Source organism: Salvelinus alpinus, chromosome 15, assembly GCF_045679555.1.
Source record: "Salvelinus alpinus chromosome 15, SLU_Salpinus.1, whole genome shotgun sequence".
In the NCBI taxonomy this organism is placed as follows: Eukaryota; Metazoa; Chordata; class Actinopteri; order Salmoniformes; family Salmonidae; genus Salvelinus; species Salvelinus alpinus.
Genome location: NC_092100.1, coordinates 57065302 through 57187356, shown reverse-complemented (window position 1 = coordinate 57187356; position 122055 = coordinate 57065302). Strand labels below are relative to the sequence as shown.

General features: G+C 42.9%; 3 protein-coding genes across 5 annotated transcripts; 2 read left to right on the top strand and 1 right to left on the bottom strand.

The window, feature by feature from the left end:
- Positions 1-14207: 14207 nt before the first annotated feature.
- On the top strand, positions 14208-20006 carry LOC139540401 (protein fem-1 homolog B-like). Its single transcript, XM_071344198.1, has 2 exons — positions 14208-15335; positions 15546-20006. The coding sequence occupies exons 1-2, from the start codon at positions 15088-15090 to the stop codon at positions 17179-17181; spliced, it is 1884 nt and encodes a 627-aa protein (XP_071200299.1). The 5' UTR covers positions 14208-15087; the 3' UTR covers positions 17182-20006.
- Positions 20007-41965: 21959 nt separating this feature from the next.
- On the top strand, positions 41966-78393 carry LOC139540400 (activating molecule in BECN1-regulated autophagy protein 1B-like). 3 transcript variants are annotated; one of them, XM_071344197.1, is made up of 19 exons: positions 41966-42276; positions 51385-51612; positions 53755-53813; positions 53961-54144; positions 54530-54702; positions 54913-54979; positions 55143-56851; positions 57238-57324; positions 57529-57714; positions 59964-60145; positions 60558-60668; positions 61252-61440; positions 62789-62943; positions 70337-70476; positions 70856-70966; positions 71211-71404; positions 71653-71787; positions 76035-76442; positions 76573-78393. In XM_071344197.1, exons 2-19 carry the CDS (start codon positions 51478-51480, stop codon positions 76665-76667), a joined length of 4320 nt encoding a protein of 1439 aa, XP_071200298.1. In that variant the 5' UTR covers positions 41966-42276; positions 51385-51477; the 3' UTR covers positions 76668-78393. The 3 variants fall into 3 exon arrangements, with proteins under 3 accessions (XP_071200298.1, XP_071200297.1, XP_071200296.1); XM_071344196.1 differs by having other exon boundaries at positions 41967-42276; positions 71656-71787; positions 76035-78393; XM_071344195.1 differs by having other exon boundaries at positions 41968-42276; positions 76035-78393.
- A 14406-nt stretch (positions 78394-92799) lies between these two features.
- On the bottom strand, positions 92800-110305 carry LOC139540422 (midkine-A-like). Its single transcript, XM_071344226.1, has 5 exons — positions 110135-110305; positions 94676-94764; positions 94358-94525; positions 93932-94096; positions 92800-93619 (listed from the first exon to the last, which is right to left on the bottom strand). The coding sequence occupies exons 1-5, from the start codon at positions 110137-110139 to the stop codon at positions 93603-93605; spliced, it is 444 nt and encodes a 147-aa protein (XP_071200327.1). The 5' UTR covers positions 110140-110305; the 3' UTR covers positions 92800-93602.
- Positions 110306-122055: the final 11750 nt, after the last annotated feature.

The window sequence follows — 122055 nt, the reverse complement described above, 5'->3', positions numbered from 1 at the left end:
TTGTCGCCTGTAACTGTTCTAGATGTTACATTTCTATCTGCAACGTCATACATGTTCCGCCCATATACGTTATAGTGCCGCCCCTAACTTGATCCCTTGCAGTACGCATGCGCATATTCTTCAAGCGCTCCGGGCAGTGTTGGAATGTTCGCAGTTTTCTTACAAATTGGGCTACTTTGAAAACGATGTCGCGGGTGAAAATATATTGGTCGAGGGTTTTTGTGCTATTTCTAAGGTGCACCGCGGCCGCCATGGTATTTCTCTTAAAAAAATATGTATTTCACTATGACCTGCTGCTGACTGTCAGGCAGTGAGGCAGGCTGTTGCTGAGTGAGTGAGTGGTGTGGAGGGGTGAGTGTAGAGAGCACAACAGCTATTGGCTGAGTCACGTAAACGGAGCAGCACGCGCACGTTTTGACAACTTTTTACCAGTTGTAGGTAGTCAATGTAGATCGTCATAATGGAGACACCAACCCTTTCTCCATAAAATATATTAATATGCACATCAATAAATAATAGAGACAAAGCACTGGAAAACGACTTTGGGCGCATTAGAGAAATTCGCTCGTAGGTGGTTTAAACTGAATTCAAATGTCGACTGCTTAAGGGTCATTCTATGAAAATGGTAGCTTTCCTGTCCCGGCCTTATTCACCAGGAAAAACACTTAAAATTGTGAAATAATGACACATTCTTTTTTGTTGTTTTTTTGCTTTGATTGAAGTGTTTTATTATTAACAAAACATATGTAAGACAGTTATATTGCAAACATTTTTTTAAATATATTGTAGAGCACGTTCAGTACCATGAAATTGTCTTGTCCCTCTGGTCAGGAGTCATGGTTTAGTGACATTTTTCTCCCTCTTTAAATATCATAATACAAAGGAAAGTATTATAGTTATTTAGTGGACTACTTAAAAAAACTAAAATATCAAATAAATATTAAAAATAATTTAATAAAGTAATAGCTGTCCCTCAATTTCATGTCACTGGTGTTAAAATATATAAAAACCACCACTTTGAAAATAATGCAACATCCTTGCCAAATTCGTCCTTGATCAAAGGTTCATTGGAGACGGGACTGTTTTGAAAAGCATATGCAGAGATTGCACTCTCTCTTCATACGTTAACAATTTTATTTTTATTTAATTGTATTTCACCTTTATTTAACCAGGTAGGCTAGTTGAGAACAAATTCTCATTTACAACTGCGACCTGGCAAAGATAAAGCAAAGCAGTTCGACACATACCACAACACAGAGTTACACATGGAATAAACAAGCATACAGTCAATAATACAATAGGAAAAAAGTATATATACAGTGGGTGCAAATGAGGCAAGATAAGGGAGGTAAGGCAATAAATAGACCATGGTGGTGAAGTAATTACAATATACCAATTAAACACTGGAGTGATAGATGTGCAGAAGATGAATGTGCAAGTAGAGATTCTGGGGTGCAAAGGAGCAAGATAAATAAATACAGTATGGGGATGAGGTAGTTGGATGGGCTATGTACAGGTGCAGTGATCTGTGAGCTGCTCTGACAGCTGGTGCTTAAAGCTAGTGAGGGAGATATGAGTCTCCAGCTTCAGGGATTTTTGCAGTTCGTTCCAGTCATTGGCAGCAGAGAACTGGTAGAAAAGGCGGCCAAAGCAGGAATTGGCTTTGGGGGTGACCAGTGAGATATACCTGCTGGAGCATGTGCTACGGGTGGGTGCTGCTATAGTGACTGAGCTGAGATAAGACAGGGCTTTACCTAGCAAGGACTTGTAGATGACCTGGAGCAAGTGGGTTTGGCGATGAATATGAAGCGAGGGCCAGCCAACGAGAGCGTACAGGTCGCCGTGGTGGGTAGTATATGGGGCTTTGGTGACAAAACGGATGGCACCGTGATAGACTGCATCCAATTTGTTGAGTAGAGTGTTGGAGGCTATTTTGTAGATGACCGCCAAAGTCGAGGATTGATAGGATGGTCAATTTTACGAGGGTATGTTTGGCAGCATGAGTGAAGGATGCTTTGTTGCGAAATAGGAAGCCGATTCTAGATTTAATTTTGGATTGGAGATGTTTAATGTGAGTCTGGAAGGAGAGTTTACAGTCTAGCCAGACACTTAGGTATTTGTAGTTGTCCACATATTCTGTCAGACCCGTCTAGAGTAGTGATGCTGGACGGACGGGCAGGTGCGGGCAGCGATCGGTTGAAGAGCATGCATTTAGTTTTACTTGCATTTAAGAGCAGTTGGAGGCCACGGAAGGAGAGTTGTAGGCATTGAAGCTCATCTGGAGGTTAGTTAATACAGTGTCCAAAGAAGGGCCAGATGTATACAGAATGGTGTCGTCTGCGTAGAGGTGGATCAGAGAATCACCAGCAGCAAGAGCGACATCATTGATGTATACAGAGAAGAGAGTCGGCCCGAGAATTGAACCCTGTGGCACCCCCAAAGAGACTGCCAGAGGTCCAGACAACAGGCCCTCCGATTTGACACACTGAACTCTATCAGAGAAGTAGTTGGTGAACCAGGCGAGGCAGTCATTTGAGAAACCAAGGCTGTTGAGTCTGCCGATAAGAATGTGGTGATTGACAGAGTCGAAAGCCTTGGCCAGTTCGATGAATACGGCTGCACAGTAATGTCTCTTATCAATGGCGGTTATGATATCGTTTAGGACCTTGAGCGTGGCTGAGGTGCACCCATGACCAGCTCTGAAACCAGATTGCATAGCGGAGAAGGTACGGTGGGATTCGAAATGGTCAGTAATCTGTTTGTTAACTTGGCTTTCGAAGACCTTAGAAAGGCAGGGTAGGATAGATATAGGTCTGTAGCAGTTTGGGTCTAGAGTGTCTCCCCCTTTGAAGAGGGGGATGATCGTGGCAGCTTTCCAATCTTTGGGAATCTCAGACGATATGAAAGAGAGGTTGAACAGGCTAGTAATAGGGGTTGCAACAATTTCGGCAGATCATTTTAGAAAGAGAGGGTCCAGATTGTCTAGCCCGGCTGATTTGTAGGGGTCCAGATTTTGCAGCTCTTTCAGAACATCAGCTATCTGGATTTGGGTGAAGGAGAAATGGGGGAGGCTTGGGCGAGTTTCAGTGGGGGGTGCAGGGGAGTTGACCTGGGTAGGGGTAGCCAGGTGGAAAGCATGGCCAGCCGTAGAAAAATGCTTATTGAAATTCTCAATTATAGTGGATTTATCGGTGGTGACAATGTTTCCTAGCCTCAGTGCAATGGGCAGCTGGGAGGAGGTGCTCTTATTCTCCATGGACTTCAGTGTCCCAGAACTTTTTTGAGTTTGTGCTACAGGACGCAAATATCTGTTTGAAAATGATAGCCTTAGCTTTCCTAACTGCCTGTGTATATTGGTTCCTAACTTCCGTGAAAAGTTGCATATCACGGGGGCTATTCTATGCTAATGCAGTACACCACAGGATGTTTTTGTGCTGGTCAAGGGCAGTCAGGCCTGGAGTGAACCAAGGGCTATATCTGTTCCTGGTTCTAAATTTTTTGAATGGGGCATGCTTATTTAAAACGTTGAGGAAGGCACATTTTAAAGAATAACCAGGCATCCTCTACTGCCGGGATGAGGTCAATATCCTTCCAGGATACCCGGGCCAGGTCGATTAGAAAGGCCTGCTCGCTGAAGTGTTTTAGGGAGCATTTTATGGTGATGAGGGGTGGTCGTTTGACCGCAGACCCATTACGGATGCAGGCAATGAGGCGGTGATCGCTGAGATCTTGTTTGAAAACAGCAGAGGTGTATTTGGAGGGCAAGTTGGTTAGGATTATATCTATGAGGATGCCCGTGTTTACGGATTTGAGGTTGTACCTGGTAGGTTCATTGATAATTTGTGTGAGATTGAGGGCATCAAGCTCAGATTGTAGGATGTCTGGGGTGTTAGGCATGTCCCAGTTTATGTCACCTAGCAGCACGAGCTCTGAAGATAGATGGGGGGCAATCAATTCACATATTGTGTCCAGGGCACAGCTGGAGGCAGAGGGTGGTCTATAGCAAGCGGCAACGGTGAGAGACTTGTTTCTGGAAAGATGGATTTTTAAAAGTGGAAGCTCGAATTGTTTGGGTACAGACCTGGATAGTACGACAGAACTCTGCAGGCTATCTCTGCAGTAGATTGCAACTCCGCCCCCTTTGGCAGTTCTATCTTGTCGGAAAACGTTATAATTAAGGATGGACATTTCTGGGTTTTTGGTGGTCTTCCTAAGCCAGGATTCAGACACGGCTAGGACATCCGGGTTGGCAGAGTGTGCTAAAGCAGTGAATAAAACAAACTTAGGGAGGAGGCTTCTTATGTTAACATGCATGAAACCAAGGCTTTTACGGTTACAGAAATTTTACAAATGAGAGCACCTGGGGAATAGGAGTGGAGCTAGGCACTACAGGGCCTGGATTAACCTCTACATCACCAGAGGAACAGAGGAGGAGTAGGAAAAGGGTACGGCTAAAGGCTATAAGAACTGGTTGTCTAGTATGTTTGGAACAGAGTAAAAGGAGCAGGTTTCTGGGTGCGACAGAATAGATTTAAGACATAATGAACAGACAAAAGTATGGTAAGATGTGAATACATTGGAGGTAACACCTAGGCATTGTGTGATGATGAGAGAGATATTGTCTCTAGAAACATTTAAACCAACTGATGTGGGAAGTGGAACTAACAGGTTGGCTAAGCCATATTGAGCAGGGCTAGAGGCTCTACAGTGAAATAAGACAATAATCACTAACCAGAACAGCAATGGACAAGCCATATTGACATTAGGGAGAGGCATGCGTAGCCGAGTGTTCATAGGAGTCCAGTGAGTAGTTAGGCTGGCTGGAGACACTGCAATTCAGACAGCTAGCAGGCCGATTAGTTATGATTAACTTGGTATTTCCATGCAAGGACTTAAGATGTGTCACTGGTGTTATACAGTTTATAGTAAGGGGAAAGGAAATTGGATTAAAATGATTGATAAAATTGCATGATTAAGTGATTTATTTACAATTTAAGAAGTGTGGTTTGAGCTACAGTGGCCGCCATCTTAGATATGCTGGTGTTACTGTTCTTGCTCGTAATACCAGTGACATGACGATAACGCCAGTGACAATCAAAAGCACCACAAACTTTTTTCTCAATGTAATGTTTTATAAAACCCTCAACAATTATATAAAAAAAGACTTATTAGCATTTAATTACTGTTTCAATATTGTAATCACATAATATGGCTTTCCTTTTGATAGATATGGCGAAATTAGGTACTGCTGAAAGCAAAGACTCAGACAGCGCAGGGATACTGACCCACACTGCAGCGCAGCCTACCTTAAACAAAAACACCAGACTTACTTAAAGAATTTAGAGTAAAAAAAAAGAGTTGAAGGATGTCACATAAACTGAAAAAATAGGAGCGAAGGAAATGGCGGGTCAGACAGGCAAAACACAGAGATTGAGAGCAAGAACGACAGTGTTGACCCCCCCCCCCCCCCATCCACTCCAGACAGTGAACCCAGTACTGCAAGATCAGAGTTAAGAGGAAGACATATGTACTCTGTATCTAGAGAGTTACTTAAAGGGATAGTTCACCCAAATTACAAAATAAAATATTGGCTTCCTTACCTTGTCCATAGACTACATACATGGTATGACAGCAAGCCATGCTTTTGTTTACCTTGCCACTGTTTCAAATGCTAATTATTTTGCATTTGTGGCACCAAACCAAAGCATTGATTGCTGTCATACGTTGCGTCGCTGGTATTGTTTATTTTACCTTTATTTAACTAGGCAAATTCTTATTTACAATGACTGCCTAGGAACAATGGGTTAACTGCCTTGTTCAGGGACAGACTGACAGATTTTTACCTTGTCAGCTCGGGGATTCAATCTAGCAACCTTTCGGTTACTGGCCCAATGCTCTATAGTGCCCAATATTGCCATATTGCCCAATTTAATTGAATATGGTTTTTGTATCTACCTAACTGTTGCTACATTCATTAGTAAGCATTTTAAGGATATGATCATTAAATTGATGACTCAACCTCAATTATTTCTAATGTTACAAAAAAAATCAATAGTATAAATGGAAAAATGTTGACAATAGAACTTTACACATGCATGTTTAAAGTAAATTATTACTATTACAAACAATTTCTTAGTATTATCATTAACCTTTCTGTCTTTGATTATATATGCAAATTAAAGACTGAAATTACATTCTGGAAAGCCTGAGTTGTCGTCTAAAATATAGATAACACCAGTGACAAAAAGGCTGCACAAGCATTTTTTTTATGTAATGTAGTAAAAATATAAAAATATGTTAAGCTGTCATTTATGTTGATTTTATCATGTTAAGGGGTTAACTATTATCTATATATATATATATTTTTTTTTTATATATACAATACCATCATAGAATAATAGAATGACCCTTAAATAAAACGGCATCAAGCGAAGTGCTTTATGTATGCTCAGTTCTTGGGTCTCGTGGGCTGCCCAAGTGGAAATTTGAAAAGTAAGTTATGGAACTCCCTCGTGTGGTTCTTTTTAGGCTAAATGTGGAGAATGATACAAGTAGCATATTAATGTGTATGCCATTTGTAGGCTACCATTTGATACAATAAATATTTTGAAATTAAGATATCACTGGTGTCATTGCAAATCAATTTGTGCCACTTGTGTAGCCTACCAGGAGCTGGCAAACCAATTTAATAAATAGCCTATAACATACGTTTATTGATGTAGCCTTGTGTTATTATGCAATTATTCATGGACTTGTTTAGTGAATTAAATTGGAAATTATCTATGCTCTATCGCAATTACCGAGCAGTTTTTAGAACGTATTAGATTGATGGTAACAGTAGTCATATTAGGCTACAGATAAAATAAACACTGGCTGTTGTTGACAAGCATGTTCAGTTGATTTGACATATTATTAATATTGAATTCAGTAATTGAAATTATGTCCCCATTCTCAGTAGGCTATTTCAGCTGGCTTTTGGGAAACAAGCACTTCTTACCTCGAAATCACCTCGCTTTTCATGTTGAATAAATTAGCCTGTTAGTTTGAACTAAGCAAGCTGCTAAATCGTTCAGTTTACGTCTTGCCTACATCTTGTCTTGTCACGCCCTAACCTTAGAGAGCCTTTTTATTTCTCTATTTGGTTAGGTCAGGGTGTGATTTGGGTGGGCAATCTAGTTTTTCTATTTCTTTGTTGGCCAGGTATGGTTCCCAGTCAGAGGCAGCTGTCTATCGTCGTCTCTGATTGGGGATCATACTTAGGCAGCCTTTTTTCCACCTTGAGTTTGTGGGATCTTGTTTGTGTGTAGTTGCTTTCTGCACTGCATGTAGCTTCACGGTCGGTTGTAGTTTATTGTTTTTTCGTGTTCATCAAAATAAATGATGTACGCTTACCACGCTGCACCTTGGTCTGATTCTTCCATCAACGAGCGTGACATGTGTAGGCTACTGTAGACTATCTGAAATGAGATGTAGGCCTATCAGGGGCTATTGGCTACCTGTCTTTATCTAAGCAAACCATGTTAAAATTAAATTACAATCATAAACCCAGATTTTAGTCTGTAGCCTATGCCTATTGAAATGACAAGTGAATCTCGCAAATGGGCCATTTTATAACGGAATGGTTTGTAGTCTTAACAGCTGGCACATAATAACAGCACAATTGCCAGAAAATAGCCTATCATTCGTTTATTTGTTTGTCCAAGTGTTTCTTGCTCAGAGATGAAGATCTTCTGTTCAACTTTCATCACTCAAACTCTCCTGTTGGATTTACTATAGTTATGCACATGTGCAAAGTGGATTTATATACAATTATAAACCTGGTTCGAGCCTTGAATGCTGATTGGCCGGGGTATGACAAAACATAACTTTTTACTGTTCTAATTACGTTGTTAACCCGTTTTATAATAGCAATAAGCCACCCTAGGGTTTTGTGGTATATGGCCAATTTACCACAGCTAACGGTTGTAACCAGACATTCCACGTTGTGTCATGCTTAAGAACAGCCGTTAGCAGTGGTATACTGGCCAAATACCATACCCCCTTGTACCTTATTGCTTATTTGTAGCAGTCAAACGAGTTAAATCGACATCCATTGGCAAATTATCTTTAATCAGAGCATATTATCTTTTCTCTTGCCACATATTCACATTTCTTTATTATGTCATGTCATAGCTTGCAATAATTATTATTTTGAGGAAAACCACATTTTGCTTCTAACGTCATTACAAGTTCCTATGATATTTCTTCTTAATTTGCTTGATAACGTTATGGGAAATGGGTTTATTATATAAATATGGCAACTCCTCTCTTGCTGTGAAAAAAAATATGGAGCTAGTTTTCAGGCCTTTTGGTCAGGTTTTGAGTGGTCATTGGACTAGAACTGTAACTTGACCTTGCAATCCTGGCTCGTGGACAACAGCAGAGAGGAAAAAGTGAAGCGAGAGTCTTAACTCTTGCCAAACTCTGTCCAAAATAAGCCCAATGCGTTTCTATGGCTTAATATGTAGGCCTGCCTTTGGGATAACGACTCCCATTGTTAGGGCGGAGACATAAGCATCATACAGATCTCTGACAACAGTCTGCAGTGCATGAAAGTACAATTACAGAGTTTCTAAACCCAGAGGCTCAACATCACATTACTTCCAGGAAAGGTTGCGATACAGACCAGGCCGGGGGTTTGAGAAGTTGATGAGAAGTCAAAATCTAAAGGCACAACCTATATTCGAGCCAACGTCTTAAGTAGTTTAACTTGTTATTACTCCAACCTTGTGAGAGTGACAAACTGACACGTTTTCATTTTCGTCAAAAAAACACTTTATATCTAAGTAGTGCCTTGGATTTGACGGCAAGCACATGCGCAGTTCGGTGCGAGATGACCGTTAGAACCAATGACGTGTTTCTGTGATCAGGGATTTCTATTGGAAAAGCAGTTTTAGCCTACCTTCATACTGTACTGCCTTTGGTACAATGGTTAGTCTACTCAACAAACAAAAACATATTATGAATATGACCCAAATGTATGGGCAATTTTGCAATTACAAGCTTTTTTGTGTCCCAGGGCTAGATTTTAAATCAAATCAAAGTTTATTGGTGGCGTACACAGATTTTCAGGTGTTATAGCATGTGCAACGAAATGCTTATGTTGCCAACAGTGCAGTAGAATGTAAAAATCGAAACAAGAAATCACGAAATGTCAGAATGAGTCCAAATTAACAATTCAAAGTAGATATAGAGCGAGCAGTGTCAGAATCCAAAATATAAATACATGGTGTGTATAGACAGTATAAGTAAAAGTAAAGATACGTGAATATAAAATTACTCAAGTAAAAGTGAAAGTCACCCAGTAAAATACTACTTGAGTAAAAGTCTAAAAGTATTTGGTTTTAAATATACTTAAGTATCAAAAGTAAATGTAGTTGATAAAATGTACTTATGTATTAAAAGTAAAAGTATAAATCATTTCAAATTCCTTTTATTAAGCAAACCATGTGGCACCATTTTCTTGTTTTTTTAATTTACGGATAGACAGGGGCACACTCCAACACTCAGACATAATTTACTAACAAAGCATTTGTGTTTAGTGAGTCCTCCAGATCAGAGGCAGTAGATGACCAGGGATGTTCTCTTGACAAGTGCGTGAATTGGACCATTTTCCTGTCCTGCTAAGCATTCAAAATGTAACGAGTACTTTTAGGTGTCAGGGGAAATGTATGGAGTAAAAGGTACAGTATTTTCTTTAGGAATGTAGTGAAGTAAAAGTTGTCAAAAATAAAAAATATTAAAGTAAAGTACAGATACCAAAAAAAATGACTTAAGTAGTACTTTTTACTTAAGTACTTTACACCACTGCTCAATTGAGAATTTCCACACTGCCAAGTAGGGCTGCATGATATGTGCAAAGCTAGCTACGTTTGCTCCTACTCAGTACATTTATTAGCTAGCTAGCTATTAGCATTAGCGGCTAACAATTAGCGTCTCACAAGATTTAGGGCAACTTGCAACTTGTAAGAAACACAAACTAATAGTGTTATTATAGAATGCTAGTTGATTTATATTAAGAAGCAAAGTGAAAACAGCATTGTTGTCATCAACATGACTTGCCTAGTTAAATAAAGGATAAATACAAATTTAAAAAATGTGCTTCATTGTAGACTTCACCATGTAGACTGAACGCAAGTGTCTCGTCGTTGAGGAACATCAAATGCGCCCCTTGAGTGACAGGGGGCGTGGCTAGGTCTGTGTGGAAAGTGGCACAGAGAGAAAGAGTGAAGAGAGATGACTCAAGTAGCGAAGTAAACTATCAAAATTGACATTACACATGGCGTATCACATTTAACAAACCAAACATCCAAATGCCGGTACAGAAAAACTCAAACTGGTCCCTACATCAATACCGGTATATCACAACATACTGTTTACCGCCCAGTGCTAGACAGTATATAATTTAGAAAAGAAAATGGAATGTACAATAAATAGTATGATATTAGGATGAGAGAGAATACAGTATATATACAAAGTGAGTAAACAACAGTATATGAAGTGACCAGTGTTAAATGTCTTTATATACATGGGGGATTATTCTCAAGGTGCATGAAAGAGTACCAAAAGGTAGCAGGCTAGTGATGGCTGTTCAACAGTCTGATGGCCTGGTGATAGAAGCTGTTTCTCAGTCTCTCGGTCCCAGCTCTGATGCACCTGTACAATCACTGCCTGTAAAGGGTAGCAGAGTGAACAGACTGTGGCTGAAGTCCTTTTTATATATATTAAAGATGTCCTTTTTATATATATATTATAATTTATTTTTATTACATTTTTTCTAAAAAATGTCTTGTTGATAAGTGATATCCCAAGTACACTACATATACAAAGGTAATGTGGACACCCCTTCAAATTTGTGGATTCGGAAATGTCAGCCACACCCGTTGCTGACAGGTATATAAAATCGAGCACACCACCATGCAATCTCCATAGACAAACATTGTCAGTAGAATGGCCTTACTGAAGAGCTCAGTGACTTTCAACATGGCACAGTCATAGGATGCCACCTTTCCAAAAACTCAGTTTGTCAATTTTTTTGCACTGCTAGAGCTGCCCCAGTCAATTGTAAGTGCTGTTATTGAGAAGTGGAAATGCCTAAGAGCAACAACGGCTCAGCCACAAAGTGGTAGGCCACACGAGCTCACATAACACGAGTGCCGAAGCACGTGGTGCATAAAATCGTCTATCCTCGGTTGCAACACTTGCGTCCAGGGGCAGTTTGGAACTTGGTAGTAACGTCAGCACAAGAACAGTTCGTCGGGAGCTTCATGAAATAGGTTTCCATGGCCGGGCAGCCGCACACAAGCCTAAGACCATCATGCGCAATGCTAAGCGTCGGCTGGAGTGATGTAAAGCTCGCTGCCATTGGACTCTGGAGCTGTGGAAACGCATTCTCTGGAGTGATGAATCACGGTTCACCATCTGGCAGTCCGACGGACGAATCTGGGGAATTCGGATACCAGGAGAATGGTACCTCCCCGAATGCATAGTGCCAACTGAAAATTTTGGTGGAGGAGGAATAATGGTCTGGGACTGTTCCAGTGAAGGGAAATCATGACGCTACAGCATACAATGACATTCTAGATGATTCTGTGCTTGCAACTTTGTGGCAACAGTTTGGGGAAGGACTTTTCCTATTTCAGCATGACAATGCTCCTGTCCACAAAGAGAGGTCCATACAGAAATGGTTTGTTGAGATCGGTATGGAATAACTTGACTGGCGTGCACAGAGCCTTGAACTCAACCCCATCGAAACACCTTTGGGTTGAATTGAAACGCAAATTCCGATCACGTCCTAATCGCCCAACATCAGTGCCGACTTCACTAATGCTCTTATGGCTGAATGGAAGCAAGTCCCCACAGCAATGTTCCAACATCTAGTGGAAAGCCTTCCCAGAAGAGTGGAGGCTGTTAAAACCACAAAGGGGGGACCAACACGATATTAATGCCCATGATTTTGTAATGAGATGTTCGACGAGCAGGTGTCCACATACTTTTGGTCATGTAGTGAATTTATTCTGTTTATTCTGGGGAACAGTCTATGTATGTTAGCAAAAACTTCCTGAGAACCTATTTTGTTTAGGCGTTAGAGCTCTGTTTCTTAATATTGGTCCTCGGGACCCCAAGGGGTGCACGTTTTGGTTTTTGCCCTAGCACTACACAGAAGATTAAAACAATCAACTAATGATTAGACAGCGTGCCAGTTTAGTGGAGTCTGCCCTTAGCACAGTCAGTGTAGTCAGCTCAGTTCATCTAGGGCTGGATGACTTGACAGAGAAAACTTATTTGCGAAGGGGAGTGCCTTGTAATGCACCAGAGAGAGTGTACTTTGTTACAAAATACAGCACTGAAGCAAAGAACATTAAACGAATCATTAAAAAGGATTGGGGAATCATCCACAGTGATACGCCACTATGCAAAGTCTTTCCAGAGCCAACAGTCATAAGCTTTAAGAGATGTCCTACCCAAAATGACCAATTAGTCCACAGCTATCTTCCTGGTGACTCTCAAAAGACCTGGCTAGACCACAAACCCAGGGGCTCTTTTAAATGCAACCATTGCAGAAATGTTGCACAGAAAAAGTATTTTGGTTGACACAGCTTCTAAAATTGAGTATCAAATCAAGTATTTAATTAACTGCAAAACCACTCACGTCCTCTACAGATTGGAATGTCCACAGTGAAGGTGTTCTACAATGGACGGACAAAGAGGCGCCTTCTGCTTAGCAGAACACAAGTACGCCATACGGGTAGTCAATGAAGACTGCCCCATGGCAAAGCACTACAAGTCCTTACCCCATGCCAACCCTGCTTCCCTACAAGCTATGGGTATTGATCATGTTCCGGCCTTAATTAGAAAAGGGAACCGTCTCTTAAACAGCTAAACCAAAGGGAACATTTTTGGATTTACAAACTAGAGGCCCCTAAGTACCCTAGTTTAAATGAAGATATGGATTTCTCTCCTTTCCTGTAGGATTGTGAGAGGTCCCTTTGCTCTCATCTAGTGGACATGTTACTATATTGCCCTCAGTTATGTTTAGACTGTTGTGGTCCATGTTTGCTGTGTTCTAGTGTACTATAAAATAGATGGCTCTCCTATTCTTAACACTTTGACGCATCATATTCAAGGTTAGAACTACCTTTCTAGGGGTTCTGATGATTCTAGCCTTGAGATGCATTTTTGATAACATATCTACAGTATTTCACTTTTTAATGTGTATAGTTTTGCTTACTAGGTGTTGTCCAATTAATTATGTAACCACTCTCTCTTCAAATCAGGGTTGATTGGAAAAAGCGGACATTGTATTATCATATCTTTGTACTCCCTGACGAAGGCCATGCAGCCAAAACACGTCAGAGTTTTAAAACTGTGTTTCCATTGAACATGCCATACAAATAAAGGCATTTTAATTAATTGGTCCTCCACTCTTTTTGATGAGTAGACTTTAGATAGTGACTAGTCATTAGATAGCTAGTTAGCAGAAAAGTAGATCAAAAAAGTATTTTGTATTACTTAGAAAATAGTAAAAATAAAGAAAAACCCTTGAATGAGTAGATGCGTTTGACTGGTACTGTATATAAAATCCAAATCAAATTTTATTGGTCACACACACATATTTAGGAGATGTAATTGCGGGTGCAGCAAAATGCTTGTGAATTAAAAAATTACACTTTGAATAATTATATAATACATAGATCAATAATTAAATACATTCAGATAAATAAATACAATTAATACATTTTAGTCAGTATTTTTGTATTTCCTTGCTCATTTATTTAATTGTGTGAGTTTATTTGTTAATTTATATTTTTATGTGTTAATTTATTCATTCATTTAATTCTAATTACAGCAGTTTTGGTCCGCCATAGTAATGAGCCTTGTTGTTGGAAAACCACATCACAACAGTGTCCGACTTCCGGCTGTCGCAGATGCACATCCTCCGATTTTACTCCTCCACTTTCATCTGCAGTCGGTTGCTTCAGCCTTACCACTCAAACAAGCCCTGTGAAGAAGCAGAGATACTTTTGAGGAGATGGGAAACTCCATTGGAATGATATTACCGCCCATTGTGTACGTACCCATGCGTCGGTAAGGGGCCGCGCGGTGCATTTTGGGTGATTCTGGTGACAAGGAGAGCGCTCCTTTTAAGGAGTGAATGGGAGTCAATTGGTTGCTAGCTCAAAAACCCAACGTTAGCATGTATTTCATGAATAAGAAGTACATTACAAATATTTTGAGACGTGATATAGTTAACTTATCTGTAATATCATATAGCTTTGTAATCGTGACATTATGTACTTTAGAGGAAAATAGGCAGGTTTGTTGACTCAGCCTGACAACTTCAACGCGATTAGTCGACAGTCTGCTGGATGGTGCCTTATACGTTGATATCTCTTTATTTCTTGAACATCTCTGGTTAAAGTATTCTGTGCATCCCGGCCTCATTCACATTGTAGCTATCGTTTTCTAGTCGGAGGCATTTAGGAGTTGAAAAATCACTTCCGGCAAGTAACTTGGATGGTAAAGGTTAAAGGTAGCCTTGCTCTGTTCTCAAAACATTCACATTGGTGCGATATATCCGAGCAAATTCTGCATTGACCTCGCCTGCTTTAAAGTGTTTAAAGAGGAGGAATTCAAGAAAAGCGAGATGAAACAGCAAGACGTTACTGCTCTCTCATCCAAGTATTATCAAATCTTTGGTATGATACATAGCTAGCTACTTACACGGTTTTGAACGTTTACTTGCTAGATAACGTTAGCGAACCTCAGTTTATGCGTTAGCTCGGTGCCACCAAATATAGGACAAAGTTGCAAGTCGAACCCAAAAGTTAGTACAGACAAATAATACGAACTAGTTTTCATGCGACTTGTTAGCTAGGTGCTGTGAAAGAATGGGTTTTAGTTAATAAACGAGTTATCAACCACGCTCAATTGAGCTTTTCATGTGAGCACTGGAGCTTGTTTCGGTATTTTAATGGGAGGTGGGCTGCGTTGGAGTGCATCTAGTGGGCGACACTTGCGGAGGTGCCGGCGACCTGCTAGACTTGGATGGAGTCGCTTGCCGGGTACGTCTACAAAGCGGCTGCTGAGGGCCGAGTCCTGACGCTGGCCGCCTTGTTGCTCAACCACTCCAAGCCAGAGACACGATATCTACTGAGTTACGTGACCCACCTCGCCGGCCAAAGGTCAACTCCTCTCATCATCGCAGCTCGAAACGGACATGACAAAGTTGTGAGGCTGCTGCTGGATCACTACAGGGTGGATACTGAACAAACTGGCACAGTCAGATTTGATGGGTTAGTATTCATGAATTTAATCATTCTGGCTGTTCACCACCATGGCAGCCTGGCAGCACACCAGCTCCTTAAATTCAATTGTGTGTTGTGTCAATTGTGTGTATTTGCACTTTATTTATGTTGTTATAATTGTGGGAAATTAAGGTCTTTAATACACTTCCATGTGCATTTGATGATTGATTAATTCTACCCATCTCCTCTCTCCTTCAGGTATGTCATTGATGGGGCCACTGCTCTGTGGTGTGCAGCTGGCGCAGGACACTTTGAGGTAGTCCGCCAGTTGGTGTGCCACCAGGCCAAAGTCAACCACACCACTGTCACCAACTCCACCCCCCTGAGGGCAGCCTGCTTTGACGGGTGTCTGGACATTGTGAAATACCTGGTGGACCACCAGGCCAAAATCGGCATCGCCAACAAGTACGACAACACCTGCCTGATGATTGCTGCCTACAAGGGCTATTCGGACGTAGTGGGCTTCCTGCTGGAGCATGGAGCTGACCCCAACTCCAAGGCCCACTGTGGGGCCACCGCCCTGCACTTTGCTGCTGAGGCGGGCCACCTAGACATCGTTAAGGAGCTGGTGCGCTGCCAGGCTGCCATGGTGGTGAACAGCCATGGCATGACACCGATCAAGGTGGCGGCGGAGAGCTGCAAGGCGGAGGTGGTGGAGCTGCTGCTGTCTCATGCCGACTGTGGCCCGCACAGCCGCATCGAGGCCCTTGAGCTGCTGGGTGCCTCGTTCGCCAATGACCGGGAGAACTATGACATCCTCAAGACCTACCACTACCTGTACCTGGCCATGTTGGAGCGCCACCGCAATCCCGTCACGCTCATCGCCAAAGAGCTGCTTCCGCCCATCGAGGCCTACAGCGGCCGGTGCGAGTGCCGCACCCTGCAGGAGCTGGAGGCAATCCGGGCAGACCGCAACGCGCTGCACATGGAGGGCCTGATGGTGCGTGAGCGTATCCTGGGCTCGGATAACATCGACGTGTCGCACCCCATCATCTACCGGGGAGCTGTGTACGCCGACAATATGGAGTTCGACCAGTGCATCAAGCTGTGGCTGCACGCGCTGCACCTCCGTCAGAAGGGCAACCGCAACACGCACAAGGACCTGCTGCGCTTCGCCCAGGTCTTCTCCCAGATGGTGCACCTGAAGGAGCCGGTGGGGGCGGAGCCAGTGGAGCAGGTGTTACACTGCAGCGTGCTGGAGATCCAGAGGAACATCGCAAGGATGGAGGCGGCGCCTGAGGCCGAGCTGCACACGGCCATGGACAACTGCGAGTCCAATATGTTCACCTTCCTCTACCTGGTGTGCATCAGCACCAAGACTGTGTGCGGCGAGGACGCACGTGCCCATGTCAACGAGCAGATATACAACCTGATCCAGCTGGACCCGCGTTCACGGGAGGGCTTGTCCCTGTTGCACCTGGCCATCAGCTCCAGCACGCCTGTGGACGACTTCCACACCAACGACGTGTGCAGCTTCCCCAACGCTCAGGTCACCAAGCTGCTGCTGGACTGCGGTGCGCAAGTGAACGCGGTGGACCACGAGGGCAACAGTCCTCTGCACATCATCGTCCAGTACAACCGGCCTATCAGCGACTTCCTGACACTGCACGCCATCATCATCAGCCTGGTGGAGGCGGGCGCCCACACTGACATGACCAACAAGCAGAAGAAGACGCCACTGGACAAGAGCACCACAGGTGTGTCGGAGATCCTGCTTAAGACCCAGATGAAGATGAGCCTCAAGTGCCTGGCGGCACGTGCCGTGCGCCAGCACCAAATCACCTTCCGCAACCAGATCCCTAAGACCCTGGAGGAGTTTGTGGCGTTCCACTGATCCACCTGGCCAAGGAGGCTTTTTAAACCATTAGACAACTTGTGTTCTAGTCATTTTTTTATATATATTTTTTATTGTTTGAATTTTCTATCAAATCAAAATGGTGCTTGCTGCTGATGATGATTAGGAACAGTCGGATGCATTTTGTGTTTTAAAACAATGGTTCCTTTTTTCTGTTTTAAGTATGAATCACAAGTACCAGCAGCATCACCCATATTCTCATTCTCCCATATCTCTCCCACTGAAGTGTTACGGTCTGTGGCTGTCATTGTGACACAGTGGGTGTCAATAGCAGAATGAGGAAATTGTCAGCCTGCTTTGAGCTTTCACTTTCCTAGAGTGTTCCAAAGAGACTACCTGGCAAAGCCAAGCATCCACACAATGGTGACAACAGCAGGACCTTTTGGCTGCTTGTAGTGCATGGACCCAATTGTCCCAGACTCCCAGCTAGGTTCGCAACCATGAAAAGTAGCATTACTCTATTGATTCATTTTGCAGGTTGCCTGTTGAAGTGGTGTTGTATGCAGGTTTGCAATGATTATTAAGGCCCGTTGTTTGAGCAAGTGAGTGTGTGTCCGTGAGAGAAGAGGAGATGAGAAGGTAGTAGTTGAATTTAGAACTTTGTACTTAAGAGTTTGTTTTTTCATAACCAATATAAAAAAAGGTTTAAGAGGTGTGTGATTTTTGTTTTGTACTTAAAAATATATGTATAATGAGCTTTCTTTTACATGAACACTGACTGGTAAAGATGTGCCTTATTTTATATTTTGGAATAATTAGGCCTAGATATCCCTTGTAACCAAGTCACCCTTGTAACCAAGTCACCAACACGTGGGTTGTTGGCCATCCTGACTTGCTTGGCTTCTGTGTGTGGAGACTCCACGGCTTTGGTTGAGCATTGCCACATAATGGCCGTTTTTAAATGGATTCTGCTGGGTTATTGATGTTTGAGCATGTCTTCCATTCTCCGTCTTTTGTTTGTGTGTGGGTACGCATGCTAAGCGAATGAGAGAGGGACTGTGGAGTGTTTGTGGCGGTGTTGAATGTAGGCCTATAGCCTAGGCTTTTCCACTCATGCTTGCAACCTGTCGTTTGTCCTTAACAACTAACGATTCTACTGTCTGTCATTTTGTGTGTTCGAAACGGATGATCAGAGATTTAAAGCTGAGAATGAAAGGTGATTTGATTCAAGATTTTCATCCAAGTAGATCATAGTGTGGTATTGTACAACTGAAAATGCTATATTGATTTGACCAGATTTGACTTAACTGTGTGACCGTATGTTTTTATTTTGGGGGACTTGAGTGGAGATTGTATGTATTTTGTGTTTGAAGTGAGTAGTGGACTGAGATGCAAATTAGCCTAAAGACAGTTTAACTCAGTGTTTCTTCATCAGTTTACGTTTGTCAGAAATACCAATACCAAATGTTTTGACATTGGTCCAAAAATGTAATGTGTAAATGTAACATTTTCTGACATCCAAGAGGGTTGTGTCAAAATTGGTCCAATGTCGCATGCAATGACCCACATGTCACGCATACAGATGGCTTCTGGATTGAGTCAGAGCAACAGTGGGCTTAAATCTTAACTGATAATTCCACACAAACACACACAACTATAATTTCATATGGAATCTGACCAATTCACCCTGTTGCTATACAGATATTGCTCAATTGTTAGGATTTTTCAATTTCATGTGATCTGATGGAATGTGTGATAACTGGTAGATCTTTTCTGATGGATATCATAGTCAAGGTGTCCTATTTGAGTATTTTATTTTTAAATTCATTTTTTACCTCCCTTCCCAATTTCGTGATATCAAATTACGATCTTGTCTCATCGCTGCAACTCCCCAATGGGCTCGGGAGAGGTGAAGGTCGAGTCATGCGTCCTCTGAAACATGACCCGCCTAACCGCGCTTCTTAACACCTGCCAGCTTAACCCGTAAGCCAGCCGCACCAATGTGTTGGAGGAAACACAATCCAACTGACAAATGAAGTCAGCCTGCAGGCACCTGGCCTACCACATGGAGTTGCTAGAGTGCGATGAGCCAAGTAAAGCCCTTCTGGCCAAACCCTCCCCTAACCCGGACAGCACTGAGCCAATTGTGCGCTTTCCTATGGGATAAAACTGTCTGTCGTAACATTCAATTATCAATTAATTTCATTAATTCTTGCAACATGCAATCAATGATCAGTTCTTAAGATGTCTTTTCCTTATCTATACTGTCTGCACCATGATCTATTTAGCCTGTGCACATATATGACAGACAGTTGTTGGTGGGAGCAGGTCTCTGGAGTCACTGGAGGAGCGTATATTGATCCTGCTGTAGAATTAATTGCGGCCAGCAGTTCTAACGAATGAGTCACTCAGAAAAACAAATCATGACTCTCGAGTCAGTAGAAATGGTTGTTTCAGTGGAAGGGCTCAGCACAGCAAGACTGGTGTGCTTTTTGGCCAATGGCGAAGTGGGATAAGGGCACCGAGCTGGCACCCACATTCTCATGTCTGGGGGTCCCTGAGAGATGGGGCTGAAGCAGGTCCACACTGTCACCATGGTTACCGCTCTTCTGGCGTCTTCCCATAGCTACTTGCTCCTCCTCATCCTCCTGCCTGTTGAAGAAGCCCAGCTGGGAAGGCAGAGAGAGGGAAAGAGTGAAACCCAGGGGTTAAAGCAAAGAAAATCACTCAATCTCAGATTGATTGTCTGCGGGGCCAAGTTAACCTCCCCTTTCATGTAAAAAAGTTATGACCATTATGTTGTTAGGAAAAGAGTACTGTTAAATGATCTTTTGTGCATGTATTAAACTGAAAGTTTGACCAATTCCAGTCCTTTTCAATATATATATTTATATATTTTTTTTTAAGAATCCATATCACGAAAATCCGTCGCAGTGACAGAGAACTTGAGCCCCTGGAAACCAAAACACTTAACCAGGTGTCTCCAGGCAGCAACATACTGGTAACCACTAGACTTTTTCAACAACATGTTTTCTTTCTGCAAGGCAAGGCAAAACAGTTTAGGAAATGCCTGAGAGCATTTCACTATCTTTCAATTATATCAGTGTTAAACCATTTCATAACAGCAGTGAAAGTGTAGAGCGCAGGTAATCAACTTTATAGATGTATTCAAAACCCTTATTCCACATTTTGTTGTTACAGCCTGATTCCAAAATTGATTTAATGTAGTTTTTTCTCACCCTTCTACACACACAATACCCCATAATGACAGTGAACATGTTTTTAGAATTTGTAGCAGATGTATTGAAAATAAAATACTTATGTAAATTTGGCATTTCTGTATTCACACCCTAGTGAATACATGTTAAAATAACCTTTGGCAGCGATTACAGATGTGATTCTTTCTGGGTAAGTCTGTGTTACACAACAGCCATAGATATTCAATAGATATTAAGTTCTCTCACGTCACCCCGCTCCTCCGCTCTCTTCACTGGCTTCCAGTTGAAGCTCGCATCCGCTACAAGACCATGGTGCTTGCCTACGGAGCTGTGAGGGGAACGGCACCTCCGTACCTTCAGGCTCTGATCAGGCCCTACACCCAAACAAGGGCACTGCGTTCATCCACCTCTGGCCTGCTCGCCTCCCTACCTCTGAGGAAGTACAGTTCCCGCTCAGCCCAGTCAAAACTGTTCGCTGCTCTGGCACCCCAATGGTGGAACAAACTCCCTCACGACGCCAGGTCAGCGGAGTCAATCACCACCTTCCGGAGACACCTGAAACCCCACCTCTTTAAGGAATACCTAGGATAGGATAAAGTAATCCTTCTAACCCCCCCCCCCCCTTAAAAGAGTTAGATGCACTATTGTAAAGTGGTTGTTCCACTGGATATCATAAGGTGAATGCACCAATTTGTAAGTCGCTCTGGATAAGAGCGTCTGCTAAATGACTTAAATGTAAATGTAAATGTAATATTCAAGCTGATTTAAGTCAAAACTGTAAGTAGGTCACTCAGGAACATTCAACGTCGTCTTGGTTAGCAACTCCAGTGTATATTTGGCCTTGTGTTTTAGGTCATTGTCCTGCTGAAAGGGGGAATTGTCTCCCAGTGTCTGTGGGAAAGCAGACTGAATCAGGTTTTCCTCTAGGATTTTGCCTGTGCTTTGCTCTATTCCGTTTATTTTTCTCCTAAAAAAACTCCCTTGTGTCGTGGAAAATCATTTTCAAATACAACGCTTACCAGAACTTTTAAAATCAAACATGCTCTTTATTACAACTGTACAGCCCACTGGCATGTCCCCGCGGAACACACCCCGCGGAACACACTCCGCGGAACACACCGCTTCCCAACCCCGGTTCCAACATTTATACATAAATAGCATATGGGTCCACCCCATATGCAAATAAGCATACTTCCCCTAATTCTTCCTGCCATCCTTATCTTTTTAGTTCAGGCTTCCTGCTTGTTCACGCCTACTAACGCCCATTATCTGCTTTCAGTTAAATTATAATAGTGGCCAGACCCATGCTTGTCTTAAAAATAATATATGTCCCTCTATACTCTAGGCCTATGACTCAACCCTGTATTTAATTCAATGCCCCAGCATGTTCTCTGGTATGTCCTTATTGGAATTGGCAGACTCTATGTCTCTTCTTATCATTAGTGTCCAGTTGCCTTAGGCATATTTCTCTGGTATGTGTGCTTTTAGTGGAATGTGTAGACTATAAGTCTAGTGTGTCCAATTGTTTTAGGTGCCCATGTGTCTGGTCAGTCTGTCAGCACAATGGAGAAAATAAGAGGGCCAGAACATCCCTTAGTATATCTCCATTACCACAGTCTCATGATCAACGTGAACATGTGGTTCGTTACTTTAATGTTCAGCTGTCTTATGTCTTTATATGTTATCCATGTGTCTTATGTTACTACTACAATCCCCCCTCTGGGGCTATTTAGCCACATAAATGATACAAATAAGACTTTGGGATAGTAAATTAAAATACCTATGATAAACAAGAAAATACAAAAAATTAAAACAAAGTGAAGCATATAAACCAACTAGACCAAACATCTCCAATGTGAAATAGGAGTAAAAGATCCAATCAGAAACATTAAAGAAAACCAACTAGACCAAACATCTCCAATATTCATAAGAGTAAAAGATCAAATTTGGTATAAAAATATAATTAATCCATTCTAAGTTCATATTTGGTGTTATCCACAAAAATATAGATTCAAATCCTGATTTAACCTCATCTCTGGCCTTGAAATCCCTAGGTAGACCTCTAAGCAGTCCAATTGCATTAAGGTATACCTCAGGATCCTTATCATAAGCCATTTTAACTCTAGGTTTAACATAGTCATCATGGAGTGATTCAATAATAGTAACCTATTTAATTGCTCTAACTAAGGCACAAGGACCAATCCATCCATCAGGCAATACATTCAACAGTTAGTTTTTTTCCACACATCCAGAAACTATCAGCAATACCTCTGTCTTGATTTTTCAACATAGTAAGAGATGGCGCAACCTGAGTTATGTAACTACACAACCCTTTTCTATTCATAATCAATCCTTTATCATTACTTTTACGAACTCCCGCATTCTCTAGCACCCAAATAGTATCACATTCTACAGTGGTGTTTCCTACATCAATTCCTTCAGTGTGGTGTCTGTAAAAACATTCATATTTTCCTTTAACCACAGTACTTCTGTCTAACTGGGGTCCATTTAATTCAGTTCTAATTTCATAGGCAGCACAATCATTGTCTCCCAACTTAGTCTCGTTTAACATGGCTCTGCCTCTAGTGCTCCCTTGAGCAATCCTACATTCAATGTCACACAAGGAAATAGAATACTTTCTATTGGTACAATGGTCATTTTTCCAACTTACACAGTTTTTAAATGATGCTGGTTCAGAGACTATTAAAAGATCAGACAAAGGTGATTTTCTACACAAAATACAATTGTCCATTCTGTGTTTGTTTGCCATAGACTTAACCCATTTGTACCACTCGTTCTTCACTACTTCTTCTCGTGTGCTGTCCTTGAGTGGTTCTAATATATCTAATTCTGTCGCTTTTTCAATGTTCTTATCTTGAGGTAGATCATTAGAGTTTATCAGAAAGTTCCAAATGTCAGTAAAAAACTCTCCTGACTGATGTCTCAGGTTGCTTTGTTGGCACGGTGGTCTGCTTGGTAAGGGCAGTCGATGTCATCTAGTGGTAACTACTGTGGTCGTCACAGCAGCCGCCACCCTTGTTGTTGTCACAGGTTCTTCCTGTTCAGGTGCAAGGGTGGGATCAATCTTAATGACCGTGGTGCTACTCCCTTCGGTCACTGTTGTTCTTGTTATTTCAACTATTAATTCTTCACCTTCAACTGGTTCAATCTGATTCATGATGAGCACCCTCTCGTCTTTTTCTTTGATTAATGTCAGGTCACATCCTTTCGGATCCCAAACGACTTGTCCCTTTGTTTGGTGATGTGTCCATCCACAGAGTGCCATCTCCGGTAAGGGTTTGATCCTTATGATTGAGATAGACTTCAGTTCTCCTGCTTCTGTTATAAGTTGAGGTGGAACAGAGATTCTAACCTTGTCAGTCTTTTTGGATTGTTCGGCTGATTCCTTTCTTCTCTTCCTGCTTCCACCATACCTCTTGATTGTGCATTAGTCTGTTGGTTCTATACTAGCATTCACTGTTACTTCTGTTATGTCAATGTCATTATTCTTTTGTTGTTCTAACTTCAATTGTCTGTAAAGGAGACCATTCAAAAGTTTAAAAGTCAATTGTGGGGAAATCCCCATTTTCTTCAGCTTGCAGGACTTTTCCTCCTCTTTCTTCACCTGAGGCTCCCTCCTCAGGCCGGACTTAACTTCCATCTGGAAGGTTTCAATTTTTAGGGAAAAGATGTTCTCATTCTGTGCCTTGTGAGGCCTCTCCTCCTCTTATGGGTGCATTAGTCGGTGCACGTGTCATATTTTGGCTTTCACTTGATTTACTGTTTTCTTGGCTCCTCCCTGGCATCTCAATCGTTTCCGCTGCTCCTGCTCCCTTCAGGCTCCCTCCTGGTGAATCAGCATCCTCAGTGTCCTCATCTCTATGTGGTTGTATCCTTCTCTCTGTTGGGACTCAGCTGCAGTGGTTCAGATGGTACCACGTCTGGCTTCTTTTCACTTGGACGGCCGTTCTTGTTGCTTTGGCCACCTCATAGGGTCCATCTCTCCTCGGTTGATCCCACTTCCTCCGGATCCCTCCAACGTGGACTAGATCTCCTGGTACCACTGAGAGAGGTCCTTCTGGTCCCCTTTGGATCATCAGACGCAGAACCTCTCATCCTGGTTCAGGTTTCTGCCTACTTTCTGTGAAGCATTCATACTTAGAGACTTATGGCCTCTGTTCTAAGATTGCACCATACATCCTCTTACTTCCATCACTCATCACACAACAAACAGACATTCCAGCTGAAGCTGGCGAACCCCTCTCCTTCTGGTTTCCTAAACATAAAACTTGGAAAACAACAGACAAAACATAACAGCATTGACAATGTTATGTGTTATGCATAAATATATTCATGCAAACTGAAATCTGAGACCATGACAATTCCCACTCTCTCTTTACCTGACTCTATGCCTCCAGGATACTTTTCTGCTGGACTCCACAAAAATAAAAGCCCTAAAAAGCTTCCTCATGCTTCCACCCAGTCTTCCCCTTTCGGCCACAGGTTCTGAGAGGTGTTCCCAAATCATGTCATTTTTACTTAGTTTCCCATCTACTCCATTTCAACTGATAATCATGTGCATAACCTACAATTAACATTCTCTCTTCTTGAATTAATTCAACACTGTATATGCTTTCATATCAATCCCTTTAACATGTTTGTTTAGAGTATAATATCCTATTATCCATTCTCTTTCACATGATGTATTAAAAATAAAACAAGTAGCCTCCAAACTCAACCCAGTATGTCTATAGTGGAATCTAATCTCTCTCTCTTTCTCTCTCTGATTCCACATCCTCTGTCATGGTGTTTTCAAGCTCACCCATTATTCAGCTGGACCTTACTTCTCGTGAGACTTATGCACCCACCAAAGAGAGACATAAAGAACTTTACCACTGCAGTGTTGTAAGAAGTATACCACCAGCCTGGTGTATCTTGATGTACACTCAGTCTCCAGAATGCAGCCCAAGCCCTTCCATTTCTGGCTGTTTTTTCCTGAGGACATACACACTAACACATGGGTTATTTCCTGACAACATTAGCAAGATCACTAAATCTTAATTTTTAATAACAGCCCTATGTAACCATTCTGCCTCAAATACCTGGCCTCCTGCCACAGAAATATTCAATGATAATCAAATGATGTTCCCTACATCAACTGCTGTAAAATAACATGTAATCAGTCAAGCGTCTTCCAGTTGGAAGAATATCCAATCCTAACAAAACTATGTCATAAGTTTCTTAAACTTTTGCTCTAATGTTCAAAATGCCACCACTTATTCTTTTTACCATATCTTTAGATATGTGAATTGTTCTATTTACTTTTAGAATTGTCCCTATATTTTACACAGCCAGCTGTCTTTCCTTTTCTGTGAATTATCTCTATTTTTATACATATTTCTAGAAATAACACCCCTTTACTACCATTACCTTCATTTATAAGTCCCCTAACCCATAACTGCCATTGTTTGATACATACTTAAAACATCCTTAAGTCAATTTATATATCATTTATATCAGTCCCTCCTCAGGAACATATACACAACCTTATGTTCCTCAAAACAAAAATAAATTGACCAAACGAGAAAAAGAGAAATTAAACTAAAAATAAAAAATAAAAAAAATAATAATAATAATAATTGCACATTTGCAATATTACCACTATTTGTAATGTAATGGAAAACGTCCATCCGTTTCATTCTATGCCAATGTTATTGTTGGTCTCTTTCTTCTTCATTCATGGGTATCTTCGCACAACAGACTACCTATTTATTCAATTGAACATTACATTTTATCATCCCAATTCCAATGACATTATAAAACGAAAGAAACAAAAAACCTTTAATCTAAAATTCTGTAAGTTCTGTCAACCTCCTTGTCTCAGGATTAGTTTCCAGAGCTTCCCTAAGCCTATTAACGTTAAACAGTTCTATATCCAAATAACTAAACAGTTATATTTTTTATTTTATACATTTTCCAACCCAATATTCAGGATAACAATCCTCAGTGTTTACTTTAACTCAAATTTGACCTTATCAATTCAATACACATCATCCCTTTAATAATTAACATTTATACTAAACACTTTTATTACCAGTATTATCTAATTTCCCAATAGCCCTTTTGTCTCAGTTTTTCTCTCATGAGTGGCCTGGTAATAAAAGGTCAATACCCCAATTCCTTTAAATCATAATTCACCCTGGCCCATATCATTTCAACATATCTATTATTTGATACAGTTCACAGGTCATCAGACACAGTTGTCCCTCACTATTCAGTCGATTAGGGTGGGTATGAGCTCCACACCCACTTGTGGTGATATTCTCTCCCATGCCTTAAAGCATTCTGACGTCACCTTTTATGACAACTCCCTTATTCTACTGGTGATCTCCCAGATGAACCACAGATGATGTATCCATCAACAAAACCCACACAGAAACCCACACTCCAAGAAACCCCCCGGAGTAACCTACATCACTTTTTATATGCAGAATGAACAAAGCACATTTGTGTATTTACCCAAAGACCATAACCCCAAGGAACTGATAATTTTACCTATGAACACATGTTATATAAAAAAAAAAAAATTAAAATAAACCTATTCGAATAACTTATTCAATTTAAGGGTACAACTCTTCATAATTTTCCCAGGGACATAATAGATTTTCAAAGTAATTATACAGTTTGAATAGAGTCTAGTGTCTTAAACATTTTATAAGTATATCCCACCTGTTCCAACAATTTCCAGTAAAAGGTGATCAGTCTTTCACAAGAAATTCCTAGGATTCAGGGCATTTTGAGACCATTAATATGTTTCCACTCCCCCTTTCTTTAGGAGCAACTTAAATACATTTTTCAAAAACATGTTCATCCTTTTGCATACCCAATTTGAAACTGAATTGGAAAAAACCCTTCCAATATATCTACTAATGCATATTCATTCCCAGTACATGGTGTACTCACTAGTGAATCATAAGCCAATAATCGCAAAGGGACTGGACTCACTCATCCAGAACTCCATGTTTTAGCCTTATCCAGATATTTTTATTTTTAAAGCGGCTGACTTTAATTAACTGCTTTCCACAGTAATGCAGTCTCCAATGACATTGTTGACCAGAGAAGATTAAAAAACCCTTTTTTTCCCCTTATTCTTTCTGGAAAAGAAAGTGTACATATTGTTAATATTACATTTACGTTACATTTGAGTCATTTTAGCAGATGCTCTTATCCAGAGCGACTTACAAATTGGAAAGTTCATACATATTCATCCTGGTCCCCCCGTGGGAATTGAACACTCAACCCAGGCGTTGCAAGCACCATGCTCTACCAACTGAGCCACACAGGTCCACTGCCCGTTCCATTAAGATCTCTATCTAACGTCTTACTTTTACCTTTAGTTATTTATTTTGTCTATACTTTCTTACCTCTTCTCTATATTCTTATTGTTTCATTGTCTTTTATCCCATTTTACTGTTTAATTCCTGATTCACGGTTTTAGTGAAACCAACCTCTCATATTCTGGTCTCTGTCCTTCAGGCTATTTTTAGACCGTAGCTTCTGTAGACACAGAGTGATCGACGGCCTGTTTTTTCCTCTTCCTTTGTTACACCGTTCGTGAATCCTTAATCTGTCCTGAATTTCACTATTTATCACTATTTATCTTAACTAACCTAGATTCGTTTTTAACTTTATAGTACAATTTCATTTTATCAACGATTCTACTTTCTGTTTTGTTACCACACTGTTCTATTCATATTATACTATTCGGTTAACTCCTCTTTAATTATTTTTATTCATTATTTATTTTAATACCTTTTTAGTAATTTTACTATGGTCGCTTACTACTTTATCACATCAGTGTTTTTATCCTTGCTTATAACTTATTTTACTTCGATGTTTCTTAACTTCTTTCCCTCTGCCTAATAGCAGTTAACGACACCCTTCATCAACTCTACTCTGTCACAGGAGAGCTGCGCGCTCCCTCTCCTGGACGTTCTGCCTACACACACACACAACTTGTCTTTCCTTATTGACTTAATTCACTTCCACCTACATAAGCCTAGACTTCTACAATATGACGAGACTACTGTCTAATCGGATCAGCTTGTCTTCATATTCTATTCAACCCCCAATACTTATCTTTTCTTCTATTATTAGAGTAGTATTGTGGCGTGACCTACTGAATTACCAAACCCTGGTAGCTAGACAGAGCGGTTTTTTATTCGCAGGATTTCTTTTGCATTTGAACGCCGCACAATCGGGCCAACGTTTTTCCTGCACCTACTACTTCACTCATACAGTCCTCCTTTCAGAGCGGAAACTATGAATATTTATTTAACTACTGATTTATGTTTTGACCGTATAAGTTACTTTTGCAGTTGAACGCCGCACAATCGGGCCAACGTTTTCCTACAACCTACTGATTTATGCTTTGACCGTATAAGTTACTTTTGCAGTTGAACGCCGCACAATCGGGCTAACGTTTTCCTACAACCTACTGATTTATGCTTTGACCGTATAAGCTACTTTTGCAGTTGAACGTCGCACAATCGGGCCAACGTTTTCCTACAACCTACTGATTTATGCTTTGACCGTATCAGCTACTAGTTGTAGCCCTGTGCCTGAGCCCAGCCGCTCAACTAGAGAGTACAAACAGTTGCGCCGATCAGCCCACACAAGGCTGCTCAAAATGAATGGTCCGACGAGAGGGGCAGTCCGAATCACACACACCCGACACGAGTCGCCCGCTCAGGTTGACTGAGGTGTGTTTACGCACATCCCAAAACAGATCCTGATACGGTCGAACCCGGCCAAGCAGAATCAGACGGAACAACTCCCCCAATCAAACCAGACACATGAACCTGTCTCGAGCAGTCCAACCAGAACAAATGCCCGCTCCCCCCAGCCAAACACCCGACACAATCAAAGTTCACAGTTCCAGTTCACTCAATCTCTAGACATGCGCATTCATACAAAACCCAAACTCACACATGCATGCACATTTATTTGAATTCAAAAGTTCTTTCGTTTTTATCGTTTTTAGGAAATTTGAGAGAGAGACCTACATGACATTCCTCCCGCTGAGACAGGACTCTGAAGCAATCTACACAAACATTTCAACTATTGTAAGAACTTGCTTACCGTATATAGTTGGGTGGCCACCTCTGTTTGTTTAGATTGTCCAAAGAACCCGTCAGCCAAGAACATCTCCGTCCCTGTCACTCCTGGACCAGCTCGCCAATTATGTCGTGGAAAATAATTTTCAAATACAACGCTTACCAGAACTTTTAAAATCAAACATGCTCTTTATTACAACTGTACAGCCCACTGGCATGTCCCCGCGGAACACACCCCGCGGAACACACTCCGCGGAACACACCGCTTCCCAACCCCGGTTCCAACATTTATACATAAATAGCATATGGGTCCACCCCATATGCAAATAAGCATACTTCCCCTAATTCTTCCTGCCATCCTTATCTTTTTAGTTCAGGCTTCCTGCTTGTTCACGCCTACTAACGCCCATTATCTGCTTTCAGTTAAATTATAATAGTGGCCAGACCCATGCTTGTCTTAAAAATAATATATGTCCCTCTATACTCTAGGCCTATGACTCAACCCTGTATTTAATTCAATGCCCTAGCATGTTCTCTGGTATGTCCTTATTGGAATTGGCAGACTCTATGTCTCTTCTTATCATTAGTGTCCAGTTGCCTTAGGCATATTTCTCTGGTATGTGTGCTTTTAGTGGAATGTGTAGACTATAAGTCTAGTGTGTCCAATTGTTTTAGGTGCCCATGTGTCTGGTCAGTCTGTCAGCACAATGGAGAAAATAAGAGGGCCAGAACATCCCTTAGTATATCTCCATTACCACAGTCTCATGATCAACGTGAACATGTGGTTCGTTACTTTAATGTTCAGCTGTCTTATGTCTTTATATGTTATCCATGTGTCTTATGTTACTACTACACTTGCCGGTGACAAGTGTAACGGATGTGAAATGGCTAGCTAGTTAGCGGTGGTGCGCGCTAGCAGCCTTTCAGTCGGTTACGTCACTTGCTCTGAAACCTAGAAGTAGTGGTTCCCCTTGCTCTGCAAGGGCCGCGGCTTTTGTGGAGCGATGGGTAACGATGCTTCGTGGGCGACCGTTGTTGATGTGTGCAGAGGGTCCCTGGTTCGCGCCCGGGTCGGGGCGAGGGGACGCCGTAAAGTTATACTGTTACACAAGCATACCCATAACATGATGCAGCCACCACCATGTTTGTAAATATGAAGAGTGGTACAGAGATGTTCACAAATCTTTGAGGTAGAGGTCAAGAGTTTTAGGGTCAAGTCTCAAGCACCTTTTGGCAATGGCTTTCTGCCTGCTGTGGGTTAGGTCTATAAACCTAGTAAATGATTTGAAGAGACTCCCTTGGTCATTAGTCCATACTTGTATGAAAGAAATCACATCAGGCACTATTTCAATCAAAATAAATGTCCTTTTAAAATGTAGACAGTTTACATTAATAAAATGACTTTAATAAAAGTGAGTGTCTCCTGACCCCTCCTGTCTCAGCCTCCAGTATTTATGCTGCAGTAGTTTATGTGTCGGGGGGCTAGGGTCAGTCTGTTATATCTGGAGTACTTCTGCTGTCTTATCCGGTGTCCTGTGTGAATTTAAGTATGCTCTCTCTAATTCTTTCTCTCTCTCGGAGGACCTGAGCCCTAGGACCATGCCTCAGGACTAACAGGCATGATGACTCCTTGCTGTCCCCAGTCCACCTGGCCGTGCTGCTGCTCTATAAAACATTATAGTTGCTCTTTAATGTTACTAAGACGGTTCACTAGTTCAACAGTCAATGTGAAACCATGTCCGCGTAAAGAAAATATAAAAAATAAACACATTTCCTACATTCTTTTTTTGACAATTACGTCCTTGTCTGCCTATTTTTTGCAGTACTCAGATGTTCTAGAATACTTTTCAGCCCTCTGTATTAAACTACTTTCTCTGTGTTACAATGCCGCCTGTTCCATGTTATCTGACACCATGCACAACAAAAACGTATCCCAGTATTGACTTGCATTGTTCACGAGTCTAGAGTCCAAGTCAAGTCTCAAGTCAATTGATCACGAGTCTAGGTGAAGTCAAGTCATTTTCTTTGCGACTTTGTTACAATGATGCTTGTATGAACTCGAACCCAGTCACAGAGAAACACAGCAAGCAGAGGTAAAGGTAAATTCAGCTCTTTACTTAAAACCTCTTAGGGATCCGGTGAAAATCAACAACATCCGGTGAAGTTAGAGCGTGCAAAATTCAAATGACAAAATAGTAATATTAAACATTCATGAACATACAAGTGTCCTACATCATTTAAAATCTTAACTTCTTGATAATCCAACTGCTTTGTCAGAATTCAAAAAGGCTTTACCGCGAAAGTATGCGATTATCTGAGGACAGCGCCCCACGATCTGATCCACACCAGATTGTACGCGTTCCGTAAATCCAATTTTGAAAAAAACGTAGCTCCCTGGAGTCTCTCAAAAGCTGATGACATAAGAGGCAGAGGATAATGGTTCTTGATGGTAATGTTATTCAAACCCTGGTAATCAATACAGGGGCGTAGTCCCCCATCCTTCTTCCCAACAAAGTAAAAGCCTGCTCCTGCAGGTGACGTGGACGGCTGAATCAAATCAGCTACCAGCGCCTCCTTAATATAACTGTTCATGGCTGCAGTCTCTGGACCTGAGAGAGAATACAGCCCCCCTCTTGGAGGAGTAGTGCCAGGCAGGAGGTCGATGGCAGAATCGTAGGACCTGTGAGAAGGCAGTTCGCTGGCCCTTCGTTTGTTGAAGACCTGACCCAGATCCCAGTAATCCCGAGGTACGCGGGAAAGATCATCCCCAGCTGGGGGAACCGGAGCATCGGGAGCCTCCAGACAAGCAGGATCAGAAAGATGAGGAGAGAGCTGCTGGCAGGTGAGCTGGCATGAAGGACTCCATCCCAGAATCCTTCCCAAGTGCCAGTCAATTTGAGGATTATGGATAGAAAGCCACGGATGTCCAAGAACAAGGGGAAGCTCAGGAGAGTCCACCAGATGTAACTGGATAAGCTGCACATGGTAATCCAGAACTCGGCGGAGGGAGTCTGGAAGGTCATCTAGGAATCTTTGGGTTGTCCGAGAATTGATAGCACGACTTTTGATTATCCTTGGTTGGGATCTGAGCAGATTATTTGTTGCGATTGCAAACGTAATAAAATGGTGGTCCGATAGTCCAGGATTATGAGGAAAAACATTAAGATCCACAACATTTATTCCACGGGACAAATCTATACAATTAATTCCATTCCCCACACCCAAGAACCCCCCAATGCACCAACAACCAAGAGAATGAACTAAAGAGAAAAAAGGAAAAGACAGAAGAAAACAGCAAACAACAATGCAAAAACACAATAAAAATTATAATAAATTTAAAACAAAGGACATCAAGGACAACTAAAATCATAACAGCAATGCCTACTTTTCTATGTTTGTGTGCATGTCTGGCACTATTACATGTATGTGTGTGTTCTTGTATGTGTTTATTTGAATGAGAGTGTGTGTGTATATGTATGTGTACAAACACCTGCACGGCATCAGCCTCAGGCAAACCGACATTAGTTGTAAAAACACTGCCACTTAGTGTCATTCAAATGTACTTTTATTATGTTTTATTTAGACTTAAAAATAAATAATCTTTTGACCATCATGCTCTCTCTCACACAGCAACTCCACTCCCACTTGTCTCCAATTCCACATACCAACCCTCAGCTTCCCTCAGCCCATCCCATCTATCTCTGCTGGCCACCCACTTCGTGTTTCTACACAACACATATCAATCAACTATGCTATGATGTTTAACGTACAATTTCAATCTATCTAATCGAATAGAATCTACAGATTGCGTGTTGAAGATAAATACTTTTACTAAGAGTATTAGTATATTAGTAATTGACTGACCCGGTCTCTCCAGATCTCCTAACAGCACTATTTCTATTTCTAGCACTATTATACACACATATATACAGTGGGGAGAACAAGTATTTGATACACTGCCGATTTTGCAGGTTTTCCTACTTACAAAGCATGTAGAGGTCTGTAATTTTTTATCATAGGTACACTTCAACTGTGAGAGACGGAATCTAAAACAAAAATCCAGAAAATCACATTGTATGATTTTTAAGTCATTAATTTGCATTTTATTGCACTGAACCTTTCTATTCTCATAGCTTCTACAGATTATAAATAAAAGATAAACGTTTTTGCTGAAATAATTATAATATTATTGATCAATTGACCAGTATTGCTATCTGCAGCGTTAGTTCTAGGTAAATGTTGCAATTCTTCAGCCATTCCTGGACCTGTGACCAAAAACGAGCTTCATATGGACAGAACCAAAATAAATAATCTAATGACTCTGCCCCCTCGCAGTAAAATCTGCACAGTTGGGAAGATTGTATCCCCCTTATAACATTCTATCGGTTGCAGGAATTTTGTATAATAATTTGAAATTGAAAAATTATACGTTTTGAATCCGCCGTCGTTTTGCATGTCAATTAATAAACCATGTGCCATGGAATCGGTACATCGTGTAACGGTCCTGACCTGTTTTATGTTGTTTTTTTATGTGTTTAGGTCAGGGCATGTGTTTTGGGTGGGCAGTCTATGTTATCTGTTTCTATGTTGGTTGTGGTTGCCTGGTATGGCTCTTAATTAGAGGCAGGTGTTTTGCGTTCTCCTCTAATTAAGAGTCATATTTAGGTAGGGTGTTCTCACTGTTTGTTTGTGGGTGATTGTCTTCCGTATCTGTGTTATGTCTTGCACCATACGGGACTGTTCGGTTGTTCGTTTCGTTTCGATGTAGTCTGTTTCCTGTCCGTAAGTGTTACGTTTAGTTATGTAAGTTTATGTTCAGGTTTCGTCTACGTCGTTTTCTTGTTTTGTATTTTTGAAAGTGTTTTGTTTTTTCGTGTTGCCATCGTCGTGTTAAATAAAAGATGGCTTATTTCCCTAATGCTGCATTTTGGTCTGATCCTTCTCTCCTCTCCTCGTCCGAGGATGAGGAGAGCGACAGCCATTACACATCGAAAATCTCTTCCCAACTATTTTGCAATTTAATAAATGACACAGCTGTAATATTTTTGGTCCTTAAATGAAATTGGTATATGTTTTCTTTAACTATTTTTGGACTTGGGCCGACAGACAAGTTCCTTACTTTTTCCCCCTTCCACTTTCCTCTTCCATTTTTGTGGTAATGCTGCAATTAGTTGGTTATACTTTTGGGTAGAGCAGACATTTGCATATGTCTGTGTTAGCTGCATGTGTGACATAACTCCACCAGTCCTATTTACGATATAATTTACGAAGATTATACCTTTTTTTTAAATGGAAAAATACTTTAAAAAATAAATAATTTGTATATTTGAGTTTAACCACAATATTTGTTGTATTATATGTTCTCTTTTCAGGTGGATTAAACTGAAATTGCAACCAACTTTCTAAGGCTTGTTTAAAAAATAACGATATTTTGGAAGTTATTTAGTTTTGAAATAACTGAAAGTGAGCAGTTGTATTCTGAATAAAGGGAAAAAGGCCATTCTTGAACTAGGGGTGAGACATTCTTACTAATTTACTAGAGAACCATTTCAGACTTAAGTATAACTTTTGTATGACTAATGCATTTAGTGAGGTCTCATGCTTTAATATTTAAAAATGTCTCCACTCAGAATTCATATTCATTATAGAAATAGGCCCTTTTAATTTTGTCTGGCTTGCCATTCCCAAAAAATAATGTTTTTCTGTTCATATAATTTAAAAAGCAGGTCACTAGGTGTTAATCAGGGTGATTTTCCACAGATAGACAGGTATTCTTTTCCATGGTAGCAAGATCTTATCTATTTTTGCTAACTTTATATAAAAATTTATTGGAGTGAGAATTTCTTTATTTTGGGATATGTATCCCGAGTATGTCCACATTCCCGTCAGACCATTTTATTGGTAAACTTCACGGTAATGTAAAAGTTACATTTTTTTGTGATCCAATACGTAATATACACTTATCATAATTTGGTTTTAATCCAGAGAGGTTAGAAAAAGTATCTAGATCTTCTATGAGGCTGTGGAGGGATTCTAATTGTGGTTTTAAAAGAAAACATGACTCATCAGCGTACAATGACACCTTTGATTTTAAGCCACGGAATTCTAATCCCTTAATTTTATTGTTGGATCTAATTTTAAAAGCTAACATTTTGATGGCAATAATAAATAGATTTGCCGATAGTGGACAACTTTGTTTTACTCCTCTTGACAGTTTAAAACTTTACACCTAGGGTTACTATACATAACTTGAACCCATTTTATAAGAGATTCTCCAAAATTGAAATATTCCAGGCATTTATATATAAACTCCAGTTGTACTTTATCAAAAGCCTTTTCAAAATCAGCTATGAAAACCAGGCCTGGTTTCCCCGATATTTCATAGTATTCTATTGTTTCCAGTACTTGTCTTATATTATCTCCAATGTATCGTCCATGTAAAAAACCTGTCTGATTAGAATGAATAATATCTGACAATACCTTTTTAATTCTATGTGCCAAGCATTTAGCTGGAATTTTTGCATCACAACATTGAATTGTGAGGCCTCCATTTTTTTTATGGACTGGATCTTTTTATATACACACCACTTGGATCCTGTTTCAGTAATAATGAAATCAGACCTTCTTGTTGCGTGTCCAATAATCTACCATTGATATAGCAGTGGTTAAACATGCTAATAATGGTCCTCTGAGTATATCAAAACAAGTTTTGTATACTTCCACTGGTATGCCACTCAGCCCTGGAGTTTTCCCAGACTTAAAGGCTTTAATTGCATCAAGAAGTTCCTCCTCTGTAATTTGGCCTTCACATGAGTCTTTCTGTACAGATGTTAATTTTACATTATTAATCGGGGAAAATCCATACAATTAGCTTCGGTTAGTGGAGATGGAGGAGACTGAAACGAAAACATATGCTTGAAGTACTTTACTTCCTCTTTAAAAATATTGTTCGGTGAATCATGCCTGACTCCATAATTTGTAACAAGTTTCAATAATTTTTTTGGGTAGCATTTCTATGGTGAACATGGAAAAATTATTTGGTGCATTTTTCCCAATATTCAATATTTTTTCCCAATATTCAATATAATAATAGTCTAGTGTTGCTTGTAGTGTTGATAAATTCTTATATACAGTATATTTTCAAAGCTTGGATCATCATTAATGAGTTTATTTTTGAGTTTGAGTTTATTTTTATTTTTACAGGGACAGTGCACATTAATCAACGTTTCAGTAAAAGTGCCGGTTTTAGCCAGCCGGCTAATTTTCAACCGCAGTCCCTGGGCAGGTTATTAAAAACAATTACAATATAGACAATAGCAACATAGAACAAGCAAGACATAGCAACATAGGACAAGCAAGACGTAGCATACAGACAGAACAACATAGAACAAAAAGCAGCAAGACAAAATTCATAAAAGCAACAAAGTGTTTCCACACCTTACAAGTTACAGACAACAGACATGGAAAGCGGCAACACACAGCTAGGGACCATGTTCACAAATCTGATTGACCTTTAGCCATGTCTTCAAGCATTTTGTGAAAGTGTGATATGTGGTGCAGTTATGTGTGCAGTTATTTGGACCGTATAGGTTAATAAGCCATATCTGTTTATTGTCCAATAACATATTTAAAATAATCCATCTACCTTGATGATCTGTTTGGACAATTTGCACATTTGGATCAAAATTACTGTTAATTAATATCATCACCCCTTTTGAATTTCTTTGCCCATGGGAGAAATAGTTATTTTTCCACATAACTTCATCTAAAATTGTTGAATGAGTTTCCTGTAAACAATAGATATTATATTCCTTCTCTTTTAGCCAGGTAAATACGGATCCTCTTTTCTTATTATCTGCTAAGCCATTACAATTATAACTGGCTATACTTATTTCACCAATTATCATAATGAGACACAAGTTTCAATTCTATTTATCATAATATATGTTTGTAAATGTATCATTAAAAAGTAACATGATGATTGAGTGTCTATATAGCTGTACCATGATATTTGCATTGCTACTAAGTAAACCTCCATTTGGTCCCTACTATTCCACCCGCTAAAACTCCTCCTCATCCCGAGTTGGGTTGTCATTCTAATGCCTGGCAGACCCCCTTGACCGCCCGGATCCCATGGCCCCGAAATTATCGCAGATTTGACCTTTAGCTCAATTCAGGTAAACATTATTTGCCCGTTGTTCATATTGTGTGTGTGTGCGTAAATTGCTTCTGTGTGTGTTTGTCTGTTCAGAACACTCCATATTGCTACGGCACTGATACTCTCCCGTCTCTGTAATAATATAGGAGATCCAGGAAACCAGAACCTGACATCAAGGAAGAGAGGGGAGCTGTCAGGACAGAGCGAGTACGTAGAGAGAGGGGAGGCCCACACAAGACAAATATCGCATATTCCTCTCAAGCCAGAGGAAGTAGTCCTTGGTAAACATTACCTCTCAAAAAAAGAATGACGCCACTTCTGACATGTCCTGTGTGTATAAATTGTTAGACCCTGATATGTTCACATCACTGAAGGCAATCATACAGGCCACACTGACAATCCCAGTTACCAGATCTTCAGTGCATTAAGACATCTACATACCTGGTTTAGGAGCCCAATGACCCAAGACAGAATGCATCATGACAATTGACAAAGATATACATACTAACACGCTTGGGAAAGAGTGAAGTCATAGACAAGTTTGCACCTACATTTTCATTTTGTTTAATTACTCATCTTTATGGACTGACTAACATCCTAGTTGTGTGTAATATAACTCGCAAACATTGTGAATATTTATCAAAAAGAAAGGAGGACCAAGGCACTCTTCATATAATTAACTAAAATGCCTTTATTTGTATGGCATGTTCAATAGAAACAAGGTTTTAAAACTCCGACGCATTTCGGCTGCATGGTCTTCGTCAGAGAGTACAACGAAATAATACAATGTCCTCTTTTGAACAGCTTTTCCAATTAGCCCTAATTTGAAGAGGGAGTGGTTATAAAATGTATTGGACACACCTAGTAAGCAATACTATACACATTAAAAAATTGAAATACTGTAGCTATGTTATCATAAAAATACAACTCCAAGCTAGAAGTATCAGAACACTTAGAAAGGTAGTTCTAACCTTAAATATGACTGGGAGAAGTGTCAAGAATAAGAAAGCAATATATTCCATAGTACACTAGAACACAGCAAAACATGAACAACAACAGTCTAAACATAGCTGAGGGCAATTGAGCAAAATGCCCACTAGATGACAGCAAATGGACCTATCACAACCCTACAGGAAGAGTGAAAAATCCATATCTTCATTTAAACCAGGGTATTTAGTGGCCTGTGGTTTGTAAATCCAAAAACGTTCCCTTTGGTTTAACTGTTTAAGACGGTCCCTTTTTCTAATAGAGGCCGGAATATGATCAATACCCATAGCTTGTAGGGACGCAGGGTTGCCATGGTGTTGCCATGCCACATTCCAATCTATAGATGACATGAGTGGTTTTGCAGTTAATGAAATGCTTGACGTAATACTCCATTTTGGAAGCTGTGTCAACAAAATACTTTTTCTGTGCAATATTTCTGCAATGGTTGCACTGGCTACATTTAAAAGAGCCCTTGGGTTTGTGGTCAAGCCAAGTTTTTTGAGAGTCACCCGGAAGGTAACTGTGGACTAATTTGTCATTTAGGGTAGGACATCTCTTAAAGCTTATGACTGGTGGCTCAGGAAAGACTTGGCGTAGTAGCCTATCACTTTGGATGATTCCCCAATTATTTTTAATGATTCTTTTAATGTTCAGTGCTGTATTTTGTAACAAAATACACTCTGATGTATCACGAGGCACTCCCCTTCGCAACAAGTTCTCTCTGTCAAGTAATCCAGTCCTTATACCTGCATCTTTCAGGACCTGAACGCTGTAGCCCCGATTCAAGAAGCGATTCTCCAATTCAGCAGATATTTTCTCATGCAAAACATTAATTTGGCGTTTAGGATGCCACCATTTGGATTATTTTGGAACTGCACAGTGCGTGCAGCATGACTAGCTTATATTGGTTATCAGTAATGTGACCAACATCAACAAGAGGCTTTTTTTGGGCGGGGGGGGGGGGGGGGGGGGGGGGCAGGGTAAACATTGCAATACGGAACATTTCAAGAAATTTGAAAGTCTCTTCAAGTGCAAAAACCATCAAGCAATATGATAAAAATGGCTCTCATATGGACCGCCACAGGAAAGGAAGACCCAGAGTTACCTCTGCTGCAGAGGATAAGTTCATTAGAGTTACCAGCCTCAGAAATTGCAGCCCAAATAAATGCTTCACAGAGTTCAAGTAACAGACACATCTCAACATCAACTGTTCAGAGGATACTTTTTTTGGTTACTACATGATTCTATGTGTTATTTCATAGTTTTGATGTCTTAACTATTATTCTACAATGTAGAAAATAGTAAAAATAAAGAAAAACCCATTGAATGAGTAGGTGTTCTAAAACTTTTGACCGGTAGTGTACATGTAGGTAGACGTAAAGTGACTATGATAAATGCATAGCATAAGAGTTTATATGATATTGTGACCAACTGTTTGAGATTTTTTTAAAATATGTAAATATGGTCACTGCAGCCAACGTGAGTAAAACATTTAAACGTGTTATCCCTCGCAAGGCGGCAGGCCCAGACGGCATCCCCAGCCGCGTCCTCAGAGCATGCGCAGACCAGCTGGCTGGTGTGTTTACCGACATATTCAATCAATCCTTATCCCAGTCTGCTGTTCCCACATGCTTCAAGAGGGCCACCATTGTTCTTGTTCCCAAGAAAGCTAATGTAACTGAGCTAAATGACTACCGCCCCGTAGCACTCACTTCTGTCATCATGAAGTGCTTTGAGAGACTAGTCAAGGACCATATCACCTCCACACTACCTGACACCCTAGACCCACTCCAATTTGCTTACCGCCCCAATAGGTCCACAGACGACGCAATCGCAATCACACTGCCCTAACCCATCTGGACTAGAGGAATACCTATGTAAGAATGCTGTTCATCGACTACAGCTCAGCATTTAACACCATAGTACCCTCCAAACTCGTCATTTAACTCGAGACCCTGGGTCTCGACCCCGCCCTGTGCAACTGGGTCCTGGACTTCCTGACGGGCCGCCCCCAGGTGGTGAGGGTAGGTAACAACATCTCCACCCCGCTGATCCTCAACACTGGGGCCCCACAAGGGTGCGTTCTCAGCCCTCTCCTGTACTCCCTGTTCACCCATGACTGCGTGGCCATGCACGCCTCCAACTCAATCATCAAATTTGCAGACGACACTACAGTGGTAGGCTTGATTACCAACAACGACGAGACGGCATACAGGGAGGAGGTGAGGGCCCTCGGAGTGTGGTGTCAGGAAAATAACCTCACACTCAATGTCAACAAAACAAAGGAGATGATGGTGGACTTCAGGAAACAGCAGAGGGAGCAGCCCCCTATCCACATCGACGGGACAGTAGTGGAGAGGGTGGAAAGTTCTAAGTTCCTCGGCGTACACATCACAGACAAACTGAAATGGTCCACCCACACAGACAGTGTGGTGAAGAAGGTGCAGCAGCACCACTTCAACCTCAGGAGGCTGAAGAAATTCGGCTTGTAACCAAAAACACTCACAAACTTTTACAGATGCACAATCGAGAGCATCCTGTCAGGCTGTATCACCCACAACCGTAAGGCTCTCCAGAGGGTAGTGAGATCTGCACAACGCATCACCGGGGGCAAACTACCTGCCCTCCAGGACACCTACACCACCCGATGTCACAGGAAGGCCAAAAAGATCATCAAGGACAACAACCACCCGAGCCACTGCCTGTTCACCCCGCTATCATCCAGAAGGCGAGGTCAGTACAGGTACATCAAAGCGGGGACTGAGAGACTGAAAAACAGCCTCTATCTCAAGGCCATCAGACTGTTAAACAGCCATCACTAACATTGAGTGGCTGCTGCCAACATACTGACTCAACTCTAGCCACTTTAATAATGGAAAAATTGATGTAATAAATGTATCACTAGCCACTTTAAACAATGCCACTTTATATAATGTTTACATACCCTACATTACTCATCTCATATGTATATACTGTACATTAAATGTATTTCAGTCATGTCTCTGTTTGAGCTGTCTTTTATATTGCCTCTTATCTTTTGATAATAAAAATGGATTGTGTGTCTATAAAGAAGTTTTGCCTCTGGGAGTGTTCTTATAGTCTCCAGAAATGACCTCATTGGACAGAAAGGGGGACTCCTCCTCAGCAAAATAAATGTATTTCAAATGTAATTTATATAAATAATAGTACAAATAAAATAGTTGGTTTCTTTTCATTAGGATGTTAGATACATGACTTCAAATCAAGTCCTTTTAGTAAAAATTATGAAATAAATAGAGGCACCGGCAAATAATATTCTCATTCATGTTTTAGCGCATCGATTCACTCTGTGTTCTTTGCGATCTGGGCTCTGCTCATGTGACTGTCTGTTTCCTAAACTGGGAAACAGTAGACGGATAGCTAGCACAACGAATTAGCGCCATGCAAGAAATTATGTTGAAATAGCTTTTCCAGAGGATATGAATGTAATCAATCGCAAGTATAATAAGATTGTTATTTGTCAATCATATTGGTAAATGCATGAATGTGTCAAAGCGAAGTGTAGCCAGTACTCCCCGTACATTTTTGCTTGCTAGCGAATCAGCTAGCTAGTCTCAGCTAGCTTTAGTTGGTCCGCCTACGATGACAAATTTCAACAGAAATACAATAAATAAAGGTAGGCCATGGCCTCTGTAGACTTTTAGCAGATTGTTTGTTAAGTCTCATATATATGTTAAAATGCTTGTATAGCTAGGTAGTTATGCTAATATCCGGGACTGGCACTTAGGATTGCTAGCTACCCCTCCTAGCTAACTTTAGCTAGGTAGCTAACTAGCAGCTTTTTTTGTATTGGCTATTTACCAAGTTTAGCGGGTTAACATTGCTAGTTAGCCGTTTTTCCTGGGTAGCCACACACGCAGAGTCTGACAAATTAGCTAACGGAAGCTATGAAAAAAAACATTTGCAATTCGCTGGGCTTCTGGTTGCTAGCTATCGTTTTGAAAGGATTGGTTGTGTGTTTGTCCACCGAATATGACACGTAGTTGAGTTTTCTATCTAGTTAATATTTGCTTGCTACATTTGTTTTTGACTACCTGGTTGATTAGCTGACCATTTTCTAGCTCGTTGGTTAGCCCTAGTTGTTTCATAACCATGTCTTGAGTTAGCTAATATTAGCAAGCTGACCGCAGCGGTTTTTACTTTCGATATTTGGAGTACGGTCGTCAATACCTCTCTGACGTAAGGTCCTAGGATGACGGTAGAGAGTTTATTTGTATATATTTTTTTACCGATGGTCCCACTCTTTCCGAGCCAGCAAGGATGACATATGCTGCTTTCTGGCGCTCCCGTTGGTTAGGGACCATCGTAAAAGTGCAATACCGGTGATTGCGTGTAAGCACTTTTTGTTTGTTGTTGCAATCACATTTCTCTTCAGTGGGGTTTAAACAAAAGTTGGCATCCAATGTTTGTGGTGCATTACCGCCACCAACTGTCCAAGGGTAAAACAAACAAACTCCATACAGTGATTGGGGGTGTAATCCAGATAGTTTTGTAAAAAAGTGTGTCTCCCATTTCTTCAATAGCTCCCTCCCCAGGCTCATGGGCATGAGAGGGTAACACTGCTTGCGACAGCATTGATAACTCCTTCCTTGAGAAATCCATTAGTCCCAGGAACCGCTCGGCCACATCCACAATAATGTAAATCTTCCCTCCACTTTAGCCATGCCGTTGATCACCATTGCCCAAAAAATCACAAATTCCACCTTTACACGTCTTTAATATCTCTGGCTCCTGCTGGTGGGAGGCCAACTCTGCAGCGAATGCCTATCCAACTCCATGGAGTCCTCAGAAGAATCATTCATTCCCTCAACCATTTTGATCACCTTTGCATATGAAATGCTCAGGACGGCTCTGACTTTGTCAACTTCATTCTCTTTCGACCTCGACAGGCACTCTGAAGATTTCCACCACAGTTGCAACACTTTACACGGTTTCTTCATTACATTCACCATGACCTTCTTTTCCACACCTTCCACCTGCAGACATTTTGTACATGTCCAAACATTCTACAGTACACCATTTACACTGCAAAGGCCTGGAAATAAAAGCTCTTACCAGGTTGGGTCGGGAGGGACTCCCCAAAAAAACACAAGAATAGACAAACTCTTTTCTTTCTTGCCATCAACTCAAAAATGTATCCTACATGCATCAACCGCTCCATGAATACTCTTTGATGCCTACTTCCTCCAAGACACCGGAAATGAATGCCTTGACAGGTGCTCTTCTCCGTAGCTCAAAGCATGACACAGCACAGTCATCCATTCGCCCGAGATTCCAAAACAAGCTTCTTCTGTTCAGCAGAAACACAAAAAATCAAGGCCAACCCAATCCTCCTGACTGCCTTTATTTCCACTTCTCTCCACCATCTTGGATACTTCCAACAAATTCGCCAATTTGGGCCCCAACCCTCCCAGAAACCAGACTCCCAACAGATATGAGGTATTCTCAACACTAGGCGTCTTCTTTCCCACCCCAACTTTGTTCCTTTTCCCATTCTTCCTCATTTCCACCTCCTTCTGATTCATGTTCCACATCCTCCTTCATCCTTGTCTGTGCTCTCGTCTTCTCCCCACGTGCTATTGGTTTCAGACATGTTCCTAACTTTTCCATCGGCCATGCTTCTTTCAGAGTTCGCTACTTTCCCTGCATTCGATTCTTGAGGTTTAGCCCTATATGAAGATTATACACACTACATAGGGCCCCCAGTCGCTGAAGGGCCCAGCATTTTTATTAGTTACCGCTAACTACTAAGGGTGATATATTTGAACCATTTACAAGGATACTGTTCAAAAGCTTCCTATCAAGGTGAACTAGAGATGTAAAACCACAATGTGAAGTAACAATAATTTCTCTGGATACAATGATACATGATACGAATATCTCTGGAAGAAATAGAGACCCACACACTGTCGAAAAAAGGAATATATCCAAAATTGAGGCTTGAATGCAAAATAAGGATGTTCATTGAAACATGGTGCCCAAAAAAACACGTTGTTTTCACTTTTTATTTATGCACCTTCTTGCACTATGATACATTTTTGGGGGTACCATGTTTCAATGAACATCCTTATTTTGCATTCAAGCCTCAATTTTGGATCTATTCCTTTTTTCGACAGTGTGTGGGTCTCTCTTTCTTCCAGTATTCTTATTTTGACTCCTACGCATCTGGAACATACACTTTTCAGTAGATCATTCAAGACTATTCCTGGAAAATTTGGGGTAGGTGCAACATAAGACAAAAAAATGACAAGGGTTTGAGTGAGAGGACTAACTGGTGTCTCCAAGTGGCCACACACCAAGTGTGCCCAGTTCCTAATTCATTTCAATGCACTTTTATGACTCAAAGAAGAGTCTTCAACTATAAGGTGCTTTTATTTGTAATTTTTATTCTTTTTTTGCTCTCCTAGCTGTGCCACTGAGGAACTAGAGCAAGCACACTTGTAGTTTTGTTTGGACCACAAACCTGCATCCCCGCAATCACACAATTACTGTTGTTGTTAACGTAATCCAACGGCCTATTATAAATCACAATCTGGGTCAGGTGGGCATCATTTGAAATCTTGTTCTATTGCCAACATGACTATCTAAATGATAGAATATGATCTTAGTATTGGGCTTTCACAAGGCAATTCAGAGAAACAGATTGTAACTTTGGTGCGTGTAGAAAGGAGTCATGAATGGGTTCAGGAGCGTGTTCCGCTACAAATTTTCTTAACAATAGACAAACAGGCTCATTCTGTTCAGAACAACTCAGGGTATGACGCCATGTCATCTTGTTACGAATCATCAAACATAGTGACCATAAATGTTCACACCGTGTATGACATGTTTTATGATATGGGAATGTGAAGTGCACATTTGGGTTCCCAGGTGTTTGGCTTGCTGGTATGACATCAAAGCGGTATTTATTATAATCATCAACATCTCATCTTTCAAAATACATAGAGTCCTCTTCATTTACAGTATTTCCCTCACTTAGACAACAAAACATTTGCAAAATGTGCCCAATTTGCGGGATGGATGGGGGCAACTTCTTGTCTCGTGCAGTGCTTAAGTTTGGAACGGCTGTCAGTCAAAACCCATACAGCGCTGTGAAGCCTGAGCTCTGACGTTAATGTTACTGTATAGCCACTGCGTTGCATTATAGGTGCTTATCAGTGCCATTTTCAACCCCTTTACGGGTACAAGTGTAAAGGGTTAATTCACATACAGATCACATTTTAAATAGCTTCCAGTACAATTGACATATACACCTAAAACCACTTGATGTTGGGTCACTGACCTTCCCTGCCCATAGCCCATTAGAAATGCAATTTTTTATTTAACTGATTTTGCATGAATATATCCTGTGATGGGTCTAATATTCAATAGCTCACGATCCATATAAGCTACAGATCAACTTGATCTCTTATCAAAGTACATGTTTTTATTTTATTTTATCCTCCCGTTTGAATCGCCAGAAATATTTTTCATATTAGTGTTTTGGTTACTAATGCACATGCAGATCTTATTTTCTATAGTTAATATCCTGATGGTTTTGAAATCCAACACTGAACATACTTTCCAATATTGCACATATTTATCATGTACAGTCACCTCAAATTTTTGCCACCCTTGATAAAAAGGAGTAAAAAATACTATAACATTAATCATTTAAATACGGAACTATATTGTATGCTAAAAGAAATTGGTGACGTTATACTAAACAAAAACATAAATGCAACAATTTCAAGATTTTGCTGAGTTCCAGTTAATGTAAAGAAATCGGTCAGTTGAAATAAATTCATTAGGCCCTAATCTATGGATTTCACATGACTGGGCAGGGGTGAAGCCATGGGTGGGCCTGGGAGAGCATAGGCCCACCCACTTGGGAGCCAAGCCCAGCCAAAAAAGGGATTTATTACAGACAGAAATACTCCCTCCCTCTGACGATCCCACAGGTGAAGAAGCCGGATGTAGAGGTCCTGGGTTGGAGTGGTCTGCGGTTGTGAGGCTGGTTGGACGTACTGCCAAATTCTCTAAAAATAAGTTTGAGGTGTCTTATGGTAGAGAAATTTACATTCAATTCTTTGGGAACTTCTCTGGTGGAAATTACTGCAGTCAGCATGTCAATTGCATACCCCCTCAACTTGAGACATCTGTGGCATTGTGTTGCGTGACAAAACTGCACATTTTAGTGGCCTTTTATTTTTCCCCAGCACAAGATGCACCTGTGTAATGATCATGCTGTTTAATCAGCTTCTTGATATGCCACACCTATCAGGTGGATTTATTATCTTGACAAACTTGTGCACAACATTTTGAGAGATATAAGCTTTTTGTGCGTATGAAAAATCTCTGTGATCTTTTACTTCAACTCATAAAACATGGAACCAGCACTTTACATATTGCGTTTATATTTTTGTTCAGTGTATATTGTTTTATAGTAACACAATTGGACAGACAAAGATATTGTTTAACAAGTAATACAAAAACATGTCAAAGTAAAGAGCACTCCTGTTTTCGAAACTCCAGCAATCACCTACTGTAAAATATAGGGGTGGATCTTTGATGTTATGGGGCTATTTTGCTTCCACTGGTACTGGGCATCATGAACTTTACCAAGTACATGGACATTTTAGCCAAAAATCTGGAATCATCTGCCAGAAGGCTGAAACTTGGTCACAAGGGGATCTTCCAGCAAGAAAATAACCCCAAGCACACATCAAAATCCAGAAATATATGGTCAGTTGATAACAAAATAAACAAAGTGACTTTGCTACAAGTGATTTTAGCTCTCAAGTACATGCAAGTAGGGTACACAGTAGGTTGCGTGCGAGTGAGAAAGATCACAGGTCTGTTTGACCTTGTATTTTACATAAAATTTATAAAAAATAAACGAGATAAAATGTCTAAATATAATTGTTGTGAGAAAAATATAACCTTGGTTTAAGATCTCTAGATCATTTAATTGAGACAAAATGTAGGTTTTCAGTAAATGCCAGGTTAAGACAGGCCCTTAGCCATGGGTGCATAATATTCCCCCATTGAAACCAATGTAAAGTCACTTTTTTAAGACTGAATGGAATGGTGTGAAAAAACGCTGTAGCTATGTTGATCTCTGTCATCTGATTATACATGTATCACTCTATTCATCCTAGCTAAGATCTTCTATCGAAGAGGTATTGAGAGAAAACTCTGAATGTCAAACCAATATCCAAATTGAAAACAAATTTACGGCGGTACCATGCTGTTTTCTTAAATATTTGCTAGATAGCTAGCTAGCTAGCTAATTTCTTGTTTGTTGTTAATAAGCTAGATATATTAATCATTTTACCAATACTTCTTATTTGAAGTTAGCCTAGCTACATGGTTAACAATGTAAGCTAAAGCTGACCTCCCAAGGTAGTCGGCTACTATTTTGAAAATATACTGTAGGTGCTTGTTTAGACCTTTACAGTGGTTTAATATTTTGTTTGTTAGTTGAGCATTTCAGTAACCAGAATGATCATTCTTATGTGATTTGAAATGTAGTATTTCACCTGTTTTCATCTGTTTTCTCGACAACCATGAACTATTTGACAGCTTGAGAGCAGACATTTTCCTTGAAAACACGCAGTTGTCTATTTAATAACGACATGTACCTAGGCACCAGGCCTATGTTTAGTCAGTGTCAGTACAGATGAAATATCAGCATTCCTTGAATACGGACATATAGACTAAGTGTTTAGTATCAGCTTGTAAAGGTTTCCCTAAGGTCGATGTCCACGCGAACCCGGAAATCTAATTAGCATAATAATAAAATATATTTTTTAAATCCTTCATTTTAAGCTAGAAAGATCTTTTTTTTTTGTGGCATTGGATACGTCTCAATTCACTGCGTCCGCCTATGTAACACTTCTGTATGAGTGGTGAGTGGTGTTTGTCAGACCATGAGACATCCCGAAAATCGGTCTTCTCACAAAATCGTCTTTAGCGTCCGAATAGTTTGGCCTACAAACTATGACCCTTCTATGGAAAGATGACTCTCACAAACACAGTGGTGTTCTCCGTTTTGCTCCATGACCCCACAAGCGTCTTGGGACTCGTCTGAAGTTTGTACAGCCGATCTGCCAACTTCTGTCTGTAGCGTCCAAACATTTTGGGCTACACCCTAATATGACCCCTCCGTGTAAAGGTGAGACTCTCCCGAACACGTACATGTTTTGCTCTAGGACGCTCACGGTCCTCACAAGACTCGCCTGAAGGTCCCTCGGTACCAGTTGAACAAAATGAATGGAGGTATATATGGAGACTGTTTAGTGCCCAAAATAAGGTATTAAAAAAAAAAAAAACTTTCTTATACAGTTGAAGTCGGAAGTTTACATACACCTTAGCCAAATACATTTAAACTCAGCTTTTCACAATTTCTGACATTTAATCCAAGTAAAAATTCCCTGTCTTAGGTCAGTTAGGATCACCACTTTATTTTAAGAATGTGAAATGTTAAAATAATAGTAGGAAGAATGAGCTTTTATTTCTTTCACCACATTCCCAGTAGGTCATAAGTTTACATACACTCAATTAGTACTTGGTAGCATTGCCTTTAAATTGTTTAACTTGGGTAAAATGTTTTTGGTAGCCTTCCACCAGCTTCCCACAATAAGTTGGGTGAATTTTGGCCCATTCCTTCTGACAGAGCTGGTGTAACTGAGTCAGGTTTGTAGGTCTCCTTGCTCGCACACGCCTTTTCAGTTCTGCCCACACATTTTCCATAGGATTGAGGTCAAGGCTTTGTGATGGCCACTCCAATACCTTGACTTTGTTGTCCTTAAGCCGTTTTGCCACAACTTTGGAAGTATGCTTGGGGTCATTGTCCTTTTGGAAGACCCATTTGCGACCAAGCTTTAACTTCCTGACTGATGTCTTGAGATGTTGCTTCAATATATCCACGTAATTTTCCTCTCTCATGATGCCATATATTTTGTGAAGTGCACCAGTCCCTCCTGCAGCAAAGTACCCCCACAACATGATGCTGCCACCCCCTGTGCTTCACGGTTGGGATGCAACAGCTTGCAAGCCCCTCCCTTTTTCCTCCAAACATAACGATGGTCATTATGGCCAAACAGTTATATTTTTCTTTCATCAGACCAGAGGACATTTCTCCAAAAAGTACGATCTTTGTCGCCATGTGCAGTTGCAAACCGTAGTCTGGCTTTTTTATGGCGGTTTTGGAGCAGTGGCTTCTTCCTTGCTGAGCGGCCTTTCAGGATATGTTGATATAGGACTTGTTTTACTGTGGATATAGATACTTTTGTCCCTGTTTCCTCCAGCATCTTCACAAGGTCCTTTGCTGTTGTTCTGGGATTGATTTGCACTTTTCGCACCAAAGTACGTTCATCTCTAGGAGACAGAACACGTCTCCTTCCTGAGCGGTATGACGACTGCGTGGTCCCATGGTGTTTATACTTGCGTGCTATTGTTTGTACAGATGCTCCCTTGGATGAACCAGACTTGTGGACGTCTACAATTTTTTTTCTCAGGTCTTGGCTAATTCTTTTGATTTTCCCTTGATGTCAAGCAAAGAGGCACGGAGTTTGAAGGTAGGCCTTGAAATACATCCACAGGTACACCTCCAATTGACTCAAATGATGTCAATTAGGCTATCAGAAGATTCTAAAGCCATGACATCATTTTCTGGAATTTTCCAAACTGTTTAAAGGCATAGTCAACTTGGTGTATGTACACTTCTGACCCACTGGAATTGTGATACAGTGAATTATAAGTGAAATAATCTGTTTACAAATGTTTGTAAAAATAATTTGTGTCATGCACAAAGTAGATATTCTAACCAACTTGCCAAAACTATAGTTTGTTCACAAGAAATTTGTGGAGTGGTTGAAAAACGAGTTTTAATGTCCAACCTCAGTGTATGTAAACTTCCGACTTCAATTGTATCTCTCAGATATAGGATAAACACTTCAGAACAAACTTCCTTTGTATTTTTATTTTGGGACTATGTTGTTCCATGTAGTGATTATGTTATTCAATTCGTTTGAATGGGCAAACAGCGGTAAGGCCCAAATAATAATTCATCAAATATTTTTTCATGTTTTTTTGATACTTCAAAAAGTCTTAAAATTCAAAAAGCAAGATTGTCCTTGCTGTGACATTCCTAAAACATTTCCATATAGCTTAGTAGCACCCCATCCCCCGACTTAGACGGGGCTTAGACTCTTATGTGTTAAGGGAGTGCTAAAGCGGTACTGTTTTGCATTGGCTGTGGTGTTTTGCCAATTTGGAACCAAAATATGACAAAATTCTAAAACAGCGCACTGTTTAGGCAACCTTCCAGATGTGAGGTTTTAGCTTTGGCTGCATGTGTATGTGTATGCTAGCCAGAGAGCTGCAAACTTGCATGTTTTTATTTAAGGACACAGAATATCTTAGTACTGATCTCCTAAATAGTTCCATAGCACTCATTGGGGAATGCTGCCTCTAGCTGTCAGTTTACATAATCGGCTATCTTCGCCAGTCATGCTACTAATAAAGTTCAGGCCTAGAACTGACCCCTCACATCACACAGCACACACCCTTATGATCTACAATGTGGTCCTCTGTCAAACTCTCGTTTTCTGTTACTTCAATAAAGTTATCTACTAGGCAACCCTCTTTTTTCCCTTCCCTTTCCCTGTGAAAAACCTATGCCTACCCCACCGCAACAACTAACTACGATCTCCTTCTTGGCCCTCTCTTCCCTCCCCAGCCTCTGCATGGCGAGCTAGCAGCAGCAGAAGTGACTCTCCCTAGAGCAGGCAGAGAGCAGTGGTGTGGCCCCGGCCTGTACAGGAGGAGAACCATGGCCTCTCGTCATCAAAGGAACTCTGTGCGGATCCTGTCCACCCGGGAGCGCGGCTCGCAGGCCTTTGGTTCCCAGCGCCTCCTGCAGCAGATGGTGGAGGAGAAGGTCCGCTGGATGAAATGGCAGAGTCAGGTAACAGCCAAAGACGACCCACTATCCCAGTGAAGAGATTAGTCAAAACTGCTTTGGTTTCAACTAGGGCTGGGCGATATGGCCAAAATATTATATCACAGTATTTAAAAAATAAATAAATTGGATGGTATGATGGTATTTTTAGTTTTTGAATAATAAAAGTTCTACATTTGCTTTATGAGTAGTGAGTGATCCTAGGGTGGCAAAACACACATTCTAAGTGATTTCAATGAGTCTTTCTCCATTCTGATTGTTTTATACTGTTCAATTCAACTTCAACCAAAACAATTTCTGCCTTTCCTGCACTCAATTACAGTGGTGGAAAAAGTACCCAATTGTCATACTTGAGTAAAAGTAAAGATATGTGAATATAAAATTCCTCAAGTAAAAGTGAAAGTCACCCAGTAAAATACTACTTGAGTAAAAGTCTGAAAGTATTTGGTTTTAAATATACTTAAGTATCAAAAGTAAATGTAATTGGTAAAATGTACTTAAGTATCAAAAGTAAAAATATAAATAATTTCAAATTCCTTATATTAAGCAAACCAGATGACACCATTTTCTTGTTTTTTATTTATTTATGGATAGCCAGGGGCACACTCCAACATAATTTACAAACAAAGCATTTGTGTTTAGTGAGTCCTCCAGATCAGAGGCAGTAGATGACCAGGGATGTTCTCTTTACAAGTGAGCGAATTGGAGCAATTTCCTGTCCTGCTAAGCATTCAAAATGTAAAGAGTACTTTTAGGTGTCAGGGAAAATGTATGGAGTAAAAGGTACAGTATTTTCTTTAGGAATGTAGTGAATTAAAAGTTGTCAAATATTAAAGTAAAGTACAGATACCAAAAACAATTACTTAAGTAAAATTACTTTCAAGTACTACTTAAGTACTTTACACAACTGCTCATTTCAGATCATTTCCACACTGCCACGTAAGGCTGCACGATATGAGCAAATAATCTAGGACTTATTTTTAACCAAATGTTGCAATTGTGATTTGACTTGCGGATTAGAGCAAAACTGTTGGAATCATGGAAGTAGAATGACTATTCTAATATTTAGAAAATAATAGTGGTCACTTTGAATACAGTGTTGTTTGAGATGACAACTAAAAAAATGCCAGGGAGGAGTTATTGTGACAGGGTAGGAACAAAGTGTTGATAAGTGTTTCCTAGGGGACCCTATAAGCGTTGACTATGTTTTCTCTTAGCTACTTATGTAGCTAACATATTCTTGCTTTGCATATTCCTCTTTGACTTAGAAGATACTGTTGCACAAACAACATGCTGATTTAGGTCTACACCATCACTGGTGTTAATCAGGCTGTATTAGCTAGCTAGCTATTAGCATTAGCATCTAACAATTAGCGTCTCACAAGATTCAGGGCAACTTGCTAAGAAATGACAAACTAGCTGTTTGCTGATGTAAGAAACACAAACTAATAGAGTCATTCTAGAACACTAGTAGAGTTATATTAAGAAGCAAAGTGAAAACAGCATTGTTGTCATCAACGTTGTTGCATGTGCTGCGTTGACCATGCAGACTGAACGCAAGTGTCTCGTGGTTGAGGAACATCAAATGCGCCCCTTGAGTGACAGGGGCCATGGCTAGGTCTGTGTGGAAAGTGGCACGGAGAGAAAGAGCGGAGAGAGACGACTCAAGTAGAGAAGTAAACTATAAAAATGGACATTACACATGGCGTATCACATTTAACAAACCAAACATTCAAATACCGGTACAGAAAAACCCAAATCGGTCCCTGCATCAATACCGGTATATCATAAAATACGGTATACCGCCCAGCCCTAGTTTCAACAGATATGGAATAGTAATAGGCGATCCATCTCTTGCTGCCCACTTGCTGCAGTAGGCGTTTTGATCTGGAGTGCAGTATACCATTGATGTAACTCGTCTCCATGGAAACAATGCCCTGTGCTTATCTTTATGATCTTCAGTCTTTTTGGGAGCTGTTCTTCAAAATCCCTAATAATTTGAAGTTAATGCATCACAATTCGACTTGAATCAAGTCATAAGTTTAAAAAACCTGTCTATTCTGTGTTTGTCATTTTGTGCTTTTAATAATCAATGTGCTACCTCCATGTAAGGTTCTGGCGTTAAGTGATGTTTGTTGCCTCACACAGAAAGTAGAGCTGCCAGATAGCCCTCGCTCCACGTTCCTGTTGGCCTTCAGCCCAGACCGGTAAGGAACTCAACTGACCCAGCCGCATGAATCGATTCATGAGAGCATTTGAGACGCAGGGCTTCCTTTAGCATTATAACAGCAGCAGTACCATTCACTCCGTGCACCTGTTTTCTCTCTCTCCCCCTCTTCTATCTACTCTGATAGGACCCTCATGGCTTCCACTCACGTCAACCACAACATCTACATCACGGAGGTGAAGACTGGAAAGTGCCTGCATTCACTGGTGGGCCACCGCCGCACACCCTGGTGTGTGACCTTTCACCCCACCATCCCCGGCCTGGTGGCCTCCGGGTGCCTTGACGGAGAGGTCCGCATCTGGGACCTGCATGTAAGTGGTGCCTTTTCCAAAACACAGACAGACCCCTATTAAGATGAATAGGACAAGTTTCAGGTCCCCGCTTGCTAAGTTGTATTGGTATATTTTATTGTTATGTTAGGTTGTAAGACTCCCATACACAGCACAGTCTCGACAGAAGTAAATGTTGAGGTGTACCCCAGGGAACTCGCCTTTGTCCGACTGGTTTGTTGCGGCTCCTGGCGTCATAAGGAAACTTTTCCATCTTCAATGTGTTGCTATTGGTTGCCTAGTTGATAAACCCTGATCACAGCAGTCCGCATTCCGTAAACATCAGGCAAATGTTTTCTATCCAGTATTGCCGTACCGTTCTTGTGTCTTTCTCTATTAAACCCCCTTCTTGTGTTTGTTTCTGCAGGGGGGCAGTGAGAGCTGGTTCACAGAGAGCAACGTTGCCATTGCCTCGCTTACCTTCCACCCCACCGCCCAGCTCCTCCTCATCGCCACCAACAATGAGCTACACTTCTGGGACTGGAGTCGACCCGAGCCCTTCGCCGTGGTGAAAACCGGCAGCGAGACTGAAAGAGTCAGGTCGGACACCATTTAGGCACAATTATATTGTGTTCTATTTCATTCTGTGTGACACATATTTCGGAAGATGGATTTTAAACATGTACAAAATGTCTTAACATTTATGTTCCATTCACATGCAACAACCCCCAGTGTAGTGAACATGTTGTATGGTTTGCTATGATTAGGATATCTTTGAGTTTATGAAAATCTCAGCTCCATCTCTGTCAGGTTGGTGAGGTTTGATCCTTTGGGGCACAATCTTCTGACGGCTATTGTGAACCCCTCCAACCAGCAGGTGAGTCATTCGTCGCTTAGTGCCCGAACGTTATGCTGAGTTGGGAATAAGGCACATTGTTTTCTGTCTAGAAATGAAAGAATCTTCTCAAAGCCTTAAAAACATGGCTGTACCCTAATACCCTTAAACATTCAACATGACTGTACCCTAATATGTTCTGTAGAATGATGATGACTCCGAGGTCCCCATGGACAGTGTGGAGATGCCCCACTTCCGCCAGCGCTCCTTCCTGCCCTCCCAGCCTGTACGCCGCACGCCAATCCTCCACAACTTCCTGCACATCCTGTCATCGCGCTCGTCCGGTGCGCAGGCTGGGGGTGATGTGTCCCGCCCTGGCGGGGAGGGCAGCGGCGAGCCCCCCAGCATGCCTTTGGGCCAGTACCCAGCCTCGCAGGACCGTGGACTGCCCTACCCAGGTTGCACCCAGCACCTGGGCATGGTGTGCCTCTGCAGCCGCTGCATGGCCAACCGCAGCCCCTCTCTGGGGGAGAGTCCCTCCACCTCCAGGCCTGTTGTCCACCCCGAGCTTCCCCAGGTGGCCTCTCAGCCAGCCCCCCACGCCTCCACCTTTTCGGCCCGTACGGAGCCCCGGCAGCCTTCAGAGCCCACTGGAGCCCAGCAGCGGCCCTCGGCCTTCACCACAGTCTACTACAGTGCCGGCAGCTCCCTGCACCGCGCCGTGCCTACCACCCACGTGGCCAGCCAGCCCCTGAGCCAGCAGCTGTTGCCCCCGCCCACCATCCACCAACACCAACCCCCATCCCGCCCTCTGCCCGGACCTGACTGGACACGCAGCCTGCTAAACATGAGAAGCTCAGAGAGCGGGGCCGGAAGTGGGGGGAGCAGTGGAGGGGGTATGGGTGGTGTTGGGGGTGGGATGCTGCCCCCCCGGACCAGCTCGTCCTCTGTCAGCCTGCTGTCAGTGCTGCGGCAGCAAGACGGCTCCTCCCAGTCCCCCGTCTACACCTCCGCCACCGAGGGACGAGGCTTCCCCCCGCAGCCGGGCGCCGAACTTGGCTCCAGCCCTGTGGCCAATCAGAGAGGAGGAAGTGGTGGTGGAGGAGGAGGGGTGGGCTCCAGCAGTGGGCACCACCCTTTCTGGGATGGCACGCGCAGCAACCCGGCCTCGTTCCGCAATGTGCTCCAGTGCAATCTTAGCCGCTACTTCATGGAGTTCGACCGCATGCAGGACCTGGAGTTGCCGCTGGGGGCCGCCAGCGTGGATGTCGGGGGAGGGGAGGGCGGCCAGGAGCAGATGCAGGAGCTGCTCAACAACAACATAGACCCAGAGAGACCCGGGCCCTCCGTGTCCTCCCACTACCAGCCCCAGCCACCCCCACCTGCCCCTACTGAGAACAACCCCCCTCCCTTCTCTAGCGCCGCCCACTCCTCCCGAGGCCACCTGAACCGCTGCCGGGCCTGCCACAACCTGCTCACCTTCAACCACGACTCCCAACGCTGGGAGCGCACCAGCCCAGCCTCCTCCACCTCCGCTGTCTCCACGCAGGAGGGCTCCAGCTCTCCCTGGCGGCAGCCCCCCAGCCCTGCCTATGAGGAGCCCCATGCATCATCACGGAGCCGGGATCCACACCCCCATCCCCAAGAGAGGGAGAGGAGGGTAGCCCAACCCCCTGAGCCCAGCGAGCTACAGCCCTCCCCAGGCCCTCACGTTGCGGCCATGCCCTTCCCCACCATTGCGTCGTCCTCTGCCCAGCCCGGGGAGCAGACAGTGGGCCTGGTGTTCAACCAGGAGACAGGCCAGTGGGAGCGCGTCTATCGCCAGGCCACCTCCAGCCGCTCCGCCGACGCACCGCCAGAGGCCTTAAGCCAGGAAATGCCTGTGGATAACCCGGATGAGGATTCTCTGAGAAGGTAGAGTAATGAGAAAGGCCTTGGTAGTCTCTGCGGTGTTGTTTTTTTGCTCAGCCTCAGTGTCCTGTTTAGTAGGGCACACCGCAGCAAAATATTTTGAAACGGAAAATGAAAATGAGCATTTCTTATTGAATGAGCTCAGATAGTACCACTCTGTTTCGGACTGTTTTCTTCAGTTTGGTATCTACTGAACACCACTTGTCTCACTTTATCTAGTGATCCACTCTGGCATGATAACATTACAGCAAGTGACGACTGGTCTGCTTTACGCAGTATTTCCGTGATAGACTTATATTGTCCAAATAGTTGGATTTGTATAAAACAAATAGACTCCCTTTGCAGAGGAGATGAATTGCTGATCCATTGTTTGGTGGGTTTGTTCACAGAAGGCTGTTAGAGTCCTCCCTCCTCTCTCTCTCCCGCTACGACATGGGAGGATCCCGAGAACACCCTATCTACCCAGACCCCGCCAGGTACCAATCTTAACCCCTATTAAAATGGTATCATCTTTGATAGGATAAAACCCATTGAGTAAGGTTGAAAAGATCCTTAGGTTTCCAGGTGTGTTAACGAACTGAAATTTTGGGTGAAGTTTCTGGAATTTTGCAAGCCTACTATGAACCCTACAGCTGTAATTCCCCATTGAACCCTTCTATCTGCGGTTATTTTTTCGGCAGGTTGTCCCCGGCTGCGTACTATGCCCAGAGGATGATCCAGTACCTGTCAAGGCGGGATAGTATTCGCCAGCGCTCGCTGCGCTACCAGCAGAACCGGCTGAGGACACTCTCCTCCTCGTCGGACAGCCCTGCCGGCAACCCCTCGGCCGCCATTGAGAACAGCGACGTGGACTTTGAGGAGCTAGAGTGAGTTGGCGGCAACCCATCCTGGGTCCGGTTGCCCGATAGTGATGGAACTTAGTCTTAAATGTGTTTTAACGATGCATCTTTCCTACAACGGCCGAAGATGTAAAATGCGTTTCCCAAAACACCAAGCAGAGAGAACGTTTGCTAAGTGCGTCATTGAGGCATGTGTCGATACTGATAGGGTCGAAAGAAAGGGAGTGCTGCTCTCGGATCAGCTTTCTCCATTTAAATCTTATCTTAACATTAGAATTATTCCACAACACTGACGATGGATCAGCTCCAAGAAAAATATTATCACCTATGGCCGCAAATATTGAGGAGGCTTATTCTAAGGCTTACCCGATAATAATTCACTAAATCACAGATTTGGCACATCATTGCACACGTTAGGCTAGACATGAACTATATTGAGACAAATTACAGACAGTAACCTACAAGTATTATAATGTAACTAAATTGATTGAACATGAAATGTATTTCAATATGATTGAAATAGGTCTATGGCCTACTGTTTATCTTTTAATTCTGTCATCTCGGTTTTCATTTTGAAGGATCTTTTTATACATTGGTTGTTGGTAGAAATTGCAACTTTGTATTTGTAGTCAACTTTGTTCCGAAGTAATCGGCGGTCTCAGAGAGAAGGATGAACCGTGTGTTTCCATGTTTAGCAGAGATCTTCTGTGTAGAAAGTAACGCGGAAGGGCAAAACAGTATCTAACGTCGCACTTAGCTGTTCTACGAGTGGTCTGAGGCAGGCGTTAGATAACGAGCGTTTTCAGGTGCAATGTTAATAATGATGGTTTCGGGAAACCTCTCCAGATATTTAACGATGCTCCTATGAAGTTTCTAATGATGGGAAACCGGGCCCCGGCCCCTTAAAGCTAAACAATGACAAAGTGGTCACGCCGCCTCTGTTTTGGTAAATAACTGAGGGATGGACCTGGAGAAATGTTACCACTTTCAAATTCATAGATAGAGATATGGATGTAAGGACAGATCGGTGGTAGGGCATGCAGGCTGTCGCCAATTTTATTAATGCACAATTTGCCTAAATGGATCATGGAAACAATAATGGAAACAGAAGTTTTATTGTTTAGTTATAATGTCGTTACATCCAGCTGTTGTTATCGACCCAAGACTGCACCGTAGCAGGCAATTGTCGCATCTGTTTTCTATGTTTTAAATGTCGACAAAAAGTCAATGGATGAGTTCATGTTTACGAACATTGGAGTAAAACACGCTTATATTTTGGGTTCTGATGGGGTATGACAATCGAACTAAGCTCATGAGGTATTTATAAGTTATATTCTTCAATAATCAATGTATATATAATTTATATAATTAATTTATAGGTGCAAATATGGATGTAGAAAATAAAGATTCCACCTTTTTTAAAGGGATATTACGCTCTTCAATCAAAGTATGCCAGTTGTTTTCATTTACATTTACATTTAAGTCATTTAGCAGACGCTCTTATCCAGAGCGACTTACAAATTGGTGCATTCACCTTATGATATCCAGTGGAACAACCACTTTACAATAGTGCATCTAACTCTTTTAAGGGGGGGGGGGGGTTAGAAGGATTACTTTATCCTATCCTAGGTATTCCTTAAAGAGGTGGGGTTTCAGGTGTCTCCGGAAGGTGGTGATTGACTCCGCTAACCTGGCGTCGTGAGGGAGTTTGTTCCACCATTGGGGTGCCAGAGCAGCGAACAGTTTTGACTGGGCTGAGCGGGAACTGTACTTCCTCAGAGGTAGGGAGGCGAGCAGGCCAGAGGTGGATGAACGCAGTGCCCTTGTTTGGGTGTAGGGCCTGATCAGAGCCTGAAGGTACGGAGGTGCCGTTCCCCTCACAGCTCCGTAGGCAAGCACCATGGTCTTGTAACGGATGCGAGCTTCAACTGGAAGCCAGTGGAGAGAGCGGAGGAGCGGGGTGACAGACCTCAAGGTTGTCAGACCTCAACGTTGTCTTCTGTTGAAATAAGTGGAAGAGGAGATAAAATGGGGTTAAGTAGATGTCCCAGGCCATCTTGTTGGAAAAGATAAGAACCATATACTGTCCAGATTTACGTTGCTTATCTTTTCTATTAAGTTTGGTTGAGGCATATAGCTGGATCTACACAACCGATGGTGTGGGAGGTGGACTAGTCTTGAAATCAGAGTTCAGTGATCCTACTTTGAACCCTTAGCTTCACCACAAGTCTCCCAATAGCCTATGTTTTCCCAATAACTGTGGGTGTGTTTAACAGTGATAACGGCGACAGGACGAGGCACAGAACACCGCGCAATGCCAGGATGTCTGCTCCTTCGCTGGGGCGCTTCGTTCCCCGGCGGTTCCTGTTGCCTGAGTATCTGCCCTACGCTGGGATCTTCCACGAGAGGGGACAGCCTGGCCTTGCCACTCACTCCTCTGTCAACAGGGTCTTAGCAGGTAATAACCAAGATTCTCCCACTAAAGTGCCCTCTGCTTATAGAGCATGTGGTTTGAAGTGATCCAATTGTCCTGTACTCATGTCATCATTATTATAGTGGTCTATAAGACGAATGCACTGTAATACCCTTAAACCAATACTGTGCCAAGCTGAGCTGTATTTCACTGGCCTGATTACCCATCCTTTGTAGTTGGTGGAACCATTCTGCAAGGTGTAAAAGAGGATATCCAAGCTAGCGCAGTACAGTTTAAGTGTGCAACAACTGACTGGTTGACTGCTCTCATACGTCTCAATGTTATCCATTTGATAGTGTTCATTTCTGTTGTCTGCAATAATGGTAGACAGTCCCTTTTCCTACTTCACTTCCAATGCTCTTTCCACTGACCAAAATGTTTTTCTCCTGTCTCTCAGGTGCCTCCATCGGGGATGGCCAGTCAGCGGTGGCTAGTAACATAGCCAACACCACCTACCGGCTGCAGTGGTGGGACTTCACCAAATTCGACCTGCCTGAGATCAGCAACGGTATGTGAAATGTTCAGAACGTTGCAGGTAGAAATCGAATGAATCAAGATGCCACGATTCCATATTCTATCTGACAGGCAGTCGTATCTGTTCCATACAATGCACTTCTCTAAACATTCTGTAACGTTACATTCTCCTAAACAAGCCCCAGCTTGTTTTCTTGCCCTGATTGCGTTTACCTTGGTAGAATTATACTGTAGTATTGACATCATGTGTGTGGGTGTGTGTGTGTGTGTGTGGGGGAGTTATTCTATTCTTGTAGGGACCTAAAATGCCCAGAAATCCCCACAAGAATAGTAAAACCAGGACAATTCGCCGTCGTGGGGACATTTCCCACGTCCCCATGAGGACAAAAGCAATTTTCAGCTTAGCAGTTAGGTTTACGGTTAAGGTTAAAATTAGGGTCAGCATTAGGGTAAGGGGTTAGGGTTTGGGTTAGGTAAAATATGATTTTGAATGGAAATACATTTTAGGTCCCCACAAAGACAGAATAACAAAGTATGTGTGTGTGCGCAAAATTAAACTGTAGTATTGACATCCTGTGTGTTCCTGCGTGCTTGAGTGTATTCCCCACCCCTTCCAGCCTCTGTGAATGTGCTGGTGCCAAACTGTAAGATATACAACGACGCCAGTTGTGACATCTCAGCGGACGGGCAGCTCCTGGCCGTGTTCATACCCAGCAGCCAGCGGGGCTTCCCTGACGAGGGCATCCTGGCCGTGTACTCCCTGGCCCCTCACAACCTGGGGGAGATGCTCTACACCAAGAGATTTGGTAAGTCATATCACGTGGTCCTCTGTAGATTAATTGGTCGAGCGTGGTACTTGCAACGCCAGGATAGTGGGTTTGATTCCCGGTTGGTTCCCATTGGGATCAATTCATCTGTACGTAAATATTGTATGCATGCATGGATAAAAGTCACTTTGGATAAAAGAGCTTGCTAAATGGGATGTTATTGTATTATATTATTTAGAAAGTCTTGCCGTCATGGACTTGACCTCCAGGATAGAACAATAACAGTGTTTCCCAAACCTTTTCTTCAAGTACCCCCGGCCAATCCACTTATTCCAGGTATTCCAGTGATGGCAGACCTGATTCCATTGTTCAACTAATCACCTTATTAGTTGAATCAGGTTTGCTAGTTCTGGAATTACGTCAAATGCGTGGAACGTCTGGGGGTACTTGAGGAGAGGTTTGCGACACTGAACTAGAGAATCTATACTGAACAAAAATATAAATGCAACGTGCAACAATTTCAATGATTCTCTGAGTTACAGTTCATATAAGGAAATCAGTCAATGTAAATAAGTTCATTAGGCCCTAATCTATGGACTTCACATGACTGGGAATGACTGGGAAGGGGCGCAGCCATGGGTGACCCATCCACTTGGGAGCCAGGCCCAATCAATCAGAATTTGTTTTTCCCTACAAAAGGGCTTTATTAAAGAAAGAAATACTCCTCAGTTTCATCAGCTGTCTGGGTGGCTGGTCTCAGATGATCCCGCAGGTGAAGAAGCCGGATGTGTAGGTCATGGGCTGGTGTGGTTACATGTGGTCTGTGGTTGTGAGGCCGGTTGGACCTACTACCAAATTCTCTAAAACAACATTGGAGGTGGCTTATGGTAGAGAAATGAACATTAAATTCTCTGGCAACAGTTCTGGTGGACATTCCTGCAGTCAGCATGCCAATTGCACGCTCCCTCAAAACGTGAGACATCTGTTGCATTGTGTTGTGGGACAAAACTGCACATTTTAGTGGCCTTTTATTGTCCCCAGCACAAGGTGCACCTGTGTAATGATCATGCTGTTGAATCAGCTACTTTATATGCCACACCTGTAAGGTGGATGGATTATCTTGGCAAAGGAGAAATGCTCACTAGCAGGGATGTAGACAAATGTGTGCACAACATGTTGGAGAAATAAGCTTTTTGTGCGTATGGAACATCTTTTATTTCAGCTCATGAAACATGGAACGTTTATATTTTCGTTGAGTATAAAACATTGAATCTAATAAATTAGTGCACTAAAGAGGATATTATTTTTAGTGAACCTAAACTATACTACAATATTAACCTAGAAGAATCTTACCTAACCTTGTCAGTTTGTCTTACTTCTCCCACAGGTCCCAATGCCATCTCGGTGAGCCTGTCTCCCATGGGCTGCTACGTGATGGTGGGCTTAGCATCTCGCAGGATCCTGCTACATCCCTCCACTGACCACATGGTGGCGCAAGTGTTCCGGCTGCAGCAGCCCCACGGCGGCGAGACCTCCATCAGGGTGAGAAAGATATTTTTGTTTCTCTTGTATTCCATAGTGAACATGACCCTGGTTACATGTTGCTGTTAACCTATGTCAGTAGTGTGTGGGTGTGGTGGTCAACAATGAGGGAGAACATAGTAGGATAAGTAGGGGGGGTTTAAGATGGTCATACCATGGATCATTTGGCTATTTGATTTTGCATTTTAGGACCCCTATAGGTGTCCAATAAAAATACATATGTGATGAAATATTGAGTTTGGCCTTTACTACTATAGAAACACATTGAATAACACATTCATGAATGACAAAAAACACACACAAAGTGTGAATTGTCATATTTTGAAGGAGATATAAGAAGGCTCATGAAATACATGCAGTACCAGTCAAGTGTTTGGACACACCTACTCATTCAAGGGTTTTTCTTTATTTTTACTATTTTCTACATTGTATAATAATAGTGAAGACATCAAAACTATGAAATAACACATAAGGAATCATTCAGTAACCAAGTGCTGCATCAGATGACCTGGCCTCCACAATCACCTGACCTCAATCCAATTGAGATGGTTTGGGATGAGTTGGATTGCAGAGTGAAGGAAAAGCAGCCAACGAGTGCTCAACATCTGTGGGAACTGAAGCTGGCTGAGAGAATGCGTGGTTGAGAGAATGCGAGACAATGCGAGTGTGAAACATGCTGACCACCGCTTGCGGTGTTATTCAATCATCGCGGTGTTATTCAATCATTGCACCCACACTGCTCACGCGCCTCAGCGAGCATCTGCGTGGCCAGGCGCTAAAATACAAGGTTCTATTTGTGACGCTCAATGCGCTGCAAGTCCGGCCTTTCCCTTCTCCTCATTGGTTTTTAGGAGCATATGCCCACGTGGGTGATTGAAAGTTGAACTGACGTCCACACTCCAGTCGGTTGTTGTAATGCACCGTAAAGTTGGTTGCCGACCGCCATGTAAAGTTCAAAGAAGTAAAAAAGAAGCCGGAGGACAAATGACGAGAAAGGAATTCAGTTTACAGTTTTATCTGTGGATTAATTGTCGGAGTAGATGACCTTGTGCATTTCAGGTAAAATAACAACCCAACTTTTATATCCCAGGACAAATTAGCTAGCAACAGCAAGCTACCTAGCTAAATTGCCATAAATGTTTAATGCTTTTCGACTTGTTCCCAAATGAATATAATTGGTTCAGAATTTGTTTTGATATTTCAACCTGCGTGTCCTGAACGTGTCTGGTGTGGGGGTACGTCTGGTTTGGGTCAGCATGTAAAGCTGTCATCGAGGCAAAGGGTGGCTACTTTGAAGAATCTCAAATATTAAATATATTTTGATTTGTTCAACACTTTTTGGGATACTACATGATTCCATGTGTTATTTCATAGTTTTGATGTCTTCACTATTATTCTACAATGTAGAAAATAGTACAAATTAAGAAAAACCCTTGAATGAGTACGTGTGTCCAAACTTTTGACTGGTACTGTAGATCCTGAGCGATATATCGGTTCACTTATATTATTGGCCGATGTTGACCTTTTAAATGTTATATTTGTATTGGCCGATAATTTCTCCGATATTCAATAAATAGGATGAAAAAAGGGAATCTCATGCTTATCTAAACACTTGCAGCCGTTTTCATGATGTTTCACAATGTAAGAAGTCAACATTTGAAGCATATTTCTTGGATAATTGCTGTTTTGGATGGCAATTTAGGTTTAAAGCTTATTTCAATCAATTCTACTCATTTGTGACCGACCGGCTCAAATCGTTCTTATCTAGCAACATTTTTACATTGGATAAAAGTAAAGACTCAGAGCTACAAAATGGCATATCTTACACTGCATTTGAGGAACACTGGGAAAGTAATTCTTCTTTAAAAGTTGATAAACTTGTAAACTCATTTTTGAGAAAAGTTCCTTTGAATGTTTTGGTACCTACTGGAGAGCACTCCTTTGTCAACACCCATTCAGCATTGTTCACACCCTCTTAAGCCAGCCCCTCCCATCTCTTTAAGGATTCACATGTGAGGTCATGTGCTAAACAGTGAGTAGTATAGTAAAGATTAAAAGTAGCAGCCTACATTAAGGGAAAATTCCAGGTAAACAGAAAGTGTTCAGATAAAAAATATTTTATAAATATTAGATGACGCTTACCCAGACACACTTGTCTAAATTGATTGGTCATGTGAAAGAAATGCTATAATTGCCAGCCACATCTGGTGGAAAAAGTACTACATTGTAAAGATAGAAAATGACTGAAGTAAAAATAAAAGTCACCCAGTAAAATACTACTTGAGTAAAAGTCAAAGTATTTGGTTTTAAAAATACTTAAGTGTCAAAAGTAAATGGAATTGCTAAAATGTAGTTAAGTATCAAAAGTAAAAGTATAAATCATTTCAAATTCCTTATATTAAGCAAACCAGACGGCACAATTACATTTTTTATTGACGGATAGCCAGGGGCACACTCCAACACTCCAACACAATTTACGAACAAAGCATTTGTGTTTAGTGATGCAGATCAGATGCAGTAGGGATGACCAGGGATGTTCTCTTGATAAGTGTGTGAATTGGACAATTTTCCTGTCAAAATGTAACGAGTACTTTTGGGTGTCAGGGAAAATGTATGGAGTAAAAAGTACATTATTTTATTTTGAAATGTAGTGAAGTAAAAGTTGCCAAATATATAAATAGTAAAGTACAGATACCTCCAAAAATACTTAAGTAGTAGTTGAAAGTATTTTTACGTAAGTACTTGACACAACTGGCCACATCTTGCTAAGTGGATGGGTCTTTACAGATGGTGTAAATGGTACAGCCAAATGGTTACTTGCATAGTAGCGATATCAGTAATAGATAGTGTCAATATAAATCAAATAATATACAGTATGTACAAGAACAATATCAATAACGATATCAGTGACAGATGAGGTAGTTATATGCCTACGATAAGGGGTAAAGTGGCTGAGCAGCAGGATAAAATAAAAAATTGTGGCAGCAACGTATTAGGAGAGAGTCATTCTTCGTCGCAAAACTCCCTGATCTTCTCAAAGTAAGTTTGTCTAGCTGTGTCCAGTCCAGGTGGTGCTTATACAGGCAGACCATCTATGGGTGGAAGGATGTCAGCGTTGCGCAGCAGCTGAAACCTGGTCCCGACAGTCTGAACACGCCTTGGCGACAACACCAGGCTCCAGAGCATCAAAGCTGTAAAACAGGAAAAAAACTAAAGAAATGTAGAAGACATTACGACATCAAGGGAGGAACTCTGCCTAGATGGCCAGCATCCCGGAGCCGCCTCTTCACTGTTGACGTTGAGACTGGTGTTTTGTGGGTACTATTTAATGAAGCTGCCAGTTGAGGACTTGTGAGGCGTCTGTTTCTCAAACTAGATTTTGTTACGTCATGGAGTTTTTCTAAATTTGGTGAGGAAAATGTTTAATTCAATCTACACACAATACCCCATAATGACAAAGCAAAAACTGTTTTTTAGACATTTTTGCAAATGTATTAAAAATAAAGAAACTTATTTATGTAATTATTCAGACCCTTTGCTATGAGACTTGTAATAGAGCTCAGGTGCATCCTGATTCCATTTACCATCCTTGTGATGTTTCTACAACTTGATTGATGTCCACCTATGGTAAATTCAATTGTTTGGACTTGATTTGGAAAGGCACACACCTGTCTATATAAGGTCCCACAGTTGACAGTGCATGTCAGAGCAGAAACCAAGCCATGAGGTTGAAGGAATTATCCGCAGAGCTCTGAGACAGGATTGTGTTGAGGCACAGATCTGGGGAAGGGTACCAAAACATTTCTGCAGCATTGATGGTCCCCAAGAACACATTGGCCTCCATCATTATTAAATGGAAGAAGTTTGGAACCACCAAGACTCTTCCTAGAGCTGGCCGCCCGGCCAAACTGAGCAATCGGGGGAGAAGGGCCTTGGTCAGGGAGGTAAAAGGCACATGACAGCCCACTTGGAGTTTGCAAAAAGCACCTAAAGGACTCTTAGACCATGAGCGGTACTCTGGTCTGATGAAACCAACATTGATCTCTTTGGCCTGAAGGAAACCTGGCACCATCCCTACGGTGAAGCATGGTGGTGGCAGCATCATGCTGTGGGGATGTTTTTCAGCAGCAGGGACTGGGAGACTAGTCAGGATCGAGGGAAAGATGAATGAAGCAAAGTGCAGAGAGATGCTTGATGATAACCTGCTAGAAGGTTCACATTGCAACAGGAAAATTACCCTAAGCACACAGCCAAGACAATGCAGGAGTGGCTTCGGCACAAGTCTGTGAATGTCCTTGAGTGGCCCAGCCAGATCCCGATCAAACATCTCTGGAGAGACCTGAAAATAGCTGTGCAGCGACACTCCCAATCCAAACTGACAGAGCTTGAGAGGATCTGCAGAGAAGAAAGAATGGGCGAAAATCTCCAAATACAGGTGTTCCAACTATGTAGTGTCATACATAAAGCTATTGCGGTGACCGTATTACCGCCACACCGCTGGTCACGAGTCATGAAGGCAGTCAAGTTCCACGTGACCGTTCAGTCACAGTAGTTAGGCTTTTCCAAGCTCCGATGCTGCTGATGGACATTAGTAGCCTACCAAACTTGCTTACTGCCTGGTACTCAACACTCTATTGTCACGCTAATCACTCTGACATCAATGCAAATGTAATTGAAAATCTAATCAAACACTTCATGAGAGCCCATTAGCTTATGTTGCGCAACATTTCTCTAGGCTATGCAATTGCGCGAGAAAACAGTGATGGCCTCTACTAAAAGAGGAGGATCCCATCAGCTTTCTATTAGGCTTGGCCTAAAATTATACTTATTTCTTAACTTTCCTAATATTAAGCACATTGTTTCTCTTTACAACAGGAGTATAGCATACCTGGCTGGGATCAAAATGAACCACAGGAAAAGCATCCTCCATTCGCTATTTAAGTGCATAGATTACATGTTTTTTCCCCGCTAAATTAAAACAAATTTCTCACATAAACTAAATAATATATGTAAAGACAAAATTAATCAATAATAGTCTGATGGGTGAAAATATTACCCTATCACTTCTAAATTATATATTATCACTTGTGAGTGATGCCCAGCATAAGAAACTGCCTTTCTTTTGAAACTTTTTTTAGTCGCACACCTCATGTAGCCTAGCCCATAGGCCTATATGTTTTGATACGGTTTGTATCACAACTTAAGTGGCAAAATAACATATTAAAATGAAGCACATTCATCTGTTTTACAATGGGTTTTGAGCCTAACTGGCATACATAAGCTCTGCGTGAGTTTCAAGTTTGAGAAGATAATTTTCATCCTAGAACTGCACCTTTATAATAAAAGCATTACATGCATAATTGCATTTGCTGTCACTTTTGACAATGATATTTTCCCGCTAATGGAACATTAACGCTTATAGCCTACTGCCATGTGGGCATTGCTGTGCTTATAATGTGAAGAAATAGCCTAATCGTTTTTCAACATTTTAAGCTAAACGTTCTGATCTGTTGCGTCAGCCACATTGCATAAAAATAATTTATGCTAGTGGTTGTATTAATTGTGTATCTATTGCACCCCACAACTGTTTGGAATATGTATTTCTCGCACAGAATAGACTAGGTTAACTTAACTATGGAGGATAGTAGATTGACATAGGCTAGTGCTTTTGCTGTTTGTTAGGCCTACTCATCTTGTTGGCTGACAAAGTAAATGTGGACAGTTTTCCAGTAACTTCAATATGCACCTTGGAATTGGATAAGGACGTGCGCGGTTGCGTCTCCGATGTGTCTGTCTTCACTTGTAGCCTGTGAGAAAGACTCGATCATGTGATGGAGAGCCATGGGAGTGAGAGGTGCTTCGGAGCGTGCATCACTCAGTGAGAAGGGCACAATGCAGCACCCCTGGCCAAGAGCGCAACAGCCACTGGACGCAAAAGGCATAAATTTTTTTAGGATGCATTACGGCCACACAAAGAGGATGCCGCTGTGAAATTCAATCCATTATCAAGTGCTTGTCAAATTGTGAATGCAAGACTGATGAAGTGTGTACAGCAGAGCTCATGCCTTTCAAGATACTTTTTTCAAATTATCATTAATCGCATCTTGCAACCTTACAATGTATTAGAAATCAAAACATATAACCCAACATTTGTACAACAACTAAAGTTACATTAATAACTCTAAATGAAGCATATAGGAGTAACTTTTTCTTTGTTAACCGCACTCCCTCAAATAGTTTGGAGAAGTAGTTATATTTTATTCAGCTTTGTTCAATTGTATTCTTTGGACGGCAAGTAGCCTAGTGGTTAGAGCGTTGGACTAGTAACCGAAAGGTTGCAAGATCGAATCCCCGAGTTGACAAGGTAAAAATCTGTTGTTTTTGGGGGGGGGACCCCGCGCCCCCTCTGCTGACAGGGTACGCCCCACAGTTTGGGAACCACTGGTGTATAGAATCATTGTACCATCCAAACCGCTATGAAATATATTTTCCATTACCAAAAATATTGTATTTTCAGCTGTTTGAAGCTGGAGTACAAAATGGAAAGTAAAAGACGGCAAAACTAAACTTAAGATCGGGAAGAGAAGGAATAGCGCACATAGAACAGATCTACCCCTTCTTAGACTTGCTTTCAATGAGAGTGACAGATCTATAACTCACATTTCTATGTGAATTTGGTCAGTCCCCCAAAAAGTTACATATTGCCGCTTGAAGTACCCATTATTTCCCATAGAACTGTCTCAAATCCGACCAATAACAATCATATTCCACCTATTCACTAGTGATGGTGGAACAAATCCATACAGTTACATATCAGGATATTGTTTTGGTTGATGTTTAGTTTTGGCAATATCGCAATATTATTTTTGCTCTAGTTGGCTGTACCTTCACCAAAAGTATTTTTACTTCATATCTTGTTCTCCATCTTCTTTTTAAATAGGGAGCCAATTTTGTTTTCTCATGGCTCTCTCTTGTCCCTCTGCAGCAGACATATGGTGAGCAATATGTTTAGCCTATGGAATCGCAGTACAGTCACAGTATTGAATCGCAATACATATAGAATTGTGAGAATCGCAAAAATATCAAATCGGCACCTAAGTATTGTGATCATATCGTGAGGTCGATCGATGGCAATTCCCAGCCCTACTATTCACTGTAGAAGCACCATAAAACTACTGATACATTTTTCAATGGCTTTTAAATGACTGACATTATAAAGCCATTCAATTATTCGAAACCAGCATGAAAAGGTTAGATCAGATGGAGCATAGACATTTTATTTGCTTTTATTTTTTTAATTTCTCCAATGACCCCTTGCTTTCCAGTAAGACATAATCTGTTCTTGACTTGTACGCTTGTTGATGTTTGTTTGTGTTCTCTATTTGTTCCTTAGATGGTGTTTAATGTGGTGTACCCCATGGCTCCGGACCAGCGGCGGCACGTCAGCATCAATTCAGCCAGATGGCTTCCAGACCCGGGGATGGGCCTGGCCTACGGGACCAACAAAGGCGACTTGGTCATCTGCAGGCCCGTGTGAGTAGTGCTCCTGTCTGTCCATTGTAACGCTTATACCTGATAGACTGGACCCTATCGGGACGGTGCATGAGGGAATTGTTTGCTTTGTTGTCATCAATATACACTTTGTGTGCAAAGGTGTATTCCCGGTATCTTGAGTTCAGGGCAGTCCTTACCACCACCTCCAACGCTGACGTCATTTGGATTAATTTGGTCTCTGATTTCATTATTCTAATAGCCAGTAGAAACAGGAACCCTCCAAATTGGAGAGGGTCAATTATTGGTCTGTAATGAGGTCATTGTCTGTGATGATTACATTAAGGAATCTCTCCTCATTAGAGAGATCTGATTATGACGACATCGTCTGTGCCAATGAATAATGCTGTCTGTTCTCCAGGTTGTACCGGAGTGACGGAGAGAGCCCGGCCGAAGCGAGCACCGAGCCCATATTCACAGTCAACAACAGCGGTGGTGGAACCAGCAGGACCCGCGGTACAGATAGACCAGGGTGAGGAGTCTAGGACCAAAGAGATGTTGTCACCTCTTTCTCTTACATGTCCTCTCTGGCCTGCTCACTGTGTTCACTGAACTGTGTCAAATTCCAGAAACTTTCCCAAAATTCCAGAAATCCTTCAACTTAAAAAAATGTGGGATTTTGATGAAGTTTCTGGAATTTGCAAGTCTAAACTGTGTAATGAGTATCCATCCATCAGGTCATATCAATCTTCTCTGTGGTGTTTGCCCACTCCAAGGGCCCCCAGTCGCTCCAGCTGGAGACTTGACAGAGACATGGGTCTGATGAACGCCATTGGCCTCCAGCCCCGACACCCCGCCCCCTCGGTGACCTCACAGGGCACTCAGACGCACATGGTGCAGCTGCAGAACGCCGAGACGCAGACAGAGATGGACCTCTCCGGGCCCAGCACCTCCCACGCTGCTGCTTATGGTAGGAGGAGACTTCATTGTTTCCCTGTGTGAAAACAAAACACTGAGATCCAATCAGACCCATGCTCAATGACACATTGCCTTTTAATTAATATTCAGCAGTACAATTATTATTTAGTATTTTACACAGATGTTAACCATCAACACATTTCTGTCCCATCTAATTTACTGTGCAGTTTAGTGTTGCAATTTTGTTTTGTTGAGGAAATGTTAGTGTATCAATGATTTCTCTCTCACTACTAATCTCAGTAGAAGCCCGTCAAGAGGTCCCGTCCACAAGCCGTGAGACCCAGGGAGGTCTGGAGCAGCCACAAACCAGGCGGACCGAGGCCAGTGCCATGGGGGACTCTTCAACAGAAGCCGGCACCTCCACAGCCAACACCGGTAATCCTCCCAGTCCCACCTACTACTCTCCCTTTTAAAATGCCTAAAGACCCCTCTTATTGTACGTTCTTACATGGTTTTAAAGCAGTCTTTCCCCTAGTTATATCTTCAGACAGGGTGGCATCAAAAGTCAATTGAAGGGTAGGAGAAACGCTTTTACAGCAGGTATAAGTATTCACCCCCCCTTGAAATTCTGTTACATTTGAATCCCACTTTGTAAATGTATTTGTCATTTTTTGTCAACAGTCTACACAAAATGTTCTGTAATGTCAAAGCGGAAGAAAAGTTTTTATTTTTGTAAAGATTTACAGTGCATTCTGAAACTATTCAGACCCTTTGACTTTTTCCACATATTTCCCACACCCCATAATGACAAAGCAAAAACAGATTTTTTAAAGACATTTTTGCAAATGTATTAAGAATAAAAACAAGGACATTCACAGACTTGTGCCGAAGCCACTCCTGCATTGTCTTGGCTGTGTGCTTAGGGTTGTTATCCTGTTGGAAGGTGAACTTTCGCCCCAGTCTGAGGTCCTGAGCGCTCTGGAGCAGGTTTTAATCTAGGATTTCTCTGTACTTTGCTCCATTCATCTTCCCCTCGATCCTGACTAGTCTCCCAGTCCCTGCCACTGAAAAAATCCCCACAGCATGATGCTGCCACCGCCTTGCTTCACCGTAGGGATAGTGCCAGGTTCCCTCCAGACGTGACGTTTGGTGTCATTAGACCAGAGCATCTTGTTTCTCATGGTCTGTCCTTTAGGTGCTTTTTTGCAAACTCCAAGTGGGCTGTCGTGTGCCTTTTTACTGATTAGTGGCTTCCGTCTGGCCACTTTACCATAAAGGCCTGATTGTTGGAATGCTGCAGAGATGTTTGTCCTTCTGGAAGGTTCTCCCATCTCCACAGAGGAACTCTGGAGCTCTGTCAGAGTAACCATCGGGTTCTTGGTCAAATGAGCGTCCTAGGGAAAAACGGAGATTACCCTTATTTTCGTGAGAGTCTCAACTTTCCATAGAGGGGGTCATAGTGTGTAGCCCAAACCATTCTGATGCTACAGAAGAAGTTGGCAGAGGAGGCTGTACCAACTACAGACGAGTCTTGTGAGGCTTGTAAGTGTGTCCTAGAGCAAAACGGAGAACAGAGCGTCTCCGCTTTCAATAGAGTTGTTTGTCGGGCAATCCGTTCGGACGCTACAGGCGTTTTCGTGAGTAGACCGAATTTAGGGATATCTCATGGTCTGACAAACAACTCTAGCCCTGCCACCTTTCATAGCAGATGTGGAAGGGCGATATTGGCGGATGCGGTGGATTGAGACGCAACCCATGCAAAAAAACATCTCTCGCTTAAACAGACTGATTTTGATGGGGATTTTTTTATGTTAGATTTACGCGGGGGCGCGACCATTGTAGTCCAAGGGTTCAAGCAGATTTAAGTTAAAACTGTAACTTGGCCACTCAGGAACATTCACTGTCTTCTTGGTAAGCAACTCCAGTGGTAGATTTGGTTGTTGTCCTGCTGAAAGGTGAATTCCTCTCCCAGTGTCTGGTATAAAGCAGACTGAAGGTTTTTCTGTGGGATTTTGCCTGTGCTTAGCTCCGTCAGTTTCTTTTTATCCTGAAAAACTTTGCCGATATCAGGCGTACCCATACCATGATGCAGCCACCACCATACTTGAAAATAAGGAGGCGGTTACTCAGTGATGTGTTGTGTTGGATTTTCCACAAACATAAGGCTTTGCATTTAGGTCAAAAAGTGTATTCCTTTGCTGTGTTTTTTTGCAGTATTACTTTAGAATCAGTGATACATTTGAAGTAATATGTGATAATTTTGGTATAAAACATAAATGAGATTATATCAAATGTGATATCAAACACTGCAAGTATGAAAAAGCCCTTCACAGTTTGTTTCCCTAAAGCAAGCAATGATCATGATAATGAGGATGATTTGGATAACCCCAGCCTATGGGAAGAATTTGGTGAAGAGTACAATGCTGATGTTGAAGCTATCCAAACCAACTGCAGGCAACAGATCTTACATTGCTTTGCCCATTCATTACAACTGGTGATTAGAGATGGACTAAAGGAAACAAAAATGATACACAGTATGATGGCTAAGGTAACTAAACTTTGCAGCTTACTACATACTACCTGTGGTCTGAAAGAAGCATTTGAAGCTGAGTTTGGAGTCAATAGTAGTGTCCCTGCTGCTGTGTCTACCAGATGGAATTCTATCCTCCGGCTTGTTAAAGCAGCCACCAATCGGAATCAACAAAGTCTCAATACTCTACTTGAGGCCCAAGAACACAAGGAGCTCTGCTTATCACCAAGGGAATGGAGCCAGCTATTGGACCCTTTTGTCCAGGCCACCAACCTTACTCAGGGGGAGAATGTGGTGACTCTCAGTGCTGCCCTTCCTTGTGTACTGTCACTCAACTATCATCTGCAAAGTATACTGAGCACAAGTCGTCACCTAGTCAGTCTAGTAAAAGCATTGCAGCAGTCACTCAAACGCCGATTCCAGGGGGTGTTTGTGAATGTCAGAATGGAGCACTCGGATTAACAGGCAACAACTTCCATTTGGTGACAATGTATACATAATGGCTGCACAGCTGGACCCATCTTTCTGCCTGTTCTGGCTTGATCATGATGTCCTCATTCCACATGAAGATAAAGCTGAATTGAAGGAGAGTCTGATTGGTAGGTACAATGTCACTATGTCACTTAATAATTCAAATAATAATGATTTTTTTTCTTCATGTATAATATATACTGTTATTTTCTCTATCATATACATAATTTAATGACATTTTTTCAGACCTTGTTTTGGCTGAGGCACGGAAAGTCACCGTTACGGGGAGCAGTAGTGGAGAAGAAGAACAACAACCACCTGCCAAAACCTCCAGAATGTTCTCTGGCTACCGCAACAAGATCAGCAACAAGAAAGGAGACGTAAAATCATCTGTCAGAGCAGAGATTATTCGCTACATTCAAGTATCTTCGGTAGAAAATGAAGTTGATTGCTTGCATTTTTGCCTGCCACCAGTGTCCCAGTGGGGAGAGTTTTTAGTCATGCGCCCTCATCGTGCCGGGGTCAGTGCAAGAACGCTGACAAACTTGACCTTTCTGAAATGTAACCTGCCTGCAACAGAAATGTTCTCTGTCTTAGGGCACAGGAGGTAATTTGCTACTTTTTACAGGAAATTGTATTTCTGTTAAGTGTCCAGGTCAGTAAGTATATTTTAGGGATAAAGGTAATTACTTTTAATGTATAGGACACTTTAGTAGTGCAGTTGTTAAACAGTTGTCAGTCATTTTGGTTTACATTCGTATTTGTTATTTATCTTCCCTCACCTACAGATTTTCTGTTTGTGTGACACAATGAAGTGAAATATAGACAAAATGTCTGCCACAAAATACCATGCACTTTAAAATGTTATGTTTGATTTTTTTTCATATCCGGAACAATTACTTTTATTCATGTAAACTGTCTACATTTTAAAAGGAAATGTATTTTGATTTAAATAGTGTCTGATGTGCTTTCTTTCATACAAGTATGGACTAATGACCAAGGGAGTCTCTTCAAAAATGTACAAGGTTTATAGACCTAACCCACAGCAGGTAGAAAGGCATTGCCAAAAGGGACTTGAGACTTGACTTATACTTGGCCCTAAAAGACTTGACTTTACTTGGACTCTACCTCAAAGACTTGTGAACATCTCTGGACCTTACAGATGTATGTAAGACAGGGGTAGTCATTATTTCACACAGTGAGTCTACAACTTATTATGTGATTTGTTAAGCCACGTTTTACTCCTGAACTAATTTAGGCAACAAATATATTTTAGTACATTTCTATTAATTTCTTAAAATGTGTCGAATTTTCTTTTGAGTATTTTGTCTAGATCATGATAATAATAAAAAACTAAAGAGTAAATATATTTCTTTCCCACTTTGGAAAAATACTGTGTATGGTCATTATGACAGCAAATGGTAAAATGCTCAAGAAGGGGGGGTTTAACTGTCGGTTTCGCAAAGGAGGGAATCAGTGAAAGGTATATCCTCCGTTATATGGGTAGAAGGCTGGACTGGGTCTCCTTTCGCTAAAAGGTCCAGTCATTAACTTCCTCCCCGGGGCCAATTAAGTTGCCATTACATGGTGTGGCAAGTCGCCAGTAAAAAATCTATCAGCAGCTTGAAAGAGTTCATTATCATCGCTCATATGATAATAAACTCCTCCCTCCTCTATCCAGGCGAGGCTCCAGAGTATGCCCCGGGAGAGGACGCCCTGGCGCGGATCCGCCGGCTCATCGCTGAGGGCGGCATGACGGCGGTGGTCCAGCGGGAGCAGAGCACCACCATGGCCTCCATGGGCGGCTTCGGCAACAACATTATCGTCAGCCATCGCATCCACCGCGGCTCCCAGACCCGGACCGGCGCCGCAGCCTGGCGGCCCAGCAACAGTGACCCCAACCTGCCCGTCCCCGGCCACTCTACAGCCTCCATTTCCACCTCCTCCGCCTGCCCCCTCACTATCACCCAGCCACAGCCTTCCCAGACCTTGCATCTCAGCCTGGAGAACTCGTCCGCTCCCACAGAACCAGGCCCGGTGTGGGGGCTGCCCTTTGTCTCCCAACCACAACCCCCCAGCCTTGCTTCAGGTGCGAGGGCCGGGCTCTCAGTGGCCATGGACATCGACAACGTGTTTGAAGTAGCCAGCCGAATGGACAATTCTGAGCCAGGCCCCTCTTCCTCCCTGATCTTCTCCTCCTCTTCCTCCTCCTCTCGCAGGTCCTACCCTCCCAGCAGTGGCACAAACGGCAACGATAACAACAGCAGCAGCAGAGATAGTTACCCAGGTGACCCTTACAGCAGGTAGAGTGTGATTTGACCATTATTGCCCAGGAGTGGGAGAGAATCCCCCAGAGCAGACAGTGGGTGACTGATGCTAGTGACGATGCTTTGGGCCGAGAGAAGGTGTATCAGGAACCCTAATGGAACTCAGTGTGGCCCTGTCTAACAGGTGCGCTTCTCCTCAAAGCCTTATCTCACAATAAATGGGTTCTCAGACTCTGCGGGGTCTCCAGCCCCGAACAGAAGGGACATGAGCGCCCCCCCCCCCCCATCAGCTTCAGTGGCATTGTGACCCCCTCTGCATTGGTGTGCACTTACATTTGCACTTAAAATGGACCTTAGCTGTATGATCATTCCATGTCAGAAAGGGCTTTTACTTGAATTGTGAGTTTTTTTCAGTCCTCTTCGCATAGGCGTGACCGATAGACAAGGTTACTCCATTCAAAGTGCCATGTAAGGGTAATTATAAAGAACAACAAAAAAAACTGTGTAGTGTTCTGGTGCCATGTGATTTAAATTGACATGAAATAGTGTGTTTGCTATATTTTGAAGACTCTTTTTTTTGGGACCATGTTATCGGACGTGTATTTGTAATGTGATGATAATGCATAGAGGGGAAATAATCCTATCGTTGTATGAATCATGATATGATGTGTGTGGCATGACTAAAGCCATGCCTTTCAAGAGAGAATCTGCAGCTGCCTGCTTTCATTATAGATTGACTATGTCAGAGTCCCCACAAAAGGATCATGGTCATATTACCCATGAGTCCCCAAGTGTACAGCATCTGATTCGATGGTACAAGACTAAGCCCCTTATTGCTTCATGTTCAAACAGGATACAGTGGATTTATACAAACTGGTGGATGTGATGTTTCAATGTCTAGTCAATCATTTCTGACTGTATTGATACTGTAGTATTGTTCTACTGCATGTTTTCAATAATGCTGCATCGTTTCTGAAGAAGAATGGGGACGCCATCGGTACAAAAGTATTGTGAAATATGGACAAATCGGCATTGAGGGAGGGAAAGAGTGTTGGGGGGAACTAACTCGCACACCTGTTTGGGGAGAGTTAGCCAGCTCTCTAGACAGGCTTGTGTCACGCTAAGAGGCAGCACTGTCATTCCTCTTCTGTTGCACTACAGTGACTGGGTTTGGTGCCAAGAGGCATGCAGTAAGGCCTGGGTCAGGACTTCTTTACCATCTGGTCCCTGATCACCCATCCCACAAACATCCACCATCCCCCCCCTAAATATGTGATGTACACCAAGACCTGACCCAGAGCCCCCTGTCGCCTGCACTCACCACTGGTGCTCCAGGGACACCGTGAAGCCGAGAAGTTACCACTAGGATTCAGTGAAACAAACCTGACTGTTGACTTGTTACGCCCAGTGACCCTTCCCACAAAGACTCTGAGGAGGAGCGAGCAGGGGGCTAGCTTAGGAAGCACTGAGGTGGAGCTGTTCCGTGTGTGTATGCTTGTCTCTGTATGCGTGTGCAGTTGTAAGTGTGTGTGTGGGGGTGGTGTATGTTTATTGGCTCCGCAAAATGTAGGCATTCTGCAGCGGAAAAACAGGAGAGCAAGTTTGCCTTTTGCCTATAACCGTGGGTGGGTGGGCCAGAAGGCTTGTATATGTAGCATCTCTTAGTCAAAGTTACTTTGCCCTGATGGTGTGGTTTGTCACTTGGGGTACGTCGGGGTGAGAGAGCTTTCGATTATAATCTCAATCAGCCCCGTGCTGAACCAGGAAATGGATTTTTTTTTTAAACTTGAATTATCGATTACCATTTAGATCGAGTTTTGTACTGTAATGTCTTCAGGGGTGTGCCTGGCCTATTGTGACAGGCAGAGTGTCCTTAGCATATCATTTCACTAAAGCCCCCCTGACCACGTCGGGTGCTTACAGACAAGAAAAATAAATGCCCTGCACAGTATAACTTTTATTTTTAAAAACCCATAATGCTTAGCTATTTACATTTGAATCGCTTTGTAGGGTTATTATATTGTTAGACCTCTGAGTATAGAGAGAAAGAGTGAATGGAGCGAGTGCCCCGATTGGTTGTTTTTTGAGCTGTGCAGCGAGTCCTGAGTGTGACTCCAAGCAAGCTGTTTACTGCATGTGTGAAAACTGCTACAACTGTCTTGCCTGGCAGGTGAAAAAGAAACAAACTATCTGAATGGTCCTCCTGGCTTTACTTGATGAATGAAGATTTAAAAAAAAAATTGTGTGAAAGAGCTCCGTCTCCCATATGTCCCTCACCCTGAATGATACACACACTGTAGGTCCACAACAACACTTTTAACAATGCAAATCAATGGTATACAAACTCTCACCTTATATTACAAAAACTTCTATATCAAACTATCAAGTTTGTTCACTTCTTTGGCTTTGACTTTTCTGTGATGTAATTAAAAAGAGATTTGTTGACATAAAGATGAAAAATGTAACAATTATGTTCTGTGAAGAGATGGCAATCTTATTGGTTCTTAATGGAAAGCTACAGCTACTGTAAATTGTGTACAGTTGCTATGACCTGCGGTATTGACCTTAAAGGCCCAAAGCAGCTGTTTTTATACCCGTTTCTAGGTAACAATTTTGTACCTTACTGTAATAGATTTCCATTAAAAAGGGCAAAAATAGCTTTATAGCAAAAAACTATTTCTCAAGCAAGAATTTTGCAAGGACTGTCTGGGAATGGTGGGAGGGGACAACTGAAAACCTGATGTTATTGGCAGAGAGGTTTGAAACTTTTTTTGTAATTGGTATATTGAAGCTGCAATATGTAACTTTTTGGGCGATCCAACTAAATTCACATAGAAATGTGAGTTATAGATCTGTCTTTCTCATTTAAAGCAAGTCTACGAAGCGGTATATCTGTTCTATGTGTTCTATTTTTATGCTTCCTGGGTCTTTTACTTTTGGTTTTGTACACCAGCTTCAAACAGATGAAAATACAATATTTCTGCTTATTGAAAATATATTTTACAGTGGTTTATATGGTACAATGATTCTCTACACTATGCATTGCTTGTTTTTTCACATACATTGATATGGCAAACTATTCGAATTTTTGCAACCAGGAAATGGCACCGCGATTTCTGCATCTTGCACCTTTAACCAATTTACTGCATGGCGATGTCACCATTGAAAGTCGAAACTCCCGCCCATGCAAACCTGCTCATTAGAAGGTCCTGTGTAGATTGTGTTTTCAACCAGCAACTATCAAGAAATAACACTGATACATTTTTTTTTTATATATACTTTTCCGGTGTTAGTTTTACTATATGATACAAAACACAGGAAAAATAGAATTTTGACGGCACTGGGCCTTAAAGTAACCAAATGTCATCTATACGGTTATTGTATGCGTTACCAGCAGTGAACAAATCCTATTCTTAAGGTGAAATATAATTGGTTTTCTACATATATGCAAATAACAGTGGTTTGAGTTCTGTGGAATGGAAGAAATAAACGGTATTTAACATAGTGGTAGTATAAACTAATTGGATACATGACACTGCATTTAGACACTAATGCTTTGTCAAACAAATCATAATCCAGACTCCCAATATTACATAGGTGTTTTTGAATGTTTAGAATAAGTTGGGAATATTGCAGATTCATCTTAACAAGTGGAGTTGTCCCTCTGTACTTACTTGTGTTTGGCAGGTAATTAATTGAATTGATAGAGATCCAAGAATGGATCCTTGTGGAACACCACGTTTGATCTCAAGAGGGGGGAGTTTATTCCTTTTAAAGTGACAGGTATGCGTTCTTCCTTTTCCTTTTAAGAATGCAGATAATGGTCCCTGTGTACTTATTTGGTTTTATATTATGAATGTCATGTTTTACACTCCATATTCTTTGTTACGGCACTTGTGGGGACACCTGTGGTATGCGGTATGTGTGAAACATACAGATACAACACACAGTTTTGCCCACTGATACAATATATTGTGCTTGACAGTGATCACAGCATTGTCCCAATCATGTTTAATGTCATCCTTGGTTTTTATGAATTTATATCTTTCACCACTTTGCCCCTTTAGGGCCCCCACATTTCACAGTCTCTGAGCTGTTTGTGAGCCTTATTTTGTTGTGATATTTTTTAAACCATGTGAGGCAGAGTCTTTGGCAAAACGGTTTAGTTCATTTGAGGGAGAGCGGTAGAGGTTTTGCTCAGTGTCTGTATGGTTCACACTAGTTACTGCCACTACTTATTGTAAATCTAATAAAACTCTTGGCGCTGGTATGTAGCCAAACAGTCACTTGTTGATTATACTAATCAATTACAAATGATTGGTCTTGTTGCTTCCTTTGTTAGTGTACAATAGTCTCTGGTCTAGCCTCATGCTATTCTTCCTATGTTTGGAAGGTCGATTATCTATAGATTTGAATGTAGTGAATTTTTTGCCCAACACATTTCTGTAATAAATTACACCTGTGGTGCTTCAGTCAGCTACTTGTTCAACTGCTTTCACAGAAGACCTATGCTGCATATTAAAACGAGGAACAAACTAGGGCTGTTTGAAAAAGCAGTATCACACATGACTTCAGTATGAAACTGTCCAGGGGGCTAATGTGTAGGGTGTGTTGCTGTGTCACAATACTTTAAAAACATACTTTCCTTATCCTCTTTCATGACCACTGACCAGTGAAAGGACTCAATAGGTTTTCACTATACTGCTGTGCTCTCATCTATCGAGTCCTCGGGTCAGTAGTGGTGAAGAAAAGGATACCAGGTAAGGTATTTACAGTATGTGTATGACTTGGGATATAGTCTTGACTGCTATGTCTCTTCCCCCTAAACTGTTATCAACGGTCTCACATGTTTTAGAGTGCTGATGTGATGAATATTTTCTGTTCTTTTAAGATAAATTAAGATTATAGAAAAAAAAATCCAACAAGTTCTATATCATTTATAGGAACACCAAAGATCCTATGTAATGTTGACGATGAAAAAAGGCAAATAAACAATAAGAAACTTCACAAAGGTGTTGTTATTAAGGGGTTGTGATACTTGGTTTGTACCGTTTCACTGATCTATAGATTGAGTTTATTAGTAATTATACAATGGGTGGGTCTAATCCTGAATGCTGATTGGTTAAAACCGCATTTCAGCCTGTGTCTATTCCACAAGTTGCCACCGGCTAAATCTAACTGACTGCAATCCACTGTCTCATCAGCCCAGCCAATTTAGAAACTTGATTTCCACTATAAAAAGCATCTAGACATTATCTAATTTATTTTAGACTAACGTTTAGTTTTCAACAGCGGAGATTTGTATAAACCTTGCTGTCTGTGTCTCCGACATTTGCAATATTGTTTCAATATTCAAATTCGATCTCCTGCTGTCCCATGGTAATGAACGTGTCGGGACAAGACAGACAGGCAGGCAACGTTTCTCAACCTGTCGAAATCATGAATCAGCTGGCATCATTTTTATGGATATATACAAAAGAATGTCAATTGAAAAAAGGTCAAACGAAACGCAGCTAATTTGCAGTCTTTTCAGCTTCAGTTTGAAGTGATTGTGTGTTGTTGGCTAGCTCCTCTGAATAACAGTGTCCTGACGAGTGAGCACATTTAGAACGAATGAATGACTGGGTCACGTCCATAGATACAGAACAAAAAGACTGAACATCTGGGTCAACCCTATGTTTGTGTTGGGACTATATCTTGTGGAAGGATGAAATAGTATGAATAAATGAATCAAAATAATGTTTTTAATGAAAATATTCAAATAATGATTGACATATGTGGGTAACCCGTTCTATAAACGTGATAATGCCCTCGAAGACGGTTTTTGGAGGATATATTTGCACGGTTTGCCGGCCCTCGAATTCATCTTGGGTCTAACAACACCCGTGCCAATATATCCTCCAAACACCGGCTTCGAGGGCATTATCACTTAAATACATGTACATCCATGATGTCATACCCATTGATGTTATTTGTAGTTCTAAACTTGATAGATTCAAGTGGTTTTCCACAAAAGTGGAGGTAATTTTATACAGTGACTGTGTTTTGTACAGAAGCTATCCACTGAAGGTGGGGCTGAAATTCATATCACAGGCTGCACTTGAAGAAACCGAAAACATTTGTACAGGCACAGCCAGAAGAGGACTGGCCACCCCTCATAGCCTGGTTCCTCTCTAGGTTTCTTCCTAGGTTTTTGGCCTTTCTAGGGAGTTTTTCATAGCCACCGTGCTTCTACACCTGCATTGCTTGCTGTTTGGGGTTTTAGGCTGGCTTTCTGTACAGCACTTTGAGATATCAGCTGATGTAAGAAGGGCTATATAAATACATTTGATTTGATTTGATATTCATATACCATATCAGGACTCCAATATGTTATGGGTACCAGACCCTAAGGACTCTATGCCTCACAGCCCTCCTTTCTACTCCCCCCAGGCAAGCCCCCCGACACACCCTACATGTACACATCATGAGGATGTGTTTGATGGGGTGGTCAGTACTCTTTTTGTGGACACCATCAAGGCCTCTGTAGCCACACTTTTAGATGTGGTGATTGGAGAGTATATAAGAGAAAAATGCCCCGGTTGTGAGATTTATCACCCCAGCCAGCGACGACATTCTTGTTTATATGACCCACCCAAGTACTTCTTCTTCAACCACTTTGAGGAACTGGTGAAAGGACTGTGGTCCGGCCATTTTATAACATCGATGGTCAGAGCCCTGGAGTCTATGGGTCTTGTGCCATCTATTCCTAGGGTTTAGGGTGCAACAGAGGCTTTCCTACATGAACTGAAGGAGGCGATCTTCATCCATGAGAAACTCAAAGAAATCAGGCAAGCATTAGTGGACGACAACAAATACCAGGAAGCTTTGGTGGCTGATGTGGTGACTTTCTGGCTCAATAAACCCCAAGAAAACAAGTAACATTATATAATGTTTTAAGTTAGATATAAAGCAATGGGTAACTATCTGCATACTATGTTAGAGAGAATAAATACATTTTGTCTTTTGAGAAAAAAGTGGACAATGTATCGCTCTACACATCCAACAATACAGGGGTTTAATGCAGAGTGTGTGTTAAAAATGGAACAAATCATGAGTCATGTAAGACATACGGGGAAGACTACACGGGTCACAACAGGTATCACGTCTTGTGGATGATTCTGAAGAACTAGAAACATCCTTGTCTAAGATTTTAGTTCATTTGTTTGAACCATCATTTAATTGTAACATGTATCATATTTTTTGTTGATATACTTATATAACGGATGTATGCGTTTTAAAAATTCAGAGATATAAGCCTGTAAATATAAACCAAGTAATACCATGTATTGCATTCATGGGTCATTGATAAAACGGACACTAATATCTTGCTACGTATCCTGAATTGTCTGGATACTGTGGTGTACAGCAGGTCAGCCACCAGGGGGAGACTCGTCGAGGCCTGGTGACAGACGGAGTATACATCACGAGGCGATGGCTCCATCTGCCGGACGTGCCAGGTCTCGACGGGCTCTCCGGCCAGGATTAATTGGGGCTGATTGGGAGTCGGTGAGAAATCAAGGGCTGATTGCTCACCAGCTGTACAAGTCCCATAAAGCTGCCAGAAGGGCAGCACACAGGGAAGAGACTGGAGGGAAGGAAGGACTCCCGTATAGTTGAGGATGGTACCAGAGGTAACAGGAGAGAGTTCAGTTGTTGATCCCCACAGGATACAGCAAGACCTGGAGCCCAGAAGACGGTATCCTGGAGAGGGTCTCTTGGGGGAGACCTATTCTTTTCTTTTTATTTAAATAAACACCATTGAAACTGAGCTAATCCTACTCTGTCCGTGTCTGATCTGTGTAAACGTTTCGACCCAACCCCCTGGTCTGCCACAATACGTAATACTTAAAAAGGTATGCAAAAATAAAATTCAAAAATGAAAATTAAAATGTTCTCGTTATTTGAAATGGGCTCATTAATGTTACTGTACAGCAGAGAGGCAAGAAGGATGGCGGAGCAGATGATGAAAAACATTTATTATACCCCCTCTAACCCAGGGTCTTATGGGGGGAAGGAGAGGTTCCAGAGAGCTATAGCTGAAGAAACAGGTAGCAGGTTATGCGATGCTCAAGTGAATAAATGGCTAGCAGAGCAGGATGCTTACACTCTGCATAAACCTGTGCAAAAACAATTTCCTCAAAATATAGTTTTTTTCTACTCATCCCTTGTCCCAGTTTCAGGCGGATCTATGTGACATGCAGGCACTTGCTGATAAAATGATGGAAATCAATACATGCTAACGGTTATAGACATTTTCTCTAAAATAGCATTTGTAAGGGTCTTAAAAAATAAGAGCGGGGCAGAGGTGACCCGGGCCTTTGACTCTATCTTGGAGGAAGGAGGAGCACCCAAGAAAGTGCAGACTGACGGCGGTAAAGAATTTTTTAATAGTACTTTTCAGAAACTCACGAAGAAGCACAATATCATACATTTTGCTACAGTTTCGGATTTGAAAGCTTCAGTTGTTGAACGCTTGAACAGGACTTTGAAGGAGAGGATGTGGAAATACTTTACGGCTCACAACACCCATAGATATGTGGATATATTTCAAGATTTAGTAAAGGGTTATAACTACAGCTACCATAAGAGTATAGTACGTATGAAACCCTCCAAGGTCTCTTCAGAAAACTCTTTTCAAGTCTTTAAAAATATGTATGTTTTCCCCCTTCGGCGTAAGAATAAAATAGATTTTAAATTCATAGTGGGTGACTTGGTACGTATATATCCAAGTTGAGGGGTGTTTTCGATGTGAGCAAGGTTACAGCGATGAGCTGTTCACACCTCAATTCGAGTGTACACGGGAGTGCATCATGGAGCACAGTGGATTTTACCTGACTCTCCCCAGTAAAGCGTCTGCAGATATATATAGGAATAACAAAAGTTTGAATTATACAACCAATTTTCCAAAGCCAATAGAGTTATCAGAGGCCTGGGAAGTTGAGATTTGTCTACCTCCTTCGTCATCTTCTAATGTCACAGCTAGCCAATGTTCACCAGGCATGTGTTTAGGATGGGTGTTGACAATAAACATGGCCGGTCGATCCTTCCATTTCTCAAAAGGTAGTTCATCACAAGCCCAAAAATATCTATCAAATTACCCCACATATACCCAATACACACAAATCTAAGTAGGAATGAATTAAGACTATATACATATGGACGAGCAATGTCAGAGAGGAACGGACTAAGATACCGTAGAATAGTATAGAATACAGTATATACATATGAGATGAGTAATGTAAGATATGTAAACATTATTAAAGTGACTAGTGTTCCATTCCTTAAAGTGGCCAGTAATTTCTAGTCTATGCCTTTAGGCAGCAGCCTCTAATGTTCTAGTGATGGCTGTTTAACAGTCTGATGGCCTTGAGATAGAAGCTGTTTTTCAGTCTCTCGGTCCCAGCTTTGATGCACCTGTACTGACCTCTCCTTCTGGATGATAGCGGGGTGAACAGGCAGTGGCTCGGGTGGTTGATGTCCTTGATGATCTTTTTGTCCTTCCTGTGACATTGGGTGCGGGTGATGCAGTTGCCGTACCAGGCTGTGATACAGCCTGACAGGATGCTTTCAATTGTGCATCTGTAAAAGTTTGTGAGGGTTTTAGATGACAAGCCAAATTTCTTTAGCCTCCTGAGGTTGAAGAGGCTCTGTTGCGCCTTCTTCACCACACTGTCTGTGTGGGTGGTCCATTTCAGTTTGTCAGTGATGTGTACGCTAAGGAACTTTCCACCTTCTCCACTGCGGTCCCGTCGATATAGATAGGGGGGTGCACCCTCTGCTGTTTCCTGAAGTCCACGATCATCTTCTTTGTTTTGTTGACGTTGAATGAGAGGTTGTTTTCCAGGCACCACACTCCCAGAGCCCTCACCTCCTCCGTGGCTGTCTCATCATCGTTGGTAATCAAGCCTACTACTGTTGTGTCGTCTGCAAACTTGATGATTGAGTTGGAGGCGTGCTTGGCCATGCAGTCATGGGTGAACAGGGAATACAGGTGGTTTTCCAAGAGGCGGTGAGTGTTCCTGAATGGTCCAGTCTCAGTCATGACTTAAATGTGCTTGAAAACCAGAGAAGGTTTGAATGTTGCTGTCCAATGATTCCCAACTAAATTTACTGAGCTTGAGCAATTTTGACACAAACAATGGATAAATTATTCAGCGCTGTAATGGCTGCCAAATGTGTATTTGTCACGTTCCTGACCTGTTTTCTCTTGTTTTGTATGTCTTTATTGGTCAGGGCGTGAGTGTTGGGTGGGCAGTCTATGTTTTCTATTTCTATGTTGGGTTTTGTGTTCGGCCTGGTATGATTCTCAATTAGAGACAGGTGTGTATCGTTTGTCTCTGATTGAGAGTCATACTAAGGCAGCCAGGGTTTCACTGGTGTTTTGTGGGTGTTTGTTTCCTGTGTTAGCGTTTGGGCCACACAGGACTGTTGCAGGTTAGTCACGTTTGTTGTTTTGTTAATTTGTTAGTGTTTGTTGGTTTGTCATTAAAATCATGAATACCTCCTACTCCGCATCTTGGTCCGATCCATGCTCCTCCTCGTCTGAGGAGGAGAACGACATTGACAGCCGTAACAGAAACACCCACCAAACCAGGACCAAGCGGATTGGAGAAGGAAGGCAGGAACAAAAGCAATGGAGAGAAGAGGAATGGACATGGGAGCAAATACTCAACGGAGAAGGACCCTGGGCTAAGGTGGGAGAGAATCGCCGCTCTCGGGAGGAGAAGGAGGCAGCCACAGCCCAGGAGCGCTGGTATGAGGAGGCAGCACGTAAGAGAGGCTGGAAGCCCGAGAGGCTCACCCAAACATTTCTTGGGGGGAGGCTAAAGGGGAGTGTGGCGAAGCCGGGTTGGTTACCTGAGCCAACTCCCCGGGCTTACCGTGGAGTGAGAGGGCGTCGTACTGGTCAGACACCGTGTTATGCGGTAAAGCGCACGGTGTCCCCAGTACGCGTGCTTAGCCCAGTGCGGGCTATTCCACCTTGCCGCACTGGGATGGCTAGGTTGGGCATCGAGCCGGATGTCATGAAGCCGGCCCAACGTATCTGGCCTCCAGTACGTCTCCTCGGGCCGGCGTACATGGCACCAGGCTTACAGGTGGTGTCCCCGGTTCGCCTGCATAGCCCAGTGCGGGCTATTCCACCTCGCCGCACTGGCAGGGCTACGGGGACCATTCAACCTGGTAAGGTTGGAGAGGCTCGGTGCTCAAGAGCGCGTGTCCTCCTTCACGGTCCGGCATATCCGGCACCACCTTCCCGCCCCAGCCCAGTACCACCAGTGCCTACACCACGCACCAGGCTTCCAGTGCATCTCCAGAGCCCTGTTCCTCCTCCCCGCACTCGCCCTGAGGTGCGTGCCCTCAGCCCGGTACCTCCAGTTCCGGCACCACGCATCAGGCCTATTGTGCGTCTCAGCCGGCCAGAGTCTGCCGTCTGCCCAGCGGTGCCTGAACTGCCCGGCTGCCCAACGCCGTCTGAGCCATCTGTCTGCCCAGCGGCGTCTGAGCCATCTGTCTGCCCAGCGGCGTCTGAGCCATCTGTCTGCCCAGCGGCGTCTGAGCCATCCGTCTGCCCAACGCCGTCTGAGCCATCCGTCTGCCCAGCGCCGTCTGAGCCATCCGTCTGCCAAGCGCCATCTGAGCCATCCGTCTGCCACGAGCCATTAGAGCCGCCCGTCTGTCCCGAGCCGTTAGAGCCGTCCGTCAGTCAGGAGCCGCTAGAGCCGTCCGTCAGTCAGGAGCCGCTAGAGCCGCCAGCCAGTCAGGAGCCGCCAGAGCCGCCAGCCAGTCAGGAGCTGCCAGAGCCGCCAGCCAGTCAGGAGCTGCCAGAGACGCCAGCCAGTCAGGAGCTGCCAGAGACGCCAGCCAGTCAGGAGCTGCCAGAGACGCCAGCCAGTCAGGAGCTGCCAGAGACGCCAGCCAGTCAGGAGCTGCCAGAGACGCCAGCCAGTCAGGAGCTGCCAGAGACGCCAGCCAGTCATGAGCTGCCCTACGGTCATGAGCTGCCCTCCAGTCGTGAGCTGCCCTCCAGTCGTGAGCTGCCCTCCAGTCGTGAGCTGCCCTCCAGTCGTGAGCTGCCCTCCAGTCGTGAGCTGCCCTCCAGTCGTGAGCTGCCCCTTATCCCGGAGCTGCTGCCCCTTATCCCGGAGCTGCTGCCCCTTATCCCGGAGCTTTATCCCGGAGCTGCTGCCCCTTATCCCGGAGCTGCTGCCCCTTATCCCGGAGCTGCTGCCCCTTATCCCGGAGCTGCTGCCCCTTATCCCGGAGCTGCTGCCCCTTATCCCGGTGCTGGCCCTTATCCCGATGCTGCCCCTTCATTTAGGTGGGTTGAGTTGGAGGGTGGTCATTGGGAGGGGGATACGGAAGCGGGGAGTGACTATGGTGGGGTGGGGACCTCGCCCAGAGCCTGAGCCACCACCATGGTCAGATGCCCACCCAGACCCTCCCCTAGACTTTGTGCTGGTGCGCCCGGAGTTCGCACCTTAAGGGGGGGGTTATGTCACGTTCCTGACCTGTTTTCTCTTGTTTTGTATGTCTTTATTGGTCAGGGCGTGAGTGTTGGGTGGGCAGTCTATGTTTTCTATTTCTATGTTGGGTTTTGTGTTCGGCCTGGTATGATTCTCAATTAGAGAAAGGTGTGTATCGTTTGTCTCTGATTGAGAGTCATACTAAGGCAGCCAGGGTTTCACTGGTGTTTTGTGGGTGTTTGTTTCCTGTGTTAGCGTTTGGGCCACACAGGACTGTTGCAGGTTAGTCACGTTTGTTGTTTTGTTAATTTGTTAGTGTTTGTTGGTTTGTCATTAAAATCATGAATACCTCCTACTCCGCATCTTGGTCCGATCCATGCTCCTCCTCGTCTGAGGAGGAGAACGACATTGACAGCCGTAACAGTATTAAGTTCCACCAAGTATTAATTCTGGGGTGTGAAGACATACGCAAACCAGACATGTTCGTGTTTTAAGATGTGAAGACTGTGCAAGGTGTTTGTAGACCCACTAGCGACTGTATTTAGCCTTTTCCCAGAGATGACTTCAAGTGATGCAGAGCATGAATGGCGTACAGCGCTCACTGGCATATTAAATGAGCTGGCAAAGCAAGAGTACAAAATGATGGTTAACCTTTTGAAAGAAATTCCACATGGCAAAAATACTAAAACCGTGAGTGTCACGCCCTGACCTTAGAGATCCTTTTTATGTCTCTATTTTGGTTGGTCAGGGCGTGAGTTGGGGTGGGCATTCTATGTTGTGTTCTATGTTGTCTAGTTCTATGTGTTTGGCCGGGTGTGGTTCTCAATCAGAGGCAGCTGTCTATCGTTGTCTCTGATTGAGGACAATACTTAGGTAGCCTTTTCCCACCTGTGTTTGTGGGTAGTTGTTTTCTGTTTTGTGTGTCACCTAACAGAACTGTTTCGTTTTCGTTCACTCTCGTTGTTATTTTGTTTAGTGTTCAGTTTTGAATTAAATTATAATATGAACACTTACCACGCTGCGTTTTGGTCTCCTCCATTAGACGATCGTTACAGTGAGAGTAAACTTGCCTAGAACCATCATCAACCACTTGGGAATGGATAAGTCTATTACTGTGAGAGTGATGGGGGAGATACCAATGAATGATTCTGCTGTTCAGGGCCTCCGGCATCTCTTTGTTCAGAACTGCAAAAATGAACAGCCTGAGAACCCCACAATTGAATAATCTGAAAATGAGCCACCTGGAGCAAATGGACAGAAGAGAAAATATAGGTAAATCAGAGGAGGGGGGTCAGTCAGCACCAGGTCCAGGGAAGAAAGGGAACAGCAACAAGGGTAATCCTCCTCTTCCATTTCAGCATGCCTCCAACTCCCTTGATTATGCACACCGCACATATGAAAAGCTGCGGTCAACTTGGCAATAAAGCAAGGGAAGGTAGTCAAAATAGGACGAGACAAGTTCCATTAAGGTCTCTGGAGGGAGCAGGCAAGGTGACCAATGTACGCTCCGAGTACTACGCCAGTATTTCCCCCAACTCAAATGGAATAACCAGGGTTCTTACAATTCAGGCTCCTCCATCGGAAACGGTGAAGCTGTCCATAATATTAATCCAATAGTACAGAGCCAGAGGTGGATGGAAGTATGAAATCCTTGGACAGACCAATGATATCAAACCCGACTGCGACTTTAAGACGAGTGTCCGTGCGATGTTACCACTCGTCGCAGAGGGAATATAATAAAAACCCTCCACATGTAAGTTGAATCTGAATGACGTGGTTTTGTGGCTATTCAATCAATGGATTGAAAAGTCACACAAATAGAATCCTATAATGTACTCCCTTTTAGCCTGAACTTCTCCAATATGTAATACTGATGTTTAAATGTGTAACAGATAGCTCTTTAGGAATGTGGGAAAGGGCTATTAAATATCCACAATGTGATATAATGTGTTGCGCTGAAGTGGTATACTACATAACAAGATGGCATGAAGCCTTAATTTGCTCAAGAAAAGACTTCCGCCATTTCTATCTGGTTTCTACTATGTGACTGTACGGTAAACAGTTGTATTTCACCAGTGGTAATACTGTAATTGACCATGGATAATGGAGTAAAGGGTTTATATCACTGTGAGAACTGTAAGATGCAAGGCATGTAATTACACAGCTCGTAACATTTTCACCCGTTTTTTATTGTTTACAAAATATGTTTTGTTGTGGCGTGCTTTCATAGAAGTTGATTATTGTTATTTAGCAAATGATCAAAAGCTGCTAAATGACTGATGTTAATTTAGCATGTATTACTTGATATAAACGAGAACTGATCATTTGTAACTGAATTCACGTTCACTGTAATTTTCGTCCTTTTTTCCCCCATTCTACCTTTATCCTTTCAGGGAGGAGGGCTTTGCCTTTTTTCAAGTATTCTAAAGTCTTCCAAAATGAATGTCTACATGTTGTACAAATCAGGTTCGATAAAGTGTTTTCCCCTATAATTAACACAGAAGAGACCTGGCCGGGTGGTGCCAGAATAACAACCTCTCCGTCAACGTAACCAAGACTAAGGAGATGATTGTGGACTACAGGAAAAGGAGCACCTAGCACGCCCCCATTCTCATCGACGGGGCTGTAGTGGAGCAGGTTGAGAGCTTGAAGTTCCTTGGTGTCCACATCAACAACAAACTAGAATGGTCCAAACACACCAAGACAGTCATGAAGACGGCACGACAAAGCCTATTCCCCCTCAGGAAACAAAAAATATTTGGCATGGGTCCTGAGATCCTCAAAAGGTTCGACAGTTGCAACTTCGAGAGCATCCTGACTGGTTGCATCACTGCCTGGTACGGCAATTGCTCGGCCTCTGACCGCAAGGCACTACAGAGGGTAGTGCGTACGGCCCAGTACATCACTGGGGCTAAGCTGCCTGCCATCCAGGACCTCTACACCAGGCGTGTCAGAGGAAGGCCCAAAAAATTGTCAAAGATCCCAGCCACCCCAGTCATAGACTGTTCTCTCTACTACCGTATGGCAAGCGGTACCGGAGTGCCAAGTCTAGGACAGAAAGGCTTCTCAACAGTTTTTGCCCCCAAGCCATAAGACTCCTGAACAGGTAATCAAATGGCTACCCGGACTATTTGCATTGTGTGCCCCCCCCCCCCCCCCCCAACCCCTCTTTTTACGCTGCTGCTACTCTCTGTTTATCATATATGCATAGTCACTTTAACTATACATTCATGTACATACATGCTACCTGTATTGGGCCGACCAACCAGTGGTCCCGCACATTGGCTAACCGGGCTATCTGCATTGTGTCTCGCCACCAACCAACCCCTCTTTTACGCTACTGCTACTCTCTGTTCATCATATATGCATAGTCACTTTAACCATATCTACATGTACATACTACCTCAATCAGCTTGACTAACCGGTGTCTGTATGTAGCCTCGCTACTTTTATAGCCTCGCTACTGTATATAGCCTGTCTTTTTACTTATTTCTTTACTTACCTATAGTTCACCTAACACCTTTTTTGCACTATTGGTTAGAGCCTGTAAGTAAGCAGTTCACTGTAAGGTGACCTACACCTGTTGTATTCGGTGACAAATAAACATTGATTTGATTTGATTTGAGAAAAACAATTACTTAATATGAAAAGTATTCAGACAAAACACAACAAATTTTTGTTATACAAACAACAGTACAGTATTTTATTATTTTATACAAACCTTATGTTGCAAATCCAGTCATTTCTATAGTTCAAAAATACATTTTGCAGAGGAGTTCCATTGTTCCATAGAATTCTAATATTTGTTTCCTGGATATAGACAGTACACATATCCACTTACAAAATCTATTCCTCTAAAATCTTCTAAAATATCTATTTTTGAGCTTCTGGAACATGGTCAACGACACTCACGATCATTGAAGAAATATTATAATTTTGTTCATCGTGTTGTTTGTTTATGTTTAATTTTGTAACTATAGCTTTATTACAACTATCTATAGAAGTTGAGTTCTTTACATTTTCTGTTAAAAAACAAACATAGGATGGCCTAAAACTATGAAGACTGACTTATATGTCAAGTTGCCTACTGAGAAGAATGTCAAGATTTTTTTTGAACCCTTAAAACAAATAAAAACACATAACAAGATTGTTTTCGTGAAAAGACATGAACATGAGAGTATAGACAGAGATTGTTGGGTTGTTGTTGTTGTTGTTTTGAGAAGGACAAAGCGCTTAGCGGCAGAGACAGATACTACATCCCAAATGACACCCTATCCCTTATATAGTGCACTACTTTTGACCAGGGCCCTCTGGTCTAAAGTAGTGCACTATATAACGGATAGGGTGTCATGTTGGACACAGTCAGAGACACTGGCTGAGTGTTTGGCAAAGGAGGGTGACGACTGTGCTGCTGAAGTAAGCCAGAAGTCACACCTGCTGTGTCTCAGTCAGTCCTCAAGCTTCACTCTTTAGTTGTCACTCTGTCCTCTTCCCTAGAAAAAAAAAGAAGAAGAAAAAGTCTGGTGTTTGGATTCGATTGGGCTATTCTCAGTCAAAGGGCAAATTGGATTTTGACATGGTGGCTATGAAATTCCTTTCAGCATATGAATTGCTTCATTTTCTGCAGCGTTGGATTTGTGTTTTAATGTTGTTTCGGAGAACCTGCTTTTCCAGTTTAGTGACAAACGCATACCTGCTAAGGAGTATGCCATCAGTATTCAACATCCCCTTAACAAACAGAATTTCGACCAGTTTTGCCCGCTGGGTTTGTCCTATGGCGATCTAATAAATGAGATCCGACCTACCTTTTCCTCCCTTCCCCTTGGGTTTGGAGGAGCACGGTTTGGTCACCGTGATGGTGGCCTCGCAGTCTAACTTGAACAGGTCTTTCTTCAGGGTTCCTGACCGGCTCTTGGTGCCGGTGGTCGTGTCACACTCGCCCCAATTGGTGAACCTGTACTTGCAGTCAGCTAGAAAGAAATACCATCTATTTTATCATATAAAACATCCATAAAAACATGTTCATCTAATTCCGTTATGATTAGGGACCAGAGTTTTTCCTGACCCCGATGAGACCTGACCAGTGACCATGAAAAACTATGGACCCTAGTTACTTAATGATGATGGTACAGAATGCAGATACATGTAGTATATTTACATATATGTGATTATATGTATGTACTGTATGTGTATGTCAGGACCACATCCATCTCCAACATTTGCCCTCTTACCACCAAAGGCCTTCTTCCAGTTGCAGGGGATATTGCACTTGTGTTTGGTGGTGTGCTCACTGCAGGTGGCCTCACGGAACCCATCTCCACAGTCACCAGCATTGGGCACACATTTCCCAAAGCGCTTCTCAGCACACTCTGCTTTGCCCCCCTCTTTGGCTTTCTGACCTGTGGCACCAAAAATAAAACAAGTAAAAATGTAATTGATTTTGCCTGACATTTGCTGTAACACAACATAACATGAGCTCCTTCAAAGGGATATATATTTTTTTAAATCTGACATACTGTACACATTAATGTAGTTTGATCACGTCTCACCTTTTTTGTCACCATGTTTGTGTGCTGCTTCTGCTGTGACCATCAAGGCCACAAGCAGCACAAGTGTCACTGAGAACACACCTTGCATTCTGTGGAGAGAAAATGTAATATCATTATCAACATATTATTGGAAAGTTTACTAGCCACTGGGCTGAAAGAGATGATCAAAACACATTATGGTTCCATGTATGTCCTATATCTTTTTTATGCTTTTGGGAGTTGTATTTGTGCAGAGGCTTCGGACCTTTAGCTGTCGGGAAGAGAACTCAGATGCACAGCCACTCCGTTTATTTTACATGACCAACCCCATTTTAACAGCATTTTTGTGAGCCATCATCATAATGTACTGGCTTATGTTGTACAATATTGGATGTGCTTAAGTTACATCTTAAATCTGTCACACATCTGCAATGTAGCCATTGGTGTTGATCCTACTATGATGACATAATGTTACAGCAACATTAATCATACTATGCACTCTCTTCAAGCCAGAGTATTAACTTTTTTTCTAATTGACAGAGACACCTAGGCTGTAGCTTGTGATTGGATGATTGGATGGTTGGGATGGTTTGTAACTTGTGAGTGACCATGGTTGAGTTCCTGCCTGACTACAGTCGTAGCCAAAAGTTTTGACAATAACACAAATATTAATTTCCACAAAGTTTGCTATTTCAGTGTCTTTAGATATTTTTGTCAGATGTTACTATGGAATACTGAAGTATAATTACAAGCATTTCATAAGTGTCAAAGGCTTTTATTGACAATTACATGAAGTTGATGCGAAGAGTCAATAGTTGAAGTGTTGACCTTCTTTTTCAAGACCTCTGCAATCCGCCCTGGCATGCTGTCAATTAACTTCTGGGCCACATCCTGACTGATGGCAGCCCATTCTTGCATAATCAATGCTTGGAGTTTGTCAGAATTTGTGGGTTTTTGTTTGTCCACCCGCCTCTTGAGGATTGACCACAAGTTCTCAATGGGATTACAGTCTGGGGAGTTTCTTTTGCTTTTGCCTTATGGCAAGGTGCTCCGTCATGCTGGCATTGTTCGTCACCAAACTGTTCCTGGATGGTTGGGAGAAGTTGCTCTCAGAGGATGTGTTGGTACCATTCTTTATTCATGGCTGTGTTCTTAGGCAAAATTGTGAGTGAGCCCACTCCCTTGGCTGAGAAGCAACCCCACACATTAATGGTCTCAGGATGCTTTACTGTTGGCATGACACAGGACTGATGGTAGTGCTCACCTTGTCTTCTCTGGACAAGCTTTTTTCCTGATGCCCCAAACAATCGGAAAGGGGATTCATCAGAGAAAATGTGCTTTGCTTTATCTTGGCCAGGTCGCAGTTGTAAATGAGAACTTGTTCTCAACTGGCCTACCTGGTTAAATAAAGGTGAAATAAAAAAATTTAAATAAAAAGTGCACGTAGAGATACTGGGGTGCAAAAGAGCAAGAGGGTAAGTAATAATATGGGGATGAGGTAGTTGGGTGAGCTATTTACAGATTGACTATGTACAGGTACAGTGATCAGTAAGCTGCTCAGACAGCTGATGCTTAAAGTTAGAGAAGGAGATATAAGGCTCCAGCTTCAGAGATTTTTGCAATTCATTCCAGTCATTAGCAGCAGAGAACTGGAAGGAAAGGCGGCCAAAGGATGTGCTGGCTTTGGGGATGACCAGTGCAATATACCTGCTGGAGCACGTGCTACGGGTGGGTGTTGCTATGGTGACCAGTGAACTGAGATAAGGCGGGGCTTTACCTAGCAAAGACTTATAGATGACCTGGAGCCAGTGGGTTTGGCGACAGATATGTAGTGAGGGCCAGCCAACGAGAGCATACAGGTCGCAGTGGTGGGTAGTATATGGGGCTTTGGTGATAAAACGGATGGCACTGTGATAGAATACATCCAGTTTGATGAGTAGAGTGTTGGAGGCTATTTTGTAAATGACATCGCCGAAGTCAAGGATCAGTAGGATAGTCAGTTTTACGAGGGTATGTTTGGCGGCATGAGTGAAGGAGGCTTTGTTGCGAAATAGGAAGCCGATTCTAGATTTAATTTTGGATTGGAGATGCTTAATGTGAGTCTGGAAAGAGAGTTTACAGTCTAGCCAGACACCTAGGTATTTGTAATTGTCCACATATTCTAGGTCAGGACCGTCCCGAGTAGTGATGCTAGTCGGGCAGGAGGATGCGGGCAGCAATCGATTGAAGAGCATGCACTTAGTTTTACTAGCATTTAAAAGCAGTTGGAGGACACGGAAGGAGTGTTGTATGGCGATGAAGCTCGTTTGTAGGTTTGTTAGCACAGTGTCCAAAGAAGGGCCAGATATATACAGAATGGTGTCGTCTGCGTAGAATTAGATCAGAGAATTACCAGCAGCAAGAGCGACATCGTTGATATATACAGAGAAAAGAGTCGGCCCGAGAATTGAACCCTGTGGCACCCCCATAGAGACTGCCAGAGTTCCGGACAACAGGCCATCCGATTTGACACACTGAACTCTATCTGAGAAGTAGTTGGTGAACCAGGCGAGGCAGTAATTTGAGAAGCCAAGGCTATTGAGTCTGCTTATAAGAATGCAATGATTGACAGAGTCGAAAGCCTTGGCCAGGTCGATGAAGACGGCTGCACATTACTGTCTTTTATCGATGGCGGTCCTGGTCTTTCAGGACCTTGAGCGTGGCTGAGGTGCACCCATGACCAGCTTGGAAACCAGATTACATAGTGGAGAAGGTACGGTTTGGATTCGAAATGGTCGGTGATCTGTTTATTAACTTGGCGTTTGAAGATTTTAGAAAGGCAGGCCAGGATCTATAGGTCTATAACAGTTTGGGTCTATAGTGTCTCCCCCTTTGAAGAGGGGGATGACCGTGGCAGCTTTCCAATTTTTGGGGATCTCAGACGATACGAAAGAGAGATTGAATAGGCTAGTAATAGGGGTCGCAACAATTTTGGCGGATAATTTTAGAAAGAGAGGGTCCAGATTGTCTAGCCCAGCTGATTTTTAGGGATCCAGATTTTGCAGCTCTTTCAGAACATCAGCTGTCTGGATTTGGGTGAAGGAGAAGCGGGGGGGGGGGGGGGGGGGGGCAAGTTGCTGCAGGGGATGCTGAGATGTTGGCCGGGGTAGGGGTAGCCAGGTGGAAAGCATGGCCAGCCGTGGAAAAATACTTAATGAAATGATCGATTATCGTAGATGTCACGTCCTGACCATAGTGCTTATGAGTTTTGCTTGTTTTAGTGTTGGTCAGGACGTGAGCTGGGTGGGCATTCTATGTTGTGTGTCTAGTTTGTCTGTTTCTGTGTTCGGCCTAATATGGTTCTCAATCAGGGGCAGCTGTCAATCGTTGTCCCTGATTGAGAATCATATATAGGTGGCTTGTTTTGTGTTGGGATTTTGTGGGTGGTTGTTTCCTGTCTCTGTGTTTTGTCTGCACCAGAAAGGACTGTATCGGTTTTGCCACTTTTGTTATTTTGTTTTGTAAGTGTTCACGTTTATTTGTCGTATTAAACATGTTGAGCACTGGCTACACTGCGTGTTGGTCCGATCCCTGTTACACTCTCTCTCCTCGTGAAGAGAGGGAAGGCTGCCGTTACAGAACCACCCACCAAACTCGGACCAAGCAGCGTGGCTACGGGCAGCAGCAGCAGCAGCGGCCCACTACACAGGACTCCTGGACATGGGAGGAAATTCTGGAGGGAAAAGGACACTGGGCTCACATTGGAGAATATCGCCGCTCTCGTGAAGAGATGGAGGCAGCTAAAGCCCAGGAGCGGTGGTATGAGGAGGCAGCACGGAAGCGTGGCTGGAAGCCCGAGAAGAAATCCCAAAAATGTATTGGGAGGGGGGGGGGGGGGCTAAAGGGTAGTGTGGCGAGGTCAGGTAGGAAACCTGCACCCACTTCCCATGCTTACCGTGGAGAGCGGGAGTACGAGCAGACACCGTGTTATGCGGAAGAGCGCACGGTGTCTCCTGTACGTGTGCTTAGCCCGGTGCGGTACATTCCAGCTCCACGTATCGGCCGGGCTAGAGTGAGCATTGAGCCAGGTGCCATGAAGCCGGCTCAACGCGTCTGGTCTCCAGTGCGTCTCCTCGGGCCGGCATACATGGCACCAGCCTTACGCATGGTGTCCCCGGTTCGCCAACACAGCCCAGTGCGGGTTATTCCACCTACCCGCACTGGGCGGGCTACGGGGAGCATTCGACCAGGGAAGGTTGGGCAGGCTCGGTGCTCAAGGGAGCCAGTACGCCTGCACGGTCCGGTATATCCGGCGCCACCTTCCCGCCCCAGCCCAGTACCACCAGTGCCTACACCACGCACCAGGCTTCCAGTGCGTCTCCAGAGCCCTGTTCCTCCTCCACGCACTCTCTCTGTGGTGCGTGTCTCCAGCCCAGTACCTCCAGTTCCGGCACCACGCACCAAGCCTCCTGTGCGTCTCCAGAGACGTGTACGCACTGTTCCTTCTCCCCGCACTCGCCCTGAGGTGCGTGTCTCCAGTCCGGTACCACCAGTGCCGGTACCACGCACCAGGCCTATAGTGCGCCTCGAGAGTCCAGTGTGCCCTGTTCCTGCTCCCCGCACTAGCCTTGAGGTGCGTGTCTCCAGTCCGGTACCACCAGTTCCGACACCACGCACCAGGCCTACTGTGCGCCTCAGCAGGTCAGAGTCGGCCGTCTGCCCAGCGCCGTCTGAGCTGCCTGCCTGCCCAGCGCCGTCTGAGCTGCCTGCCTGCCCAGCGCCATCTGAGCTGCCTGCCTGCCCAACGCCATCTGAGCTGCCTGCCTGCCCAGCGCCGTCTGAGCTGCCTGCCTGCCCAGCGCCGTCTGAGCTGCCTGCCTGCCCAGCGCCATCTGAGCTGCCTGCCTGCCCAGCGCCGTCTGAGCTGCCTGCCTGCCCAGCGCCGTCTGAGCTGCCTGCCTGCCCAGCGCCGTCTGAGCTGCCTGCCTGCCCAGCGCCGTCTGAGCTGCCTGCCTGCCCAGCGCCGTCTGAGCTGCCTGCCTGCCCAGCGCCGTCTGAGCTGCCTGCCTGCCCAGCGCCATCTGAGCCTTCCGTCTGCCCAGTGCCGTCTGAGCCATCCGTCTGCCCAGCGCCGTCAGAGCCGCCAGTCTGTCCCGAGCCGTCAGAGCCGCCCGTCTGCCCCGAGCCGTTAGAGCCGTCCGTCAGTCAGGAGCCGCTAGAGCCGTCCGTCAGTCAGGAGCCGCTAGAGCCGTCCGTCAGTCAGGAGCCGCTAGAGCCGTCCGTCAGTCAGGAGCTGCCAGAGCCGCCAGCCAGTCAGGAGCTGCCAGAGCCGCCAGCCAGTCAGGAGCTGCCAGAGCCGCCAGCCAGTCAGGATCTGCCAGAGCCGCCAGCCAGTCAGGAGCTGCCAGAGCCGCCAGCCAGTCAGGAGCTGCCAGAGCCGCCAGCCAGTCAGGAGCTGCCAGAGCCGCCAGTCAGTCAGGAGCTGCCAGAGCTGCCCTCCAGTCATGAGCTGCCCTCCAGTCATGAGCTGCCCTCCAGTCATGAGCTGCCCTCCAGTCATGAGCTGCCCTCCAGTCATGAGCTGCCTTCCAGTCATGAGCTGCCCTCCAGTCATGAGCTGCCCTCCAGTCATGAGCTGCCCCTCAGCCCGGAGCTGCCCCTCAGCCCGGAGCTGCCCCTCAGTCCGGAGCTGCCCTTAGTCCGGAGCTGCCCTTTAGTCCGGAGTTGCCTCTCTGTCCGGAGCTGCCCTTCAGTCCGGAGCTGCCCCTCTGTCCTGAGCTACCTCTCTGTCCTGAGCTACCTCTCTGTCCTGAGCTACCTCTCTGTCCTGAGCTACCTCTCTGTCCTGAGCTACCTCTCTGTTCTGAGCTACCTTTCTGTCCTGAGCTACCTCTCTGTCCTGAGCTGTCTCCTCAATTTAGTGGGGACCTTGGTGAGGATTCCTAGACCAACGTCGGGGGCGAGGGTTGCCACTCAAAGGACACTAAGGAGGGGGACAAAGACAATGGTGGAGTGGTGGCCTCGTCCTGCGCCGGAGCCGCCACCGCGGACAGATGCCCACCCAGACCCTCCCCTTGAGTTTTAGGGGTGCGTGCGGAGTCCGCACCTCAGGAGGGGGTTACTGTCACGTCCTGACCATAGTGCTTATGTGTTTTGCTTGTTTTAGTTTTGGTCAGGACGTGAGCTGGGTGGGCATTCTATGTTGTGTGTCTAGTTTGTCTGTTTCTGTGTTCGGCCTAATATGGTTCTCAATCAGAGGCAGCTGTCAATCGTTGTCCCTGATTGAGAATCATATATAGGTGGCTTGTTTTGTGTTGGGATTTTGTGGGTGGTTGTTTCCTGTCTCTGTGTTTTGTCTGCACCAGAAAGGACTGTATCGGTTTTGCTACTTTTGTTATTTTGTTTTGTGTGTTCACAAGTGTTCACGTTTATTTGTCGTATTAAACATGTTGAGCACTGGCTACGCTGCGTGTTGGTCCGATCCCTGTTACACTCTCTCTCCTCGTGAAGAGAGGGAAGGCTGCCGTTACAGTAGATTTATCGGTGGTGACATTGTTTCCTACCCTCAGTGCAGTGGGCAGCTGGGAGGAGATGCTCTTATTCTCCATGGACTTTACAGTGTCCCAAAACTTTTGGGAATTAGTGCTACAGGAAGCAAATTTCTGTTTGAAAAAGCTAGCCTTAGCTTTCCTAACTGAGTACATTGGTTCCTGACTTACCTGAAAAGTTGCATATCGCGGGGGCTATTCGATGCTAATGCAGAACGCCACAGGATGTTTTTGTGCTGGTCAAGGGCAGTCAAGTCTGGGGTGAACCAAGGGCTATATCTGTTCTTAGTTCTACATTTCTTGAATGGGACATGCTTATTTAAGATGGAGAGGAAAGCACTTTTGAAGAGCAACCAGGCATCCTCACAGGATGAGGTCAATATCCTTCCAGGATACCCGGGCCAGGTCGATTAGAAAGGCCTGCTCACTGAAGTGTTTTAGGGAGCGTTTGACAGTGATGAGGGGTGGTCGTTTGACCGCAGACCCATTACGGATGCAGGCAATGAGGCAGTGATCACTGAGATCCTGGTTGAAGACAGCAGATGTGTATTTAGAGGGCAGGTTGGTCAGGATGATATCTAAGGTGGTGCCCATGGTTACGGATTTAGGGTTGTACCTGGTAGGTTCCATGATGATTTGTGTGAGATTGAGGGCATCTAGCTTAGATTGTAGGACGGCCGGGGTGTTAAGCATGTCCCAGTTTAGGTCACCTAACAGTACGAACTCTGAAGATAGATATATGGTGTCCAGGGCACAACTGGGGACCGAAGGGGGTCTATAACAAGCGGCAACGGTGAGAGACTTGTTTCTGGAAAGGTGGATTTTTAAAAGTAGAAGCTCTAATTGTTTGGGCACAGACTTGTATGACAGAACTCTGCAGGCTATCTCTGCAGTAGATTGCAACTCCGCCCCCTTTGGCAGTTCTATCTTGTCGGAAAATGTTATAGTTAGGGATGGAAATGTCAGGATTTTTGGTGGCCTTCCTAAGCCAGGATTCAGACACGGCTAGGACATCCGAGTTGGCGGAGTGTGCTAAAGTAGTGAATAAAACAAAGTTAGGGAGGATGCTTCTAATGTTTACATGCATGAAACAAATGCTTTTACGGTTACAGAAGTCAACAAATGAGAGTGCCTGGGGAGTTGGAGTGATGCTGAGGGCTGCAGGGCCTGGGTTAACCTCTACATTACCAGAGGAACAAAGGAGGCGTTGCATTGCATCAACCAATGGTTGCGTGCCACCTCATCGACTGTTGAGTTGGGCATCAACTTACTAATGCCGCCTTCACATGCTAGTCAGGACTAGGAAACTTTCTAACTTTGTACCTATGTTTGTCCATCATATACAACCACCAACTGTTTGTTCATCGCTCTTGATCTAAGATGGCAACTCAGCGCAAATGCGCATGTGCCAATTGAATCTCAACAAGTACACAGTCAGTACTTGTATTTGATTAACGTTTATTGACAGCAAACACACAAAGACACATAACTACAGAGGGCAAACATAGGTACAAGGTTAGCATTTAATAAAAACATAATTTTTAAAGTATTGATCTTGGGTGAATCAATGTAGTCAGACCTGAATTCCAAAAAGGCTGGTCTCTGCTCCACTCCGTTGGTGGAGTTCATCAGAAACTTCCTTCACCATGGAGTGGAGTTTAGTCAGCTACCGTGCCTTCAGAAAGTATTCATACACCTTGGCTTATTCCACATTTTGTTGTGTTACAGCCTGAATTAAAAACATGTTTTTTACCCATCTACACACAATACCCCATACTGACAAAGTGAAAACATGTTTTTAGAGATTTTTGCAAATCTATTGAAAATGAAATACAGAACTATCTCATTTAAGTATTCACACCTCCATACATGTTAGAATCACCTTTGGAAGTGATTACAGCTGTGAGTCTTTCTGGGTATTCTCTAAGAGCTTTGCACACATGGACTGTGCAATATTTTCACATTATTCTTTTAAAAATTCTTCAAGTTCTGTCACGTTGGTTGTTGATCATTGCTAGACAGCCATTTTTAAGTCTTGCCATAGATTTTCAAGCCGATTCAAGTCAAAACTGTAACTAGGCCACTTAGGAACATTCAGTGTCGTCTTGGTCAGCAACTCCAGTGTATATTTGGCCTTGTGTTTTAGATTATTGTCCTGCTGAAAGGTGAATTTGTCTCCCAGTGTCTGTTCGAAAGCAGACTGAACCAAGTCTGCTTTCGAACCTCTAGGATTTTTGCTTGTGCTTAGCTCTATACCATTTATTTTTATCCCCCAAAAAACAAAAAAAAACATACACTAATCAAAAAATATATATGCAACATGTAAAGTGTTGGTCCCATGTTTCATGAGCTGAAATAAAATATCCCTGAAATTTTCCATATGCACAAAAAGCTTATTTTTCTCAAATTTTGTGAACAAATTTGTTCCTGTTAGTGAGCATTTTGCCAAGATAATCTATTCACCTAACAAGTGTTGCATATCAAGAAGCTGATTAAACAGCATGACCATTACACAAGTACACCTTGTGCTGGGGACATTAAAAGGCCACTCTAAAATGTGCAGTTTTTCTCACACAACAGAACACCACAGATGTTTCAAGTTTGAGGGAGCGTACAATTGGTACGCTGACTGCAGGAATGTCCACCAGAGCTGTTGTCAGAGAATTTTATACTAATTTCTTTACCATAAGCCGCTTCCAACGTCATTTTAGAGAACTTGGCAGTACGTCCAACCGGCCTCACAACCGCAGACTAAGTGTAACCACGCCAGCCCAGGACCTCCACATCTGGCTTCACCTGAGAGATCGTCTGTACCTGGCAGATGGCCAGGTACAGACGGTTGTGAACAGAGTGTCCCATGGTGGCGGTGAAGTTATGGTATGAGCAGACATAAGCACAGACAATGAACACAATTGCAATTTATTGATGGCAATTTGAATGCACAGAGATACCATGACGAAATCCTGAAGCCCATTCTCGTGCCATTCATCCGCCGCCATCACTTCATGTTTCTGCATGATAATGCATGTTGCAAGGATCTGTACACAAGCTGAAATGTCCCAGTTTTTCCAAGTCCTGCATATTCAACAGACATGTCACCCATTGAGCATGTTTGGGATGCTCTAGGTCGACGTGTACAACAGCGTGTTCCATTTCCCGCCAATATCCAGCAACTTCGCAGAGTCATTGAAGAGGAGTGGGACAACATTCCACAGGCCACAATCGAAAGCCTGATCAACTCTATTTGAAGGAGATGTGTCGCACTGCATGAGGCAAATGGTGGTCGCAAATGCTGGACTAGTTTTATGATCCACACCCTTGCTTTTTTTTAAAGAAATATGTGACCAACAGATGCAACTGTATTCCCAGTCATGTGAAATCCATAGACTAGGGCCTAATTCATTTATTTCAATTGACTGATTTCCTTATAAGAACTGTAACTCAGTAAAATCTTTGAAATTGTTACATGTTGCATTTATATTTTTGTTCAGTGTAATTTCACTTTGACATTATGCGTTATTGTGTGTAGGCCAGGGACACAAAATCTCAATTTACTCTAAATTCAGGCTGTAATATGGAATGTGGAAAAAGTCAAGGGTGTGAATAATTTCTGAAGGCACTATATGTGTTGCTATGAGTTACTGCACCTCAATGCAGTACACTGTACTTATTATAACATACTTTGTTCTGTTCTCAGTAAGTTTATAGACAACTTTACTTTGAAGTTACTCTGCAGTTAACTAACTGTCCTTCATCTTAGTTGTTGGATCATTTTAGCCTATGAACATAGCCTACTAGTATCTGTATTTTTGTTTCCATGATTACATGGAAAACCACGCAAATACACTACCATTCAAAAGTTTGGGGTCACTTAGAAATGTCCTTGTTTTTGAAAGAAAAGCAAATGTTTTGTCCATTAAAATAACATCAAATTGATCAGAAATACAGTGTAGACATTGTTAATGTTGTAAATGACTATTGTAGCTGGAAACGGCAAATTTTTATGGAATATCTACAGTTGAAGTCGGAAGTTTACATACACCTCAGCCAAATACATTTAAACTCAGTTTTTCACAATTCCTGACATTTAATCCTCGTAAAAATTTCCTGTCTTAGGTCAGTTGGGATCACCACTTTATTTTAAGAATGTGAAATGTCAGAATAATAACAGGGAGAATGATTTATTTCAGCTTTTATTTCTTTCATCACATTCCCAGTGGGTCAGAAGTTTACATACACTCAATTAGTATTTGGTAGCATTGCCTTTAAATTGTTTAACTTGGGTCAAACGTTTTGGGTAGCCTTCCACAATCTTCCCACAATAAGTTGGGTGAATTTTGGCCCATTCCTCCTGACAGAGCTGGTGTAACTGAGTCAGGTTTGTAGGACTCCTTGCTCGCACTCGCTTTTTCAGTTCTGTCCATACATTTTCTATAGGATTGAAGTCAGGGCTTCGTGATGGCCACTCGAATACCTTGACTTTATCATCCTTCAGCCATTTTGCCACAACTTTGGAAGTATGCTTGGAGTCATTGTCGATTTGGAAGACCCATTTGCGACCAAGTTTTAACTGACTGATGTGTTGAGATGTTGCTTCAATGTATCCATATAATTTTGTGACGTGCACCAGCCTCCTGCAGCAAAGCACCCCCACAACATGATGCTGCCACCCCCGTCCTTCACGGTTGGGATGGTGTTCTTCGGCTTGCAAGCCTCCCCCTTTTTCCTCCAAACATAACGATAGTCATTATGGCCAAACAGTTCTATTTTTCTTTCATCAGACCAGAGGACATTTCTCCCAAAAGTACGATCTTTGTCCCCATGGCAAGTTGCAAACTGTAGTCTGGCTTTTTTATGACGGTTCATCTCTAGGAGACAGAACGCATCTCCTTCCTGAGCTTCCTGATTTATTTTGATTTTCCCATGATGTCAAGCAAAGAGGCACTGAGTTTAAAGGTAGGCCTTGAAATACATCCACAGGTACACCTCCAATTGACTCAAATGATGTCAATTAGCCTATCAGAAGCTTCTAAAGCCAAGACATCATTTTCCGGAATTTTCCAAGCTGTTTAAAGTCACAGTCAACTTAGTGTATGTAATCTTCTGACCCACTGGAATTGTGATACAATGAATTTTAAGTGAAATAATCTGTCTGTAAACAATTGTTGGAAAAATTAAATGGGTCATGCACAAAGTAGATGTCCTAACCGACTTTCCAAAACTATAGTTTGTTAACAAGAAATTTGTGGAGTGGTTGAAAAACAAGTATTTTTTTTTTACTTTTTTTTTCTTTTCTCCCCTTTTCTCCCCAATTTTCATGGTATCCAATCGCTAGTAATTACAATCTTGTCTCATCGCTACAACTCCCATACGGGCTCGGGAGAGACGAAGGTCGAAAGCCGTGCGTCCTCCGAAGCACAACCCAACCGAGCCGCACTGCTTCTTAACACAGCGCGCCTCCAACCCGGAAGCCAGCCGCACCAATGTGTCGGAGGAAACACCGTGCACCTGGCCCCCTTGGTTAGCGCGCACTGCGCCCGGCCCGCCACAGGAGTCGCTGGAGCGCGATGAGACAAGGATATCCCTACCGGTCAAACCCTCCCTAACCCGGGCGACGCTAGGCCAATTGTGCGTCGCCCCACGGACTCCCCGGTCGCGGCCGGCTGCGACAGAGCCTGGGCGCGAACCCAGAGACTCTGGTGGCGCAGCTAGCACTGCGATGCAGTGCCCTAGACCACTGCGCCACCCGGGAGGCCCGAAAAACGAGTTTTAATGACTCCAACCTAAGCGTATGTAAACTTCCGACTTCAACTGTACATAGGCGTACAGAGGCCCATTATCAGCAACCATCACTCCTGTGATCCAATGGCACGTTGTGTTATCTAATCCAAGTTAAGGCTAAATGATCATTGGAAAACCCTTTTGCAATTATGTTAGCACAGCTGAAAACTGTTGTTCTGACTAAAGAAGCAATACAACGGGCCTTCTTTAGACTAGTTGAGTATCTGGAGCATCAGTATATGTGGGTTCGTTTACAGGCTCAAAATGGCCAGAAACAAATAACTTTCTTCTGAAACTCGTCAGTCTTGTTCTGAGAAATGAAGACTATTCCATGCGAAAAATTGCCAAGAAACTGAAGATCTTGTACCTTGTGTCTTACTTCCTCCACAGAACAGCGCAAACTAGCTCTAACCAGAATATAAAGAGGAGTGGAAGGCCCCGGTGCACAACTGAGCGAGAGGACAAGTATATTAGAGTGTCTAGTTTGAGAAACAGACTCCTCACAAGTCCTCAACTGGCAGCTTCATTAAATAGTACCCGCAAAACACCAGTCTCAACGTCAAGAGTGAAGAGGCGACTCCGGGATGCTGGCCTTCTAGGTAGAGTTCCTCTGTCAAGTGTCTGTGTTCTTTTGCCAATCTTAATCTTTTATTTTTATTGGCCAGTCAGAGATATGGCTTTTTCTTTGCAACTCTGCCTAGAAGGCCAGCATCCCGTAGTCGCCTCTTCACTCTTGACGTTATGCTGATGTTCCAGATATTAAACTAGTCTAAAGAAGGCCTGTGTTATTGCTTCTTTAATCAGAACAACAGTTTTCAGCTGTGTTAACATGATTGCAAAAGGGTTTTCTAATGATCAATTAGCCTTTTAAAACTATAAACTTGGATTAGCTAACACAACGTGCCATTGGAACACAGGAGTGATGGTTGCTGATTATGGGCCTCTGTACGCCTATGAAGATATTCCAGCTACAGCTACAATAGTAATTTACAACATTAACAATGTCTACACTGTATTTCTGATCAATTTGATGTTATTTTAATGGACAAAACATTTTATTTTCTTTCAAAAACAAGGACATTTCTAAGTGACTCCAAACTTTTGAACGGTAGTGTACATCTATACACCACTTACAGACATTTTCCTGTTGACAGTTATGCATGATGAAAGTAGGCTAATGGATTCTTACATTGCTCTTATCCGATCATAATATTTTGCCTAGTTAACCTTTGTCTCACTGAATCAACTGAACGCCTTCAAGCCTTCTGCCATTACTTGATGAGTGCTCAATCAACAAGTACGGCAGTATATCCCCTTAATATGTGGGCCACAGGCATCCCCTTTGAATACATTAAATGTGTCAATAACCCATACATCTCTTCCTCTCTCTCCACCCCCCCCCCCCCCTCCATTACTGGGCTGGGAAATTACAGAGTCTTCTTTGAGAGTTCAGTTTCAAGAGAAAGGCCTCCATTAAATGAGTCCGTTCTTTCACACGTCAGCCGGCCGAGCAAATCCCGCTCGTCTCCCGGCCCCAAATGTGGAGGGCTTCTCCGGGCTTTTGTGTGAACAGAACAGGCTCTCAGCAGGCTCCCTCTCCCTCTCTGTGCTCCAGCCATGCGGAGGGAGAGGCCAAGCGCTTGCTGAAAGGCCTTTAGAGTCCCCTCAAAGGAATACTGATTCATTGGGCCAAAACAAAGGGCCTTCTTGCCTGTTTTCATTTCTCTCAAAAGCCCTAACACAGATCCCATGCCACATCTTAGGAGCAAGGCCTCTCCACTGTCCAGCTGAATGTAAACCTATTTGCATAAGAAGACAATGAAGTCTTAAGATGAAGAAAATAAGCGTGATGCTCCCTTTGGTAGATGCGAGGGCAGTACATTTTGAGAACTTCCTCATGAACCGGAGAGTTCACTCTCCCAAAAGGCAAACTTCATGAAAGTCGTTTAAAGACGATCTGGAACGCAGATCCGTCGTGGATCTCCAGAACAAAATGATCATATCAACCAAACACTGTATAAACAATGTGAAGCAAGGTTTTACTAAGACAGGACCTTGTTATAGCCATGGAACCAACATGCGCAGACATACTGAACAAATAGACAACGTGAGCTGAGGATGTCACAACTGTTCACAGCTACTTCACAACAACTGTCTCACAACTACATACAAGACAAACAAAGCCTTAGCTAAAAGTTTGGGAAAATCACATCTTTAAAAGTTGTTGTCAAGGGAGGGAGCTATAAAAGAGTGATGGGGGTGCATTCCATTCCTCCAATCATTCTTCTTCAGTTCAACCATGACTTAGTTATAAAGCCTGAATATAGTCTCATATAGGATTACCTTACCTTACCATGCCATGCCTTATAACCTAAAACTAGACAAAAGTGTGTGGAAAATCTCTGGCAGGATTGACTTCCTGCAAGTGCAGGAAGAGTGTTGCTTTAATTGGGAGTAAAATATAACCCCAAGGCAAACAATGAGCTAGCCATGGTAGCTTCCTACAGGGTCAGATGAATCGCAACATTTTGAAGGTTTTGACAGGAGAACAAACACATTTAGAAACCACACTGTCTGATGATTGTCCCATCATGAATAGAAACCACTTTTTCTATCATTCAAACTCAATTAATTAGATCACTTGCACTATCAAAAGCTGAATCTAAAAAGCTGAATTTCCCATATTTGAATTGAACAATTATATCTGATTGAATAATTACATCTGATTCTGGTTTAGGTGGTAATACCTGTAAGCTAAACAAGTAACACCATAGGATACCCTTTCTAACACCTAATAGAGTTGGGCTAAATGATAACACAAGGATGCTCCTGTAGGAATGTGAAAACAAAGTTTAAAAAAAATCTCCCTCCCATTGTAAGAAGTCTTAAAACGGTATATTCAAAATGTACCTTAGAGTTTGAGAATATAGAGTAACAACCCAGTCTGTAGCGATATGGTATTTGATTGTTCGTTAAACAAATTGGAGATTTGGTTTGTGCGTAATGCGCACTTCCCAGCCTACCAAAGCATGCACTTGTTCTGAACATCGACAGCAAATCAGTGAACAAAGAAACAATGTAAATAACATATGGATATGCTCTATGATTCTTAATAATGAATGCCTTAAACTGACAAAAAAATGCGGGATAAGAAAACAGTGCGTCAACTTACTTCATTCTCACAAACAGGCAACTTCACAGTCAAATCACTATACCGGTTGTGTAGTCGTTTGCTTCCCGCACCCAGACTACAGCTTGCGTTTACTGTGTCGTCCTACTTTTTTTTCGAAACTAGTTTGAGCTGGTCGCATATGAACAATGTTTAAATCTACCCCTCGGTGACATCACTTATCCATGTGGCATCACTTTAATCCATATAATGGGAGGCAAAACAAGCCCATCTAATTTGCATTACACACAGTGTCATGATTTCTTAGACCTGCCTGCTTCATGAATTATTATTCATTCAAACGTGTTTTTACAGTAAGTTTATCACTTACACCTTTTTTGTGACATCCCTTTTATTACTGTTAAATACACCTGTTGTCCTCAAGTAACACTGTAGACTCTCAAATATATTAATATTGCATTTAATATAGCCTTAGATGCAAATATTATGTCAGTGTAATGTTACAATCCAAAATTCTGAACCACATGTCTGTTATCAGAATGTAAAGAGGTATGGGGGAAACCTGCAGAATGGCAGGTGAATTGCCAGCCAAAGAGCTAAGTAGAATACAGTGGGGCAAAAAAGTATTTAGTCAGCCACCAATTGTGCAGGTTCTCCCACTTAAAAAGATGAGAGAGGCCTGTAATTTTCATCATAGGTACACTTCAACTATGACAGACAAAATTAGAAAAAAAATCCAGAAAATCACATTGTAGGATTTTTTATGAATTTATTTGCAAATTATGGTGGAAAATAAGTATTTGGTCACCTACAAACAAGCAAGATTTCTGGCTCTCACAGACCTGTAACTTCTTCTTTAAGAGGCTCCTCTGTCCTCCACTCGTTACCTGTATTAATGGCACCTGTTTGAACTTGTTATCAGTATAAAAGACACCTGTCCACAACCTCAAACAGTCACACTCCAAACTCCACTATGGCCAAGACCAAAGAGCTGTCAAAGGACACCAGAAACAAAATTGTAGACCTGCACCAGGCTGGGAAGACTGAATCTGCAATAGGTAAGCAGCTTGGTTTGAAGAAATCAACTGTGGGAGCAATTATTAGGAAATGGAAGACATACAAGACCACTGATAATCTCCCTCGATCTGGGGCTCCACGCAAGATCTCACCCCGTGGAGTCAAAATGATCACAAGAACGGTGAGCAAAAATCCCAGAACCACACGGGGGGACCTAGTGAATGACCTGCAGAGAGCTGGGACCAAAGTAACAAAGCCTACCATCAGTAACACACTACGCCGCCAGGGACTCAAATCCTGCAGTGCCAGACGTGTCCCCCTGCTTAAGCCAGTACATGTCCAGGCCCGTCTGAAGTTTGCTAGAGAGCATTTGGATGATCCAGAAGAAGATTGGGAGAATGTCATATGGTCAGATGAAACCAAAATAGAACTTTTTGGTAAAAACTCAACTCGTCGTGTTTGGAGGACAAAGAATGCTGAGTTGCATCCAAAGAACACCATACCTACTGTGAAGCATGGGGGTGGAAACATCATGCTTTGGGGCTGTTTTTCTGCAAAGGGACCAGGACGACTGATCCGTGTAAAGGAAAGAATGAATGGGGCCATGTATCGTGAGATTTTGAGTGAAAACCTCCTTCCATCAGCAAGGGCATTGAAGATGAAACGTGGCTGGGTCTTTCAGCATGACAATGATCCCAAACACACCGCCCGGGCAACGAAGGAGTGGCTTCGTAAGAAGCATTTCAAGATCCTGGAGTGGCCTAGCCAGTCTCCAGATCTCAACCCCATAGAAAATCTTTGGAGGGAGTTGAAAGTCCGTGTTGCCAAGCAACAGCCCCAAAACATCACTGCTCTAGAGGAGATCTGCATGGAGGAATGGGCCAAAATACCAGCAACAGTGTGTGAAAACCTTGTGAAGACTTACAGAAAACGTTTGACCTCTGTCATTGCCAACAAAGGGTATATAACAAAGTATTGAGATAAACTTTTGTTATTGACCAAATACTTATTTTCCACCATAATTTGCAAATAAATTCATTAAAAATCCTACAATGTGATTTTCTGGATTTTCTTTTCTCATTTTGTCTGTCATAGTTGAAGTGTACCTATGATGAAGATTACAGGCCTCTCTCATCTTTTTAAGTGGGAGAACTTGCACAATTGGTGGCTGACTAAATACTTTTTTGCCCCACTGTATATAGTTTCAGTTTTCACTACTAGGACCAGTAATTCGCATCTTGATTCTCAGGTTTTCCAACCCAGCAAATTAGCTGTCCACATCATCCATCAATGATTCACTGCGTCCTTATTGCACAACAGACCCACAATGTACACATTTTTACCCATGGTCATAAACATAAACAACCCCTTCTTTCCCAATGAAGTCCACATGACTTCTGCTATGGTGTGAGGAACACCTGTTTGGTCAGGGAATGATTCCGTTGGATAAATAATACCTATTTAAATACCGTAAGGTTTTGTGTAAGGTTTGGTCACTGGGTTATAGAGCACCGTTTGGCTCTTGTGGCCCCACTGTTGGTCTCAGTGTACACAGTAGCAACCCTTGTTTCTTTCATTGACAACATGTTTTGTTGAGGTAATGTATTGTCATAATGTGGCTTCTTTAGTGCTTTTAAGTTGATTGGCGTGTCTGTATGGTTATGTTAGTATATTATTATGCATTGAACAAAAATATAAATGCAACATGTTAGTCACATGTTTCATTAGCTGAAATAAAAGATCCCAGAAATGGTCCATACACACAAAAATCTTATTTCTCTCTAATTCTGTGCACAAATTTGTTTACATCCCTGTTAGTGAGCATTTTGCCAAGATAATCTATTCACCTGACAGGTGTGGCATATCAAGACGCTGATTAAACAGCATGATCATTACACAGGTGAACCTTGTGCTGGGGACAATAAAAGGCCACTCTAAAATGTGCAGTTTCTTTCACAAAACACAATGCCACAGATGTCTTACGTTTTGAGGGGGTGTGCAGTTGACATGCTGACTGCAGGAATGTCCACCAGAGCTGTTGCCAGATAATTGAATGTTAATCTCTCTAGCATAAGCCGCCTCCAACATTGTTTTAGAGAATTTGTCAGTACGTACAACCGGCTTTACAACCGCTGACCACGTGTGTGTGGCGTCGTGTGAGAAAGCGGTTTGCTGATGTCAACGTTGTGAACAGAGTGCCCCATGGTGGCGTTGGGGCTATGTTATGGGCAGGCATAAGCTACGGACAATGAACCCAATTGCATTTTATCGATGGCAATTTGAATGCACAGAAATACCATGATGAGATAATGATGCCCATTTTAAGGTATCAGTACTCAACAGATGCTTATCTGTATTCCCAGTCATGTGAAATCCATAGATTTGGGCCAAATTAATTCCTTTCAATTGACTGATTTCCTCATATGAACTGTAACTCGGTAAAATATTTGAAAGTGTTGCATGGTTGCATTCATGTTTCAATGTTTAATCTAGAAAAACCTGTCAATCCACTTTGATAAAAATACAGTGACCCTTCCGCTGTATATCTTGGAAAAACATTCACATGCTTCTTTATGTATATTAAACGTCTATTAAAGCTGTAACAAGCAGAAGCTTATATATTTCTCTCGTGGCTTTGTGGAGTTGTTGCTTCTCAGGGCAGAGTTTAATGCCATCATCACCCAAGGTTCCCGGTTCCCTCCTCATGGTGAAATGGATCAGTCATGCGTGGAGGACATTGTTGGTCTGTTGCTATTGGAGCCTTCAGCTGGGAAGCTGGGAAAAGTCACATGAAGGCCAATTTGTGGAAAGAAGTCTTCCCCTGCTGAGTCCTACAAAGTTGTCCTCCATTTTCCAACCCAAGAAAAGACCAGCCATCAAGTAAGGAAACAACCAATGAAATCATCTGTGAACGTTTGCTAATCACAGGGAATGTCCTCAATCAATCCCAGGGCTCGTATTCACAAATAGTCTTAGTAGGAGTGCTGATCCGAGATGAGTTACCCTCTGTCAATATAATATTATTCATTATGTTCAAAACGGGAAAATTCCTACTCTGACATGCCCTTTATTCTATTTACCTAAGAAAAGAAGAGCCAATTGAACAAAGATCCCCATGCTTCAACTAACGTAAACATATCAAATAACCCTAAATAGATTTTTGAAAGAAAAGTAGTGACTGTCAGAAACTGCGACGATCAATGTTAAAAGGTTTATTTTTTCAAAATAAACTGTAGTAAACAGGCTTGATGAGCAAATATACAGCACAGTACAACTATTTAAAAAAAAAAATACATTTCATACAGATCTGTCCATTACTCTTGTCGCTGTTCATAAGTAAAAACATTCTCTTTTGAAATCTCTGTAGTTACACGGGACTGCACATTGGACAGTAGCAGTAGTCATTCCGACATTCTCAATCACCTGATGCTAGTTCTCCAACTCTGAATTGCACATAAACTCGAAACAAAGCATTTATAACACACACAAATACGTTTTATAACCCTGTACAAGCAACAAATAAATAGGCAGGTATTGTATTGAGTATTGATAAAAAAACTATATTTCCCAATAATCAAGCCACGTTTCTGATAATACTTGTAAAGTTGTAGAGTGATGAGTAAACCGATGTTGTAAGATACTTGACTGAGCAGTCAGGTTGCACATACAGTACAATCGTGTTTAAATAAGTTTTATCGACACTAAGGAATGCTAGACAAATTACTGAATAAGGCTAATAAAGTGAACTGATTTATTCTCATGTTAACTGGCTAATATATGAAAGATACAGTAGAGTAGTATAGAATTGACTTAAGTAGTAATGGTGTGCAATAAAAAAATGATTGGGAATCAGTTCACTGCTGTGTTGAATTCTTACTAGACTTTTATAGCATGTAAAAATGCATTTTAATCTAGCGAGTGTATCTTGTACGCTGAAGTAAAGGGAGAAGGACATTATATTATGTTTTCTAATGAAGCAGAAATGTAAGAAGTGTCAGAGTTAATAATTTACAATAAACATAACAACAGAAACCTATGTAGAATTGAACACATGTATCATGGTCTATAACATATACTGTACTTGCTTTGGCAGATATAGGGTTAACTGTCCTCATAATACACTCTTATATGTCCTCGTAATACACACTTAAGTACACTGTGGTCCACTCATCATCCAAAACACAAGACGGAGGCAGTTTTACATGGGCTAAAGATGCCTCTAAGAAGTAAACAAGGATGTTGCACTTATTTAAACTATACATTGCAAAGTACACATTTGGAAAAATACATCAGATTTACATTTTATGTAACACACATGGACAGAGTACAGAAAAATCTCAAAGCTGTGGTATATAAATACCTATGAACTGTAAAAGGTAATGCACTAAGAGGAAATTCAAACCACAGAGAAATAGAAAGTATTTTTTAGCAATAAGTGCGGCAGTGCAAAAACGGCTTTTAAAAATGAGTTAATAGGAAGCGGTTATTTCAGTTATTTCGATAAATAGTATAGCATTTCATAAATATATTGGTTTATTTGTGGTAGACATAAGCTTTAAGTTAAATATCCAATGGCAGATCAAACATACTGCACTGTCATTAGAGTAAATAAGAACATCCAGAGGTCACTAGATTTTCAAAAGGTAAGTATGAGCCTTCATACAATACGGCAAAGCATCTATCCTATCTAGGGTTGCAAAGGGAGGGTATATTACTGGAAACCTTCAAAATTTACCAGAAACTACCAACATTTTAGTAACTTTCAAGGAATGTATGGAATTTATCGCATGAGTACTTTAGATTATCACAGGCGTCTGTAATTCACCTCCGGCCTTCTGTGTGGCCTTATCACATGTAAAATATATAACAAAATCAAATAAGATGATTTTAAACAAAAAAATACAACGACAAAGCTGTAAAACATTATTCTAAATATAAACCATTAACTTAGTGTATACAATCAGTGTTTAATAGGAGGGTTTCAGCATGAAATAAAAACATTTTACACACTTTTATTTACTTTACCATGTCAAGATGTCTTTTTCGTAAATGTTTTCGGGCCAAACTGATGGCAGTTGTGAAAAAAGTAAATAGTTGGAAGTGTTGCAGAGTTATTAATTGATAATAATGCCATTGTTGATTAGATGCTTTTTTCATTCATTAGGCTATTTTCTATCCACTAAAAACCCATGGACAATATGAACCCATATATAAAAGATGAATACAATATATGGAATGTATTGAAATATATACTGAACAAAAATATGTAAACTGTTGGTCCCATTTTCATGACATGAAATAAAAGATCCCAGAAATGCTCCATAAGCACAAAACGCTTATTTCTCTCAAATGTTGTGTTTATATCCCTGTAAGTGAGCATTTGTCCTTTGCCAAGATAATCCATCCACCTGACAGGTGTAGCATACAGGAAGCTGCTTAAACAGCATGATCATTACACAGGTGCAGCTTGTGCTGGGGACAATAAAAGGCCACTCTAAAATGTGCAGTTTTGTCACACAACACAATGCCACAGATGTCTCAAGTTTTGAGGGAGCGTGCAATTGGTATGCTGACTGCAGGAATGTCCAACAGAGATGTTGCCAGAGAATTTAATGTTCATTTCCGCCTCCAACGTTGTTTTAGGGAATTCGGCAGTACATCCAACCGGCCTCACAAACACAGACCACGAGTAATCACGTCAGCCCAGGACTTTCACATCCAGCTTCTTCAACTGCGGGATCGTCTGAGGGCTGGGAGGGAGGCTGCTGAGGAGTACTGTAATAAAGCCCTTTTGTGAGGACAAACTGATGCTGATTGGCTGGGGCTGGCTCCCCAGTGGGTGTACTTGGCTTCCAACTGGGTGGGCCTAGTTTCGTGAGAAGACCAATTTTCTGGATGTCTCATGGTCTGACAAACACTGCTCTAGCTCGGCCACCATCCACCGCAGATGCGGAAGGTCGCAATAGGCGGATGCGGTGGATTAATACGCAGCCCATGCAAACAGATATCTCTAGCTTAAAATGGTGGATTTTGATGGGAATTTTATTATTGTGTTACTTAGATTGAGGCACCGGTGCCTCAATAAACTCTAGCAACCTCTTTCAATGACACAAACTTTACACAATATCTATAGATACCTTGACATTGCATATGGAGAATGATACAAGGTTCATGAAGCCACATTCAGATACAGTTACTCCAGCCCTGAAAATACCCCAAAAAGCTGTTATTTTTTTCACTTGCCCTTTTGTTTCCATTCGCTTGCTGTGTAGAGGACTTGGACCCATTCATGATAGAAGAAAAGCGGTTAACATACATGCACTCTTGACACATAGCACTCAACACTCTAGTCAAACTGAAGCATCACTAGCAAGAGGAAGAAAGGAAGACCTGCCTCCACTGGCTCACCTGTACACTTTGACCCATACTAGTAGTGTAGCCCATAGTAATAGTCATTCTAAAGTCATTCTATTTCTATGGTGTAGCCAGCCTGGTCTGTTAGAGGGAAGACACCTCCCTCCTCCCTCGAATCCAGTACAGGGCTTTCTTTTGTTAGGTATGGCAAACAGAGAGAGAGACAGAGAGAGAGTGTGGTGCGGTTGTGGTCAATAGCGGGATCATCATACAGCAGTCTCCTGGTCCTCTCGTTGGATCATCTGGTAGTACTGGCGGTTCTCCAAGTACTCAGCCAGCTCCTGGTCAATGGCCTTCTTTGCACGCCGCTTCAGCGACTCACCCTGAGGAAGGGAGGGCGAGAGAGAGGGATGAGGGGGTGGAGAGAGGAGGGATTAGAGGAGAGGAGGGACGGGTGAAGAGAGAGAAAGAAGGAGGGATGAAAGCGAGAGTGAGAGAAAGGGAGAGGGGGATGAAACAGAGAAATGTAAGTGTGTGTGTGTGTGTGTGTGTGTGTGTGTGTGTGTGTGTGTGTGTGTGTGTGTGTGTGTGTGTGTGTGTGTGTGTGTGTGTGTGTGTGTGTGTGTGTGTGTGTGTGTGTGTGTGTGTGTGTGTGTGTGTGTGTGTGTGTGTGTGTGTCTGTGTCTGTGTGCGTGCGTGCGTGCGTACTTTTTGGTTGATTCTGATGATAATGCCCCCAAAACATACACACTGAAATAAAATAAATTTTTTATATTGGCAAGAAAACAGGAAAATATTCTCATACAATAGGCTTTTTCCTGTTGCCAGTGAGTTCACCATGGTGACTGTGTAGTGTACTAAGACCCTTGTGGATCTATGGGACCAGCCAGGAATCCTGCAGGGCTACAATTCTCACTGACAGAGAAGAACGTTAATCACCATTACAAAGTATAGACAGCATTTTTCCCCAATAATAGGCCTTTACTGGACTATAGCTAGTCTTTATTATAACCATCAGCCTGATTGATAGAGCCCTTTACCTGAAGGTCAAGTAAAAAAGGCCCCTTTACTGAACTAGAGCTAGGTAATTATGATAACCATCAGCCTGATTCAATTGAATTTACCTGAAGGTCAGCCTCCACCAGGTTGTGTAGCTGGGAGCTCTAGGTTTGACGCAGTTGACATAGTTTATCCAGGAACTGAGTAATTCATATACATTAGGTCTATTTTAATGTTATTATTTGAGGACAGAGCTTTAATAGTATAGAGTTGACCTCAGTAATAGGCCGATGCGGTGGAAACCGGTTGCATGATGTTCTGTCAAAAGAGTCCATATAGAAAATCAGTAAAAGGAAGTTGACAATATGACTCACGTCTCTTTTTCTGTGACATCCAGGAGAGTGGTAGGTGCTGTGTGTTAAAAAATGGACAGGATTCAGATATTGCATCCAGTATCCATGTGCAGACAAGGGCCCTATCTACAGTATTTCACACATATCTATCATTCACGTTAGATGTGTTAGAAGGCTTCTTTATGTTTGATCTACAACAGTGAGGGAAAATATTAATATGTTCATTGGGTTTATACACTGAGAATAACAAACATTAGGAACACCTTCCTAATATTGAGATGCTTTCACCTGGATTCACCTGGTCAGTCTATGTCATGGAAAGAGCAGGTGTGTCACGCCCTGACCGTAGATTGCTTTGTATGTTTCTATTTTTAGTTTGGTCAGGGTGTGATGTGGTTGGGTATACTATGTTGTAGGTCTAGGTTTTCTATTTCTATGTGTTTGGCCTGGTATGGTTCTCAATCAGAGGCAGCTGTCTATCGTTGTCTCTGATTGAGAGCCATACTTAGGTAGCCTGTTTTCCCACTTTTGTTTGTGGGTGGTTATTTTCTGGTTAGTGGTTGTTGCACCTGTCAGAACTGTTCGTTGGTCGTTTTGTTGTTTTTGTTCGTGTATTCATCTTGATTAAAAGGATTATGGATACGTACCACACTGCACTTTGGTCCTCCTCTCCTTCTCCCGCCGACAATCGTTACAGAGCCACCCACCAACAAAGGACCAAGCAGCGTGGTAACATGGACTCCTGGACATGGGAGGAGATTTTGGACGGCAAAGGACCATGGGCACAGCCGGGAGAGTATCGCCGTCCGAAAGAGGAGCTGGAGGCAGCAAAAGCGGAGCGGAGACGCTATGAGGAATTGGCTCGAGGAGAAGTGCACGAGAGGCAGCCCCAGAATTATTTTTTTGGGGGGCACATGGGGAGATTGGCGGAGTCAGGTAGGAGACCTGAGCTAACTCCCCGTGCTTACCGTGGCGAGCGTCGTACTGGTCAGGCACCGTGTTATGCGGTGGAGCGCACGGTGTCTCCAGTACGTGTTCTTAGCCCGGTACGTTACATCGCAGCTCCTCGCATCTGCCGGCCTAGAGTGGGCATCGAGCCAGGAGGGATGATGCCGGCTCAGCGCATCTGGTCTCCAGTGCGTCTCCTCGGCCCGGGTTATCCTTCGCCAGCTTTGCGCACTGTGTCTCCAGTGCGTCTGCACAGCCCAGTGCGTCCTGTGCCTACGCCCCACAGGTGCAGGGCCAAAGTCACAATACAGCCAGGACGGGTTGTGCAGGCTTTTTTCTCGAGACCTCCAGTGCGCCTCCACGGCCCAGTGTATCCGGTGCCTCGGCCAAGGACAAGGCCTCCTGCATGTCTCTCCAGCCTGGTGAGTCCTGTGCCTTCTCCCAGAGCCAGGCCTCCTGTGTGTCTCTCCATTCCAGTGATAATCCATGGCAAGAAGCCTCCAGTGATGATCCATGGCACAAAGCCTCCAGTGATGATCCATGGCAAGAAGCCTCCAGTGATGATCCATGGCACGAAACCTCCAGTGATGATCCATGGCACGAAGCCTCCAGTGATGATCCATGGCACGAAGCCTCCAGTGATGATCCATGGCACGAAGCCTCCAGTGATGATCCATGGCACGAAGCCTCCAGTGATGATCCATGGCACGAAGCCTCCAGTGGTGATCCATGGAACAAAGCCTCCAGTGGTGATCCATGGCATGAAGCCTCCAGTGGTGATCCATGGCATGAAGCCTCCAGTGATGATCCATGGCACGAAGCCTCCAGTGATGATCCATGGCACGAAGCCTCCAGGGATGATCCATGGCACGAAGCCTCCAGGGATGATCCATGGCACGAAGCCTCCAGTGAAGATCCATGGCACGAAGCCTCCAGTGAGGAGTTATGGCACGAGGCCTCCAGCGACGCCCTCTAGTCCGGAGCCTCCAGTGACGCCCTCTAGTCTGGAGCCTCCAGCGTTGCCTCCAGCGCAACCTCCAGCGACGCCCTCTAGTCCGGAGCCTCCAGCGGCGCCCTCTTGTCCGGAGCCTCCAGCGACGCCCTCTAGTCCGGAGCCTCCAGCGTCGCCCTCTAGTCCGGAGCCTCCAGCGTCGCCCTCTAGTCCGGAGCCTCCAGCGTCACCCTCTAGTCCGGAGCCTCCAGCGATGCCCTCTAGTCCGGAGCCTCTAGCGACACCCTCTAGTCCGGAGCCTCCAGCGACGGGCTTCAGTCAGGAGCAGCCAGAGTCTCCCTCCTGTCAGGAGCAGCCAGAGTCTCCCTCCTGTCCGGAGCAGCCAGAGTCTCCCTCCTGTCCGGAGCAGCCAGAGTCTCCCTCCTGTCCGGAGCAGCCAGAGTCTCCCTCCTGTCCGGAGCAGCCAGAGTCTCCCTCCTGTCGGAGCAGCCAGAGTCTCCCTCCTGTCCGGAGCAAACAGAGTCTCCCTCCTGTCCGGGGCCTGCTGCGAGGGTCCCCGGTCCGGGGTCGGCGGTGAGGGTCCCTGCTCCAGAGGCGCCACCTAAGTGGGCCAAGAGCCGCCACCGCGGTGAAATGCCCACCCAGACCCTCCCCTATTGGTTCAGGTTTTGTGGCCAGAGTCCGCACCTTTGGGGGGGGGGGGGGGGGTACTGTCACGCCCTGACCGTAGATTGCTTTGTATGTTTCTATTTTTAGTTTGGTCAGGGTGTCATGTGGGTTGGTATTCTATGTTGTAGGTCTAGGTTTTCTATTTCTATGTGTTTGGCCCGGTATGGTTCTCAATCAGAGGCAGCTGTCTATCGTTGTCTCTGATTGAGAGCCATACTTAGGTAGCCTGTTTTCCCACTTCTGTTTGTGGGTGGTTATTTTCTGGTTAGTGGTTGTTGCACCTGTCAGAACTGTTCGTTGGTCGTTTTGTTGTTTTTGTTCGTGTATTCATCTTGATTAAAAGTATTATGGATATGTACCACGCTGCACTTTGGACCTCCTCTCCTTCTCCCGAGGACAATCGTTACAAGGTGTTCTTAATGTTTTGTATACTCAGTGTATGTGATACTGCAGAGCGGTTCCATTATCGAAACGTTAAAAGTGTCATATCAGTACTTGAAATCACTTTCTAATTCTTAAAGTGGGATGGGAGTCAACTGCATTGTTTGATGGGTCAGTTTCTTACCGTTGTCTATGATTTACTTGTCAATCTCCTTGCAGCTCACCTCCACTGCATAATCTCCTTGCAGCCCAAAGTATCCTGCGTAAAAATATCTGCCACCTGTTTGTGG

What these genes read in the sequence shown, in the direction of transcription:
- LOC139540401 (XM_071344198.1), top strand. Translation starts at nt 15,088, where the DNA reads ATGGAGTCGCTTGCCGGGTACGTCTACAAAGCGGCTGCTGAGGGCCGA. An exon ending in GGCACAGTCAGATTTGATGG is followed by an intron (nt 15,336 to 15,545) that starts GTTAGTATTCAT and finishes TCTCTCCTTCAG; the next exon opens with GTATGTCATTGATGGGGCCA.
- LOC139540400 (XM_071344195.1), top strand. Translation starts at nt 51,478, where the DNA reads ATGGCCTCTCGTCATCAAAGGAACTCTGTGCGGATCCTGTCCACCCGG. An exon ending in TTGGCCTTCAGCCCAGACCG is followed by an intron (nt 53,814 to 53,960) that starts GTAAGGAACTCA and finishes CTACTCTGATAG; the next exon opens with GACCCTCATGGCTTCCACTC. An exon ending in TCCGCATCTGGGACCTGCAT is followed by an intron (nt 54,145 to 54,529) that starts GTAAGTGGTGCC and finishes TTGTTTCTGCAG; the next exon opens with GGGGGCAGTGAGAGCTGGTT.
- LOC139540422 (XM_071344226.1), bottom strand. An exon ending in CAAACATGGTGACAAAAAAG is followed by an intron (nt 94,526 to 94,675) that starts GTGAGACGTGAT and finishes TTGGTGCCACAG; the next exon opens with GTCAGAAAGCCAAAGAGGGG. An exon ending in CTGGAAGAAGGCCTTTGGTG is followed by an intron (nt 94,097 to 94,357) that starts GTAAGAGGGCAA and finishes ATTTCTTTCTAG; the next exon opens with CTGACTGCAAGTACAGGTTC.